We start from the raw sequence: 129770 nt of genomic DNA on the forward strand, positions 1-129770 counted from the left end.
CTTGAAAACATAATTTAAGACGTTGAATGAATCACAATATGTTGTATCATACTAGACGTATTTAAAAAAATATTTAGGGTGTTGAATCAACCTTAATACTAAATTTAAATTAGTTAAGGTGGAATATGATTTTAAGATCGTGAATAGTTCGTTTTTTTTTTTGGGCAATAAGAGCATGATATATGAATAGCTCGTCAACCAGAATAATGTAGTTGGCCGGTAGTTATAATAAGACAAAGCCGACACATCGTGTCATAACAAATAATGAATTACTTCCTTTGTTTCTTATTATAAGAGATATTTGATACTTATATTATGTTTCTATATATAAGAGACACTTAAAAATTTTTTTTACCTTTTTGTGTTGATTTCATATTTTACTCCTATTTATTTTGTCTCCAACTCACACTCTTTCTCCCTCCTACTCTGTTTCTTTTAATAATTTAATTGTTCTCTTTCATGTCTTCTCTCTTTACTAATGAGAACATTTTTGAAAAAAACTTATATTTTTTTTCATATTGATTATCTTTAACTAATTTTAATTGTTTTTTTATCAACATAATTCAGTTATTCGTCTCTTATAATAAGAAATAGAGGAAGTAAAATGTATGCCCTCAGTTATCTATGCAATAAATAAATAAAAAATCAATTGAAATTAGCTCAGTCAGGGTACAATAGGATGTGAAAATAGTAGAAGTCTTAAATATTACTGATGTAATTTTTTTCTGGACAAAACAGAATCTAAAGAAAAGTACCAACCTCGCAAAGAACAGCGCGGGAACAATATTTGTTTGGTATCAATGCTCAGCACATTTTTTAAAACGTGATTTTTAACAAAAACACCAAATTATTATTTTCACAGTTATATGAATATACCGTCACAGCACTTAAAAAAATGCGAACGCATGTAACGTTTTTAATTATTCAGTAATGCTGCTCCATTATTTATTGATCAGCAAAATAACATGTTCTGATGCAGGGTTAAGCATGTAATTTGATTTTTCCTCACTGGATGCTGATGCGCATGAAACAGTAAAAGAAATCATGAGTGTGGTATTTTTACTCTTAAAAGGATTATAATGTATTGACATTATATATCAATTGCTAATTGAATAATGTAGCTGATTTAATGAAAATAAATGTTACTGACAGTAACACAGTCACATCCAAAAATCCTATTCGTGTTCGTCACGCTTGCTCATCATCGGATCAACCATTAAGAGGGTGTTTGGATACTCTGAAAAGTGTTTCTCAAAAGAACTTTTCCGCAAATCGAGATAAACTCCTCTACATATTTACCTCGTAGACTGTAAAATCACTTCTGAAACCATGGTTTGGTTTCTATCCAAACCCCCTAAATAAATACACTTTGAATAAGTTGTAGCAACCGGCAATAAAGTAAACCAGAAAAAGTTGTCGTCTTAAGCACTTACGGGTATTGATTTTTAAATTTCCACTAAACAACTAGTCAGCCGAGTTGGTAGGCCAACATATAGCGCACATATAACCAAAAATATTAAATTAATTTATAATTTATGATTATAATTATGGTTAACCAAGGTACTGAAAACCGGACCGGCCACTGAACCGGTTGAGATAGTGGTTCAAGGGTCAGAGGGTCAGATCGGAATCAAACCGGTAATTATTAAAATATTATAATTTAATTAAAAATATTCATATTTGTTTATAAATATTTTTAATTAAATTTGAAATGTGCTTAAAAATTAAATTTTCTGCAATTATTCTCTTTAATTATCCAATTTTTATTGATAAATCATATTTTATATATTTCTATCCTTTTCGATTGGTCTTTTTAGTAATCAATTGTAGTTAATTGAGCTTCTTTAGCTTATACTTTGTTTCATTATTTAAATGAATTTTCACTTTAGGATATTATTTTATTTTGGGCAGTGTTTTTTTGGAGATTAATTAAAAACTGATGATGAAAGACAATAATTGATTATTTCGATTTTTTCAATTTATTTTTTTTTGGGCACACTAGTGTAAATAAAAGTTAGGGAATTAAATGATAGTTTTGTTGTATTCTTTTTTTTACGTTTTTTCAACCTAACCTATTAGGTATAGGAAGATGGAGATTTCAGAAGCGAGGCGGCAAGGGCGCCGCTTTTGACCTGGGGGACTTCCAATTTCTTGTTCCAGGCGTGCTCGACGGCGAAAGAAAAATTTTTCAGTTCCAGATCCATGGACGTTCGTCGCCTCCTTTCTTCTTCAACCTCTACTGTCTCCCATCAATTGTAGTTTAAAAAATCTCTTCAATCACAGGTCTCTTTTCTTCTTTAGCTATCACGATTTCCGTCACTCTTCTCTTTCTTCTTCAGCCTCTCTCACCATCTGAATCTCTGATCTTTCATAGCGCCGTGCTTCAAAAAAAATAACTCGGTTAACCCGCATAATCTGCATAATCCAGCGGGTTAACCGAGTCGTTTCTGGTCCAGGCCGGTTTATGACGGGTCACGCCGGTTCAGGTGCCTGCCGGGTTTTTCTATCAACCGGACCGGACAAGTTGCTGGGTCGCCGGTTTCCGGTCTAACCCGGCCGGTCCACATACCCGCCGACTACTGCCCACCGGCGAGACACACTGGATTCTCGCCCAATCTTACAATATAAGTGCCTGGTCTCTGAAGCGGTCGATTTGTCGCATATTTGTTATCGTGCAATTTACATATGCAGCTTCAAAGATGTGAACCATTAAATCGATTCCTTGTATCCATCCCATAACCACCCAAAAAAAAAAAATCCTTTCAAGACTTATACATGGCCAGTCTTAATACTATTTCTGTTTTTTAATATAAAAATTAACTTGATATTTAATTTAGTCTTAAATATAAGATATTAATATACTTTATTTTTATATTTATTAATTTGTTCTAAAATAATTGTCGTAATAGTTATATGTGTTAAAAGTTACAACAAATATTAATTATAGTTAATACACATAATTAACAGGGTGTTTTAAAAAAAATAACACTTAATTATTATAAATAATTAGCTTAACTAATTTTTAAAATATATTTAAATTAGTTAACTAATTTTTATACTTAAAAAAAAAACTGAAAACTCACGGCCATTCTTGATTTAAAAACTCCCAGTTGTGAAAGTTAGGAAACCATCTTGTCGTGTCACTCTGTTGAGATCAAAGCATTGAGAATTGCAATGATTATCAAATCAACCCGATTGAATTATTAATTTAAAAGCTCCCTATTGTGAAAATTAGGCTACCATCTTGTCGTGTCACTGTGTTGTGATCAAAGTATTGAGAATTGAAATGATCATCAAATCAAACCGATTGTTGGTCAAAAAAAAAAAATCAAATCAAACCGATTGAAACAGTAATTTAAAGATTAATGGCCAAATCGGAATCAGCCGTAAAAATCTAAAATAATGGATTAGAAATAAATTCATCGTTGATTGTGAAAAAATTATATTTAAATAAAACACGCCAATAAAACCTATAGCATAAAAAAGTAAAAAACATAAGCACAAGTGATATGTATCTGCATGACAGTATGTATATACACATTTCAAGTTTTTTTTTTGTTAATAAGGGTTCGGCAAAAAAAAAAACGCCAATTGGCGTGTGTGTGTGTGTGTATTGGTCAGAAAATATATGCGTGTGTGTGTTTCCTAGTGACCTGCAAGCTTCGCAAAAATTTTCTTTTGATTTTTGTTTTGTTGCTCGGGCCTATAACTAAAATTAATACAACCACAATTAGTTTATTTTTTTCTGGGTACAATACAACCGCAGTTAGTTTTATCACTGAGAGATAGAAACATACAATTAAAAATACCACTTCCTGTTCTTAATATGAGACTTTTATTTTGATCATAAATATAAGACCCTAATTTACTTTTTCTTTTATATTTATTCGTTTTTTTTAAAATAATCTTTGTAATAATAGTAGTTCTAGTCAATACACTTGATTAGTACATAAAAATACTTTAGAAAAGACAACACCTATTTATTACAAATAACTAACTTAACTAATTTTGCTAATCTACTCAAATTAGTCAATTAGCTCTTATATTAAGAATAGGAGGTGGTGTATATTTAGTTTACTGCGAATGAAGAATTATTTAAAAAGAAAAAAAAAGAGAATGACCACGTATTAATTGTGGAAAACATAAGAGCACACAAACATCAATTGATTCAATATTTTAATCACATAGTCTGTCTAACAAATAAAGTGGACACCTTTGCATACGGAGTGTTTAGGTAAAACAAAAAATATTTTTACATAAATTGGGATAAAAATTTCTCTCATATATTTACTTTGTAAATATTAAAATCACTTTTAAAATGATTTCTACCTAAACCCTTCTTACTAAATGCAAAGTTTATATACTAATTAAGTGCCAACAACACCCCAAAAAAAAAAAAAACACCCCCGCGCCGGAAAACAAAAGCCCGTAGTGTTTGGCGTGGCTGGCCTTTTCAACTCCAAAAAGCCTATTTTAATTAAAAATGATGCTTGGCATGTTTTTACAAAAAAAAAAAAAAATTAAAAGTTACTTTAAAATTGAATTTTTTTTGTACTTTCCGACTCATGACATTTTACTTTTCTTCATATTTAGAGTTTTAAAATTTTTAAAATTGATCAATATATTATCTAAACAGGTTTCTGTTAAAAGAATGTTATAAAATCTTATCAAAATATAATTCACATTATGTTGCGTAATTGACTTTTACCTCATTTTTTATTTACAAAAATTAGTTTAAATAGAAGTCACCTTCATTCATGTTAATCCAGACGGTACATGATCAAGCCTATCTATCATGGATAAGTAAATTAAAATAAATAAATGTCTCATTTAGAATAGCTTATAAGCAATTTTTTCACTGTTATTTATGAAATACGAGATAAATCTGTGAGAAAAGTTTATCTCAACTAATGTAAAACATGTTTATAAACATTTAAATAAATCAATTCGAAGAAGTGTTTTTATTATCATATTTTATCTTGCATGGTTTAAACTGTTCATTAGCTTTTCAGAGAACTGGGGTCAAGATAGAGTTTAGAAGACAAGCTCATATTAAAAATTAAAAAAAACTATATTTTTTTATAAATGCAGGAATAACGTATTAATCTTCCGGTCCTAAATATAATATTTATTTTATAGTATAATTTACACTGTAAAATGAGTCTTATATTTAGAATCGAAGTAGTGTATTCATGCGTTCTCCACCGACGTTAACTATAGGAGCGACAATATCTGTCCTTTCCCTGTTTCTTTTATATAGGTCTTTTCAAATGTATCTATCACGAGTGGTTGGGTCTTTGGAATCGAAGATGACCTAGAGCCATTATTTATGTCGATGTGAACCAGAAAACGACGCCGGTTTGATTTGCATTGGCGACGTGGAGGGCGCTATCAGGGATTGCTGAACAACAGGAATATTCTTTTCATTATCTCTATTTCACACGGCACACACTATTAAATAAGTGGATTCAAATGTTAATTCTGAGACCAACAAATTAAGATCGCGTGAAAGAGTTATCCCCGATAATGCTTTGACTTTAATTTAATCTGATAATATTCCTTTGGTCTCTAATATAGGAGTTAAAAAAATCAATTTATAAAAATTAAATAATTTAGTTAAATTAGCTATTTATTAAAAATATGTGTTATTTTTTAAAAATATTTTCCTTGATCATGTACGTTAAAACCACTTTTTGATATGAATATCTTAACATGTACAGTCAATATGAATGATTTGAAAAGAAAATTATAAATTTAAGAAACTAATTACATTAACATCTCATATTTAGAGATAAAATAAATTCTCTAACTAACTCTAACTAACTCTATATATTTAAAATAGGAGGAACCAACATGTACTATCAGATGATTATTCATTTTAAAGGGTGAAAAAAGAAATGATGAAGAAGAATGGATTAGGAAGGGTGCGGCTGTGTGGTGGGAAGGGGAAAGCGGTGGGATATAGAGCAGGGGGGTATGGGGTTGCTCATATGTGGAGGCGGCTGGATTCAGTTGCGCTGAGGGGATCATGTTGGGCCCGTGAGTGGGCACACCACTCATCATTTCTTGATAATGCCGTCTCCCAACCCAAAAGCATATGCCTCTCCATTATTTTCCCCACTAATTAACCAGGCCCCACTTCACTTTACATGCTTTTTAGAATCACTTTGAAATGTTTTATAAATAATTTTTGTATCATAATTTATAAAATATGAAATAAATACGTAAAGAAAGTTTTGTTTCATTAAAACATGCTTATAAGTGATCTTAAAAGTAATGTCAAACAGGCGCTAGTTAATCATCAAAAGGCTATGACCATTTGACGTTTTAAAAGCAACTTTATACCATGATTTAAAAGGTATTTGGAAATCCTAATAATCATTAAAAAAATAATTTTATACAAGTTAAGATAAAACTCACTTAACACATTTATCTTAAATTTTGTAAAATCACTTTTAAAAATACTAATCCAAATACCCTCTTACCAAATATATGATAGTATCAATATAAGTACTTAACAGACACATGCACAATACAAACAAGTCCTCTGTCTTTCACAACTGACTTACCCGAACTTAAACGGTTAATTTTATTTACATAAGCATTTGATGTGCTATCTTATATCCTAAATATAAAAATTAGATAACAGGTTTATTTTGGTTCTTAATACAAAATCTTAACTTATTTTGTCTCATAAATTTATAATTTATTCTATAAAATATCCACATTAATTATATGTAATAAGAGTTTCCATCAAGGAGTGGTTACAGTATATCGGAAAAAACTCATGTTACAAATAACTAACTCAACTAATTTTTTAAATATTTATAAATTAATTATCTAATTCTTATATTCAAAATAAGTCAATATATAACACCACTTTGAATACTACCTCTAGTCCTTGATGTAAGATCTTGTTTGACTTTTATCTTCGTTCTAAATATAAGATCCCAATCCACTTTATCTCTCATATTTATGTATTTTTTCCTAAAATAATCCTTATAATAATGGTAATTCTAACCAATATGGTTGATTAGCAAGAATATTTTAAAAAAAACAACACCTATTTATTACAAATAACTAGCTTAACTTATTTTTTTAATTTTTTAAAATTAATCAATTAGACATTAAAACTGAGGTAAGGTACAGATGCTTGTGTGTTTCCATCGGACATTAAAATGGCGGGTGTGGCAGGTGTCTGCGTCCAAGGATGTTTCGTCTTCAGATCAATTCTCCCTTCTCTGGCGTTCCCCGTCCGGAGTTGAAGATTTTTCATAGACTTGTCGATTTTGCAGAAGAATGCGGCGAGAGAGGCCAGAGCCAGACTCACGGGGAGAAAATCTTATCCTGCAAATTTGTTTCGTGGAAAAAATACGGGGCATTACAATTTACATGGCAATCTAAATTTTTGTATTCATCAAGCTATTTATAAAACATATATCTGTATATTAGGTTGATATAATTTTTAATCCTTTAAGTTTATTTTTATTTTAGTTTTAATATTTTAAATTTTAAATTATAAGTTTTAGTCTCTAAAAGAATAAAATGATACAAATTTTTATTAAATTATAAAGATTAATATTTTAGATCAAACAAACAACAAACAACAAGCCTTATCCCACTAGGTGGGGTCGGCTACATGAATCACACGACACCATCGTGCTCTGTCAACAACCCAATCTTTAGATATGTTGTTAATTAGGAGGTCTCGTTCAATGACCTCATTCAGCGTTCTTCTCAGTCTTCCCCTGCCTCTTTTTATGGGACTCCATCTTGTTTGATCCACCCTCCTCACCGGGGCCTCCAAAGGCCTTCTCTGCACATGTCCAAACCATCTTAAGCGATTTTCAACCATTTTCTCTTGGATAGGTGCCACACCGACTCTTGTCCTGATCTTTTCATTTCGAATCCTATCTTTTCTTTTAGATAAAAAGATAAAAATCAAAATAAGAATAAACTTGAGGCATGAAAAATTATACTAACACTTATATATTTCTTGAAAGTTGAAACGTGTTTCTTGAAAAAATAAATTGACATTATAAAAAATTATAAATTTAAAAAATAAAATGTATTGAATTCTTGTATTTAAAATTAAAGTAAGCCATTGTTTAGCATTTATATTTAGAATCAAGATAATACTTTGAAAAAACTCTTAAATTTTTTAAAGGAATAAGATGTAATTTTGACCATAATCTTATTTCTCAGGTGCAATTTTGTCTCTAATTTTTAGTAGCTTAATTTTTTCCATGATCTTATTTCTGATGTGTAATTTTACGCCTGATTTTTTTTTTTTTACTAATTTATCTGTTTCCATTTGGGTCTCTGAGTGTTTCCCAACTAGGCCGAGGAGAGATTGGCAGCGACGGGGAATCAATGGAGCCAGCAGAGGACAGCCTTCCCATGTGATTTCCTTCTCCTGCCAAAACTGCTGCTCACAGTCATGCAGGACAAAATAAACGCTGATTTTTTTTTTTTTAATCATTCATGTCACACCTCCATTTCTTTCTTTTTTTTTACCATTTGCATTTTTTTAATTAGAAAGACAGGTATTCTGAGATCAAACTCACAATCTTTCAATTAAAATCAATGGGTCACAAGGCCACTGACTGTCACTTGCTTGTTTACATTTTTTTATCTGGTAATTTTCAAATTGAGTATTCTTGTTTAGCCTCTTTAAATTGATCTTTCCGGTTGGCAAATAGATACGTGTTTAATGCTTTTAGCAAATTGATACAAAAGCTTAAATAATTTTACTTCAAAAAGGTTAAAAATTTGCGTGATTTTTTGAACAAGTGTTTGTTTAATTAAATTGTTTAAAATTGTTTTGGCGAAAACTGTGTTTAAAAAGTTTAAAAATGAACACTCTCAAAATTACATTATTTTTATAATGTACGATGCAAAAAATTTGAAAATATGTGTTTGAAAGATATTTTCGTACATTTACAGTAAACCTAGATAAAATCAATTAAACTTTTTTCTTTTTAGCGCATCGGATTTTTTTTTTTTTTTACCAGAGCGCATCTGAGTTTAGGACTTCAGGCGACGTTGGGAACTCCATTAACATTATTTGACTACTGTTTATAATCAAGTTACATGAGTATTTTAATTTGGCAAATCCAAACAGTATTTGTTTATTTATTTTGGAAATCATTATTGAATAATATTCAGGTAACAAGAGGATCAGACCTCCTTTTAAAAGTCCAATTCCATGAAAAAGGCCTCCAACGACTTCATTGCCTAGGCCCAAGGAGATGAAAAATGAAGAGAGGTCCATTAAGATGCTTATTTTGGACATTTATATTCCCGCTTATGAAATTCCAGGACAACTTTATTAATCTTAGGGGGTGTTTGGATAGAAACTAAATCATAATTTCAGAAGTGTTTTTACAGTTTACGAAGTAAATATGTGGAGAAATTTGTCTCGTTTTGAGAAAAAGTGCTTTTGAAACTATGGTTTGGAGGTTGCCAAACATCCCTTATACATGTATCTAATACATTCCGACGAGGCGCAGACATTTGTATCACTTGATAACTAATCTGGTGACTATGCTTAAATATAGTTATATGAATATGCTTTTACTTTTCCTCCCCATTTCTTTGCTGCTTTGTAACGTACTCATATATATGATATCACCTGTTATCTTAAATATAAGAGCTAGTTTATACTTTGACATATTTTATTATCATTGTGTGATTTGATGGTCGTAGAGTTATAAATATGAGGAGGTATAGTAAAAATATGATTAATGAACAATGACTGTTTTTTCTGGTATTCACCGCTGTTAAAATAAAGGCCACACAAACATGCTGAAGTGAACTTTTGAATTGCAGTTATATATAAAAAAAACACACACACGCACACACACATGTTCTCAAAGCATCGCATCTCATATTTTAAAAGAATAAATGTATGGACATGTGGGATACGTATTAATATCCGAATCGCGCATCGTCTCGGTGCATCATATGGTCTTTCGTCTCTTCTGATCGCCAGGCAGGGCTTAGGGCTACATATATATATATATATATATATAGAGAGAGAGAGAGAGAGAGAGGGAGTAGTGTATATATAAATAGCTGAGATTTTCTGAGAAATTGAAGTTGGCAGTGCTTCTTAAATTTTGAATGAGGGGATGAGATTGTGCAATAAGTTCTCTGCCTCTGCTGCACCGAACAGAGCTTGGAACATTTGTCAGAATCAACGTGACGCCTTTCTGATAAATCCAGGAAACAAGGTAATAGAATTGGACCCAAAGTCAGCATATTCTTCAACTTTAAGCTGACATTATGCGCAATTGCTCATAAATTCTAAATAATGAGCAGATGATGGCTTTATATTTTAAGAGAATTCATAGGAAGAAGCTTTGTTGACATGTGTATATTATTATCCAGTACAACGCATACATGACAATTAAAGGCTGTTAGTTCCATAAATCAAAGTGCATATTGTGATGTTGATTATTATATATGACGTACGTGGAGATCGGTGGGTTATAGTGTATGTGGAGCAATGAGGTCCTCTGATTCATGGCGTTCCTGTTGGTTCATGCACTCCATGGTTATTGATTGAGCAATTAATGTTGCTCCTTAAAAACCGAATACATACGCTCACCTTCGCCCATAATTCTCACTCAGCTTCATTTAGTATCTTCTACTTCCCCATCCATAATCCTCAACTATATATGTGTGTGTATTATAGGACTAGTTTTCCAATTCTTTTTATATATATTTTAATAGGTTTGATCTTTTTTTTAATCAGTTACACTTTTGAATATATTTAAAACTTAATGCATTTCTTATTTTTATCTTCAATTTATTTTGTGTCTTTCTTGCCTCCTTCAATTTTCTCACTCGTTTTCTCTCACGTTTTTTTCATACTCATTCTCTCTTTCACCCCTTCTCTCTATGAAGAAGTGTACATTTGGAAAAAAGAAGAAGAAGAAGAATTCTTGTACATTTTGTATTTTTAAATCAATTTTAATTGGTTTTACCTAGTAACTTTTTTTTCTTCCCCGGTTACAGGTTTTACCTAATAACTTTGAACAGAATTTGCAACATCTTTTTGAAAGTACGAGGCTGATTTCAGTAGCTATAGAAGTTGTTTTCCCAGTAATAGCGTTCATCTGCTCTGTCTCCGTCGTTAGCCTAAACAATCGCCCCATGTCACCAATCTTGGTTGATGACTTCTTTCTTCAGTTCACTTGCGTTAGGTCATTCATTTATGATTTGGTCTGGCCCTTATGGGCTTGTATTCTTAGTGAGTCTTTAATGTCCCGAAATTTTATTCTTAATGATTACTTTAAAATAAGAAGCAAAAGAATAAATGAATAAATAATCTCATATAATCTTTTTTTTTTTAAAGTGCTCCTTGTGGAGATCATCTTCAGTTTTTGTCTTCATTGAGAAATTAAATTTATATTATGATTTCTATATATACATATATATTGGGAGAAAAAACAGTCCCATTCATGTGTCTATATTGCTTTCAAGCAGAACGGAAAGGAAAAACATGGCCACTTAAAAAGTGCGATGCCTCGTAAATGTACTAATTCATGAATGCTTTGTCTCAATTTTCACATAAATTTCTGTTTCTTCTTTTTTGGTTTTTTAAGATAATTGACTTTTATGAATCAAATTACCTACGTGTTCGTCAAAGTTTTCTTTAATTGGACGTCACAGTAAGATGATGAACTACGCTTTACTACTGGAAATGTGGGTGCATTTAACATCATGCAGTGTTGAAAAATGAGTGCAAGATGATTTGACTTTCACGAATTAAATTAAGTGTTTCACGACAAATTTATTAACTTGAAGAGATTATTGGAGAAAGCCAACCTAAATATTTATTTTCATCTACGCATTGAACCCTACATCTTCAAGCTACGCTGTACTGTTTGACTTTTGAAGCCAACTGTTCATGATATACCACTAGAACAACCCCTGGCATTGAAAACTTTTTAATATTTTGTTCGCACCGAAAGTTTTGGGCGTAAAACAACTGACTTTTACAAGATTAATTACATGTTGATTAAAGTTTTATTTACTTGGAGAGTTGGGGTCAATAATAAGATGGATGGCCAAAAAAAAAAAAAGATGAATACCTATTGTATCAAGAGACTAGAAAATGATAAAGCAATATCTGTTTTCTCATTTATTAGACTCTGATATCAACCCCTACAGTTCGAACATAAAGTTAAAAGAAAATGATACTAGTTAGGTCTTAAAATAAAAAATTAATGACAGTAAGATTTGATATATATATATATATATTTGAAAATGGAGTTGCAAATATAACTTCATAACAATTGCAAATCCAGAAGTATCAATTATAAATAAGACATTTAACTTACCAGTATAACTATCAATTTACAACTAACACTTTTGTTTGCATATGTCTGAATTTGTATTTCAGTTTTTAAAATCTTTTCTAGAAGTTAACCATAATGAATTCCCTATTTGGGGATTTAAATATTATTCTCTCTGGCGTTAACCATTCATGTTAGACCACTAAATAGGGTAATTAATTAACTAATTAATTATATGTTACTATTTTGGCTCTCACAAACCACGTAACACGGGTTAAAGATGAAAATAACTGATAGCACGGACATAACTCAATAACACACGGATAAAGGTCTGTTTGGAAAGGTCATCTTATAATTTCATAAAGTTTCCAAATAATAAAACTATAAAAGCATAATCATAACATCTTAATAATTAAGCAAACCAAACAAATATAGTTAGTATTTTGGCCAAACAAAAATCCCAAATACTACTTCCAGTCCTAATTATAAGACCCAGTTGATTAATTTGAGAAAATTAAGAAACTTAATTAAATTAGTTATTTGTAATGAATATGTATTGTTTTTCTTAAAATATTCCTGCTAATCAAGTTTGTTATCTAGAACTACCATTATTAAAGGATTATCTTGAAAAAAATAGATAAATATGAGAGACAAAATTGATTGGGGTCTTATATTTAGAACTAAAATAAAAGTTAAACAATGTTTTATATTAAAGACCGAAGTAGTAGTATATTTATTAACCTGTTTGTTAGGAAGAAAGTACTTATCTAATCTTTAGTACAAGACACATTTAACTAATTAATTTGATTAGATTAAAAAAGTTAGGTAAGTTAGTTAATTATAAGAAAGATAACATGCTTTTTAAAACACCTTAATCATCTTCCGTAATATCCTTCCCTTCTCTTACTTGATTATGGTTCAGAGAGTATTTATAGAGATAATTTAAAAAACTTATAAATATAATAAATAAGTCTTATATTTATAATCAAAATTAAATTAATAACTTAACAGAAAGAGTAATAAATTTTCCTTTTCATCATGCGGTATATTTTTACGAGTAACTAATAAAGTAGATGTTATATTTTACTCGGTTTTCCCTGTCGATTAAAGTGTCGCAGTCATAGTAAATCCAGAGCCATGTGGGTTCATAATTCGCAGAAATAAATGAACATTGATCAGCCTCACAATATAATTTAAAAAAACAGCAACGGGGGAAAAACGAAACAAACAATGGGGCAATACATGTGGATATAATAAGTTCACCCCATGTGAAGAGTTTATCCAGCCTTCTTCTATTTTTGTATAAAATAATTTATGCTTCTCTACAGCTATTTATGAGTAAAAAGAGAACTGTTATTATAAATAAGAAAAAGTAGTAAGAAAGTAAGAATAAATATTAGATGCAATTTAATTGATTAACTTCGCTCTGTATATGTACCAAGACTACTAAATTTCTAACCACTGATTTGGAGGATGAAAGTCCATTTCGGTTCTATAAATTTTATAAAAAAAGATAGTATATAAACTCAAAATGATAACAAGAGAACAGGTTGATTTTGAAATAGTAAATTACAGGATCTAATAATATATCCACAGAAAAAGAATTTGTGTAGGTGAAGGTGATGCGTGGCAAACCTGGAGACTTCGAAAGAAATTATTTGGTGCATTTTATATAGAAAAATGAACGCTTTACACCTTTCGATGCTTCGGCAAAAAAAATTTTTTTTTTTTTTTGCCAACCAAAAACACACATTTTCGACATAGTCCAAAAGTTTTTAATAAATAAATCACAAATGAAAAAAATAGAGATTGGAAGTATTTGAAAAGATGAGGAGGAAAAAGAAAGGAAAAGAAAGGAAAAGACGAGCTTGTCCATAGCTATGGAAGAAAGTGACATTTCATAGCATAAGAAAACAAGGCGACAATTCAATAATGCCATGTCTCTTATCTTGACATGTACTGCATTTACTCCTCTGCTTCAATTTATAAATATGCTTAGAAAGTACTATTGAAATTAAAATATTGTAAACTTTTTTCACTGAAAGGGGAAATATTTCTTTTTGAAAAAAATCAATAAGTGGTAGGTTTCCAGAGTGAACATTATAAGACGTTTATAGAAAACTGCAAATTATGAACATTTTTATCATAATTTTCGGACATCCATAACTCTAAATACATGCTTTAGGATACGAGTCTAAAGAGTAATTGATATTTCATCGTACTGCGAAATACTTAAATTCATTTTTAAAGTGAAACAGCTTATGTGTAAGCCATAATTTTTAATATAATACGTAATATTCAAACGATAATCTCATAATCCAGCGGCATCATGCCAGTTTTTTTGTAGGCCTGGTTTAATCTTGTTAATTGCTTCAAACGTGCAGCTTATTTTATTAATAAATTCATACCAGTGAAACTTTTTTAATATAATGTAATCAAATCTTTAAATAATACTCCTCTTATTCTAAATATAAAACTCATTTTAGAGTGTAAATTACACTATATAAAATGGGTCTTATATTTAAGATAGAAGAAGTAATATCTAATACAGTTATGCAAATTCATATACTTTATAAACTATAAATAGTGTAACTTGCTTTTTTTAAATTACAAATAAACCAAAGGATTAAAATTTAGGTTACATAATAGCTTTATCATATTTTCCATTCAGTATTGCAATGCCAAATTCTAGTTTGAATCATGCTCTCATCAAACAACAAAATAAATATCAAGATTCAAATAATACATGCAGCAATATTTACAAATTACTCATGAAAAAAGTTGTCGTGTTAACAATAAAATTTGAATCACATTATCGTCATCATCATCATAAAGTATCTATAAAACTGGATCAACTTTCCGGCGGCATTCGGTTAAACTCTGTAATGACCGGGCAAATGGGCCGGCGATGGAGTTGGTTTGAAAAGTCAACGGGCACATGGCATTGATTGGTGGAAGCATGAAAAAAAATCTTTAAGGGAGCGACGTTTATCAATTTTTAATGAAACCTCACTCTCACGCACCTGCCGCCCATGTTTCTGTGATATTTTTCATAAGATATTTTCCGTTTGAAAGCGAAACGGGCTACTTATTTAAGTATACAAAATAAAATGCGTTGGAAAAAAAAGCGTATAAAATAAAATGGAATAAGGCAAAAAATATAACAGAAAAAATTTTTCTTCCATTTTTTTAATTTTAACAAAGTTTTTCCGCTTTAGTTTTGATGTATATAAGGTTGTCAAAGTAAAAAATAAAAATGAGACAAACATAACATCGTGTTTATGCATGAAAAATGTTAAAAATGCTATTAGATAAAATATATAATAATAGTAATAGATATTATATTAAAAAATATTTTCCCCCCTAACTTTCCCATCTACAAACATGGAATATGTGATTTCAGGCGTAGAATAGTTCGATAGGCATTGCATGCTTGCTTCTTCTTCGTCCTATGTTGTTTTTGACTTTTTGGTGACAAAATAGAGCTTCGAACAACTACTGATCAGCCAAACTAATCAATAATCATATCATTATTTGTGCAAATTAATGGTTTATCAAATTTTAGCCAATCTGTCACGCTGCTGTGAGTTAGAACAATGCTTCAGGCAAAAAAAAAAAAAAGAGTTATAACAATGCTTAACACAATAAATTAAATAAACGTCTGCGTCACACGTTATATGACTCTAGCTAGTAAATGAAGTGGGTGATTATTTTTTTTTTAAAAAAAAGTCTTCCATTTGAAAGAATGATATCACTAAACATTCTGCGATAACGTGGTCTTATTATTTGTGTAATTTAATTTAATTCTTTAGACTAAACAATAATTAATAAAACACTGAAAATAAATGTCACTCGAGAAACCTGTTTACTTAGTAATTGCACATACAAAGATGATTAAACAATATGTATATTTTCACAATCTGAATTGCCGCGTGCCTCGAATAACTCATTATAGCACAGTTTGAATTAATTTGAAGTTTTAATAAAACATGCGGATATAAGATGCTCCAATTATGGTGGTCAATATTTCTTCTGGAAGGTGCTAACCACTAAATTGGTCTAATTATGAACGAGATGTGGATCGATGTTCATATATATGGGCACGCCTATCAAAAATTTTGTAGTCATATGAGCCATATTCAAAATGCAAGGTCAAAAACTTTAATTTAGTCTCCATCTCGAAATAGTACACGACAACCTAGCAGATGAAGTAGACAAGGGAAAGGGAACCCAAAAATAAACAAATTAAAATCCTTGAAAAGCCAGACTGTGACGTGAAACCAACAGACATAAATACCATAGTAAATACCGTTTTATTTGGAGGTGCTTGTATGCAAACTCAAGCACAGGAAATACCTTGGATGGGTAAAAAGTCATTTAATTCACACTCTATCTACCATCAGTAATTGTCCAAAACAACATAACCCAGAAAAATGAGGACTTAGACGATGGACATACACAAGATAATGAAATCAAGACGATCGAATCAGAACAAATTGATATGAACATTTGATGGTGGTAGCGACCAGTGACGTGGTTTTCACGGAAGCCCCCGTTGCTCTCATGAACTTACATACTTCCCAAGAAAGCCACTCTAAAAGCAACGATCGAAAAGTGCTGTAGGAAATGAAACCCTTTTCTGTGAAAACAAGCTCGCTTCTTATGGCGATGGAAAGGAAATCAATGGCTCTAGATTTGGTTTGAGGAATATGGCACTGAATCAGAACATGGGAGAGTCAGAAGGGGAGGAGTTGACTAAATTAAGAATGCTGTTCCAGTAGTTCTTGTTATCTTCATAGAGGTCACTCCGACCAGTACTGCCTCTGTTACCGTCACAGTTATTAGAATCTCCTCCGCCCTCCTCCGACAAACTCCGGTCATCGGAGTTAGTATTAAGCAAAAGATTGGTGAATCCTTCCTCAGCGATAGCATCAGTACTAGCCCTGAGAGACTCAGACGTCCACGTGCCTTCCATGGACATTGTGAACTCATGCAGGCTAGACGCAAAAGACATGGGGTTATCCATACCATCTTTGTATTCTGGCAGATGCACTGAGATTTCGTAACCTTTCCACTCTTGCTCACCTTCCTCTTTCACAATTCCTGTCTCGGAAGAACCTGACGAGCCCACAAACTCAATCATAGGCATTGTACTTTCTCCAAGTCCGCTGGTCATAATTGGTGGAGCGTTCTCTGAGAAAGTCAGGGAAGACGAAGGGGATTCAAGGTCGCCACCAACATTATGGCCTTCAGTAGATTTCAACCAACCTCCATTATTCCAAGCCTTAAGCACATCTAGAGAGCGTGAGGAAATAGGTGGTCCCTCTGGTTTATTCGCAACTGGGGCTGAAGTTGAAGCAGAAGATGAAGACGAAAACCCAGAGCTACAAAGCTGATGCTGCAGTGAATGCGAACGTAGTTTCGATTCTCTAACCAACCTTGCTTCAGCTTCAAGCCTAGCACTCTCCCATTGAGCCATGTGACTAAGGTTGGCAGCACTCTTGGATTGGCCGTCGATGGAGAGAAGGGCATCATTCTTGGGCTTGTGGGTCACCGGGTCAATTCCCATTTTGGCTAGCCTTTTCTTAAGATGCGTATTCCAGTAGTTCTTGATCTCATTATCTGTTCTCTTTGGCAAGTGTGTTGCGATAGCCGACCACCTATGCACAAGACGAGAAGAAATAATAGAGACACGCCGTAGAAACCAGGCCAAGGCTACCCTTGGATCCATCGATGACTGGAAGTAATAACTTTTTATGTTTGATATATTTAAGATGTAGCTTTAATAGATCAAAATGAAAATGCATGACATGTTCATTTCCAATTGCACTAGAAATCACATGCATGGCATTGATTTAAATCCGTTTGCATTTAAAGACCAAATTGAAAAAAGTTGGACGTCAGGGAGTAAATTTATGGAAATGGCAGAAAGCACATTTAATACTATTTGTTAAAGATAGGTCAGAAGAGGTGGTTGAAGAAACTGAGAGGCCAATGCATTTAATACATACTGCACAAGAAGGGAAAGGGAAAAGCAAAGAGATACAATACATAATAAGAGTTGAGAGTAAGAATCAATGTTCACACTTTCAAGAAAGTTAGAATCATGATGGGATTTTCATAAATCCGGTGCCTGCCTGTGTACCCAACACAGATCAACAGGCCGGGGGAAACTAGGGAAGAAATGGTGCAAATACAAACTTGTCTTATGAAAATCCAAGGACAAAAACCTGAAAGACCAAGAAAATGGCTGTCGGTAGAAAATTTCCAACTCATAATATACAAGAATTTGTATCCTACTACTGAGCATAGATAGATAGATGAGTTCGTTTGAATATGAAACCTGTTCCCTAAGAGGGCATGGAGTTGAATGATGGTTTGCTCTTCTTGCAAGCTGAACTTTCCTCTCTTTATATCCGGCCTAAGATAGTTGGTCCATCTCAGTCTGCAGCTCTTGCCACACCTCTGAAGTCCTATAGACAAAAACATGCAGCATCGATTGCAGGATATATCAGTGAACTAAACTGCAAACACTCGTACTATTATTGAACAATTATCATCAGAAAATTACCAGCTTTTGCTGGCAAGGCACGCCAGCTTCCATGGCCGTGTTCTTCGATATAAGCTAACAGCTTCTGATCTTCCTCAGGAGTCCATGGTCCTTTCTTTAAGCCCACCTTGTCGCAGCATGGTGACCGACCCATTCGGAAGTGTAACACTAAAGACTGTAGTAGCTTCTCCTCTTCTTTATATAGCACAAGGGGAGAAAGCTATGGGGAAAGGAAAGGAGGGGGAGGACTGTGACTAGTAAATGAAGAGATGGGCAGAGAAGAAAGGTCAGCGGCATAAATGGGATAAGAAATTAATTTGACAGGGTATATGTGAGCTATCATTACAAGAGTACCCTTCCGACTGAGCGTTTATATTCCATCTTTTGGCCTTGGGGATTTGCATATGCATTGATGTAATAGCATAAAAGGGCAGAAACGAAAATATGGCGGTTTCTTTGTCTTTTCATTACACTAGAGTGGAATTTTAATCCTATTGACAACAATGAGCTAACCGAGTAATAGCCATAACTTTTTAGTAATACGTCACCCAAAATTTATGGCATAGCTAGGGCCGGTTTTAATTATTCATCATATTGGTCCACACGAATTTTTATTTTATCCATCCATCATATCGACTGCTGTGTGGATTTTTTTCTTCTCTCTCTCTCTCCCTCCTTTTGAATAATTTAAAGTACACAAATTTCTGTTTATAGTGAAGTACAGGAGCATATAGCAGAATACAACTAATGGAAGGGCTTAAAGTTAAGCTTAGTTTCAGTGAAGTTCAGCCGGAGAATTCACTTATATGGCCCCTCCACAGTATGCAGACTACAAACGTGAGGTCTCAACTAAACCAAAATTTGTATCGTACTTTTCTTGTAAGGTTTGACGCAAAAAAGTTGACTGAAACTTTGCCCCTAGTCAGTGATAATGTAGATAAATTATAGTCTACAAAACAATCTAGCGTCTTTACCAGCCACCAAAGCAGTCCATTAGAGAGGTCGACTACAGCCTACCAACAGATCAAAAGGAGTTCCAGTTCTGATGCGAGCGACTTCTACACATTAACCTTCTGAGTAAAAAATGCATGAGTCATGTCTGACTCAGTCAATCAGATCAACTGATGACAGTATCAGCTAGGATGTCATATGGCTACCACACAGACTAGCTAATTGGTTTGGATTAACAAGTCCAATAGGATTAGGTTCGACTGGCACGCTTTTGGTGGGGAACTCTTTTATGTTACATATGTATATAATATAACTTGGCATAAATTTTATTATGCACGGTATGTTAAGGTTACGTTTTGTGATAAAATTAAATAATGCACCTAGACTTTTGTAAGGATTCTTTTTCCGGAGGACCTGGACTGGATCACTGACTTGAGGGTTACGTTTTGCAAAATGACTACGATATGAGTGTGTTTGGATGCTAACCCCTACACATGAAATCAACCCGGTGCATCGAACAAGCATTGAAGGAGATGGAATACTGTGATCACTTTAAGACCGTTGCGACTACTAAATGAAGGGCCTAATTGTAGTAAAACATTGAGGCAAATGCATCCTCATAATCTTTCATAGTTGCATTGATTTATGTCCATTTTGCAATGGCACATATAGAGAGGTCCCAATCAGAAAGTATCAAAATTAGTAGCATTTGATCTAATATTAGCGGAAGAGATACTGCAGAAGCCCGTTGTCGTGAAAAGTCTTGTTTTCACATTATGGAGCTACCCTGGTTCCCATAGAGTGCCGCGAATAGGTAAGAATGAGCAGACCCAGTTCATGGAGGACTTTACTTTCCTTAAAATTTATTGAAGAGCCACAAGTAATATTTTGAGAAAAAGCAGAAGACCCAAATAAATTAAGAAGGCATCTACGAAAGATGATGGTAGATCTTAACCCATAAGTCGACAGTTACCCAGATCAGAAACTTGAGCTGCCAAAAAAGGTGGACATTTTAATGGCTGGGACTGTGATGAACTGATTCCACTGAAGAACTTCCTTAACGACCGAGTTTTTAATCTTGGGGGAGAAACACGAGCAATTTATTAAGGTGGGGCTCAGAAGGTTGCGGGAGGGCATCTTGAAGGATTTGGAGCATGAAAAGACTAAAGAACTGGCCCATAGATGAAAAAGAGCTCATATAGAAAAACTTAAATGTGTGTATCTGTTGTGCGATGGAAAAGGTCTCATGGATCCAAGACTCATATAGGCTAGAGGAAGGACAATGGGGACACCTTCTTAAATTTTCTTTGATCATTGCCAGCTCTGGCATTGTGATGGTCCAACACAGTCATAATGATCCTATTAAATGACAGCCCCTTACACTTGTCAAAGTCATGCGAGTCCCACGTGGTCCGCGATGCCCGACAGTAAGGGATGAAAATCGACTCATGAATCGTTTCCAGAAATAATAAATCTTTTCAATTTACCATTGGCATTCATCTCAGTATGTGCTTCAATTCAGTGTCTGCCAGAAAAGCTATCATTTTCACTGGACACATAATTGAGCCAGCCAACGTTTACTGAGTCACACAATTCACAAGCACCCTCAACACTAATTTGGCTCCAGCGGGAGAATCGGAATACCCTCTGACCAGAGAATGATCAAGGAAGTTGGTAAGCTCAGTAATTGGTCAACTATGATTTGAGGACTAGGAGTTATAAATATAAAAATTACAAGGAATATCTGTGAAATCGTTATAAAATTGTTAACAATAATAATCTCTGTACTTCAGTTTTCCTGTTCTAACAAAAAATCTGATTGAGCTAAAGGCACCCATGTCACCAGTAAAACCCAGGTGATGAGGAAGCACATTTAAAACATTAAGTCACTAGTTGATCCTGAAGGGTAGAGTAACTTCTGATCCTTTACCACTGTCGTAGAAGGTAAGAATCTTGGTGATGCCTAAATATGATGGTAATATAAATGAAAAAAATAAACTCGATAATATATCAGAGGTCAAATCGAAACAGGAAATACATAACGTGCCGTAGGTAGGCGGGCCTGATCTCATTAAATCACCGATCACTGAGGAGTAAATCACATTTTATTTCTCTACAAGGTCTGTTAGGAGATAAGCATATAAATTATTTGTCATAACTCATCATAAAACCATGTCTTGAAATGTCTTTTTCACCGAAGAAAACACTTCCAAAAATGTCATAATGAAGGCATCATCAGGTGAAACCGACTTTTAAGGTTTTAAAGCTTAACCTTGAGCTGAGTAGGTTGAAACTTTTGATTACATTCATGTGCGGGATTATTAGTTTACTTAATGCGTTTCCAGATTCAGCATAGATTCCTCCAACTGCTGATCAAAATCCCCAAGCTTGCATTCAATATTTGAAAATGATCTCGAGTTCTTGAACAAATGCTGCTGGGCTCATCATCCTTACATCGCACGGCTGTATCTAAAATTATCCATCCCAATGAGGGACCTAGCTAACTTTTTCTAAGTCATCTCCTCCTTTCATTAATGTTTAGGGTAGACTCATCAGAAAAAGAAATCGGTGGGTTTCACCCCATTAAGCTTTTTTTGTTCGGTGGGTTTCGCCCCATTAATGTAAGCTTTTCCTTAAAGCGGTGATCATCAAGCTAGTAGTAAAAAGGACAAGCTTTGTAACCATTCCCTAGAGATGGTAAACCAGACCAGCTCTTACCGGAGTAAGAGATTACTCTTACAAATCACTTACTCCAAGTGATTTCTTAAAAATCAGGATGGCTTTTGAAGCACCCTGGAAAAATAGCTTGCTCGAGTCAAGTTCGATAATGGAAGCCATCTTGGAAGAAACAGTATACAAACATCTAAGTTCATTTAGAGACTTGCGTGGATCATAATGGGAACGACTGTGCGATGACCAGCATGAACGAAGGCTTCAACAAAAGTTCTCCGTGAAAATAAATAACTAAAGAAATAATTCAAGATAACCATAACGATCTCTTCCTTAACCAGCTGGTAACTGTCATATGTCATTGCGTGGACGAAGTAAGCCTCAATGATCTTAACTCGCGAAGATATATGAATTCTTGCTCATGTCTCCCTTCCTCGTAAGCTAGATTATCAAAGAGAAATGGAATGGAATCCAACTCGTGCATTCCGAAAATCCATTGAATGGAAGTTCCTTAACCAAAGGGAGTATAAATCCTAACCGTTGAATGATGATGAACATTTCGCGCGCCAAATCGTCTCTATTGAACAAATCTCATGTTCTTTTTTGGCGATTTTTTCAGAGAATACTGATTCCGTCCAGAAGGCCCAGTCTTAGGTTTAATGAGACAGCCATGGCCCATACTCTCAAAGGGCCAGTTCCTTGAATTCAGTTATTTTGTTGGGCTCACTAGCATACTTATACTCTCTGGCTGTCGTTTGGAGTTCTGGCAAAAATATTTACGAATATATGATCAGGACCGGTTAAGATAGCTTATAATCAGTTGTTTATCCGTGATTAACGAATCACGAGATAAATATATGATAAAAATTTTATCTCACTTATGTGAAATGTGCTTGTAAAAAATTTTAACGAGTCCTATGTTAGATTAAAAAAAAAAGGACTTGATTTTGTTAAGTTAGATTGAGGATTAGTGTGTATGAAAAAATAGATTAAAAAAGTTATCCTCAATTAGGCCTGGTAATATTAATCAAATCTGAGGTGATAATATTGGGTATCATATAATTATATTAAAAAAATTAGTCTTTGTGAATTTTATATAAAAATAATCTTTGATATTGCTTTGGTCAGTAATTTTACTCTATGACTTCACTAGAAGTAGATATGATGTATCACATAAAACTTGACAAATGAAATTGTATGATTTGTAATACACACATATGTATATATAGCGTTTGTCAAGGTTTTGTATCTTACATTGGTAATTGTTGACTGATAAAAACTTTGGGCGATGATTAGAGACATATCCATATGGCGATAAACAAAGGGCTTAATTAAATGGATCGCTTAAGTCAGTCTTTTTCTTCAAATCATTAGCTATTGCTACTCATTTGAAATGCAAGTGAATGAAAATTTGCAGACTACTACCGAGGAAGATAAATAGAAACTAATAAGCTTACAACTTTTATCCCCGCGTTTTATTCATTGAACTGTGTTCATGTTTATTCAGGGAATTGAGATTAGAAACATAGGGGGCCGGCTGTGAGTCTGATGATCAGAAAAAGAAGCGGCATTAACCGCCGCGGGCGATCGAGTATATGGCAAAAATGCTGCAACTTTCGAACTCTCAAACAGATCCACGCTTACATGATCGTCAATGGCTTCAACTCAAACGTTCGATACATCAGAGAGCTCATTTTCACAAGTGCCATGGAATTTGTGAGCACCATAGAGTATGCCCACCATGTGTTTGCTCATATCGATGAACCAGATATTTTCATGTGGAACACCATGATCAGAGCCTCTGCTCAAAGCTCAAATCCCGTGAAGGCAATTGCTCTGTACGCCCAAATGGATAATCAAAGTATAAAGCCCGATAGCTTCACTTTCCCTTTCGTGCTCAAGGCTTGCACAAAGCTTTTGTGGGTTAAGACGGGTACAGCAGTTCATGGTAGGGTTGTGAAATTCGGGTTCCTGTCAAATCCATCGGTACGAAATACTCTTATATTCTTTCACGCTAATTGTGGGGACTTGAAGATTGCGAACGCACTTTTTGATGATCACGCGAAGACGGACGTAGTCCCCTGGTCAGCACTAAGCACGGCATATGCCAAGCGAGGGGATCTGAGTCTCGCTCGTCAACTATTTGATGAAATGCCCGTGAGAGATTTAGTTTCTTGGAACGTAATGATAACTGCGTATGCTAAGCAAGGGGAGATGGAGAGCGCGAAAAAGCTGTTTGACGAAGTTCCAAAGAGAGACGTGGTAACTTGGAACGCAATGATCGCAGGTTACGTGCTTTGTGGCTCGCATGAGCAGGCAATGGAATTGTTCGAGGAGATGAGAAAAGTTGGGGAGCGCCCAGATGAAGTGACAATGTTGAGCCTGCTATCTGCTTGTGCCGAACTTGGAGATTTGGACATCGGACAAAATACACATAGCTACATCCGGGAAATGTTTTCAGAAGACTTGAGCACATTACTTGGGAATGCACTCATTGATATGTATTCCAAGTGTGGAAGCATCGAAAAGGCGCTTGAAGTGTTCAGAGGAATGAGAGACAAAGATGTGACCTCGTGGAACTCAGTCATAGGAGGCTTAGCTTTCAATGGCCATGCTGAGGAAACAATTGATATGTACAGGGAGATGAAGAGGACCACAATCAGACCAAACGAGATCACCTTTGTGGGAGTCTTGGCAGCTTGCAGCCATGCTGGTAAAGTTGACGAGGGTTATCGATATTTTGACCATATGAGGAGTGAGCGTAAAATTGAGCCCAACATCAAGCATTATGGTTGTATGGTAGACATGCTGGCGCGTGCTGGACTATTGAAGGAAGCGTTTGATTTCATAGAATCAATGAACATTGAACCTAATGCGGTAATATGGAGGACTCTGCTTGGAGCTTGCAGAGTTCATGGACATGTGGAGTTGGCAAAACTGGCGAACGAAAAGCTTCTTGGAATGAGAAAGGACGAGAGTGGTGACTATGTATTGTTGTCTAATGTATATGCCTCAAGAGGTGAGTGGGTTGGGGCAGAAAAAGTAAGGAAGTTGATGGATGAGGGTGGCGTAAAGAAGAATCCTGGGTATAGTGTAGTTGAAGCAGATGACAGGGCACTGATGCATTATTTGTTTGATTCAAAACCTAAGTCGAGGTCAAGAAGCCAAACATAGCTTCGAAATTGGCTATAAGACGCCATCCAATCCCATTTTCTACTAGGTTCATATATATTTTCCTGAATATGATCTAATCCATAGAATCATGTGATATTTATAGGTCTCTTTTGACAACAATATTCCATCGCTGGGAAAATAACTGGAACTTGACAATGGGATTGTGGGTTCCAGTCTATATTCCGAGGATGTCTTCACCTTTCAGTCACGACTAATAACCTATAAGCATTTGCTTCTGCATCCGGCAGTGTAATTGCACTGATATTGTTAGGCGGTTGAATCGCTGTTAAAGGAAAATTCCAGTTGATCTAGTCAAAGTTTGTTAGAAGAAAAGCAAATACAACAACCAATTTTTTTATCTTTCTCAAATATTATTTATAATTTTTCAAAAAAAAAGATTTTGAAGGTCATAATGATATTCAATGTTGATGATGCTAACTGCTAAGAAACAAAATAAACAAAATAAAAAAAATAAAATTCTATAATAAATTCGCCATTTTTTAACCAATACAAAACTTGGAGGTTGAGAAAGAAGAAAAAGGATGAATGTAGAGTGTGATTCCTCTATTAAGGCACCAGAGTGCTTTTTAATAATAGGTACGACGTGATCCTTCATCGCAATTCCAGTTTTTATGATGCTTTTTAATTAATAATGTTTATTACATAACTTAAATTCCTATATCGTCACTTTATTGGCATATTCATATGGCAAATAGTCACACACACACGTATAAACTATTATATTAAACAACCACGTTCCTATAGTTACAATACATAGCACATGGGTCCAAGCTTTTGTGGTCCTTTTCCTTCATGAGCTTACAGGACATGCATTAGAGTATCTAATCTACCGCTTGCCGCCGGCTGACAAATAACCCAACAAATCTACTTTTACACCCAGTTTCAATTAAAACATTATGTAAAGTCAGAGGTCTAAAGTAATATTTTGTCAAAAAAATATTAAGCAACAGGACAAAGGAATCTTGACCCTGTCAATATTCATTAATGTAGATCATATCAAATTGATCTTACATTAAATATTGCATGACCTGCCCTCCGATAGTGAAACAAGAGTTGACTTTCCCTCAAAGCCAGAACAGAATTCCAAGATCGGTCCTTTGCCCATCAAAACGAGAAAGAAGAGGGTTCTTCCTGCATCAAGAGAAAGAAGCAAGTCGCAGCAGGAGAAGAAGAGAGTCCCTGGTTTTTCCCCCCCTCCTTGTAGAAGAAATGAGTCAGAACATGATTGCCCTTCTGATTGGAGCTGTTGGTGCGGTATTGACTTTATCTGCATACTCACAAACCTTCATAACCCCAACTCAATGCATCACAGTTGGCCTGTTCGTCCTCATGTTTGGTTTGCTCGTACGAGAAGGTCTTATATCTATCTAGTTCCTGATCCTTTTTGCTTTTCTGGGTTTTACTTTCCGATTGTCTCAACTTTCTCAATACTCCCAAAGCCCACTGTGTGTCTTGATTATATGTACTGTTTTTTCGCCTCCTATTTCAAATGTGAACCTAATTCTCTGCATTTTATTTATTAAGAAGTCTCCTTTCAAGGATATATTGGTAAATAAGGGTTGGTTAATTCGACCTTCTTGGTCTTGCTAGTAACATACACACCAGTCTTGATTACCATAGTTACTAAACTTCACGAAAACAAGGTGACAGTAAAAGTCAGGTTTTGCAGGATCAGATGTAGGAAACGTTAGAAAAAATTAAAGACAAGAGACCTTTTTTTATCTCCCATATAAAAAAAATAACGGTTCCATGAGAAGCCATAGAATATATTGATATAAAAGAACCTTGAAATAGCCGCTTACAGTGGCTAGATCCGGAGCAGAGTTGCTTGCATGTCTTGTCTCCATAAATTTTCCAGAACAATTTGCTGCTATTCTATTATGGTGAAAATGAATGAAACAACCTCGAGAAATTGCATCCTACGGTAGAGAAGAAGCCCTGTACGTGATAGAAACTTACTGTAGCACATGAGCAATCAGATGAAACTTTAGAGAGGCTTCTTTTTTCTTGCTGCATATGGATAATAACTCTGTAGTCGCAACTCAACACTGAAGCCTAAAGAAAATGGGTAACCTAATCTTGTGAGTTGTATTCATTGGTCCCTGAAAACTGCAACGGATCTCGTATGTGGAGCCAGCCACCTTGAATTGCAAAGTTGTGCCTCTATGATAGCCAAGAGTGCAAACAGGAACACTAGCTAGCTTTGTAGGTGATGAAACAAGAAGTGACAAGTACTTACCACTCCATACATGCGTAACAACTTGGAATCATTTCAATAATATTCCTACCAGAGAAGACAGTAATCAAATCTCCGCACTGTAATGAAGATAAAATAATGAGTAGAAAATGATGCATGATAAATTGCATGTGAGATATTATACTCAAGTTTTGGAAAATTTTAGCAGTAGTAATCACTGCTTCATTCCTTGGTGCGAAGTCAAGGGAAACTTGACACAAACGGGGTGCGCATAAAACCTGCAAAAGTCAGCAAGATTGATTACATCAACCTGAAGAGGAACTTGAAAGCTTAAATATTTAACTGTCAGAGTTTGTATTTTCGTACTTTATGTGCCATGTTTTCCGCTGGCATGAAAGTCCATTAAACTTCTAAGCAGCTTACAGTTGCATTAGTCAGTTCCAAATTCTGAGAAGTGTATGCGATCTCCAGAAGTGATAGTAGGGCTATTTCATCTAAAAACCGAGCATGAGAAAATGAGGGTCTCATGTAGCCAGAGATGACTTGCCGGTCACTTTTATTATACAAACCAAACCTTGCCGGCAAGTCATCCTTGGCTGCATCACATGACCTCATCCCCACATGCTAGACTTTTGATGAAATTTTCAAGGACCAATAACCACAAAGTAACTGTTTTTACCACAGAAAAGAAAAGGGACAATCTGATAGTATGGTGTTGGGCTGTAGCCAATGAAATGAGAGTATATCACTGATTCACTGGCATGAACACAATACAAGAGCAGGAACTTTCCCGAATGAGGAAGACGGCAATCCCTATTAAAACGAAGATCAGTAACAGACCTTCCCTCTATCTGTTATCTGATAGAGGAGAAGAAGCCAATTGGACTACAATGCCGCGTTTGGCAGGGAATAGACGAATGGGGGTTTTGAGGCTAAAAGAAATGCAATACATGAGGTTCGCATAAAGAGATTGCTTATGCAAGTTGGGAAGCAAAGCAAACACATGCATTAATGAGGCTAGCATTTTCCACCAGTGGGGACAGCCCTATAACTGTCCCATTGCTGTCCTTTGTCTAAAAGGGTAAGGGAAAAAGCTGAGTAACTTGGGGCATTCTTGTTGCTAGATGTGACTTTTGCTTTGGTGATAGAACCAAAAAATATTTAAAGAGAAGGCATAGCTTCAGCTCTGAATAGGTTCTCAGACCACCATACTGTGGAACGTGGAGGGTCATTCAAGAGAAAACCTTTTCCTTGAAGGCTCTGGCTCAGTTGAAGGGACAGCATCTCACTAGAACTTGTACTATAAAAGTGTCCGGTGTCAGTTTAATTAGGTGGATTTGAATTACTACAACTGGACGTAAAGAAACACACCACGATTATTTCTGGCAAACAGGTGAGGCTTTCACGGGAAAAAGCTCTGAATTCTTATCCTCTTGCTGACACAACATTTTTTTAAAATTTTAATTTTTATCTCTATAAACGGTAGCGACGCCGGCAAATTTGATTGGAGTTACTGATTTACAAACAAAATCGTTGGTTTCCTCTTCCTTTGAAACATACAGGAAAAAAACTAAAAAGATGTCGAGTTCAAGCTGCCATTTTTCAGCCACTACGTTGCTGAATCAACGCATAAAATATTAAATTCAATTGGGTATATGAATGGTCGACCACAACGTATCTTGAGAGCTCCTGTGTAATGAGCGTCCCTATGACTTTTTGAAGTTCATATACCAAGGTCTGAAGTCTGAAACCATCTCGATTCGCGAAGCGTCCGGTCTGGATAATTTCATTAAGTTCTTTCAATGGACAACCTTTTTTAACAGAATTTAATGGATAATTTCATAAAGCTGGTGATGCGGGCATAAAACATCTACATGGGTGTGTTTAGATTAACGGTGGAAAAGTAATTTTTTTTTTAATCTAACTTTTACAGAAATCAGATTAGAAAAAAACAATTTTTTTGAGCTTATTGTATAAATACATTTCAGTGACAGAAATCAGATAGCCCCACCGCAGATCCAAACATATAAAATCACAGTCACATTAAAAGCCAAATTGGAACGCACATTTGGAGGCCCAAACGTGGTCCCAAACGGACCCATTATCTGACAGATTAATGCATTGTCTTCTTATAACCAGGCAGTAGAAATAAATTAACATGCCTTTTTTGGGCCATCATATCGAGTAATCAGCATGGTGTGCAACATCATTATTAATACTAATTTCCATTCTTAATATAAAAACTAATTAAAAAATAAAAAGAAATCAATCAAATTAATTATGAATTTGCTCATTCAAACTATCATTTTTAATCAGTGAGTTGGTTCTTGACCCCCGTTCGAAAGGAGAGCATATTCTTTTTTTGACCTTGAAGGAGTGCATATTCATACACTAAACAAGAAAATGACTGTAATCATTTCAAAAGGAATTGATATCCACCCCCCAAGTCCCAACACCTGCTTCCTCGAATTCCAAAATTTATTGTTATTATTATTTTTAGATTAAATTTTGAGAAAATAACTAAAAAATAAGATAAAAATTACTAAATACCAAATAACAAATGTCAATAAAAACTTATTATTATTTACAAATTCAGTATTATTAACACTAAATAAAGTATTATTACTAAACCTAATTTAAAATTTAGTAATTTTCAACTTTTTTTGGTCATTTTTTTAAAAAGATTCTTGCGGTCCGTAACGAGCAACTCAATCAGAAAGGTAGAATCGCTCGGCAACCGAAGGCCCATAATTTTGCTCGACGCACTTATACCTAAAACGCCCTGCCTAATGATTAAAAATAAGTTGCAAGGAACTTTACACCAAAACAAAAAGTTACAAAGAACCTGAATATCGTTTTGCCAAAGCTGCATGTCAGCAAATCACAATAAAAAATAAAATCTTCCCAATGATATTGTGCGCCTATCACATCAACAGCCAAATTTCAATCGCTCAGAGTCCCTACCAATATCACTTGGATAGGTATCAAGGTTCCTCGAATCATCAAAATGGCACAGAAACATTTTATTCACACGATGCAACCTCTTTTTTTTTTTGGTAAGACGATGCAACCTCTTGAAAGACTGGAAGATGCCTAAAAGCAAATTCGGTTGTCCTACCCCTTAGCCCATCAAAGTCTTTGTTTAAATGTAAAAGAAAAACTGATGGAATTCTAAAATGCTGTAATGCCGATTAAGCTCAGAAAAAGACTATGCACCGGTTGCGCAATTTGAGATATTGAATAATGTACCGTATCGGTAACTCGGGAAGGAGATGAACATACAGGGACATTTCTGGATCACCAAAGATAAAACATGCCTCCCACCCAATACACTGTCCTAGTCAAGTTAGCTTTCTTACCTAGTAGAGCGAGCTGCAATACGTTCATACCTTTACTAATTCAACAAATAAGTACTCTTCAATTTTTAAGAATGAAGTTTCACAGGCAAATAATGCAACATACCGTCACCTGCTTCCAGTGATAGATAGAGGAAGAAATTGACACCTGCAATACAGATGACACAAGGCTCCACCAAAATTTGATGTGAAGAACAACTTACCAGGAATCAACACCATTAAATTCAAATAACCAAAAAGTTCGTAATCCAAACAATGCTGAACAATTAGGAAAACAAAACCCAAGAGCAACGGTACAAATATATAACCACCCAAGGATCACAGCATCGCAGAATTTTTAATTCTAAAGACACGTTAGAATCAGAAAGCAGCAACAAAGGCAAGCGACTATATAGGTTCTTGGTAGCACAAGTTATCAAGCTGGGGAATCAAGGTAAAAAGGACATGGCCGATTTTAATAGTCTCCACGTATGTTTGGTCCACTAAGTAGAAGCGTCAAGGAGGGAGGGCCATGAGTTTGTCAAACCCTGGTTCATCTGGTCTTCTGGTTAAGGCAGTAGGCAGGCTTCAGGCTTCACAAATCTCAGCTGTTTGGATGGGAAGGGAAAGGCAACAAAGGGAAAAGAAGAGCATCAGAATTCTACATGGATATTGGTCAGGTTAAGATATTAAACTTTTATACACAATGGGACTAGGCTACATCATAGGCAGCTCCCAGATAAAAGACAAAATGGATAAAAACTGTAGTCTACCTGCAGATCAACCAAGTTTTAGTAAGCATTGTTTCTCCTGCGAGAAACATTGTTCTGACTAGACAACCTGGTAGGAGATACTAAATATCAGCATGATGAGCTCAAAGATCTTGGAATAAAATATCAGTAAGTGTAGTCTCTTCACAACATGGACAAGGTCAATAAGGAGCTTCGGTACACCCCCTCCCCCCTCTTTTGATGGCAAAAGTTGGTCCGTTCGTTTTCATCAGAAATATCATTACTCCGGAAAATATTTTAGGCATAAAACAGTTGCTATAAACAGTTTCAGGTTAGAATGTTTTCCCAAAGAATAAACTACCCGAAACTTTTTTTCATAAAAATTATACCTCCCCCTATAAATTTCTAGAATTTTCCATCACAAATGAACCCAATTTCCCCTTCGTGAAAGGGTGAGTATCAACTGACCAGAAAACACAACACTTTACAGAAGTCAACATTCACAAAACAAGCACATCCTAAAACAACAAACCTTTAGTTGGAAAAGAAAAACCTTTTATAAATAACACTCCCTCTGGTCCCACTTGCAAAAATCAATCAACAACTTTACAGAGATTAGTGAATTCAATTAACATTAATTAATGCTTTTAAATTTCAAGATTACCCTCAGTGAATTTCAACAATTAGAGAAGGTTATCTAGTTAGTCAGGAGATTGTTTAGTTTGTTAAGGATCATCAAAGTATAGGACACTCGGAGAGAAAAATTAACTCTTTATACAAAAGATCTTATATAAAGGACCATAGGAAACGCCCTTATAATAAGAACCAGAGGGAGTAAAACATAAGTTTCCAATGGGGCTCATTTAATAGCTCTCAACAAACCCTTTAGACCTTACACAATAAGATCACAAATCCACAATAATTATCAGATATTGATCTGAGTAGTGAAAATCACACACTGAAAAACCATAATTCAAGGAAACAAATATCAGAGTATGTAGGAAGATTAGTTACCCAGAAATGCTAGCCCGTCCCAAAGAATAACTTCCATAGGCTCCATAAGCACTGCTGCTGCCAAGCTATAGATATTTGGAACATTATTACAAAAAATGGGTAAGAAATAATAGTTGAGTATGTGATTTATGAGACATCTGGATGTAATCATCCGGGAATCTCATGATAGTAGACAAGTACCTGTAAACTGCCATAGCTTCCGAAACCATCACCAGCTTCCAAATCATTTGAGCCACCATAGCCACTTTGATACAAAGGTCCACGTCCATGACGTTTGCCATCTCTATTGTCATAGTCTGAGCCATCTGCTGAAACAGGAAGATATGGCAAAACTGGAAGAAATGCCGGAGCAGTGCCCTCTTTATCAAACAGATTTGCTCTTAGCCGTGTGAGGACTTGCACAACGGCATCCTTGGCAACATCGAGGTCTCCAGAAACCTAATCAACAAAGATAAAAATTGTTCAAAACTATAGGGCATAAAGAACAACCATTGCCTACACAAAAAATCCAGGAAAAAAAAAATGAAATTACAACAACGCACTTACCTGTACCATCTCATCATCATCAGATGCAATTTTAGGAAGATTTTCCTTTGACAAGATGCGGATGTTAGCCTTTGTGAGCCTCCTCATTTCAGTGATGATAGATCCTCCTTTACCAATAAGGCAACCAATTCGTGAGGTTGGCACCAGCAGACGGGTTGTGAATGAGATTATTCCTGAATCTCTTTCAACTTTCTCACTGCACCGGGGTTGTAAACACACAGCTGCCTCTATTGTTGGAGAAAATGTATCTTCAAAGAACTGAATGATCACAATTTCAAAACTGTCATATATACAATAGAAATCAAATCAAACAAAGAAGGTCCAATGGGTGACCAACATTTTACCTCCTTTTTTGAAATGGTGATTAAGCAATCATCTCCGGTTGCTGAACTATCAACTTTGATAGTTGCTCCAGAATCCTGCCTAATTTGATTTATTATAGCACCACCCTTGCCTATCACGCCTCCAATGTTTCCAGTTGGACAAACCAAGCGAACTGAAAATTCTTTTGATGATATCTCATCTCCTGGAGCTGAGTACAATGACCTCGGCCAGCCGCCAGCGTCACCTTTATATCGTCCATAAGCACCCATGACAGAAGCTATCCCCACAATTGGAGCTCCTGTGGTTGGACCCACAAGTGAGCCTCCGGTAGAATGCATAGCAGAGGCAAGCAGATGCTGAGATCGAGATGGGTTATCATGAAGTCGAGTTGCAATCTGATACAGAGCTTTCTTCACAATTGCAGGATCCCCAGAAATCTATAGTTTCAAATCCAGTCAGTACAGAAATACATTAACATACAATTATGCCCATTATTACCCAACAATCTTTGGGTAACTCATATCAAGAGAAAGAAAAAAATTAGTTATTATGTGCATGGGCTAGAGCTCAACTTGTACAACAGTGTCATCTACACAGCAAATATGAACCACCAGCCATTCAACCACCATGAAATAAAGCACAATAAACAAAAAAAATGAGACTAAATTGTCCACAATTAATGTCGGTACAACTGGATGATTGTAATCTATGCGATAATACATCAAAGCAGCATGGTAGAACTAACACTAGAGCTGCACAAATGAAAATGACTGAGAGCTTTTCAAGAAAACAAATTAGGGGAAGACAACCCTCTGTGCATGCATGTACGTGTGAAAGCGAGGAAGGGAAGGAGGAAGAGGTCTCGCAACTTTCTTAGGGGATTAACAATCTGATTTTTGACCCATAAGAAACAGCAATTGGAATAACTAGGGGCAATCAACTGAGACAGATAACAAATACTTTTAATCAGTATATCAATATAATACAATATATAGCAAACCACGTTATTCACGAGCCATGAATAATGTGGGTCAATCTTTAGGCGCCATGCAATGGGAAAAAAAAATTGTCTAATTCAAAATAAAACATAGAGAAAGAAGACAAAAGTATTAAGAAGAAACCCATTCATTGTACCTGCACAAGCTCGTCAGAGCTCAATGAACATCGAGGTAAATGTTCGTCCTTTAGTATACGAATCTGGGCACCTGTGTCGTTACGGATGCCCTGAACTATCACCCCACCTTTTCCAATAACACAACCTATCTGGTCAGATGGTACAAGTAACTTAGCTACAACTTGGTGGCCTCCTTCAATATCCTCGTCTCCATGAAATTCTTCAGCAACCACTCTGTCATGCACCTTAAATAGAGCATCCTGAGCCGGTGATACAAAATTGCCTCCATCCTCAGCAGCATTAGTCTCCTCACCGGGGCTGTAGATTGTAATAACACGCTCTTCACATCCCGGAACTGTCTCACCGATCCTAATCTTTGATTTGGTGTCTATCCTCAGTTGCCTAACAATCTCACCTCCCCTACCAATAACACTGCCGATCTTTCGGACAGGGCACAGATAACGGTACACGGTATCTTCAGGATCAATTACAAACTGTTCTCTGTCATCACCCGTATTCCTCTTTTTATTTCCTCTGGCGTCATAGTCAGACTGAGAGCGGGAACGCTTTCCATGACCAGCCATTACAGAAAATTCTTTATATCCGATTCTAAATCAGATTAAAAGCTTTCAGGCGAACTTCTATAATCTGCCAAAGATACACAGATTACATAATGAAATTCATAAAATTATGGCCATGATTTGTTGATTCCAAAACTAGCCCCAGAAAAGCGTGGGGAAGCGGTGCAATTATAACGGGTAAATTATAAGAAGTGGAAAAATTTACCACTCCTCCAAAATAAAATTAAGGGATAGGAAATAACTTCCATACGTTTCAAACAGAAACCGGCATTTGAACAAGATATTGCCTCATGACAGAAATTCGTATTGTCATTTTAAAACTCAGATCTAGTTCAATTTTAAGGAACACAATTCGTTTCCCCCCACTTTTTGCGGTTAATGCTTGAAGAACATGAAAACATCTACACAAATCCCATCGTTTGCAATGAACTTGCTACCCTGTCAAATAGATAGAACGAAGAACACATTCAAAACGAGCCGTTTCAAGTGTTGGATTTGGCCTTTCAGCAAGAAACCGCATATCCTAAGGACATATTAGCCCGCAACAGACCCTTGTCATCAAAGACTACTACCCAAATGCTTCAATTATAACATAAGCAGATGGCTGCAATTAATTCGAAGACCACAATCAAGATTTCTGGTTCATAGGAAAAATTTCGCGTCGATCGTCAACGGATATACGGGGGAAATCATCGATAAGAGAAGTACTAAACAGCAGACAGAACGGATCAATCAAGAAACGCGAGTAGGATGAAATGAATTTAAAATAAAATAAAAAATCAAAGGTGCGGTTACCTTTAGTTAAACGGACGAGCTATAGAGAAGTCTCTGAGAAAAACAAAGAAAAAGAAGAGAACTGTGACACGTTTAGCTAAACGGATCTGAGCACTGCGTTGTTATCGTGCTGATAGGGGCGGAGATGCTTCCAATGGACGGATCAATTTGGTCAACACTTCAACGCTGGCAAGTCGTCGCTACTCGCATGCGAAGAGCCCATTTGGTCAGCAGAGTTAGATATTCGCATGCCTGCCCGAACCGTTAACCCATGATCAAATGAAATCCAGTGCCCCCCCATAGTGCACATGATTGGGCCTTGAATCTATTCCTTATCAATAATAATCATAATATCGAGGTAATTATTTTTCATATCTGACTTCTAGTTGGTAGTATCAAGGAAGTCATGAGATAATTGGGTAAAATAACGTGTGGATCTAAATCACTGATACCGGATATAAAATACTCTTTTAATTTTAAATATAAAACCTATTTTATAATGTAATCTAAATTATAAAATAAGTTTTGCATTTCTATTATAGAGTAGGGTTTATATTTAGTATGATTGGAGGGTGAATTTAATACATAGTGAATAAAGTAGTATTTGTTTATAACATACGCTGGGGGCAAAAAGAGAGCTAGCCTACTATCAAACCATTCGTTTTTTTTCCTCTAAGCAAAGTGATATTATAATATATTACTTTTAACTCTTAATATAAGAGTTAGTTGACAAATTTAAGTAGACTAAAAATTTTTATTAAGTTAGTTCTTTGTAATAGTTAAGTATTTTCTTTCTTAAAATAACATTGCTAATCATATTAGCTAAAACTACTATTTGATAGAAATTTTAACATATGCAACTAATATAATGACTATTTTAAAAAAAAAAAGATAAATATAAGAGATAAAATGGATTATGTTGTTATATTTAGCATCATTAAAAAAAAAATTGAATTCAGGTGTTGAGTCATTAAAAATTGTCTTAAAAAAAGATATTGTTATTTTGTGAAAAAAATAAAAGATTAGATATAATTATCAATTGAACACTCTAGCTTGGAGGATTCTGATGGATGATGGGAGGTTAGGTAATGGATTTTCACATTAACCCGCTGGGGAAGGATAGAGAGAAAGTGAGATTTTTAATAAAATTGTTTTTTAAAACAAATATATAAGTGAAGTTATAAAATTTTAATAAAAAAGAAAGTAAGATAAAAGCATAAGAAAAAGAAGCTTGTATATATTATATTAAATTCTTCAATCACATATGGTAATATATCTTTTTTTAACTGTGAATTTATAATTAAATGGTAATATATTTCAAAAATAAGATATATGACTGTGATTTGAGAACATGGCATAATAGATATAAAGAATTTGATATAAGTATTATGAGAAAAATTAATTAATAGATTTTAATCTCATTTTTAAAAAATAGTCCAAGAGAAAATTATCACCATGTTTTATAAAAAATTCAAATACAAATAGGCTTCCTAAATCTTATATCTACGAGTTAAATGTGTACATTTATACGTTGAGTTATATTTTTCATAAATCAAATTTTAAAATTTATGTTTACAGTAAATGCTAAGTGTTTTTTTTTTATATGTGAATTATATGTATTTTTTTCTGATCATAAATACTAAGAACCCAAAAATATTTATTTATTCATTTGGTGGGGAGTATATGGGGATTTTCTTTTTCTTTTTTTGTTACCCACCCAGTTCATCGGAAATTTGTTCTGATTACATCTGGATTCGATCCGCATTGCCCACCTAGCTGTGGACGAGTCTCTCAACGGGGATTTCTATATACACTGAGAGTCGAACTCAAGACTTCATTTAAACAGTACCAAACTGTTTATTACTTGGATAAACCCGTTGGCTAGGGGACTTGTTTGAAGGATGAATAGCGCACCCCCAAGGTCGGAAAAAAAAAAAAGGGGATAAACAGAGCCCACAGCTAATATCGCAGATCTTACCTCGGTGGAGTCCATGACAATATAAATTCCCATCCACATCCTTCACTCTCCTTCGAGCTATCTGGAAATCGCAGCAGTTTCCAGACAATCAAACGCTTGACTTTACCTTCAGGACCTGTAATCTTTAGCTGCACCGATTCCATAACGGTGCCCCAAATCGTGAAATGTCAACCTCAAGCCAGCACCAGTTCCGGTACACTCAAACCCCGTCTAAGGTCCTGCACCTTCGCAATCTTCCATGGGAGTGTTCAGAAGAGGAGCTCAAAGAGCTTTGTAAACCCTTCGGTAAAATTGTCAACACCAAGTGCAATGTCGGCGCCAATCGGAACCAAGCTTTTGTTGAATTTGTTAGTTCCTCATCTCTCTCTCTCTCTCTCACTTGTTATCTAATTATGGATTCTTTTTCGGCCTTTTAATCATTTATTTGTCTTTCGAGAGACATTAGGGTAGAAATAAACTGAGATGCTTGCCAAAGACTGATGCATGAAAGAAATTGAACTAGCGATATTCTTGGAGGCGACAAGGCCATGGTGAAAATGAAACGTATAAAGGATTTAAAACAACAAACTGAAAATTTGAAGAAGCTGTATATACTCATACAAAATTTTGGCATTAAAAAAATGCCTTTATCTTAATGAAAACAATACATTAGATCAGCTAACGGTGATCGGATTGACTTTCCGGGAAACACTTCAGCTCATTTCCCTATATTAAAATATTCTGTGTCTGCCGCATGTCTGGGGGTGCGCTTTTTAACATTTGATGAAACACTGTTCTTTTCCGACTATCCAACTCTGATTTCTGAACTCTTAAAAATCATGACTTTACCAGGCAGATTTAAATCAAGCCATTTCAATGGTTTCATATTATGCCTCGTCTTCAGAGCCTGCGCAAGTTCGCGGTAAAACTGTTTATATTCAGTATTCTAATAGACACGAAATTGTCAACAATAAAAGTCCTGGAGATGTTCCTGGAAATGTCTTGCTGGTAACAATTGAAGGTGTGGAAGCTGGAGACGTGAGCATTGATGTTATCCACTTGGTAGGTGCTTTTTGATTTGATTTGGAGATATGCTGCAAGCTCCTTGTTTAGACAAAAGCATTGCTTTACTTCATTTTATATGCTTCTCTGCTCATTTGGTTTAGTTATACTTGTTTTAAACTTTTATGCTTGAATATAACCGTTCTGTAACATTCTAATAATGGGCATAAATGCATGATCCTTGGATCCCATCATTCTTGGAGTAAATTAGACACTACGTTTTCCTGTTAGGTCATGCAATTTTTTTGTAATTTAGATAGCAGGAACAGTTAAGTAGTATGATCTGAACTATAATGCTGAAGTACAGACTGCCATGAATCCTAATTTGATAACTAATATCACTAGAAAGTGATTTTTGCACTAGCAATAGAAAATCACATGTCGAATTTTAGTTGTTTTCCCTGCTGTTCACATGATGCAGAGTTGAAAGCCTGTTGACCCTTTTTTCATCTTTCATTATCTATAGCATTAACAGAGATTAGAATCACTTTACTAGTAGGAGAAAGGTACGTAATATCAAGGTTCATCATCTGAGGATTTTCGCAATTATGAAAATTGTTTCTCATTCACCTGAACTCCTTATTCTTAGTCCATCCTATCAAGTTTATTTATTTACTTGTTTATGTTTATTTTGAAAGGGTGTTCTCCAATCTAATTTGAATGCTTTATCATATACCTCTTGGCTTTTATATCTTCAAATTACATGGAATTGCATATCATATTTTATCAGTTATTCTTGTGATCTCTTATCTACTTCTCTTTGTTTAGAGTTAGAAAGAATCCTGATTAAATCATGTGCCATTTTTTATTGAAATCGGCTGAATCACAGATGGTGATCTCTCATATTTAGATACTTTTGTTCGAGACAGTTTGGAATAATTATCATGTACGCATACTCCTTTCTAAGGTCACCCATATAAGTCCAGGTGTCATTCTGCACTTATTTCTCTGCAGTTTGAAACTTCTTGTTGTTGCCTGATGATCTCGTGATTTGTGATTATTCCAGGTCATCTGGTCATGTACTGTATATTTTCCCACCTTATTCTTTTAGGAAAAAATCAATATGATGTCTGAACTAGTATTTTGTCCTGTTATTCAGGTGTTTTCTGCTTTTGGGTTTGTACACAAAATTGCTACATTTGAAAAGGCTGCAGGCTTCCAGGTTAGACAGTTATTTATTATCGTGCGACATTTATTTCAATATGTCACTGTCATTATCCATTTTATTTATGTGTTTTATCATGGCAGGCTCTGATTCAGTTCAGTGATGCTGATACTGCTGCTTCAGCTAGGAATGCATTGGATGGAAGAAGCATACCCAGGCAAGTCGTGCATTTGCAATTTGCTCCTTTCATCTTCTCCATCATAGATTCTGATTATAGTTGAGCAAGTATTAAATTTGCTGATTAGCTTATGCTTTTGTACTCAGATACTTGCTCCCTGAGCATGTTGGTTCTTGTCATTTGCGCATATCATACTCAGCACATACTGATCTTAATATCAAGTTCCAGTCTCATCGCAGCAGGTAATGGTTTACTTGCAAAACTACTATAATGTAGTACTGTTTTGTCACATGATTGCTGGTGTTTGGGATTCGCAGATTTATTTCAAAGGCCTGTTGTCATTTTCACGGTGTTCTCTGACCTGCTAATTGATATGTGCTTTTTGTCATCTAGGGGTTAGTGAAGCCTGATAGTCAGAATACAGATGTGTTGGCATATCCACTTAGTAAATTTCTTGATCTTTTTCCTGTTATTGGCATTAAAGTTAAGTTATTATTCTTTACCAAAATGAACTGAAGAAAGTGATGTTTTTCTGCTTCTGGGTAATTTTTCTGAACCATCTTTGGTATTGATGCGATGACTGTGAAATCATAAATAAGTATGGAGAACGATATTTACATAAACAAGCCTGCTTCTCAAATATATTCCAGCCATTATATTCAATTTTTGTCATGGTCAGATTGAATTTGGATTTTATCTTTGTTAAAGAGGGATAGTGAAACTGGATTTCAGAATTCTAGTTTCGGGGTCCTTAGATCATAGTCTCTTCCAGTTTAGGGGTCTCTTAGGAAGAGAAGGATTCATGGATAGACCATTGTAATTACGAGACCTAGGCCACTTGTGATGCATGAAAATGCTAGGAAGTAGAACTGAGAATCAATGGTTGAGGCCAATGGCCTCATAACTTAATGACATGAAAGCTTTCCTGTCAGTAGGAGGTTGCAAGTTTAATCCTGTTTGTAATCTTGGGCCGTTGGTGCCTATCCCTCTAAATTTTTTTGGGGGGAGGGGGGGGATCAATGTTTGAGAAATCCAATTGCCCAAATATCTTTGCTGAAGCACTTTCTATTTGTTCCATGAATTTAAATGAGCTGACAGACTCAACAATGCTTTCGAATCACTTATATTGCTTCCCAGTTATCTGCTTTCCTTACGAGAGTTCTCTGGCTTCAGGAAAATCTCTGTTTATTTTCATACCCTCTTCTTTTTAAAGCTTTATTTAAGAATGACGGTGTCTGGAAAGTTTATTTTCTTCTTTAACAAGTGTTATTATTTTGATGTTCTTCCAATGTTGATGTTTGGGTAGTAGTGCTGAACTATTTTGACAACTCTGCAGGGACTACACGAATCCTTACCTTCCTGTTAATCCTACTGCCATTGAGGGGGTGGTGCAGGTATTCTTTTTTATCCTATTTCTGCTTTCTTTGTTTTAACATGTACTAACTAATTATGATCCCCAGCCTGCTGTTGGTCCTGATGGGAAGAAAAAAGAACCCGAGAGTAATGTGCTTCTGGCATCTATTGAAAACATGCAGTATGCTGTCACTGTAGACATCCTTCACACTGTAAGAAAAGTTATTCTGCATGTGAATTTTAAGTTGTTGGCAAATTGTAATGAGTGTTGCTGGTCTACCTGTCACAGGTCTTCTCTGCGTTTGGTACTGTGCAGAAAATTGCTATATTTGAAAAGAATGGGCAAACTCAGGCTCTAGTTCAGTACCCTGGTATTGAACCTACTTGAATTTTTCTTTCTTGGGAATCAGTGTAATGTCTTCTTTTAGATTGGTATTTCAAAAATGTGTATATATTGTATGTGCTTCATGAAATGTGATGGGGAATTACTTTTTGTGCTTTGTGTGATTTGTTGGGAAAGGGGAAGCATGTTTCCTGGCTTGTAACCCATTAAGTGCCATAAAAGATAGAAACCTGCATCAGGATGGAACATTTTTCTTGGACTTCTCTTGTGACTTGTGTTATGCTAGGAGGTCAGCAACAAGCTAGATGTTCTTTTAAGTTTGTAGGAATATAACCTAAGCTTCTTAGTAAGAAAGAAATTGAGAGGAAGAGTCCACCTGCTAGTGTGGCAGTTCTGGTGAGTTATAGCATCTCATATATTATGACTTTGGAGTGGCAGTAAAAGCATCTTTTAATTATTACTCGGTACTATAGTTCTTGGCTTGACTTTAGGACCTTTAATCTTGCAATTTTTGAGCCTTTATTTTGACCTATGATTGTAATCCAACGGAATCATCAGTTGTTTTCTAACCATAGTCAGACGTCCTTTGCTTTTCTGAGTTTTTATTTTATAAAATTTTTTTTTTGTGTTCATTAAACTTTCATGTGCAGATGTCACTACAGCAGCAACTGCCAGAGAAGCTTTAGAGGGGCATTGCATATATGATGGTGGCTATTGTAAGCTTCATCTATCATACTCTCGTCATACTGATCTCAATGTGAAGGTATAAAAATATGTGTTTTTGAGTTAATGTTCATGAGGGGAAAAATGAAAGAGGGGGATAAATATTAAAGATGTACTAAGAAGAAATTTGGACAATTCGTGGTCGGAAAGAGATTTGTTAAATGTATGCTTCTTGACACCTGGTTTATTCTACTATTTTTCATATGTTTGGATGATCATCTATCGAGCTGATTGTAGTATAATATAATCATTTTTTTGATTTTAGGCTTTCAGTGACAAAAGTAGGGACTATACAATCCCAGATCCAAGTATGCTTGCAGCACAGTCTCCTGCCGCAGCTTGGCAGAATTTTCAGGCTTCTCCTATGTACCCTGGTAGTTCTCCACCTGTACAGGGTCAGGTCCCTGGAGGACAAGTTCCATCATGGGATCCAACCATGCAGGCAGTTTCACCAAGTTATGCACCGGCACCTGGTACTTTTCCTGGTCAAACCTATGCGGCCCCTCCAGTTCCTGCCTATTCCCCCGCAGCAATGCCTGCGGCTTCATCACCTCTTGCACAGACAAGTCCTGTTTCTCATAATGCGAATTCTCTGGGAATTGCTCAAGCCGGGGTTCAACAGAATGTAAATAATATACAGCCCGGTGGCGCTTCACCTCCGGTTCCTGGGTCCTCGCCTCTTGTGCAAAGCAGCCCAGTTGCTCAAGGATTGGGTCAGCCAAATACTAGACCTGGTGGCGCTTCACCTCTGGGTCAACAGTCTTACTATGGTTGATGAGTTGTCTTTCACGTAATTGAAGTCACTTGGCTCAGGCAAAAAATTGAAGTCCCTTTGCCTTGCGATTGATTTTCCTCCTTTTATTTATATTTGTTACTTTTTAGTTGGATCTCAAAGAAATCTGCCCTGATTGTTTTAATCTGCAATGCGGCAAGTATCATGGCTTTCCTCCTATCACTGACTCTTGTATTTTCCAAGCTACCATGCTCCTTTCAGGGCCTTCTATCGTTCGTTTTGTTTCCTTTTTGGATTCTAAGTATTGTAATGTGAACCTTAGTGTCATAGTACCAAGAGCATTTCGAGGCAAATAGATGCACTACTTATTCCCCTGAACCGTTATTGTCTGTGGCCACTGGATGGAATAGTCATTCTCCTGGAGAGGGTGTAGCCGATCGAATTGTGGCTTTGAATGGCCTTGCCATAGGCCTTAACCCGAGAGAGGGAAGGAAAATAGATATTTCAGTGCGTCTCATGGCCGTTTTAGCAGCAAACTATCAACAACTAGAGAACCAGTATTGAGGGCGGGAATAAAGAAGCCCTATTTTAATAAATGAAAATATAAACCATTTAACAAGGACAAGACAAGGGAGTGACATTTTCATATTTAGAGTTGCAAAATGTGTAGGACATGGTTTTATACACACGTCTTCAATTTCAAGGACTAACCCAAGAATTCTGTTAGAATCATACATAAAGAGAATTAATTTATGTAATTTTATAAAATTAGACTTCTAGCGGTTGAGGGATTTTTTTTAAAGAATAAATAAGAGAGTTCTATGAAGGGGGGCGTCCGGCATCCTTTAAAATCAATTAAAAAAAAACTAAGATAAAACTCCTCGATCTTACATGTAGGTAAAATTATTTTTAGAAAGTTAATTTAAACACCCTATGAACGTGGCTGCATAGTACGGGCCTCGGGGGGGGAAAATTAATAATGATGTTTTGCACCGATTGCAATGGATGAATCTTCTTTTCATTAGCTTCTTTTGAAGGAAATCAAATCGGCAGATCATTTGCTTGAGAGGGAATGGCTTGCCCTTGTCCCCACAGACCGCCAAACAAGTCAGCATGCAGAATGTCTTGCAAGCAAAGGAGGTTGAAAAATCAAGTTGCGTGGACCAAACCAAACAAGTATTTGGCATTTAAATGTTCAATTCTTAGCTCTTCACAGATAAGATATAATATTGATTTAAAAAAACTAAACACGAGTTGAAGAGGCAGGCTTTATTTCATGTGTGGGCCCAAACTCTGGCTTATATTGACACTTGAGTGGGAGCCCTCAACAAGCGGGCCTGGCTAGAAAATATATAACGTACGTTCATAACCAACATATTTGTTGGTGTGTGGTTAAGTAATTGATATTTCTGACCTGGTGTAATGCATAGGACTCACATTAATTATGATTATAATCATAATAATTGACATAATATGTCATGAAAAACATCATACAATATTTATTGACATGATTCTCCGAGAGACAAATTACGAAGCTGAGAAGCTCGCACAACTTCCCATCGGATCACGCACCAACGCTAACAAGAAGTGCATATAATTATGATAAATCAATGGAAACTGTTCTCCATAATTCTAACAAATTCATGGAAATCTATTCTTCCGTCTCCATTTTCATCGAAGTTGGCGATCATCTTCTGGCAGTCCTCTAGTTCCGTGGCTTCCTTCAACCCCAAAATACACAGAACCCTCTGCAGCTCCCTCCCATCGATGAAACCATCTCTGCTCTCATCAAACACGTCGAAAGCTTGCTTCACCTCCTCCAAGCTTGGTTCTTCCTCTTGGAACATCCCGGAAATCTCACCCGACCCATACCTATCATCGAGTTCTTCGCTTTCTGGGCTGCAAAAAAGTCCCAACTTTTCCATCACCATTTTCACTTCGTCCCTTTCTAGCTTCCCATCATGTCTGGGTTCATTGCTAGAACTCTCTCCGAGACTCACCTCGGAGTCTGAAAACTGTACATCTCCTTTTACCTTTGGGTTGACAGAACTAAGTCGGGATAGAAAAGATAACAAAAAATTTCGGGGAAAGGTCTGTATTCTGTTTAAGAATGTACCGCAGAAGAAAAAATCGAGCAGAGAAAACAAGGGAGACTGTGATGTCTTGTCCATAGTGATAAGGTAGGGAATTTCACCAACAACCATGGCTTCGGATTGAGATAAGCTTGTAAATCTAAGACAGAGATGTGAAGTTAAAATCTTTCAAACGGTCAAATTGTTGGAGGAAGCAGGGAGGGAGGCATGGGGTTTTATAAAGAAAATGGAAGAAATGGTCATCAGGTGACACCGTCATATGAAGAAACTTCGTATTCTCTTTCCCCACAAAATCAAAGAAATTGTTGCATCAAGAAGGCCCCTTGTGGGTGAAGTAGCGTCAGGTTGGCCTGCTTTTTATTTGTCCTCTTATGTTGGATTTTGTCTCGACATTGGCTTGGAGAAATGCAGCGTCATAATTTTTTTTAAATAGAAGTTTTTGCCTTCGATGGTTATATTAGCCTTTAATACCCGCACCCCTGAAAAAGAAAGAAAGAAAGAAAGAAAGCAGGGAGGCGGAACAAAGGGCGTCACTTCCCATGTAAAAGTATTTCCGGGGGAATCATATTCCCACCACGACGAATGTTCCACGAAATGGGGGAGAAGCATGAAGGAAACTTGGAATTCCACGATGGGAATTTTGTTTTTGCGTCTGACTTGTCGTGCGGGGAAGTGCTTTTCCACTGCAAAGATGTCCCCGGAAACCGGGAGAAAGAAGTACTAGCAACGCGCAATTCAACTGAACTATTTCTGTTCTTTTGTAAGAAATCTGAAAGGAATCAAAATTATGAGAAGCATAGAGCTAATTTAAATCAGTTTACACTAAGCGTAAAGGAGTTTATTGTGTAATGTGTATGCTTCAGTCTCCAGGATTTCAGATCAGACCATGAAAAGTCTTCATGCCGTAGTCATTAAGACATTCAGGAGCACTTGCCTGGAAAATAGGAAAAGATGAAGCACACTTTTGTCCCCCAACCTTCCTTCTTTCCGTGTTTATTCATTTGTTTATTTATAACTCTCTTGTCGCTCGTCCACTTCAACTTATTCTTTGTTCATTCTGCAATCATAGGACAAAGACTACATCCATCGAGGGTCAACGCAAATGGAAAAAAAAAAGAAGTTGTTATAATATACTACTTCCGATTCTTAGTATAAAAGCTAGTTTATCATTTAATTTAGTTCTAAAATTTCAATCCATATTTTCTCTTATATTTGTTCATTTTTTTCAAGGTAGTCTTTGTAGTAATTATATATGTTATTAGTAAGAGTATTTTAAAAAAGACGGCACATATTTATTACAAATAACTAATTTAACTAATTTTTTTAATCAATTCAAATCAATTAACTAAATCTTTTTTTTTGTATAAACCATCCGGTATCCAACCGCGTCTTTTCTGCGGCCCAGCCTCTTTGGGCCAGTTGTACTCTAGCGATCGACTAGTCCGGATTCGGGCCGGGCGACAAGTAAAACCCTCCCTGGTACCCTTTTTAACAAGTGAGGATTCGAACCCCCACCCTCAAAGAGTAGAGACTCGCCTCACTTGTGGCCTAGCCAGTTACCACTAGGTCAGGAGTATTATATTACATAACTTATTATAAAGATAAACTCATATTACTTCGGGGGGAAAAAACGAGACAACGTGGAAAATTAGAGTCCTAAACTTAATGTCTCGGGATTTTTTTTTTGTCAAGATATGATATTAAATTTAAAACCGATTTTAGCATAGACGTGCGCATGAAACCTTCAGAGAGACTATCTCTATGTGATCATCTTGTAGCTTTCTGTTTTAGTGAATTATATATATAGCTAGCAGTCTCAGGGAAAATTGGTCAAACTTTTCTATTTGAAAATTTAATTAGTTAAAAAAGATATAAATTTGAGTATGTGCAAGTATGATCCATGAGTGTAACATATTTTTCGCTATATACAAATTACTTTCATATTGATGATTGTTGCATATCATTAATGATACATTGCACACAGCGAAAGATATATTGCACTTACGGATCATAGCTGCATCCATTCAAATTCAAATTCTTTTAACTAATTAAATTTTTAAATAAGGATTTTTTACCAACTTTTTCATCTGTTGAGCAAAAATTATAAAGAAAATACTCCCTCTGTTCCTTATTATAAGAGACGAATAACCGAATTATGTTGATAAAAAAAGCAGTTAAAATTAGTTAAGAACAATCAATGTGTAAAAAATATAATTTTTTTCCAAAAATGCCCTCATTAATAAGGAGAGAGAGCATGAGAGAGAACAATTAAATTATTGAAAGAAAGAGAAGTGGGAGGGAGAGAGCGTGTGATTTGGAGACAATAAATATGGATAAAATAGGAAATCAACACAAAAGGTAGAAATAACTTTTAAGTGTCTCTTATATATAGGAACATGTTATAAGTATCAAATGTATCTTATAATAAGGAACGGAGGGTGTATATGACTTGACGTGAACTTCTTTCTCCTTAGCCCTTAGTCCTTGCCTCGGCCGCATCTATGGCTCCGGAGATTAATGTTTCAACTGGGCTTAATCCACTTGGCCCAAAAAAGGGTTTGATCCTTACGGCCCAGAAAAATGGCTCAACCATGTGAATTACAGGTGTTCACTTCGCCTCGTCAGCCCAAAGCAGACTCGCTAAATTAACTTTGCCCACTTAATCCAACTTGGCAACGGATCGGCTAATTTAACGCATTCAACTTGATTATATATATTCGATAGCGACTCGTAAAATAGGTATTCTTTTAAGGAAAAAAAATATGGCTTTTATAAAGTCTAATATAAATCTATATCAAAATATATTTTTTATCAATTGTAATTGTAATAGCGACGCCCTGAGCCCGGTGGAGCCAATGACTCTGTTGCAAAGCTCAATCTAAATTACCTCAACACGAACTGAATCCCATTTTAAAAATAACTTATCAAAGTCTTTGATTGCTCGTTCCAAGGATTTTCCATTTTAAGGGTAATAAATTGTTCATAGAAAAATCGTGATCACCCATTCCAATTTGATCAATGATCACTGCCTTGTAAACTATAGCGCACACACAACACATAAAGAGTAATCATATTAATTAAAATAACCAAGAGTACTCTACCAGACTGTCGCAATGGTTACACCCAACCGTTTGATTACGATTCCAACATAAATAAATCTAAACTGATTATATTAAAATGCGATTTCAATATTCTCGTAATCTGTCGTTCCAACTAATACACAGCTCAACATAAATGCAATGAGTTGGGTCCTTTCATTATCTTCCCATCACGCCGCTTGCCTTGAAAAATTTCGGCCATTGTAGATAGCGCAGTAGATTGAGACTAATTAAGAAAACTGAAGAAGATAAAAAGCAGATATGTATTGCACACAACACAAGATAGCCAGTGTGTTCTTATAATCACACTGGGATTGTATAACACAAAATCCCTCTCGATCTCATACATGATGATGTCAAATGCTATTTTAAAAGTGCAGAAAGTAAGAGGAAACTACATGGTACCCTGCTAATTAATGTTCTACATGTACATATCAAGAAGCTTCGTCTTTAAGGATTCATACATACTGCATCGAAACACGATGGTGTTAAATCAAAACCATGAAAGGAGGGTAAGCTCTGCTTTATCTATTATTTTAGGTATATGCGAAGGTCAAACCTCATGGAACCGCCTGGACTGCACGTGAAGGTTCATCACGAAACTCCTTGTTAACTCGTAAGTCGGCCAATCTCGCATCCATAGACACACTCTCGCTTCTAAGTCAAACGTTATTTTATTTCTTTTGTCATTATCAGATGAGAATGAGATAGGCGAGTCCCTTATTATTACCGACAATATTACAGCACGCCACAACAACACAGCTAAACCATGCACAGGCAATTTCTGGGTTTCAGCTTACACCCACACGCCATTCAAATCCAAAGGGAATTATTCGAAACAAAAGAATCCACAGAGAAATGGAAAGACGGGACACTGATCATTGGAACAATCTAAATTTGTTGTTCTTGCATTAGGAGGGAGAGGGAGTGATTGAAGGTGCAGGAGGGCTGAACAGATTTCCATATTTGGGATTAGTGTTTGCCTCCGGATCCCCATAATCCATCACTTGGATCATCAACCTCATTTTTCGGGAATTTTCCTAGATGACAAACAAAGTGAATGATGTCAACATTGGACCAAAGCAATCAAGCATACAATAATAAAATTAGCTTTATGTACGCGGATGTAGACATTTTCTGGGAAAGAATCAAACCTCTGTAGTCTCTGCCTTAGCAGGATAATGATGGCGAGGAACTGTCTCCGTCAGCGCTCTCCCGAAACCTTAAACATTCACAGGAAAAAAGTGTCACAGTCACAACAAGGAATTGACGAGACGGACAAAGACATGGACATAAAATAAAGAAACAATGGTCTGTGGAAAAGCAGATTGAGAAGTGAGGAGATACAAACCGTAGGTGAAGGCGAGAGAGAGCAGAGACATGACCAGAAGAAGCGCGAGAAAACGTGAGGGGCTCATCATTTTGCTGGGGAAGTTTTTGGAAGACAGAGGCGAAGAAGGAAGGAGCTATGAGGGCAGGGTTGTGAAATTTGAAGGGAGTGAGGGAGAGAGAAGAAAGCAGTGAAGGTTCTATATCTATATGTATCAGATGATATCTAATATTTCTCGGAAACCGCCTTTGCTCAGATCCAACGAAAGGCCTTCATTTTCGTTATCACTGCCTACCTCTTTTTGACCCCTGATCATTTTTTTTTTTTTTGAATTTCTATCGCCTCACCCAATATAACAAATAATTTAGTAACTTAAAAATAACATGGTCGCTAGCTATCATATCAGTTAAAAATCAAGCTGACCAAAGATCGCAGGCTTAATAATGATGTGATTTTAAAGGGAAACAAAAGAGACGACGTCGTGAGTACTTTGAACATTGAGGCGCACGTGATATTATGAGATATGGGATATGGGCTTGGATGTGGACGCATTATAATATGTTTGGAAAGGCAAAGGCAGCTGCATCGCAAGGTTCTTCCAAGTTCTTTGGTCTCCTGTTGGTGTTATTATTTTTTTTAAAAAAAAAAGTGATTAAGGTCCGGCCGAAAAGAAAATAAATTGACTAAGGTAAATGAATGGATGCATAACTTCCAAGTCGTTATCAACATATATATGAAACATAAAGAAGGATATGCTTTAGGTGGACATGGACCGACCCAAGAGCGAGGCTCAAGCGCCAATTGCTCTAAAGTTGGCAAATCGGATGCCTTCGCTTTCTACACCAAGTGGGGAACTTTTCTTTAATTTGTGCCAAACCTCCTTATCTTTCCACATTGGCCTTTCCACCCATCATTAATTACACCCTTTTCTCTTGTGTTTATTCTCATGGCCTTGATACAAAAGGTAATGTTTTTCTCTTGGCTCTACATATATACGTACGTAGTTTCTGGATGCATCCCGACTGATATAGTTGGCTTGGTGCCCCTACTTTCTGTGGTGCCAGGATTGTTCCGCTACTATAAATCTATAATTATATTCATTGTGATCATACATATAGCACAAAGATGGAGTGTAATGTTATTAAATGCAAAATATAATACTGCCTCTAGTACTTAGTATAAGATTTAATTTGTAGTTAAAAAAGTAGATCTTGTATTAAGGATAATATGACTTGATGCTCATACCATGCATCAGAATGTGAATCCTCTGGACGTCTACATACAGATGAAAGCTGCGACTACAGTTCAAGAAAAATGGCCAAACAAAACTGATAATACGTGATTCACACAACGGATATATACAAGGGAACAAGAAACAGAGGAAAAAAGAGAGTGGTTTCGAGGAATTCCTTGACTTGCCTCCAGCCGGTCAATAAGGATGTGCTCTTGTAAGATATTCGACTTCTGACATGATGCAAGCACTCATTAGCTATTATTGCTATGCAGGTATACCTAATTAGTAGGCACAATTCATTAACTTGTTGCGTATCAATTATGGCGCCTTATTTATGGCCATTGATATTTGATACCTCTATATAAATCATGTTTTCTGATCGTACTGTTGTTGTTGTTGTTATTGTTGTGGTGATTGTTGTTGTTGTTGTTATTGTGGTGCATATAGGTGAAACCGTGAAAGGCACACACGTTTAATTGTAATATTAATATAGTCTATATCTTTAGGCATCTTCTGAGTTTAATGTATACTGTCTGTCTACATCTGCATCACCTTCGCTCCCGTGAAAAAAAAATGCTGAGAATAAAAATGTGAATGAGGCATTTCGATCGCAGTTGGTGAATAAATGCCTTTCCCGATTGTCATTTGCCCAAAATATATCGAAGAGCAAAGAAAGAATATTGATTGGTCTTTGAAGTCTTATTAGTTCGGCCTTGATCCACAACATGTTTTAGAAAACTAGAGGTCTGTACTTTCCTTTCGCAGAAACAGCCAAGGTCTATGCTCGAAATAATCCCATCAAAATATGTTCATCAACTCATAAAATTAACTATTGTATAAACAGTTCTCGTGCATCAACTGAGATAAGTATCACTCTCCTTAAGGTGAATCTAAAATATTCCAAGTGCCTTGTTTGTACAGCAGATATGGACAGGCAGAAGCCCCCAGGAGGGACGGCTTTGAAAAAGAACGAAAGCAGATGAAGCTTTTCCGCTTTTTTAGCAGTGATTATTGTTCTTTTTATGGGCCTAGAAAGACAAGGTTCACTGCCATGTGCGGCAAGAATTTAGGCGGACATGACCCCAGAATGCCTTTTTGACTCCGGACATACAACAATTTCAGTCAGTCTCACAGGGGTCACTTTTCTACCCAACTTGTACCTGGCAATTTACCCTCTCAGCCCCAGCCCCCATTCGTAGCTTGCAGTTTTGGGTTCGATCTCTAACTGAGGATGTGAAAAGTGTAAAAACAAATCAGATTCTCTAGGATTTTAAATAAGATAGTATGTGTATATTGATATTGAGAGACCAACACAAATTACGCTGACAATAACATACTAAATCCATTTTGTCTTGTATTACAATTTACAAGCAAGTCCTACAGCACAGGTCTCTCGTGCAATCCGCCTGGAATCTTTCAAAAATTCTTAGATACACTCATTGTCTTTCACATACTTGGGAACTCGAGTGTATTCAAGAATTTCTCAAATCCCTGCTGTCAAGTCTGTACAATATAAACGGAGGCAGGCTGCCTAGTTCAACCGAACACAGAATTACATTATGGAAGAATAACAGAACAAGAAGTTCAATTTGAACTCCCACTCTTATTTATATACATGCCGAATCTACGTAGACGAATTCACTAGGTTCTATCTATCACTACGTCATATAAACTTATGCACATAATCTAAGCAAACCATCTCATTGAAAAGGAAGAGAGTAAAACAGTCAAGCCGTCACTTAAGAAAGAGGAATAACTCTGCAAAGACAAGAAGGTTCCTTCTCCTCAAGGCGAATTCAGGAAGAACCAAACCTTGGTTCTTCTTCAGCTGGCTCACGAGAAATAACTCTTCCAAACAAGGCTGGCGAGCACATATTGCCTGGCATTTGTAACTTCCTTAGGAACATATATATAGGTGCCATCGGAGTTTGCTGCGCCCAAAAAAATTACAAATATTTTAGCAAAATGTTTATGAGGCCTCATGAAAGTTGAGTGACCTAGACAATGCCGCTGGATTGGCCTGTAAAACTGTTGAGTTTTGTGTTGAATGATCTTTTCCGTCACCCTTTGATGGGAATGCCCTGAAGAGCCCTCCCTCTTGAACTGACTCAGCCATATCATTCTTAATCCCCAGCGTTGTCCATATAGAGCTTTTAGCTGCTTCTCCCGGGTCATCAATCCTCAAAGTTTTCGGAACCCAAAGGCACTTCTCTTTGCCGTTTTCTTTACCACGTTCATCCTCTCCCCGAGAGTCATTGATCTTGAGCATGTTTTCTTCTCTTGAATGTTTACCCAGCGTTGGCGAGTTAGGTCCAGAATTAGGGCCCACGCTGTTTGGTGATGATGGTTGTGGTAGCCATGGTATGTTCCAAGCACCTGAGACAGTACACCCCCAATATGCAGCTGCAGGATAGAATGGCATGGTAAATCCTGGAGGGCAAAACGCAGGTGGTGGAACCGGAGAGCTCCACTGCACTGGATTCCATGGGAAAGGCCAAGGTGCCCCAGGATAGTAAGGAACTTGAAGTGGGAAACTCTGACAGTTCTGCATTGCTTGTTCTTGTTGCCTGTTGATGCTTGTATCATCCATTGGCTTTGTTGACATCACAGGAGATTTATTAGAATGATCATCTCCTTTCTCTCCATTGGCATAGGGAACAGGAATTCTTAGTTCTTCAGGTCTATGAAATCCATTTCTCGAGCAATCCTGCATTGTTTTATCAGCAAGGTTCAAAACAGATGCCATTGACTCACACAAAGGTGTATCTGTCCCAAAAGCAAGGACTGCGCCATTGGGTTTCAAGGCAGGATGATGTACCCCGTTTGGCATGTCTGCTCGACCAGTCTGGAGTGCTTCAGCAACAGTTATTTGGCGATAGTGAGAAGAGTTCTTGTTCTTTCGACGACCAGCACCCACAGGCACATTCCTCATAGTTCCACCAGCAGTCCAGTATCTCTGGCAGTTCTTGCAAAAGTGGCGAGGTTGGTTGACATTGTAATTGTTGTAGTAGCAGAACTTGGTGTCCATGCTCTTGCAGCGGGGACAAGGCAGTATTTTGTCTGGCTTTTTCAAAGTCTTCTCTTGTGAATTACTTGTCTCACTTTGCTCTTCCTCAGATTTTGAAGCCTTCAATGTAGTAGCGTCCTTCTCAGTAGGGGGCGTGATAGATTCTTCACCTGTCCTAGAGGCTGCATCCGGGTTAGCGACCTCTTTTGTAGATTGAGCGGGGGCTCCATCCTCCGTATTCTCTTTTGGATTCTCTCCCGAAGCGTCCTGGATTCATAAAAACTTCAGCTACGCAAGTTGATGTAGACGAATTTTTTTCTCACAAGCACTTCCTTAGTATTATTAAAACAATAGATAAATCAGAATATCAGATTTCTGAGTGGTAGGAAAAAAACTTCTTATGATTATCTCCTCCTGTTCTGCATATACTGGGGTTTCTTAAAGATGTAATTTATTCAACAGGATCTTTATTGATATTGAAATGAAACCTTGACTGCACAGCACAAATAGCTAGTTCACTAGAGCAAACAAGAAGAATACAGCATAGTTCAATATCACCGCATATAATTGAAAGTAGAAAACTCATTTCCGCCAGTTGCTTCAAATCCACAGTGCAATATCAACAGTCAAAATCCCATACAAGTGTTCATCCACAAACATGTTATTCCAATATGTCAGTAGAGGTTGAAGGTTTGGAATATTACCACCCAGCTTTTGTGTAACAACAGGTTCAAAAGCAAGGGGAAGGTAATGCAACCACAGAATAAGCTAAGTAACCAAAATAAATGATACTGGATTTCTCAGGGAGCTATGACTCAAAACTCTCCTCGCAGAAGAGAGAACACCGACTATAAACCCAGAAGAAGGCAAGGATGAGTACACATATACGTAAACTAAAGTTCAAATGGCACAATTCAAGTGTTGAATTCTATTATAACATTCAAAAGCCAGATAGAAAAAAGAATTTTGCCGCAAGCATGCCGCCAACCCAGAGAAAACGAAGTAGAAAAATCATGTATAATAAATTATTTGTGGCCAGAAGGATCTAAATACGAAAAGAGAAAAATAGGATTTGTCCATGGCAGTCCATATATGTATGGTGTAAATTATTATCAAGGTCCAAAAGTAGAAAAAGGAAGAAATATAGAACAGCTCGCACCAGAAGCCTGAATCCCGGAAGATGAAATGGAGGGAAATAAATTATGTTGACAGGCATCACAAGAAAATCATTAGCTTAACCAATGCTAACCCCATACAATCATCCTGCAATTTCAGAACCTGACAAATTAACTAAGTACCAGAGAATTCATCAAACTACGAATGCTAATGAAGTAGCATAAATCTTCTGGTGGAAGCCCGAGCATCAACATGTTAAAGATAACATCGAAAGAAAAAATCGAAAGTCGGAAAAAGAATTGCAAGTTTGAAAAATAAAACCAAAAAGCTATCCTAATGGAAACCAACCCAAAACACCGAATCAATGGAGTCATACGAATGATATATTAACCAACAGAAGCTACCACAGCAAGTCAACAGAAATGGCATTGCCAAAGCCAAACTAACACCAGCCCATTAAATCAGTCTGCGTTTTACATAAGGATTCATACTCAAAATCAATAATTTACGACCGCCCCTAAATTTTCATACCTTCTCGGTCTCTTGCTCTTCTTCGTCTCTCTTCGTGTTGGACTCTCGCGATGAGGTGGTCGGAGAAACAAGATTGTGATCAATACCATCATCAATAACATCCCCAGAAGAAGAAGCTGGAGCTCCCGACGAGCCTCTGGATCCGGCCGGAATCTCCGGCAGTGGGATCGTCTTCCCGAAGAGCTTGATCGCCGGGTCTTTTGCTTCCGACATTTCTGTCTTCGACTTCTCTCTCTCTCTCTCTTTCTTTCCTTCTTTCCTTTTTTTTTTTTTAATTTCCCCCTTTTTCCAATGTTTTTTCTCCTCTATCTTGCCAAAGAGAGAGAAAGCTGCAGACTTTGGAGAGAGAGATCCGACACGTTGTGTGGGGAGAGAGTGTGTGCGTCGTCGGGGTGTGGTTAATTGTACTGCGAATTCTTTTCTTTGTGTGTGTGTGTGTGCGTGTTTTTGGTGGGTTTGTCGATCGGTGAAGCATGTGGGGGCTGCCACGTCGGAAGCCACAAAGAATTTGAGCCACAAGTTTCTGTGTGGCCGTAAAAAGATCTTTCTCTTTCTTGCTTTTGATTTCTGTCTTGGGGTTGCCAATGAATGCAAATAGCCGGCAACTCTCTCCCCCACGATCCTATTCACCACTTTTTCTTCATCTTTCAAGCAACAGTTTCTTCTTATCTTCTCTTTCCTCGCCCACCAAATTCTAGTCATTCACGGTTTCTTAGAAAGAAAAAAATTAAGCCCCCTTTTTAAAAAAGATATATGCTTTTGACTATTTGTTGCTCTCGCTTCTCTTTTTGCTACTTGTGGATGACAATGCTTCTCGGCCCGCCTGCTCCTTGTACTTTCCTCGCTTTTTTATTATTCCTTTTCTTTACATCCCCATCCCAGCCCATATAAAGCCACCAACAACATTTCCCACTCAACCCGCAAAAGCAACAATTCCTCGGTTACATCAATTTCGATTTCCTGTTTTATCCAGATGTTTTTCATCTTGAGTTTATAATTAATTTATACATGCATATATGAACATGTTTAAATATTTTTAAGAGGATCGTAACTTTATTTTAGGGAGAATTATAATTAAGTCCGATGAAAGAAAAAAATAACAAAATAAATCTCAGAACTTATTGTTCTCCGTGCAGGACTTATCATTACAAACTGTTCATATTGTTATTGGGATTTTTTAATAATTATTTTTTTCTGTAAGACTTAATTGTAATTCTCTCTTTGTTTTATAATGAATTATAATGGCCCGTCAGTTAAATATAGTATCCCAATCTACTACCATAGCCTTAAATTTTACTCCTCTCATCCTTAATAACCGATGATGAAATGAAATATTAAAACAGGTTATTATTCATCGTCTATAATTTACTTCTAGTCCTAATTAACCAGCAACGTTTTTTAATCTTTATTGGAAAGAAAAATATAGTAGTTATGATGAAACTAAGAGTATAAAAGGGGATGGTGAGAGAGTATTGGTGCCGAAAACTAATGAATATATATGTTGGCAAAAAAAAAAAAACTAACGAATATACGTGGAAAGTTGAAAGGCAGGTGGCGCATTTTGTGATAAATTACTTTTTTTCCCTCAAACATAAATATCTTATTGTTGAGTGCAACTTTATTCAAGACACTGTCAGGTATTAAGAGAGATTCGAATATTAATTCATCACGTTATGAGGAACTAACCCATTTCATTAGACCAATCTTATTGGTTGCCTTGCATTACTTATTGTATTGTAAAATAGTATTGGCGTCAAAAACTAATAAAACTGTCAATCACTTTGTATTCTAATGATACGAGAAGAATTCTATTTATTACAAGTGAGAGTTTACAGATTTGATTCGCTGGTAATCTGTGACTACTACCGTCTGTTTTTTAGTTCAAAAATAAACAAAGTTTGTAAACGAAACCATCAACGCCGTGGTTTCGGAGACGCCACCCCACAGTTCACCCGTATTGCCCTCCTCCATGCTTGGCCTCTCCAGCACAAACACCCCTCTCTATCTCCATCAAAAAACAAGGATTTGTGGTTAAATTAGACGACCAAAATAATACTATCTCCGATCCTTAATACAAGATCTTATTTTATTTTTATTTTGATCCTAAATATAAGATCCTAATCTACTTTCTCTTATACTTATGCATTTTTTTCCAATATAATCTTTTTAACAATAATAGTTCTAACTCATACACTTGATTAGAAAGAATATTTTAGAAAAGACAACACCTATTTATTATGAATAACTAATTTAATTTTTTTTTTAATCTTCTCAAATTAATCAACTAGCTCTTATAACTAGTATTAGTAAAACTTAAATCAAGTGGGGAGCGCATACGTAGAACAAAAGTGGATGTGGTGTCATCATGAGAACAAACTGTCGGCGTTAAGAAGGAAGAGAAGAGCTGTGTATTTGATACTGAAGTGGCTTTGTTCATGGAGGAATCACAAATAATCTAGTGATTTGTTATAAAGCTGAGTTAGTAACATGCAGTGATTATTAGCATGAGGAATTAAGAGATCATTTAAACAAAAAACAAAACCAAAAAAAAAAAAAAAAGGAGGGGAAGGAAAAGTGGGGCAAAACAGTTCACTTGGCTGAGAAAAGTGCCAGCTCGTGGGAATGGGCCCCAGCGCGGGAAAAGTAAAGTGAAAAAGTGCCTGCCTCTCGGCCTCCAACAACAGCGCCTCCCACCCAAACGCCGGATGAAATTCCCCGTTACCAACACGCCTGTCACGTGCGCCACACGTGTGATCCCCCCGCCCCTGCCTCCTTCAATCGCATCTACCCATCTTTTCCCCCAAAGAACTTTTTAGTTTACTGTGCCTTGCACAATTTCCTGGGTACAATTTCCTGCTCATAATCTGTCCTTTTGCTCATTTACCGTTTAAGCCCTGTTCCTTTATCATCCTGCATAAATTCCATTTAAATCAAAACGACATTTCCGCTTTTGTTTACCCTAAATTTCATTCATTTTTTCACGTTAAAAGAGTTTGTATTTAATGAATATAGAGTATAATGAGTTGTTTTATCATAGAAATCGTTACCTATAGTTTGAAATACACCGCCTCCTTAATTATAATACCGAAAATGCACATCTCCAGAATGAATGCTTGTCGTTTTCATCTTTTCAATTTTCTGCATGAACATTCGCTTAATTATTTATTAGATTTAGTTGGATAAGTATGGTCATTTTAATAAAGGGAAAATTACACTCAGGTCCCACATAACATAATTAATATCAAAAAAGTCCCTGAAAATTGCGAAATAATTCTGAAGTCCTTAGAGACCTGTGTGTAATTAATTCTAATTGTGAAATTACCTACTTACCCTTATTAATTTGAACCTATTTACAACCTCAATAGTGGCTGTTAACAACCCAAGAAAAGGTGGTTAACAACCTCAGCAACGCCCCTGGCATCCCACAGAGTGAGTTGTCAGGAGCACTGTCGAGGTTGTCAATCACTTCTTCTCGGGTTGTCAACAATCATCCCACAGAGTGAGTTGTCATGAGCACTGTCAAGGTTGTTAATCACTTCTTCTCGGGTTGTCAACAGCCACTGTTGAGGTTGTAAATAAATTGTTGCAATAAAATTAACAAGGGTAAGTAGGTAATTTCACAATTAGAATTAATTACACACAGGTCCCTAAGAACTTCAGATTCATTTTGCGATTTTCAGGGACTTTGTTGATATTAATTGTGCTCCATGAGACCTGAGTGTAATTTTCCCTTTAATAAAAGAGAATTGAATTAGTGCTAAGATTTCAGAAAGAGCTGATATGGATGTTGAAGTAGGATGGCAAATAAGGTGCGGAACTGGGAGGTGGATAAGAGAGAGAGAGGCAAAGAAATGGAAAGCCGTGTCAGCGAGTAAATCCCCCTCGGATCCAGCTATATGCCGCGCCTGATCGGTGATTTTAGCTTCCCATCTAGTTCTATTAATCCAACACGTGGTTCCCATTATCCATCCAGAACAGTCTTTACAACTCGAAAATCCCCTTCCTCCCTTGTGTATTTTTTTTTAAAGAAAAAAAGCTGAGCTAAACCAGTTTAGTTCCAGCACATTTTTATTTTTGACTCCCCATCTTTTCTTTTTTTTTTTAATGACTCCTTGACTTCAAAATAATGCCCTTGACTGGGTTTCATTCATATGGATGGGTTCATATTCTAAATTATTTTTTTATTGACCGCCGTTTTTCAAATGGAGAATTTTTCTCCAATTTTCCTTTTTCATTCGGCTTGTCAGTGTTTGTTCCCTCTTATTTTGCCTAAATAATACCACTAGAATCGTCATCATTTAATAAGCATACATATTATGGGGAAAAATTGATTTTTTTTGTCTTTCAATTTTAACCTCGTTTATAACTTAATTCCCAAACTCGACTCAATTAAAACTGGTCATCATCTTTTTTTAAGTTTTTAGAAAATGATCCTTTTCATCCAACTCAAAACTGAGTCATCATATGTGTAAATTAACAGGTGATGATGTGGCTGCCAAGTCATCATCTTCATCATCATCAACCTCCCTTCACCTTCCCAAGGCCGCTGCTCTCTCGGCGTCCGGCATCAATGTGGAAAGATAAACAAAATCTCTTCCCTCTTCCTCCCTCATTTTTTAAACAAAAATAATGCGAGGATAAACAGAAGAAAAACTCCCATGCACATGCCAGTTCATAGTGATTTTTTTTTTTTAGTTACCCAGAATATCTTCCTACTCGAATAGCAAAAAACTAATCTCTTGGATTACTGTTAGGTGTCGTAATGAGACTCCTCTCAGCAGTGTTTTTTCTATACATACCATCTTAAGAATCAAACCCAGGACATGATATTTATAGTGCCCAAATCTCTTCTACTTAGAGTAACACTTGTTGATAGTTCATAGAGATATTAAACAAAAGAATCACCGAGGTATATTAAGCAATCACATGCTCCTCCTTCGTTTGATTACCTTTTATACCCCATGCAATAGGTGGTCTTCAACTCGCGCACACGCGCGCCTCCTGGAAAAAGAGCTATGAAGTGTACATATATTATTTAATTCAAAGCCTGTCTTGCGAGGTTCTTTTTCAGGCGATGTAGATATCCGGGTGTCCACAATTTTGGGTATCAACAACAGCAACTCTCATTCAAAATGCAGTTTTGTGGATATTGGGCCATCAAGTTGATGCAAATTGGGCCCAATCAGGTTGGTCAAATTAGACATCAGTCCTTTGGGTTTTGATCCAGATGTGGGCTCACAGGCCCGATACAGAAAATACGCGCGGAATCACCTGGATTTATACGAGGAGCGACGGAACTAAGGTATGAGCTGTAGATATAAATTTTCGTCAATTTTACTTTTTTTTTTTGTAAAAAATAGATCATATCCTGATGATGAATTTGCTTTCACTGACATTTATCTTCTTCTTTTTTTCGCCAGCCTTTCACTGAATTTATCGAGGGAAGGGTGATGCTACTTTTTTACATGGTAAGAAAAGTTGTATGAAATAAAAATAATAGCAATAATTAACCTCTTTTCAGGGGACTTAGTTCTACCTCTATTCTTAGCAATAATTAAAGCTAGTACTGTGATTGATTCAAAGTTAGGCGAGCTGTTGTGTTACACGGTACATTGAAATGCAAATCCATAAAATAAATGCAGTAGTGGATCGATGACCTTTCACTGGGTTTAGTGATTGATAATAAACATAAAGCGTGTATGTAGAATCGTCTCAGGAGCTGTCAACCAGTAATTACCAATGACCTAACCCATGTTGACTCTTAACGCGCAATTATGGAGTCATATGAATCATTTTACATGGCTTCGTGTACACGCCTTTTCATTTATTTGTCACAAGTCGACTCATCATTAACTTGGAGCTGGGACTGAGAAGTTGTGGCTGACTCTGCATTGGTGGAGTGAGGAGAATGAGAAATCGCTGGGAATGGCCGAAACCTCGAAACTCATCCTGTGACGACGACGCGGTTGGACTTGAAAACAAGAGCCGCCCATTGCGTTCGTTGATTTACATTTCCTCATGTCAGTCAATGGGAAATCCCGAAATGATCTTTTATGTACGCGACGGCATTGACTTCACACTTGAAACCGTGTGGTGTGTCGGATACCACTCTCCAACTTAATTAAACCAGTTTCACCCTAAACTCATCAGATCCGAATCATTCATATCTTATTTGAATAATTGAAATTTAATTTTTTTAATTTTTATCTATTTAAAGTAATTATTTTAATATGTATAAAATCTCAAATAGAACTGATCTCTTACCTGTTATTCCTTTAAAAAGTAATTTTTTCTATTAAAAAATAATTAACTAAATATTTTAAATTTAAACTGTTTAAATCAGATATAGACGTTTAATATCTGATGAGTTTAGAGTGCTAATCAAGATAATAAATGTTTTATTAATTGACAAGCAAGACGCTCATATGTTTTTTTTTTTTTGGACTCAGACGCTCATATGTTATTTGTCAACTTCCCACCTCATGTGCTTACGTTGACCCGCATCTAATTTCTCATGCCTCCAACTTTTGGCCCGGTGCCCAATATGATCGGCCCCCGTGGGGCCACGCTATTGAGCCCCACCCCCATCAGTCAATTCGTTCATTATGATCCTCATGAATATGTATCGTGTCAATGAGCACAAAAGACCAATGCTTTTGCACTTCAGATGTGCCCCCCCTTTTTTTTCCGATTACTATTATCCTAAACTATATAATTATTTAAATCTGATGACGTCATTGCATTTTGCATAGTAAAGAGATCCCGATGACCTATTGGATTCTCACCCAAATATATCCACCAAAAGAACGATTAATGTTCCACTCTGGGATTCTTACTCACCATCTCACGCTGGCGGGAGTAATATAAACTTTCGTCAGTTAAGCAAGTAATTAGAGTTCAAATCTCAACCCTCATACGTGTTAATTGAGATGGATGTTTGATCTGAGGACCTGCAATTGCAACTTACATAAACATGAGAAATACTGAAAGCCCAGGATGGCCCACCAAATGATTCAGGCATGATTTCAAGTGGTTGGCTAAAAGGAGAATCCATGCCCATTGAGTTCCATAGAGCCCACGTAACTCAGCAAAACGTGTCCTTGTATTTTCTTGGCGTGTGTGACTCGATCTGACCTCTTCCTCCCTCATTAAAAGAGCCGACCCATCTCACGTCCGACGCGAGCTTTCCCCTCCCTCATAAATCAGCGATGACTCTTCCTTTGTACCCTGCGCTTCCTTTTCTTCTGCTCTGCTTTCAGCCGGCCTAAGCCCCTCCTTCACTCCTAACTTCGAACATGTTCACCAATCCGTTGTCTCTCTCTCTCTCTATCTCTACTTTATTTCAATACTTTGATCGGATCAAGTATTGAACTTCGGCTGTGGAAGTTACCCGGAGCAACAATTTTAAATTTGATGCGTCTGGGTTCCGACGAATTTCGATCTTTTTTATCATCTCCGATGTGGTCGATCCGATTTTGATATAGACTGGTGGTTTTGATCTGCAATTTAATCTGGTGGACTTCAATCGCGGATTCGATTCCAGATTCTGTTTTTCGGTTCCGTTTGAGATGGTCTATTTCCATAGCTCAATCTCGCTCTGCAAGCCCGTTGACCAAGCCCCTGTCGTGGCGAATTCTGGGTTTTCTTACGAAATCGGTTCTAATTCGAGGCAAACTAATAGCACACAGCGGAATAGAAGGATGCCCACTTCCCCCAATACTCCGCAAGTTGTGACATGCGATCGATCTCGATGGGCTGTGGTTGAAGTGGCGTTATTCATTGCTGCAATTTGCGCGTTCGGTTTCTTGTTCTTTCCATTCATCTACTATGTTGTCACTGGGTCTATTAAGATTTCTTGCGCAATTCTATATGCGGTGAAAGAAGAGGTTTCTCTTGCGCCACCGATCTATATGTACGTAGGATTTGGCATTTCTCTTGCTGCATTTTCTGTCTGGGGAGTTTTGACATGCACGAGTAGGAAATGCGGGAATCCCGATTGCAAGGGGTTGAAAAAGGCTGCTGAGTTTGATATTCAGTTGGAAACAGAGGATTGTATAAGGAATTCACCTAACGAAGGAATCAAAAAGGGCCTCTTTGAACTGCCTCGTGATCATCATCGAGAACTGGAATTGGAGCTGAAGAAGATAGCACCCCCCAATGGAAGAGCTGTTCTGATTCTTCGGGCAAGATGTGGATGTTCTGTTGGTAAACTAGAAGTTCCAGGTCCAAAGAAGCCGCGAAAGATCAAGAGGTAGGGAATTGACACATGAGAGCGTTTAGGAATAATCTTTTATAGAATGTAGTCACCATGCCTTCTCTTCTCCCACCAGTCCGATACGAACTAAATTATCTTTAAATAAGCCTATTGGGCAATAAAGTTGCAAGGTATTGTGGGTGACATAAAGTTAATTATACCTGAGAATATAACACACTTTTATTCGGTTCCCTCCACTGGCATATACAAATCCCTGTTCTTTCACCCTTTTGTTTCGGGTGTCTTATGTCTCTTATTCTTTATCGTCACATCTCTATCGTCTTCGTGATGATCGTATTAAAAGATGGCTGTGGGCCATATTCTCACGTTTTGCAGTTGGGTGTGGGGTATGCAGTTGTTCCCTGATAAGTGATAACAAGAGTATGTAGTTGTTCTGCTTCTGATTTTATGAAGTTTAATATTTTATCTGCTTTCTCGATTTCACTGTTAACACCCACATGTTGATTAGCTGTAGAAGTTGTGGTGTTCACTTTCAGGGACAACTTACATTATTCCATCCACGTGTTCCAAATGCCCAATTACAAAGTGTAAACTCGTGTCCCATTTGAATTGCTTGGTCAGAAAATTGAAGTCTCTGATATTATCAGAGCGATCGAGGGGAACTTCGAGCCTTATGAATTTGCTTTTTACTGGCATCTCTTCACACGATGTGCTGTTTCTGTTGCCTTGTGTTAGTTCATTGAACATTGCCCTGTTGTGTCTAGTGTCTTTGTTTGTTCCTGTTATAGAGCTTCCTATTTGCTTGCGGGTGTATTTGTGCAGTTATTTTGGCTTTCCTTTATTTCTCTTTCCAAAGTGAGATTCTATTGGTTACATATCTCTACTAATTAATCCTTTTGGGGGAGCGCTAATGAATTAAAGTGTGAACAAAATTACTTTTTTTTTTTTGGCCAAAAGAACAAAATTACATTTTGACACCATCTCCCATTACCAATTTAGGTTCCAACCCAAAAAAAAAAAAGAGTCATGTATATTCTCCTGCATTTCAACCTTCATGAAATTTGGTATCCTCTGTTGCTCTGCAACTGCAAGTAACTTGAGCATTCTTAGCGGACGAGGCAAGCTTCGTTGGTGATTCCTGAAACGGTGCCATTTTATGAATTATGGTCCCCGTCTCCTTGTTTTTTGGGTAGAGTAGCTGTCGCTTTCTGTCGATACATAATTTCTCCCCTCGAATCTGTGAATCAGTATATATGCCTATGATAGAGTTATAATATTTTAGGAGTAAATTTGGGATATATTCATGCTTGTTTCTCGAAGTGGGCACAGAAAAACACTTCATTCTTGAACTTGAACCTTTTTCCGTCCATGAGCAGCGAGTTAACCAACTCGGCTACAAATAACATTCGTAAACGTCCGAGACAAAGAGGGAAATATTCCTACAAAAGCAGGTTCCCCGATAAACGTGAGCGGCCCAAAGCATGAGCGTTAACATTCGCCAGTTATTCATCACTTTCACTATGTGTACGATAACAACTACTGTGGCAAGAACGCACAGAATGGAGATATCCAGCAGAAATAGAATGAGGGTTGGAGATTACTTATTTATGATACTGACTTAATAATAGTTATCGGACAAAGAAATTAGGGGGGTTTGCTCTGTCACCAGATTAATTTTCAATCAATTGCCAACTTCGAATGCATGTTCTCGTAGGTCCTTTCGAACTAGTATTGTGTTTATTCCCCCCAGCCCCCCCTCAAAAAAAAAAAAAAAAGGAGAAGAAGGCCATATGCAGTTTGATCAAGACCTTGTTTATTTGGCATTGGCCATGTAGCTTCAGGTACTTTTCATGTTATAAAACCCAAAAGTCTCTTGCTCTGTTCACGGTGTTTTTATAGGAGGGTTCTGAGATATGGCGGCCGCGTTCAATTATAATATAATCATGAATAATATAATGTTATTTTGGAAAAATTAGAGAAAATAAAGTTTCTCATTAAACACCAATCCTCTAAAGATTTTGAACACGAAGAATAAAAGGCTTGTTTGATTTCTTATTTTGGAAAAAAATTATTTTTAAAAATAAAAAAATAAGAGAAGTTATTTGGTAATTTGTCTTTAGTTAATTGTTTTAAAAAACAAGAAACAGTAACATATTTTTAAAATCTAAAAAACCACAACAATTTTTACATGTTTTCTTCTTTTTTTTGTGTTTTTTATTTTTTGTTTTGAAAAATTTTGAAAAATCTTCTTCTCTTCTTATCTAATATCCACCATTTATCATTATTAGTGACAACTGTTACCTATTAAGTGTGATTTTTTATAATTTTTTTTCAAATATAATTTTTTAAAATTATTATCCAAACAAATTTTTTGGTTTTTTGTTTTCAAAGCTTGTTCCAAAAAATAATTTTATAAAATTGTTTTGAGAAAAAAAAATAAAGAACAAAAACAAACACGCCCTCCTCAATTTGAGAGAATGAGAACATGCATTTCGAGGAACAAAGAACGTGGACTCAACGTGGATATGTTATAGCAATAAAAGGCCATTGGAGCTGAATTAACAGCAAGATTAAGGTTTAGCGTTGGACAGAAGCTATTTTCCTTCCATCGCAAATTCGCAATTGCACGGCAACTAATGTCCCTATCAAATCTGGACAACCATTTTACGTAGAGTAATAATCTGATTTTAATTTGGTTTCATGAATTTATACCGTTCTGTTTTTTGATCTTTCTCTGTGTATTTTATTTGAATTCTTTGCAACCTTTTTTCAAAACTCTTTCCCTACATTATTTTAAAATGTTTGAATATTAGAAAATGAATAAATTCAAAAATCAAATGATTCGAAAACATATCTAAAGAAAGAGAAGGAGATTATAGGGGTGTTTGGCAACCTTTAAACCATGGTTTTAGAAGCATTTTTCTGCACAACGAGATAAATTCCTTCACATATTTACTTCGTAAACCATAAAATCACTTCTAAAATCATAGTTTGGTTTCTATTCAAACACTATACCTATTTTCTGAAAGGAGAGCCAGATTGCTATGTGAATGTCAGCGTGCTTTTTCAAACTTGTCCTTGATTCCACGGTCTCAAAAAAAAAAAAAAAAAACTTGTTCAGGATTCCACATGCTTGCTGACCCTTGACTCGTCGAGGATTCATCCCCTCTGGGACTCTCGTATCTGTGAATCAGAAGCAGGATCAGAATGCGCGGAGCTCCGGGAATGGTTGGAACCCGCATGCATGAGGTCGCCATCACTCTCCGTCGTCTCGCCGCTGTGGAGCTCGGCGTCCCTATCGTCCACGGGCATCGGGAATCGGCAAACAGGACACACGCCGTGAATCCCCAACCACTTTTCGATGCAGCGAGGGTGAAACCTGTGCTTGCAGGGCATCTCCCTAGCCTCTTCCCCGGTGACGTAATCTTCCAAGCAAATCGCACACTCAGAATCTTCTTCAGTGACCGCGACGGTGGGCATGGCCGCCATGGAATCCTTGGACGCGGGCAACAGCCCGGGCTTGGTGGGGACCTCCTCGATCAGCGAGTCCAAGTCCAGGGAGCGGTCGATCATGACGGTGGTTCTGGTGGCAGGGTTAAAGAGGATGACCCCGAGGGGAAGATCGAGGATGGAATCATTGTCGTGGTGGTTTTGACGGGGAGCAGCTACCCTGAAAATGAAAGGAAGCAGCAGAGTAAGCCTTCGAATCTGGTGGTCGTCCAATTCATCGGCGGTTGGGGAAGACGACGATGCCGACGAGCCGGGTTCTGAAGACATCGTGATTGTGAGGAAGGCCTGAGTGATGAGAAGAGGAGAAGGTAGGGGAAGGTGATATTATAGAGGGAAGCATTTTCAAAGACCAATACACTATTGTAGTTATCACATCACAACCCATCTCACCTGTTTGTACTTTAAAATTAGCATTCACAGATTGCTCCCACTTCATTATGCGCTTATTTGCTAAAATAAACTCTCCTTTATTTTCTTCTCGCCAGAAAACCCTCTTTTATTTTCACCCAATTTAACTTTCACTATACATATAGAAATATAGGTACTCATCCGGTCGTTAATATAAAACCCATTTAACTAATTTAATTAAATTAAGAAAGTTAGATAATTATAAAAAATGTGACACATTTTTCCTGAAACACCAAAATCATCTTTTTTAATATCCCATCTCCCTCTTCTACTTGATTATGGTTGAGGGAGTATTCATAAGAATAATTTGAAGAAAATTGATAAATATGAAAAATGGGTCTTATATTTAGGATCAAAACTAACTCAACAATTGGATCCTATATTAAAGACCAGAGGAGTTTTAAATATGTCTTCTCATTTTTCAAATTTTCTTTTTGTAAAATTTTTATTTAATTTAAACAGTGACAAATAATCTCCGACATGTTGTGTCGTAGATGGTTAATTGTTCTGGTTTTAGAGCATTTTAACTTGCATTTCTCACGAGAGGAATTGTTTTACAATTTTTGTAAAATTTATCAAAAGAATATAATTTTCTACTTATATTTTTATTTATGTAAAAAATACTAACAATTTGAAATAAGATATTCCATGTAATTTATACTTTATTTAAAAAAAATTCTCTCCGTTTTCACCTTCCATTACTACTTTGGGGGGAAAAAAAACCACATCAAAGTGTATGTAAACCTTTAATTTATAGATGTATATTTGACAAACTTCTTATTTCATCAGTCGAAATTAGGTGATGCGTGCTCTGATCTGCCACATATTGACGTAGAATCGAACACTACTTAAGCACAGCGACAACGGTTAGAAATAACTGCCAATAACCGTCCACAATTTTGAAAATGGAACTGCCCCCGCCATATGTTAAGTACGAACCGCCTTAAGCCCCTCCACATTATTCACTTGGTCAGAAGTGAGTCTTTTGGCGGAGCGACAAATGGATCAAACTGATGAAGCAATAGGAATCAAAGTGTACAATGCAAACCCTCCTCCACCACACGAAGCAGCCGATGGCACTTCCGGTGAGCCTCCCGCAGAAGGTGGCCGGAAAAGACGTGCCGTTGCAAAGGGCGTCCAGAAGACCCTGTCCAAGACCTCCATGCTTGTTAACTTCCTCCCTACGGTACCCTCCTCACCTTCGAGATGGTGCTTCCCACTATCACAAAATCCGGCCACTGCTCCGACGTGCACTCCTTGATGATCCACCTCCTCCTTGGCCTTTGCGCCCTCTCCTGCTTCTTCTTCCACTTCACCGACAGCTTTCGCGGCCCCGACGGCACCGTTTACTACGGCTTCGTCACCCCAAAAGGCTTGTCCGTTTTCAAACCGGGCCTTAATGTGGAGGTGCCCAAGGACGAGAGGTTTAAAGTGGGGTTGACGGACTTTGTGCATGCGATAATGTCAGTGATGGTGTTCGTGGCGATCGCTTTCTCGGATCACAGGGTTACGGATTGTTTGTTTCCAGGGCACGAGAAAGAGATGGACCAAGTGATGGAGAGTTTCCCGTTGATGATCGGAATAGTTTGCAGTGGCCTGTTTCTTGTTTTTCCTAATTCTAGGCATGGCGTCGGCTGTATGTCTCCTTAATTAATGTTCTGTCTGCGTCTGTCTTTATTTGATATTATGCATTTATTCTACTCCTTGTCTACTTTCTGGCTTTTCCCAGTTTTTCTAGTTCGTGTTATGATAATTTAAAATATAGTCCTAGCTATACATAGCCATGATTCTTATAAAGATTTTGCCTGCCTCAGTTCTTAGCCTTGTTTCCCTTGGAAAATATGTATCCCTCCGGCCGGAGAGAATATTTGTGGTCTCTCCTATGTCTTCAACGTTTTAACACGCGTTACGCATATTTTATTATTTTAGAATTGTCAGGCGCGCACGCGTACTGTGGATCTCCTTCCTGATATTGAATTTTATTTCCCAACAGTCTTGCATGTAGTAGGAAGATAGTGGAGATTCTAAACCCATAGTTCATATAACATATTAGGAGAGAAAAAAAGAAAAACCATTTTGCTGATAACTGTAATTTTTTTTTAATTTTTAATTTGGTATTTGTATAATTTACCTTCTTAATTAAACACTATAATTTGTTTCGTTAACATAATTAGTTCTTGCATAGAGGTTAAGCCAAGTTATAAAAGCTAACAATGTTAACAAAGTAAAATTAGAGTGTTTAATTAAATGAAAAAAGACAAGTACGAAATTAAAAATTAAGAAAAACTATAGTTTAGGTGCCAAATGATTTTTCTCAAAAGAATTATGAGCACTCACTGTTGGCAGCTTGGCACATTTTTGACCTCATCACAGGACTGAATAGCTTGTGTCTTTTTTTTTTGGGAAAAAAATCAATAAAGGGTTGATATATATATATATATATATCATTTGAATTTAATTAAAATTTGCCGTCATTTGCATGGACTTATATTAGTTTCATACTTTCATGAATGGCTTGTGTCCTTTTTTTCCCAGGAAATTAATGCTTATGTGTAGCTTCTTCTTTTTTGGTAGAAATGCTTGTATATAACTCATGTCGCAACTTGTTGGATTGAGTACTGGGCCGACTTATTATTGTTATAGGCCTAAAATTAATCGGTCAATTAATCATAATTTATATTTAAATTTCAAATTTTAATATTTTAAATATGAGAAATAGATCTCATAAAGGAGTTATGCATTAAAAAAAAAACTTAAACTTCCTTTTTATCTGCAGCCTCTCCTTCACGTTATCTCGTTCCTGTTGTGACTTGTTTGTCCTTCCTCTGTTCTTCTTTTCCCTATTACCATGTGCATAATAATGAAATATAACCTTCATGCAGCATAATAAAAAAGAAAAGAGAAAATGGGAACCAATTTTAGTGCTCATTATCTTGATGAGCATTCTAAGCTCATCAGATCTAGACTGTCTATAATTGATTTGAATAGTCCATATTTAAAAGATTTAATTAATTATTTTTAAATAAAAAAAACTTTTTAAAAAAAAAAGATAGTTAAGAGATTATCTCTATTTTAGATTCTATACATATTAAAATAATTATTTTAAACAAATAAAAAAAAAAACTAAATCTGGATCATTCAAATGAGATATGAATAATCTAGATCTAATAAGTCTAGAGTGCTCATCACAGGATCCGAGAAAATGAGTTGACAAAGTGAGCCATGCATAATGAAATCTTCTACTTATTTTTTTGGTAATGGTTATGGACTCTGTTTTGATTCCCTAACACAACAGGACAATGAAATATAACCTTCCTAGTTGATGGGTGTGGCACTATAGAGAGGTGAAAACAAGTGTGCGGACCACTTCTCAAAAAGAATAGGGGCTTCATAATTTTTCTAAAATATTCATCCTCGTGGAGATATGTCACTAAAACAACACATAATGGAAGACAGCACATACAGATAAGAAAACAGAGAGACGAGTCAGCATCAACCAACATCATCACTTTCCTCCAATATGCGCGCGCGCGCGCGCGAAGCTCCAGCTTTCAAATGATATCCAGAGAAAGAATATCTGCCACAAGATATCTTGGTAAAGCAATCCAGCAGGTGCATCACCTTTGTAGCTATGACTTCAACCACAATCAACAGCTTGGTTACCTTGTGGAGAAACCATGCACGGAAACGTGGTTTAAAATTTAGTGACTAACTACTATGGTTTTCCCCCCCCCCCTTTTGGTCCCTGAAAATGTGGTCAAAGGTGATTATCTATTTATGCATGACGAGATTGTTAATCATGCCTAGAGGGATGAATAGGAGGTAATTTAGAGAGTGCTAACTCTAAATCAGTTTGATAGTTTTTAAGGAATCGTAGCAAATTTTGACCTGTGTAAGCTTCTCATCTCAGTAAAGATTGAGGGCTTCAAGGATACCCAATATTTCAGCTACTGTGCTTGAATGGTAACCTAGACATGATTTTGTGAAACCTTTGATCCAATAACACATGTCACTGATCCATTACAGCCTCTAACTTGAGGTCACCAATGACATTTTTTAGCGCTAATGAAGGCAATGTCCGTACAATCAGGTATGTCCTCCTCATAGTGCGTGGTTCGACGACTATCTTTCCATGTGTTCCTGCAGATATGAGCAGAAATCTTTGCCAATCGACTCTGGTATCATTTCGGTTTCCTGTTTTATTTTTAGCAGAAGCAGCAGTAAATTGTGGGTTGTGATTTGTGAACCTCAAGCCGTAATATACATGTCCTTTTTCTTTTTTTTTCATTTCAAGAAGTAAGATATCAGGGTTAACAAGTGGAATTGGCATTGTGTTTCTTTTGGTTTTGACAGTGATAAGGCTGGTGAGTACTCATCCCACAACTTACCCGTCCAATTTTTATCATCCGTGTTTTAATTATATTATTCAAGCACAAATATTCAATATGTAGCTAATCCGTCTTTTAAAGTTTGTCCACGTACATTTAACATCCACCTAATCCACTTTTAAAGTTTGTCATTGCATTTTCCATAGCCTAGTATCCCTAGAATCGGGACCAAAAGAATACTAACATGTAGTGATGCAAATGAGTTTTAAAGTTATCATCCAGCTCAAATACCCCTCTCTTTCGGAAGTAATTTATAACAGGTTAGGCATATTCCTGCATTTGATTTTCAGGACATATTTGAGAATGCATGCAAGATCACTAAAATTTTCCATTTCCCTATTCTCCTTTGTAGTCATTCAACAGCATGAGTAGATTGTAGAGGCTGAATCAAACACGTACTACGCTATCTTCTTATTGGTACAAAAGGTAGAGAAAGAAAAGTCCACTACTTTTTTCTTTTGGATTGAACAAATACTTCATTAATACCAAACAAACCTCTACATCAAACAGCAGTCAAAGACAAAGGCACAACGAAATGAAACAAACACTACCCTATTCCCTGCCTAACCACAGCAGCATTCGAGTCAACTGAATTATCCTCATCCAAAACCATAGCCGATCGGGTTTGCGGGGTTCATAGAATCATTCTTGCAGTCCCAAATCCCCCGAGTCATTTTCTATGAGCAGCTTTATTGCCCAGTCGAGTTAGCCAGGAAAACAAGAGTCAACCATGACTCTTCACGATCAGGCCCTTCAGGATACTTAAACACTGCCACTCATAACCAGTAGTCTACTGATTTACTCTCAACAGTTACCAATGCTCGATAATTTTTAGGACCGAAGTGTATGTACCAAATATTCCTATCACTAAACCTGTGGATATTATTCCTATTATGACTACAGTTTCAAAACAACATTTTTTATATGTCCCTGAAATCTTTAAGTAGCACAAGCATGGAAGTAGAATTGAAGCTGTGACACTCAGAATTGCTCCAACTAAAGACATCAGGTATCCAAAGAAAGGAATAGTCAGGGCAACCATGACAGTACTGATTGCCAAGGCCGAGCTTATCAAGATATTTGTGATCCTATTCTGGTAAGTTCCGGGTAGCAAATCTTTCAGGGCATTTTTAATTGGTGTCACCATCAAAGCATACTTGGCTATTGGATTCACCAAAGTAGTAAATATTGCAACTTTTGAACTCAACTTGTTTATAGGTAGGTTTAACGTTATCTGTGATTGCACATCTGAACCAAACATCAAGTAACCAAATATAGCCATTGATGCATAACCAAAAGTGCTCAGCACAAAACACATTAATAAGACCTGAAATGCAAATAAAACAAAATTGATGAGAACTAAATGAAGAGAACATACACTGTTCAGCGTAGAAGGGAAAGGACTTACATTGGAAAATTGAGGTTTCTTTCTGATGGAATTATACAAGGTGGGGAAGACTGGATGTGCACAATAACAGAAGGCATACAAGCTAACAGAAGTAGGGATGCCGTCCCAATTAAGGAGGGTCCCGCTATGGTGAAATCCAGTTCCGTCTACCGTTGCAGTCCAAAATATGGAGCAAATTATGATAACAGAAGCAAACACACCACTTGCTGATACATAAGAAAGAAGATTTAAGTTATCCAACCAAACTGAAGGCATAATGACAAGGCCTATCAGTATCACAAAGAACTGCTTTCCACCAACTGATAAGCCTGCTAATTCAACGACAGTATTGGGGAATATATTGTCCAAGTTATCCCCTTCTAGAATTAAGAATCCTGTTGCAACTAAGTAGAGTTCAGTGTACATAGTTATTGACACAGCAAACCTTCCTTTCTCTCCAAATGCATGATGACCTATGTCGGGATAGGATTTGATTCCCAGATTCATATCCATGCATTTTTTAATCAACACACCAGTGTAAAATGTTGCCATGGCAATGATAAATAGAAGAATTAAGCTCAGCCATCCTCCAGATGCTAGAGCATATGGAATGGAGAGTATCCCTACTCCTGAAAACCAAGCAGGATAATAACTTGTGCGTTAGTTTCATTATAATTGAGGAATTCTAAAATACTATCGAATAACATATCCCAGAATCAAGGAAAAAGGCTTAAACACTCTAAAACAACCCCACACCATGAAGGTAACCTCTCAGATTTATCCAACTTAATTTTCTTATCTTTTAAGGTGCAGGTATACTTGTAAAGAAACTTTCTCTTTTCTTTTCACTTCTTCGCATTAAAACCTATGCTTTCTTTGTTTTTTCAAGCAGAATTAAAAAAGAACAATTATTGACACACTTGTCAAAAGAAGAACAATTGATCCGAAGAAGAATGTTGGTTCTAGAGGCAACTGCCATCTTCATGATGTTCAGTTCAGGCGGTCCTTGGTATGGTTCACCGGCTACCACCGCTTATTGGACCAGTCTCACGCTAGTCATGTCACTCTATTTTTCTTTTCAGTATGCGACTCAAATTACTCGTTGTAACATTTGAAAAGGGGAAAGCTTCCAGGATCCATTTGCCTCGTGCAATAAACGCGAAGAGTTCAACAAAAAAAGAATCGTTCACAGAACGCTGCTGGGAGTGGATATTTTAAAAGGAGAAGGCCATAAGAGACGAAATACACGGCACCACAACTCACCATTACGGACCACTCGTATGACGACCATACAGAAAGCAAGAAGACGATATTATTAACAGCAGCGTAGGTTAAAAACAGAAATTCTTAACCCAAACCTGAGAACGCTAAATCGTTCCATTGCGAGAAAGTTTTTAGATTATCAGGGATACCGCCAATAAACCATGAAAACAGACTAGAGAGTGATGAGCGAACATGAAAGTCCCAAGCACCTGATAAGGCATTAAGGCAATTAAGGCAAGTCTTGAGGAAGGAGGTGGAGCCGTCGCTGGCATGGTCATCAGCAGCAGCAGCAGCTTCAGCTTTGTTTGGTATTGCGTCACCATTCAGCAATGGAACGCTGAAGGTCACCTCATCTCCGTGCTTGGCCGCCATTTTTTGAACAGAAGAGATAGAGATTACAATGAGTAGGCGCAGAGCAAAGCCGGCCTATTAAATAATGCTACACCTCCGATACTAATTATTTTTATTTATAAAATATCATGCATGATATTTTTATTTTAGTCTTAATTATAAGAATCTAATCCACTTTATCTCTTATATTTATTTATTTATTTTAAAGTAATCTTTGTAATAATAATAGTTCTAACCAATATACTTGATTAAAAAGGATATTTTAAGAAAGACACCACCTATTTATTATAAATAACTAACTTAACTAATTTTTTTAATCTACTAAAATTAGTCAACTAACTTTTATATTAAGAACCAGAGGTAATATTACATTAATTATTTTTTACACTATTTTTTACACATCTCTTTTTGTTAACTCATTTTCTCTCTTTACTCCTACCTTTATAAATAAGAACATTTTTAAAAATAATTTTTTTCATATGTTTATTATATTTGACTAACTTAAACTAACTTTCTAATTTAATTAGGACCTATTTGGTTAAGCGGTAAGAACTCAAATCAACTTGTTTGAGTTTAAATAAAGGGAGAATTGCAATTAGGTTCCAACCAAGAGAATTAAATACAAAAAGCTCCCTTAAAATCATGAAATTATTCTGAAATTCCAATGAACCTTTTTGTAATAAATTTTATTTGTTTAATTACCAAATTACCCTTTTTTTTTTAAGTTTGCATTGACAACTGAAAGAGCAATGATTGACAACTTATGGTGCAAGGATTGACAACTATCGTGACTAGTTTGACAACACATTTTCTCAGCATATCACACCCTAAGTTGTTAACCACTGCTCTTTTAGTTGTCAATGTAAACTTAAAAAAAGAAGAAGGATAATTTGATAATTAAATAAATAAAATTTATTACAAAAAAAGTCCCTTGAGACTTCAGAATAATTTTATGGTTTCAAAGAACTTTTTTGTATTTAATTTCTTTAGGTGGGATCTAATTGCAATTTTTCCTTAAATAAATGATTATAAAGCATGTTTATGCTGTTTGTGTAATTTTTATAAAAATCATGATGAATTGTAATTTTACTTTTTACTGCACTTTTATGATAAACATCAAGAAATAATTTATAGGTTTGCAGAGTCCTGATCAATTTTCTATCAACTAAATTTTTTCTAATCTACCCTCCCACACTCTTCTGAAAATTTTTACCCAAGTAATTATATTTAATAATATTTATCAAATTCATACCTTTTTGATAATTATACATCCATAAGTGATTTTAATAAATAAAAATTAAACATAATCACAATTCTTAAAGTCAATAAGACATATCCAAACAAAAAATCAGGATTAATTAATATCGATTATAACTAGTGTCACATACAAAATTCATGATAATCTATTTTTTTTTTAATATTTTCATGATGATCTAAAATTATAGTTATTCGGTATTAATCCAAATGGACACTTACTTGTAACTTGTGTCTAGGATGGGGGATTATTAACGTGTTATCTCAGCTATATTCTTTAATCTATTCTTAATTCAAATAAAATAATTATTTAACACTGGTAATTAGACACGTTTTTGAGGAACTGTTCAAACTGGTAGCACTTTATTAGCTGTCTAACTGTCGATGTGCTTGGTTCGTTGCTCATGTCTTGGATCCCCGAGAGGGGAAATGAGTAGGAAATTCAGATCACGCGTTGTACGGATGAGCTCTCCGCTAAAAGCGGGCCTATCTATCATATCATGTGGTGAATAAAATAACCGGACTTTCTCTTCTTTTCCCCCCGAATTGCGTTACAAACTCGAGTATTTTATGTGATATTGAATTTTTATTTTTAAGAAATTTTTTTTCTAAAGACGAATATATAACTGAAATAAAATAAAATATAATTAACTAATTTAAATATATTAAAGATGTTAGTTAAATTAATTAATATGTTTTTTTAAACACTATAAAAATCTTTCTCAATATATTTCTTCTTTTCTTCTTCTACTTGATCATTATTAAAAAAATATCAACAGACTTAATTTAAGATAAATTGATAAATATGTAAAATAAATCAACAGAATTAATATTTATTTATTTATTTATCAATCCGTAAATCTTACGTGATGTGGCTGCGCTGAAGCCAGGGATAAGGCCGAATGGGTCCATTGACAGGGCAGGAACGATATACATGGAAGCAATCTTGCCAACAACAAAGGTTTCGATCGTCATGTGCGGCGGGATATCAGATTATTTTGTGTTCATTACAAAATCATTTTGGGGTTTTCTAAGAAAAATTTTTCTTTCGAAGAGGTGACACTTACGAGTCCTTTTCTTCTTTTCTTTTCTTTTTTTTTTTTTAAAGTCTAAGAAGATCGTGACAATAGCGGTTCCCTTAAATTAAATAATTGCATTATTGTCCGCGGAAAATAGGAATTAGGAAGGGAGGAACACCTCAATTTTCAATTTTCTCCCGCAGGTTTTTTTTTTTGGTAATTTGTGGTCGAGGTAGACTATTTTTACCAAGGGCCCCTCATGAATTATGATGTCAAAACTAATTCGTGTACGTAGCCAATAATGCATCTTTTTAAAGCTTTTTGAAGCTGAAGATCAGGCTTTGTTTAAAAGAATGATCATTGCTTGGGATTTTAGCTGGAAGAGCATTATGTTTCAGTGTAATTGCCGATTGCTTGTGGATAGATTCAATATGACCTCACATTTAAATGTGTGTTTTTCATACTTTGGATGCGTATGAAAGGGATGGTGAGATGTAATTGGTTAATTTGTTTGCATTGCTTTTAAAAAAAAAAAAATCAAATATGGCTGCCAGTATTGTTATATGCATAAAAGTCTTCACAGGAGAATAATAGATACTCCTTCGTTAATTACGTGGCTCGCGAGGGCGCAATGTGCAAAATGGTTTCCTCATTATATATATATATATATATATATATATGTATATATATATATATTCCACATCTGAGTAATATACTATTTGTGATGAGGTTAGGCTTTTTTTTTTTTTTTTTGCCATTGAACAGAGACAATGGAAATATATCTAGATGTCTGGATCATTTGGATGTTTTCTTTTTAAATCAGAACAGCAAGCATTCACAGCTTGAGATACAAATGTGATGGAACCCAATGTCTCACTTACAGGAGAGTTTAGGTACTACTGAACTAGCTATAAGATTATTAGCAGTTATTATCTGGATGCATGGTTCCATATCGAAAGAGGGAGAGAAAGAAGAATGGTAAGGAACTGGACATCTTTGTGGGAGGGGGAAAAAAAGAACTTAAAAAAGCACGTTGCCTGTGATTAAGTGCATAGCCATATCAATACTCGCGGTTGTTGTGACCTATCAGATTCAAATCATCCTGCCTTGAATTGCAAGCCCCACCCATGAGGGAGGATATGGGACTTGTTTGGATCATCGTTGCAAAAACGTCTATAAATACTTTCACGCAAGTCGAGACAAAACTCTTTTCACATACTTATCTTGTATTTCGTAAATCATGTTTGAAAAATCACTTATAAGCCATTCCAAACAAACCTATGGCCTCTGCTCCACCCACAACAACTTACAAAAGGAGCCCACATTTAAAGGTAGTAGAGGGAGCAAAGACTCATGCAAATGGAAAGGAGGGAAAAAAAAACTATACTCTCAAAATTGAAGACGTACCAATAAGAATTGGGTCTAGTAGAAGAGGTTAGTTCGTAATAAACTAAAATTTGAATTTCTGTCAAGACAGGTGCCCACAAAAAAGATTGCGTCTAATAAAAGAGTACTTGTGCTTACAAGAAAAAAAAAATTGAGCACATATAATTTTTTTTTAGCTAAGTATGGATATCCTCTTATTAAAATTAATCATGTTGAAGGTATTGTTGGACATTAAATGTAGACATCTTTTCTAACTAGGATTCAAATTTTAATTTGTTTTGTTGTGAGGAACTGACCCTTTTTTTTGTGTGCTAAACTCAACTTTTTAGTTGAACGCATCAAATTAATTGCTTATCTTTTTTTCAATACATCGTATATTCAACCATGCATCGTTCAGCAAGAGATATAGTCAAATACTATATATATAAACTCAAACATCAGCCTTAATAAAAAGATGGCACGGAAATAGACAAGAGAGTCATTACGTTTAGGCCTAATAGCATATAGGAAGAGGACAAAAACAAAACGACAAAAGGAATATTATTGGCTATTCGTGGTGTAATAGAAAACGGAACCATATTAGTATATATGGACAGAAATGAAACATGGAGTTTATCGTGAACATGGCCATTCCTCTTTTGACTAAATCCCGTACATGAACCTTAGAGACAGTCGATAGCCGTGAGAAGCTTAATCAAAGACCAAAACAAGTAAACCCGCATGATGGACACGTAATACCGATAAGTCGTCGCTGATGGAATTTCGTGTCCTCGTCACAAATTTGTCCACACAACGGGTTTGGAACAGATTTATAAGTGTCACAATTTTTTTTTTCAAAAAGAAAGACAAATTTTAGTCTTATAATTTTTTATCTGTTTTAAGACGAGCAAATATAGTATAACAATAAGATATTCGTATCTCTACTTAAAAACAAACATAATCAAATAATGATAATATAAATATAATACTATCTCCAGTCTTAATTATAAGAGCTAGTTGACTAATTTGAAAAGATTAAGGAAAGAAATTAAGTTAGTTATTTATAATAAATATGTCTCGTCTTTCTTAAAATATCCTTGATAATTAAGTGTATTGGCTAGAACTATTATTGTCAGAAGGACTACCTTGAGGAAAAATGAATAAATGTGAGAGATAAAGTAGACTATGGTCTTATATTTAGAACTAAAATAAAAGTCAAACAAAGTCTTATATTAAATACCGGAGATAGTAGTACATAAAAAGATTATGTTCATTTTACGATATCCAACTAGGATAATGTAGTGCTAACTGCTATTTGGACTCCGTCCTCCGTGCTTCGGATCACGACTTGCCCCACTCCTCTGGAAAGTCCGATCCATGCCATCCTGACAACAAAGCAAAGGGTTTTATTTTTAAAAATAAATAAAAATCAAGCTGCATTATCTAATCTGAATTTATTTATTAGTTTTAATTAACTGATGAATTATAACTCAAATATAGAGGAAATTATCATACAGACATGTGATAACGTAAGAATAATAATAATTAAATAATATTATGGTACATAGTCTGATTAGAGTTATATTCATATTTTCCTTTCCAACATTTTTTTTTGGAAATAAAGGCAATTTATTCAACAATACATTTGTGGTAGGGATTAGAGAATGACAAGAGAGAGGCATAAAAAACTAGTTCCACGTGCCTTTGACTGATTGAAATAGTTTCGTGTGTGTTGAGATGTCTATTGAGAAATGGGACCTCATCGTGCAGTTTCTTTCGTCGGGGGCACTGAGGGACCGTGTCTGTGTGGTGAAGCGTCGTTTTCGGGTACCATTATTTCTCACGTGGCAATTAGATCCTATAATTGGCTGCGTAAGAGTACAAGAGGGAATGAGTATCCACTGCTTACTGACAACCTCAACAAGCTGCTAATAACCACACATGCTACCCTCATAGTGGACTCAGCACAGTAATACATATTATTGCAACTTTTGAAGTTAACTTTTTTACTGGCAGATTTAATGTGACCTCTGATTTTACGTCTGAGCCAAACATCACGTAACCAATAATAGCCCTCGATGCATAGCCAGTAGTGCTTAACACAAAGCATATCAGCAAGAGCTGAGATGTAAATATAATAGAGTAGCATTCATGAGAAATATAATGAACAGAGAAAGAATCTTGTTCCTCGCGCTGTACAAATCAAGGACTTACATTGGAGAATTGGGATTTGTTTTTGATGGAATTATGTAAGGTAGGGAACACTGGATGGGCACAGTAACAAAAGGCATATAAGCTAACAGCTGTGGGCATGCCACTCCAATTAATAAGGGTCCCACTGCAGTGAAATCCGACTCCATCTACTGTTGCGATCCATAATAAGAAGCGAATAACTATAACAGAAGAAAATACCCCACTTGCAGATACATAGGAGAGAAGGCTTAAATCATCCAAATAAACCGAAGGCATGATAATAAGGCCTGTGAGTATCACAAAGAATTGTTTTCCACCAATTGACAAGCCTGCTATTTCAATGACGATATCAAGGAATATATAGTTTAAGTTATCCCCTATTAAAATTATCATTCCTGTTGCAACCAAGTAGAGCTCTGAGTACATGGCTATGGATACTGCAAGCTTTCCTTTCCTTCCAAAAGCACGCTCGCCTATATCTGGATAGGTTCTTATATCTGAGTTCATATCCAAGCATTTTTTGATCAATGCACCTGTGTATAACGTTGCCATCGCGATGAAGAATAAAAGAATTAAGCTGAGCCATCCTCCAGAAGCTAGAGCATATGGAATGGAGAGTAATCCAACTCCTACAAACCATGCAGGATGTATATATATAAGTTCTGTTAGTTTCATCAGAATCGAAGAATCATAAATAACATATCCCACCGTTACTAATTTATGTTCTCAACACAGTTGATAACGTAGAGTAATTCACTTAATAATATAATAGTGTGGCACCTGGAGGAATCATTTTGACAATCGTAGTGGAGAAGAACAACGCTGTGGTTCTAGATTCATCACTAGAATGATGTTCCGGTGGTCTTACCCTTTTCTAGTGTGTGTGCATGTAATCCACAATCAATTGTCGTTGCAGACAAAAATTCTTTGGTTAAACTTTCGAAAACATTGATAAAATGTTCCAATATTCCAAGAAAGTTGTATTCTCATCGTGGACATATATTGCAAATAAATCATGGATATATAGTGATGTAGAAAGTGTAGCAGCAGCAATAATATTGAAAGCACCTGATAACGCATTGCGGCCATTGAGACAGGTCTTGAGGAAGGACGCGGAGCCATTTCTGGCTTGGCCCAAATCACTTGGTGTTTCTTCACTATTCAGATGATTTTGCTGCTCGTCAAGCAGCAAGGGTCCGTTCAAGGTCATCCCATTATTTCTCTGCTCGGCTTCCATTGATCTTGAAGGTTGAAGAGAGAGATCAGTGTGATGAGCAGTTGAGTAGCAATACCAAAGCCGCGACCTTGCACACATAATTATAATATTGCTTTTGGTATATTCTGTATTTTTAAACTTTGATGAACGACGGTATATTCTTGGATTTTAATTTCCATGAATTGCATTTTAGTGTGTGCGCATGTTGTTAAAGTTAAAACTAAGGGTACTTTGAAGACTCTCCCCTTTATACAAGGTGGTCATAGTAGAAGGTAGGGGATAATGGTAGGGGTGGTTGAGAAGATCAATTCGATTATTGAGTAGTGTGCGGTCTTATATTCTCTTAAATGGGAATATGTAAATTTTTATTTTAAATTCTTAATTAATCTGAATAGGTTTTAGTAATTGGGCCGAATCAGGATAATTTACCTGTATGCACTTATTTTTCTCTACTCTTCTACCTTTTCTGCTCATTCTTTTGGCATTTCTCGATTGTATTATTGGGTTTGAGGGTTTGATCTCCAAAAGACGAAAATTTCACAACAACCAATTCACTTTTTCTTGAGTAATGCTATTCTAACAGATACCTCATACCGGAAAGTAAAATATTAATTCTGATCTCACAACGAACAATTTGTTCTTGGGTGGTCGATCGCTTTGCCCCGTCAGAATATCCCAGCTTAAACAGCAAAACAAATAATGATAAACCCAGGCTGTAAATTAAAAGATCATGTTATTTTTATTTTTCATTTTAATTATATCAAACTAGAAAGTAGAATTACAATTACTCTTTTTAATAAAAATACTTGCTTTTTTAAATTTTGTATTATATATAAATGATCACTGAGATGTAAGGTAGGCTGACTATAAATTTTTTGATTTTTTTTTCGGGTTATTTTGAAGCACCTCTGCAGTATTTTAGAGCTAGGGCAACAATTTTTTATTGCAATAGCCTAAAAAGTGGGGCCTAGTCTAAGATTAGAGCCAACAGTTTGTCAAGTGTAACTTCTATTGACCTGATATTTCAGGCAATAACTACTATCTTTGATTCTTAATATAAAATCTTATTTGATTTTTATTTTGATTATAAATATAAGATTCTTATTCACTTTGTTTGTTATATTTATACATTTTATTTCAAATTAATCCTTATAATAATAATAATTTTAGTCAATACATTTGATTAGTAAGGATATTTTAGGAAAGACAACATATATTTATTATAAATAATTAAATTAATTTATTTTTTTAATCTATTCAAATTAATCAACTAACTCTTATGTTTAGAACCGAAGATAGTATTGAGTAGCATTTAAAAATAGTGGCCTATTCTAAAATAGGCAACAGGTTTTTTTGCCTGTTTTGAAACACTTGGTATTCTTATTCTTCGTATGGACAATAAATTAGAACCGTTGCTCACTAAATGCATGGTTTGCCGACGGATGGAATTCGTACCCTGTATCGCTTGTACATTTATGGCGCCAATTTATTTAAAGAAAAAGTTATAATAAGATTTTATTTAAGAGAATTAAATATAAAAATCTCTCTTAAAATTATCAAATTAATTTGAAATCTCAATAAATCTCATTGTAAGATATTTATTTGTTTAATTACTAAATTGTTCTTATTTTTTAAGTATGCCTTGACAATTGAAAGAGCAGTCACTAACAACTTAAAATGCAATGATAAATAACTATTGTGGCAGATACTGACAATGCATATATTCCATTTTTGTATTACATTTTTGTGATGTATTAAAAAAATATGTTGTTAATAGCTGCTATGATAACTGTTAATTGTTACACTTTAAATTGTTAATGATTACTTTTTGAGTTGTCAATACATACTTAAAAAAAGATAAGAACAATTTGATAATTAAACAAATAAAATATCTTGTAAAGAGATCTCTTGGGACTTTAGATTAATTTGATAATTTCAAAAAATATTTTTATATTTAATTCTTTTGGGTGAGACTTTATTACAATTTTTTTATTTATTTATGATACATCGTTGTATGCAAGACTCATAATTTGTTACCTTTAGTCTAATAGCCAAATGTGCTTTATAGTTGATATACTCTTTATTTATTCCAAGGGATAGATACTAACAAGCTGAAATTACAAACGAAACTGAACTGGTGATCCCTAAATAAAAAGAAGCTTTTATATCATAAGATTATAAGGCTCTTACATATATGTGTGTGTTGCTCATATTCTAAGCAGGGGAAATGCATGTCTTAAGTGACATGATTGATTATAAATTAAGAATTATTTTGTAAATTAAGTCTATATATGTGAACTCTGCAAGTCTAAGAAATTATAGGATTTAAAAGTAAAAGGAGATCAGGATTGTGTTTTAATTATCTTAATTCGTCATATGTCTCCCTTGGCTTTATTTTAACTTAACGTGATCATTAGTGACTACTGATTACACGCGTGGATAGAATTTTGTTTTATTTCTCCAACCAAGAAGGAGGAGAACAAGTGCTTGAATTTGAAGATAGCATCTTCTCAACCAGACTGGAGGTTAGTACAGTGACATATGGTCGAAGAGGCAATAAATAAATTTTTAAGTGTGAAAACTAAACCCTTCTCTCGAGGTTAAAAAAACGCTTAAAAATCTCAAATCTAAATGAAATCTAATAAGAGTTCTAACTGAAAACTTCTTATATAATTCGAAATTTTAGATTAATAAGTTCAATTAATATTGTCAGTAAGGTGAATTTCATTTTATTAATCTTAGGTGACGTTTGATAGGAAGCATTGAAAATGAAAAATTGAGATTGGGATTGTAATTGAGGAAATCTTTTAAAAAAGTGTTTAGTATAAGAGATTGCTTGTTATATGGGATCAGTCAAACCTATGTATATGGGATTGGATAATACTATGGGGGGAAGTAGTATTTCCCAATCCCGTCTCTATGAGTTTGCCTAATCCCATATAAGAAGCAATTACTTATGTTAAATATTATTTTAATGATTTTTTTCAATTGTAATCATAATTTCAATCTTTCATTTTCAATACTTCCTACCAAACGGGATCTTAGATTAGTCTCAAGTCACGGGACAATTCTTTGTCCTTTTATATACAGATGATACGAGTAACAAATTTTTTTGGGGATGCCAAAGAAAACCGAGCTAATTAATTATCCTGCGCGCCCGTACACACACGCACAGATAAAAACTTGGATTAATATCAAACTAAAGCATTCAGTCACTCTGCATGTTTCGGGATTCTCTCATTCAGTCAAGGGAGTTACGGGCTCTAGTCTGTGAGGTGGGCTTTAGGCTCCCTTTCTAACTCTGGCAGATTATTGGGCTGTCATCCAATTAGTTTAACTGGCCCTGACTTTATGTAATCCTTTGTTGTTTCTTAATAATATTGTCTTTTTGTAAAGGAAATTATTGTAATCTTGTATGTGTTACTTTTCGCAATTTCGTCCCATTTGTGTTGTTCAGGGGATGGAAGCCTCGGAGCCCGGCATGGACTGTGTTGCGTTCCATTGGACCCATACGATGTGTCGGCTACTATGCCGTACGTGTTTGTCAAAAAGTGCTTTTGAAGTTTTTGTTTTTTTAGTCTTCTTGTTAAAAGTAATCACATTTAAAATTCTGTCGAGTACTAAATATAAAAACTTCTCATAGTCATAATTTGAATATTGGTTCATCACATTACAGGGAATTATTCCTTTCTATTATACTAGAATCCAGATTAATTAAGATTATACTACAAGTGTGTATAAGGCCTGTATGCCCAAAATATCCGTCCGAGCCCGCAAAAAAAGCATCCAATCTTGCCCAACAAAAAGCTGCTCAAATAAAGATGAGCATTTTTCAGGCAGGGTCGGGTCACGAGCAGAGTATGTTGCCTTGCCTATTTGGTCCTACCCGCAACAATATATAATTATACATATATTATAATATATAATATTATACTATTTTCAGCTATTATCTCCCTTTTATCTTAGCTAAAAAAAATTAGGTAAAATTAGAAAAAAATGAAAGAAACATAAAAATTATAACTATATAAAAGGACAAATATCAAAATATTAGATTAAATGTGTTAAATCGCTCCTCGTCAAATTCTTTTTTTTCCTCTTACCTCCAATTTTTTAAAACAAAGGAAAAAAACTAAAACTACCTTTCAAATCTTATGCTTTCACATTATTATAAGAATCTACCAACTATATGAATGAAGTAAAGAATTGAACTACAGAATTAGCTTATTTATTAAATGATTTTTTTCCTCTCATGAGAAATCGAAGGCTGAAGAACAAGACTACATAAACTTTATATATATGAGTGATTGAGTCATTCGTGATAAATTCTTTTCCTCTTACCTTGTCTTGAATCATGATAATGAAGTCGCATAGTTGAAATTGATGGTGATTACCCATGTGTCAAATTTATGCATTTATCTTTTCATGTTATCCCCCACAATATTAATGTTTACTTCCGATCCTTTTAATATATATTTGATGTCATGGTTACATAGAAGGTGAGGAAAAAAAACTATAACGTCTTTTTCTTTTTTTTTTTTTTGGAAAAATGAAGTTAGGGAAATAGAAAAAGATAATTAGGGAACTCAGTATTTTTATATTTTATCTTTCAAAATAGTTATAATTTTTATGAGTTATCAATTATAATTGAATTTTTTTTACATATGATATGGGGAAGATGTCACTAAGTTGGACATGAAAATCCGCCCTGTCTAACTCAACATAGTTAGGGCTTCTACTGAGTAGGGTGAGGCAGTGAGTTGTAAAATGCAGCCTATTCATCTTTCGGGCTAAGCATCAAGTATGGGGTTTGGTCTGCCTAGTCTTACCCATATGCAGCCTTAGATTACACTATTGACCTAACTGAGCTTTACTTCAAGGTTGCCAAATAAAAGGATGCTAAAATAAATATAATTATTAGGAACACTTTTTGTTTTTGGCCCCAATGAGGAACTGCTAAATTTTGAAGCTTAGTGCTGCCATTTGACCTACAAAAAAGAAAATTGATGTAAGGAACTTGTTGATAGGCAATCTAGAACTACTTTTATAAAGGCTTTTTGAGTCTAAAGTATGTCTTAATTTTGGTGGGTTCCGAAATTTGATTCACTTAAATTTTGTGTAAAAAAAGAGCAAGAAAAAGAAATATAATTAAGGCCGCTTCCGTCGGTGGGTCTGTCATGCACTGATTGGAAGCGTGGAAAGGGGCGGATTGACATAATTAATGCAATTCATAGTGTTGTTCCTATCATGAAATTGCTTTTAAGGCTCCATATTGGTCTTCCGCCTGACCCGCTGTGCTGACATTTTAGGACATGACAAGGTTTCGGTTTCATTACAAATCGGAACTAGAATTGGGCTGGGCAGACCAAGCATCATGCCCAGCTCAAATAATGGACGGTCAGCATAAGATAAGCATTTCTACTGGCTATGTGAAGCCTGATGAGGTTTGAGAGATGCATAACACGCCTTAATTGAAATGATCTCAAGTCCCGATAGAAAACAAAAAAGTATTAATATGAAAATTATCTGGAAATTTAATTGTTTGTAACGGAGGCCGTGGTGGGGCGATATATATAAGGGAGGATGCTTATCTTGATTCATGATGGGAGTTCTTGAACGACTCGGGCTTTGCTGGAAAATAGAATTTACACAGTGACACTGTTGCCACGATCAATTCTGTTTACTCATGTCACATATATCTGACTCTCCATCGCTTTCATCGATCCATTTACGAATGGATTGTGAATATTATAACAGCATGCATGAATAGGGTTAGCTGATGAATAATATAAGGTTCAAATATTGTGGCTCAAGATTCTTCCATGATTTTATTTACTAACTCATTCTGTGTCGTCGGGAATATCCCCTCCTCCTCTGCTCTTATCGTATATATCTAGTTAATTTCTGGAATCTGACCTCCCGGGAATACATGACCAGGGTCATATATATGCAATTCGATTCATCAGCAATACTCCTGATCTGTTTAAATTAATCACTCGCAAATGTCTTCCGTTTAATTATAAACGAGGTAACTCTTCCTAGTTTTCACTGCTTTCTAATGGATAGTTGGATATGTTAAAAAGGCAGTAGCTTCTCTTCTCTACCCTTCCCCTCCTCTGGCTCTACCTCTCCTCTTCCTAGTTATTATTATTTTTTTGACCAAAATTTATTATAATTTTAATTAAAAAATATATAAATAAATGTAAACTACTAAAATTTGATCTCAACAGTTACAAGAAAAATTTACTTTATAATAATAACCTAAATAAACATATTTGTGAAAAATAAGCATTTAATGATATAAAAATAACTTACATTTTGGAGCATAGGATTCGAAACAAAATAGCTTGTGTTCAAGACAAAGTAATAACCAATTCCCAATGCATTCAGAAGGCTTGTTTTTAAAAGATGCTGTACATATTTATATAGACCCATATAGTTCAATAATAACAGACAAGCTTGTCTCGGATTTTTCAACCTGCAAAATGCTCTTCAATGTCGCATGTAATATGTTCCTCGGTGGAATCGAGTCATAACACATAACAATGCCGATGCGTTCTAAGCCCAGTTACTGCATTAATTGACGATCCAGGCATTATGCCTCCGTTTCATAGACCAAATGGTAGGCCGTGGATCGGTCACTTTATGCCTACTCCGGTCCATTCATTTCTTCGTGGCTGACTCCACAACATGTGAGGTTCCATTCCATCCATGAAGGCTTGAGCCAGTGCCACCAATCAATATCGCGAATAATCAATTAAAAACCCAAGTAGAAACAGATTCCATTTTAGATTAAATACAAACAAAAATGGGGGCTCCCGGGGTATTATAAAATACAGGGCACTTGAATCTTTACCCGGCAGCAAAATCAAGTGATAGACATTAAACTTGTGAGATATCTCTTATATACTAAACAACGCTGCAGAGGACAAGTCAAAACATGCGCAGCATGAATACTGAAACAGATCAGCCGGAAAACCCTGCCGCCCAGAAGCAATATACTGGTCGTTCCATTGCAAAACTTCCAGAGAATTACCCTCCTGGTTTTCTTAGGAAGGTAACTGAAACGGTCCTTGCTCTCTCTCCCTCTCTCTATGCCAAACTCATCACACATCACAATTATATTATATGATCTCCCTGTTCCTCTTATGCTTGGTTGTACATCTAGTAAAATCACTGGCCTTCTTGCTGTTTTGGGAACATGATATTGTTTATGAGTATCCCTGAATGATGGGTTCATGAGATTAATGTATGGGTTGATGCGATATATAATAAAACAGATAATGGCAGAGATAATAGGGACATATCTGTTGGTGTTTGTGGCAAGTGGGACGGCTGCACAGAGTGCTTTTGATGAGCAGAAAGTATCAAAACTAGGAGCTTCACTTGCAGGAGGATTCATAGTGATGGTGATGATTTATGCCATCGGGCACATCTCGGGGGCCCATATAAACCCAGCTGTCTCCTTAGCTTTCGCCGCCTCGGGCCATTTTCCATGGAAACAGGTACTATCACTATTTGAGATATAAATTAAAGGAGAATGAACTCGCTTGACTTAATGCATGAAAAAGAATACCAATGCATGGCATCTCTTAGACTTGATTCCTTCATGGTCATAGTTGGGAGTCAAGACGCAAATCAACAGGCCATTACTTGTAATGCAGGTCCCATTTTACGTGGGAGCTCAAATGACAGGAGGCATTTCTGCTTCTTTTACGCTACGGCTATTATTGGATCCTATGAAAAAGCTTGGAACAACCTCACCTTCTGGAACAGATGCTCAAGCTCTAGCTATGGAGATCGTGGCAACTTTCACTCTCATGTTCGTTATCTGCGCCGTCACAACTGATGCAAAAGCTGTGAGATGATTTCCTAATTGACAATTACACAAATCATGCGTCCATCTGAATATTTTACATTAGTCCCAAAAAACGAACAAAAAAAATACATGATATAGTGTGTGTGTGCGTGTGTGTGTACATACTTCGCAGGTGGGAGAGCTGGCAGGAGTTGCAGTGGGCTTTTCAGTGTGCATAGCAGGCATACTTGCAGGGTAAGTACAGTTAAAAAAAAAAAAACTAAGAACTAAAAATATAAGAAAAAATTTGATGAGAACTGAAAACCATTGAAAGTTCTTTGTTTTGTTGGATGCAGCCCAATATCGGGGGGATCGATGAATCCAGCAAGAACATTGGGTCCTGCAATAGCAAGTGGATCCTATAAAGGAATTTGGGTCTATCTGGTTGGACCAGTCGTTGGGGCCCTCTTAGGGGCATGGTCTTACAGTACTATTCAGGAGAATGATAATAACTCGGTGAGGGGAACTGAGCATGTTGGTATGAAAGACGATCCAAATGTTGTGCGTGCGAACAGTGTCTAAGACTTCACCCACAGCATCCACAATTACGCCAAGATATTGAAGAATCTCACTTGAGGGTCGTCCACTTCCACAACTCATGTACCACTTGCCTTCTTAAATCCAATATACCCTGAAGTGATCAAGTATAGGGGCAAAAAAAAAAAAAAAAACTACACCTGCTGCACAATCTTACTGCTTCATAGGGTCTGTTCTACCTATTTTAAACAGTATGTAGTTTTGTATTTGTTGGCAAAAAAGTGATCTCATTTTAAATGCAAAGTAGGAATTTCTGGTTTGACGTGGAAGAGTTCGCTTAATTTGAGTGAAGTTGGTGAAAAGTAAATTTGGCATCTTTCAATAAAAAATGTTGCATCTTTGAACACAAGAAGAACTACTTCTCCTGCGTTAATATTTTTGCCGTTGTTCGTTTTCTTTCCGCCCTCTTAACCTTAAAAATGAAATCAAAAGTTTTACTGAGGTCCAAGCAAGAACAGGCTACTAAGGTCGCAATACTTCTCTACCTTTGCCAAACCTTGGCATCCAACAATTTTAAGATGGAGAATTATTTTGAATATTTTAACTTTTGCTCTGTTCAACGTCTTTTATTAAAATATTAAATTTGTTCTGTGAATTTTTTAAATGGAAGGTCTAGCTTATTAGATGTCAACTCAACGAATCCATATCATTGCCATGATTTTTGGTTGGGGATTATTTTAATTTAAAGCGCATGGAGAGCCCAGAATAAGAATCCCACAATTCGAGTGGAGTCAGGCTAGATCATATGGCACTCAACTAAATTAGAACGTAAACAAAGATTTTGGGAACTCCTGGACATTATAAAAGGCGCCCTTTGATCATTTCCATGCGTGTCACAGAAATACTCGAAATCTGTGAGGAATTGCTTCCTCTAAACAAATATATGCACACGACAAGTCAAAATATGTGGAGCTTGAATCCTGAAAGAGAGCAGCCGGACAACACAGGAACCCATAAACGACCTCTTCCTCTTCCCTTTGCAAAACTTGCAGAGATTTACCCTCCTGGTTTTCTCAGAAAGGTAACAGACACGATCCATGCCTTCTAGGAAAGGAATATGGTATAGATTATGAGGAACATATGATCATCATTGTTTGGGTTGATGCAATACATATTAATATATTATGTTATGACAGGTATTGGCAGAGATTATAGGAACATATCTGTTGGTGTTTGTGGCAAGTGGGGCGGCTGCTCTGAATGCTTTTGATGAGCAGAAAATATCAAAACTAGGAGCTTCACTTGCAGGAGGATTCGCTGTGATTGTGGTGATCCATGCCATCGGACACATATCTGGCGCTCACATGAACCCAGCAGTGTCCTTAGCTTTTGCTGCTGTGAGGCATTTTCCATGGAAACAGGTAGTTACATGTTCACTGCTAATCGCTGTAATTTGAGCTTCTAAAGGTATTAATTTTTCAACGTAGATGGGTTTTTGTTTTTGTGAGGCATGTAACGTGCTTCTTGGTCGAATCAAAGCATAACAATAGCCTCTGCCTCTGCCTCATCGCCAATAGCCTGGGGTTTCCGATTTGTTTTTGTTTGGGGCCACGTCCTACCTGGATGGACCTCACCAATTATTGCAGTTAATAAATTAACAATCATAAAGCGCCTCTTGGAGAACATGTGCTGACATTAACTAATATCTTCCGCACGACCACAAGCCCACAGCATGCGTATCCACCTTATCCTGTAATACGAAAAGACGCCTGCTTTGTAGTTGGAAGGTAGGGAGAAAGGAAGTTTTTTTTTTTTTTTAGGGGGGTGGGGGGGTGGGGTGGGGGGAGTTACGTCGAAGGTAGCAAGTTTAATTCTACATATAACTTTAGATGGCCATTGTCTCTATCTCTGTAAATTAGGGGCGAAAACCAGATAGAAAGGAAATAACTCCGCCACCAGGAAGAAAGCCAGTTGTAGTCTTTGTTCATGGAGGCTTAGGCAGAACCCATTCGGTTCCCATAGTAGAAGCCAAACTGACCGATTTCTGTTTATGGGTCACCTGTTGTATTGTAGGGTTCTAGGGATTAGGGAATATCCTTAGGTCCTATTTGGTACGAAACATTAAAAATGAGTAATAGGGATTGAGATTGAAAGTGTAAAACTATATTAAAAAAGTGTTTAGCATGAGTAATTGTATGATACTTAGGATTAGACAAACGTATATATATGTGGGATTGGAGAATATCATGAGGGGAGGTAGTATTCTCCAATCCTATCTATATGGAACTACGTAATCTCATGTGATAAGAAATCACTCATGCTAAGCATCCTTTTAACACATGTTTTTAATATCAATTCTAATTCTTATCCCTCATTTTTAATACTCCGTATCAAATGTAATCTCAGATCATTAATCATCTATTACTGTCCATGCAGGTTCCAGTATACGTGGCAGCACAATTGACAGGAGCCATTTCTGCCTCTTTTACTTTGCGGTTGATATTGAACCCTATAAGACAGCTGGGGACGACCTCACCTTCTGGAAGTGATGTCCAGGCTCTCGCCATGGAGATGGTGGCGACGTTCACTATGATGTTCGTCGCCTCCGCCGTGTCAACTGATGCAAAAGCTGTAAAATCACCTTACATTCATCCAAATCTGCTTCTTTTAAAACATACTACTATTACCATCATTTTACGCTAGTCCCCCCAAAAAATTCACATTATTGCACCTCCACTTAAATGTATTTCACTTAACAGGTTGGAGAACTCGCGGGAGTTGCAGTAGGCTCTTCAGTATTCATAGCAGGCATCCTTGCAGGGTAAGCAGTGGCATTGTACACACACCCACATGCACCTTTTTTTTTTGGAAAAAAAAATGAAGGCACCCCTCAAAACAGATAGGTAAAGCTAATGGCGGTTCGCTGGCCATGCAGACCTATATCAGGGGGATCAATGAACCCAGCAAGAACACTTGGTCCTGCAATAGCAAGTGGATCCTATAAAGGACTTTGGGTCTATCTGGTTGGACCAGTTTTTGGGGCACTTTTGGGAGCATGGTCTTACATTACTATTAAAGAGACGGATGAGTCAGCTCCAGCCAATTCACTGCTATCATTTCCATTCGAGCTACACTCAAAGAATAGGGAAACTGAACAAGTTAAAAACCAAGACAGGCCACAAATCATGAGTGATAATAAAGTTCAAAACCCAGCCACGGCACTCTCAATACTGGATATCGAAAGATCTCTCAATGGTGTATCATTCGATTCTTGAGTTCATTTATCATTTAGCTACTATATACTGATGAAACGCGTTCTGCATACGACTACAATATAGGCAGCACGACTAACAGATAAGAAACCTACTTTTCAAAAACATGCAAGAGTTTACAAATCTGATGGAGCAGTCTTTCATTTATGTTTCCATAGGTTCGTACTATGCGAAAAGGTCAGTTACAGCAGTAATATGTTACATCAATTAGAGCCCGTATATATAAATAACAATAATACAATATTATGCAAAACTAGTACATGAGACAGCAATGAAGCATCTCCTATATACAGCATCATTAGTGACAAATCCCATCAAGCAGCTTTTTTACATGCTCCAAAACTTCCTGGATTTATAGTAATGCTTTTAGTGCAACTATATCAGACTTGTAAATCCCAACTAGTCGATTTGCCAGCTCAAACATATTGTTCCTGAGACTGTTCAAGGCAAAATATAACATGGTAAGTACAATAATCATCATCAGCTGCACCAAGAATCATCCTAAATAGAACCTTGAGGTGAGCAACCAACCAACCTTATGATAATGAACTTGTCCTTTACATAATGCCCCACAATAGATACGTTCTTGAAATCTATCACACCAAATAACCCATTAAATTAATTATAATGCAAATGAAAAAACGCATTTAATGAATTGAGCAACAAGGTTACATAAAGTGGGGTAGGCTTATAATGATGAAGAGCAAAAACAAGCGCCAATGACCTAAGAGTCTGCAAGTAAATGAAAGAATTTAAACAGCATGCTATTACATGTTAGCCCAGAAAATGGAAGACATGCTCATAAAAACATAATTTGAAATGCTCATAATTTGAATCAAATCAAAAATTAAGTCCCAACAAGTTTGATAACTAAACTTTTCACCACCAGATAAATTTGCAATATTCTTCCAGCTTTTCTCTGGCGGTCTAACACTGAACACAACACCTTCAGAGAAAGGATCCAAAGAATCCACTTGTTCAAGTTCAGCATCGGCTCCAAGTGTGATCATCTGCAAGGCGCAAAAGAGGAGTTGCGTGCTAATTGTCACAACCCTACAAGGTGCGTGCACAAGACAGTTCAATGAGGCATAAACGAGCAAGGAGAGCCAAATAAAAGATCCATGGCTAAATAAAGGAGCATTGATCGGAAAATTCTGAAAAAGGAACTAAACCAGACACTTCAATGGAAATGTTCTCTAGATCCAGAACCATATTGCCAGCAATGCAAAATCAGATTGGCATGCAAATCATGCCAACCTGTGGGAATAAGGGTCAAACTGTGATAGAATTTACGAGTACAACAATTTAAACTAAGGAAAATGAGTAATCAGCATGTCCTTTTTAAATATATATATATATATATATATCAAAAGGGTTTGAAGATTGTGTATGTGTGAGAGGGGGAGAGCAAGTGAGTGAGTGTCTCTGTGTGTGTGTGTGTGTGAGAGAGAGAGAGAGAGAGAGAGAGAGAGATGATCTAAAACCTGATGCATTTCTTTCAACTTTAAAGATGTGGCATTAAATCCTGCCATAATTTCATCCAATCTGAAATAACAAATTCAGTTAAGGTTATTGCCACAAAAGGATGCATGAAGTGAATACGAAGAACAAAAGAGTTTGAAGACCTTATCTTCCTCTGTTTTGAGTGATTTTGTTAAGTTCCTCAATCAGGTCATTGTAAAACAATACCTTTTCACGATATCTGATAATCAAAAGTAAGTTTATCAATGCAAGTTCCCAAGGAAAGATGATAGAAAAAATAAACTTGGAAACTCGTACTCTGAAATTGAATCAAGATTTGGATTCATCTCCTTCATCTGTGCTTCAGCAATGCCACCATTCCAAGGGCCTTTTTCAGACCACAAGATTCATTAAGATGATCTTCAGCCATTGTAGCCTGAACCTTCTCATGATCCACCAAATCAACTTGAATTCCGCGACAAATTTAAAATCTCATAGAACCTTGAGAATATAAGACTATATATTCCATGTAATTACCAAATGACATACTGTTCCAGATGCTTTTGAAGAGATGTTTGCAATTCATCAAGTCTTTTCTTGTAACCCTTCCCCTTCATTTCCAATTCCTTGTATTCTCTCTTCATGTCTTTCAATTTAAAGTCAGCGTCAACGTGGGAAATCATTGCTTCCAAGATAAATTCATGCTACAAAGTAACATGAAATCAAAAGAAAACACCCACAAGAGAAAGTACCTCAGAAGCACGCAATTCTTCTACTGTTTTCTTCACCTGATCGTATTCACATTTTGCTTCATCCAAGACTTCTGTGTTTTTCAAGCATCTGTACAGCAGAAGTAATATATACATGACACGAAAAGATATGTTGCATTGTTTACTCTGCATATTATTGTGTCAACGCAACTTTATATAACCATAAGAAAGGCAAACCTCGTGTTTTCTTAAAATTTTCTCGCACCACAAATGCTTTCTGTTCTATTTCTTGAGGTAGCCTTTGACTTTTGTTTCTCCTCACCTAGCCGTTCTCTCTCCTTCTTAGATTCCTCAATTCCTTTAGTCAACTTCTTAATCATATTTTGTCCTGTCTCTATTTGGAATTTGTGGCGTTAATCTCCAAGTTATTCTTAACAATATCCTAGCAATTGAATGCCATTAGCACATACATCATGTCAAATTTATCTGAAGATTGTTCTCACTGTAGTAGATGCTTACTGATTGAATTGTCTCGGCCTCTGACTTCTGTAGTTTCAATCTTTCACCCCCAGCATTTTCAGTATCTCTCTGAAGCTTCAAAGCCTCTAAAAAAAAAAAAGGTGGCGTTAGACTTTGACATTTCAATAGGGCTCTTTAGGATTCAACCCATTGGTACCAGTTCAACGCTTTGCCTTCTAGGCACACTATGGCTGCCTCTAGCTTCTCATCTTCTCCTATTGCATTGACGCGGAAGTACCTTTCGACTCTAAAGAACCAGCTGAGGGGGTCTTCACCAGCAAAAAGTGGTAACTCCAACTTCCTATACCTTCTGTGTCTTTCTCTCTTCCTCGGTGGCTGTCGGCTTCATCCTCCCCTTGCATGCCTGCTGGTTTGTGAGCGTTTGGGTCGGCTACGGTTTTCTGCAAGTGTTCCAGAGTCGTATCCATCCTCAAAATCATCTCTTGGAGGATGCTCATGTTTCTCCGTAGTCCCCCTGCCTTCTCATTCATTTCCTCTCTCAACTCCTGCACTTCCGTCTTAGACTTCTCCCCCGTTCTTCTCAGCTGCTGGCCGCTGGATCTAGCTGCTCCGATATCAAAATGATAGGTCCTGGAAAATATATTCCAATAACAGAGCAAAACAATAGAGAAACAACACAAGGAAGTGGGGAAATACTGAGATTTTGATCATGATAGCAAAATAACTGAATCAGTGTTACAATGGACTCTCAATGATTCAGATCAAAATCCTGTTCCCTAATGCAAACACAGCAATCGAAAGAAACCAACCAAGCCCAAGCAAGGTCCAACTGACCTCCCGTGAGCACCAGTCCTCACAAGTGCATCACACTCCAGAAAGAAAACATCGTACCCCCAAAAGAAAGTCCTTTCCTTAATATAAGCAGCAGCAAAAGTAACCAGAAGAGCCCTATTGAAATGTCAAAGTCTAACGCCACCCTACCCCTCATTCCTTAAACGTCAATGTCCCTTAGACTTTGCTTTTATAGGTCTGACCACAAACAGTAGCTCTATCATAACGTAACCTTACTGAGAATGTGAAGCAAGCATTACCCCCTTCTGTGTTTTAGCTAACCCCCTTTCCAAGGCTGTGGCAGCTTTCTCTGAGGCCTGGTATCGCTGCCCTGCATCGAGGATACTTGGGCGAATGGTATTCAATGCATTAGAAATCCCAGAAAATTCCTTCTCAGCATTTGAAACAGCTTCTGCAGACACACAGCCAGGTCGAATTTATGTCCCCATTTTTCCACCACGCTGCTTACTGCCTCCACGACTCATTGTTCCAGATTTTTAAAAAAGTGCACCATCTAGAGTAACAACTCGGCGAAAATCATTGTTTCTACCATGTGCAATACGTATTGCCCACAATTAGAAGAGAAAAACACGTTACTTCATATTTTTCCTCACTGAAAAGAACAGTTACAAATATATTGTGAAACGTAAGTCCCAGGAAATAATTATTATCTCCTTGTTTTTTCTGCTAATGAACTTCATGGTATAGACATGCAAGCAAATTCGGAGCAACAAAGATTGAACAAGCAACAAAATTTGTCATCAGCCAATAGTCTAAACTAGAGACTCATATCAACAAGTCTATAGGAGGAATTTTCACGGATGAAACTAGGCATTACGATTTAAAGATAATAATAGAAGAGAAAATCTATTAAGAAATGGATCCTGATCTGGTAAAGATCATTAGCTACGACTGTGTTCCCTTGTGCGGCAAAGAAAGCAAGTTTCATTCTCTCATCTTGAACTTTCACTAAATCGTAAAGGCGTGGAACTCCCTCTGGGTTGCTTGCGTTCTGTTTTAACTTTGGAAGAAAATCGACTTGTTTCTCCCGGATAAGAAAACAAGAAAACAATGTCGTCTACAACTATAAAAAAATAAGCACTTTCAAGTATTATCAGTATATCCGGAAAAAAATTGAACAACGTATATCAAAACTATTAGAACAAACTAAGACATGACTGGTCCCTGATTTCGTATTCAATCAAGAGCACATTTAGATCAATTAAAACATAGTATCATTTAAAAGAGTGGACCATCGGTTGCTTCCATTCCCGTACTCAGAATTAAATTGCTCGACCGAGTGGACTTTCCTTTATAAATTTATAAATATAAATTAACCAATATTAAGTATTACATTCTTGAAGATGGCCTTCTTAAAAAAATTCATAGCTGAGAATCAGATAATTAAATTTGTCGGTTTAAAACATCCATCGACATCTGAATCTCCAACATTTTTGGGTGGGGGAAGGGGGGTGGATGTCTGAATCTTCTCTTCCGCAGGGGGAAAAGTTAAGCGACTTTGAAGTTAGTTACACGGATATTTAAGGTATAATAAGCAGATTGAACAGCCATTAGTCTCAAGGCTAAACAAGCAGAGGCCTGTGGATTTAAATTCATCTCTTTTTCCCCATAAAATCTACAAGATCAGCTGAGAGCCCAACTTAAAGAGAAAAACACTACTATCGATACGCTTCATGATGAAAACATAGACAGTACCAATATACATCTTAAAAGTTTTAATAGGAAAACTAAGTAATTAAAGATTTCATCATGTTCCCTGAACTATAGTCGTCATTCGTACTTTGCGATTTAGCAACAGGTCAAGGCGTCAAGCATAAGCTTGACGTGTATATACTTATTCATATACAGAAATCATAGGAAGCCAATTGACTTATGAATAGTATCTAGCCTGAGTTAGATTTTGTGCATAGCAGGGAGAATAATCCACTCGTTAAATTAAATTATACCCGAAACAAGAAAATGATGTTTAACATACGTCTCAGGGGAACAATATATGAAAGCACCACCTGCTTGTTCCACGCAATTGATGAATGAAGTCAGATAACGTAATCCATAAAAGCCTTTCCAAGAGAGTTCCTTTCCAATAATAGGCAGCACAGATGTTTAGCACTAAACTTTTTTCCAAATATGAATATATATTGTCACTACTGCCGCGAGGCGATTATACGATTGGCATGAAAGCAGCTAATTACTGATTAAATAATCTCTCATTATATATACTTTTGAGAGCATATCATCATGAAAGAAAAACCAACTTTAATTTTATTGTTAACGTGCCACATAACCAGGTATGTGTAAGCAGAGGAAAGAGAAATGAATATTGTGTGGAAGCAAGACATAAAAATGGGGAGAGAAAAAAGTGGAAGAAGAAGACAAGATAAAGAAAGGAGCTGTCGGTGGGGGGCTGCTTTGTCTTAAATTTAGGATAAACCTCAGACGAGAAGGAGATGGCGTGGGAGAAAATAGAAACCGAGGGAAGGGCAGAGTGATAAATGAGCAGCCTTTGCGGAACAGAAAGCAGAAGAAACCAAGGAAATGGAGAGATATGTAGAAGAGACGAAGAGACAGAGCATGTGGCAGAAAGGTTTTGTTACGCGTCCCGCAGCCGCATAGTTCATCATTTGCCATATGGAACTCTGAACCTAACAGGTTCAGGAAGCCTTTAGTTTTTATCTCCCCTTTAACATTTTCGACTCTTCTCACCTCTTGGATAAGTACTGGTCACTCGCCTGCGTTTCCTCTGCACTGAAGTTCTCATTTCTGGAAGCCAGAGAAAATTAGGGTGAGAGAACAACAGCTTGGAGTACTATATATAGTTTTCATATTTTTCCTTCTTTTTCCTTCTCTCTTTCTCTCAGTCTTTTAGTTTCTATATTTATCCGGTACTCAAATTTGATTGTTCATATTCTCTCGTGGTTTGGTGGCTAGGCCATATCTGGCTACGAGTCTTCAGCCTCTAGGCAGCTGATTTCGATATATAAAGCAGATAACTGCTGCACTTGCTTTAACTTTTTTTCTTCGGGGCCTCGCAGAATATTTTCCTTCATCCTCTGTTATTAATTTTCTTTTTTCATTTCTTACATTTCGAAGCTTAGCTTGTGTGGAGATATATATGAACTGGGTTTTTTTTTTTTGGCCAAACATGAACTGGGTTCTGACGCTTAATTTGTTTAATTTCTTCCCTTTATTCATGAAGTGGTGTGAATGTTTTAAGATACATTTGGTATGAGAAAAGAGGAGGAAAAAAATTTTAATAACCTCAATTTAAAAAAATTGAAGAAGTGAAGTTAAAAACTTTTTGATTAATTTTTCTTATTCTTTTATTTTATATTTTTTATTAAAATTTTATAATCTTAATTTTTAAAATTTTTTTAAATCGAGTTGATTAAAATTTTTTCCTTCCCCACACACCAAACATAAAACATATGGCTAGAGAAGGTCATTCACGTCTATTTGCATGCCAGTGGAGAGATTTATTATAAGAGAGTTTTATCTTTCTTCCTCCTTCTTACACATATACTCTGTTTTGCACGATGAGTTTAACTAAATGCGGTTCATGATGACTTGCGCATGTCTGAAATAGGGGTTTTTGAAAAAGTTTGTGTGTGTGTGTAATAGAAACTTTGTCCTTTTCAACTTAAACTTGTGAAGCGGTGTACGCTTGGCTTTCAGTGTGTGTTAGTTTGATCAGATGACGTGAAGGCACCATTATTAGGACCTTTGCACCGTTCTCAACAAAGATATCCATATCCGATCCATATCTATATAAAAGAGATTCTTCTTTCTGTTTAACGAATACCTTAACTTTATAAACATGCTTTTCATGCCTGAGGAAAGATCGACATGGAAGATTACATCACTATCCGTCCTGAAAAGCTTCTGACCAACCCAACCGATCTGGCATCTCGTTCGTCTGGCCCAAGCCACATTGCGATTCTGATGGATGAGATAATGAGTGCAGCCATGGAGGCTGATGGGTCCAAGAGCTCTGCCGCCGCAGGCAATGATAAGGACAAGGTCCAGAAACCGCAGGAAGGAGGAGGCGGCGGCGGGCCAAGAGCGGAATGTCGTTTCTGTCACGACGAGGACTGCGTCTCCAGATTTGATACGCCTTGCCGTTGCAGTGGCACTTTGAAGGTTTATATATATACTTCTATTTATATATATATTTAATGTCCCTCTACATAAACATGTGTACGTATACAATTGCGTTATAAATTACGATTATAGTGATAATTATTATATATATTGTGCGTTCGAGTTTTTGACTTCGTCAAACTTTCATTTTTCTTGTCTACTCATTAATTATTAACAAGTAGCCTGTGTTGATCACTAAAATGATGGCCATTTTTCTTTTTCTTTTTTTTGGGTGTATTCCCCATCTCCGTCCCGTTTTCGTCAATCAGCTTTATTAATTGCCAAGTGCTCAAGATGCATAACAAAGGCGTTAGTAATTAATTTCTTTGGAGGTCTTCCAGTGGATCATTTGGACATGAAGTCTTTCTAACAGACCGACGGAAGTAAAACTAAACTTTTAGTCCAGACAGCAGCTCATTCTCACATTATGAAGTATAATATCCATCTTGCTTGCGACTGCTTTAAAAAAGTCATCTTTGGTGTATTATTGAATATTTTTTGAACGCAAAACTAATATGCTAAGTTTACTGTATGATCTTGGTTATTTTTTTCACTGAGCAGTTATTGTTAAACCATAACGTAGTTTGACTTTATATCTACGACAGAGATATGTACAACAATAAACTTCTTACACTTTGTCCTCTTCATCACATGCCCTAGTATGCTCACAGGAGTTGCATCCAGAAATGGTGCAATATCAAAGGGGACACCATTTGTGAGATCTGCCGCCAGGTAAGGACTGGACCGGATTATATCTCTCATGGGCAAGGACACCATCGTCCTACAAGAGAATTAATCCAACTACTACACACACGTTCACCAACCTCTGTGCATATATAGCAGCTACGTGTGTTAATCATGTTAAAATCCTGATCCATCCTATCATGATTTGGATCGGATATGCAGCCCTACGGTCCAGGTTATGCTGTGACGCATCGGAGCTCTTCCAATAACGACGAGGATGATGAGAGGTCAGTTACAGCTTTACATGTCTTTAACATCATTACAGATCTCTCATGCGTTGTTGCGCCGGCACATTTTAATTACTTGCTGAGTTGGAATTGTTAATATTGCAGGGAAGGGTGGAGAATTCCGAGCACTAATGCACAGATTTATTCCCCGCTAACGCTGGCGGAAATGGCGACTGATCGCATGGCGGCAGCTCTGAATGAAGACTGTGACTTCAGACATCCCACTGGAGGTGTTTTGTGCGGAACCGGCGTCCTCATCGTAAGCCTTCATGCTCATCACCACTTTTAGTCTTTGATATTAACGCGTCCACAGCAACAACTCTTCATTCTGGGCCTACAACATGGATAAGCATCATCGTTCTTTGTATTATATGTTCATGTTATTTAAAATGGTAAAAATTAATCAACTTTATATCATACTTACTTGTACTCTTTCCTCATGTTAAGAAGACTTTTTTACAAAAAAATGGTTTTTAATTTAGTAATGAATTGCTCTTGCAGATTTTTATCGTGATGATTCTGAGGGACGTTTATTACTACAGGCCACCTCAGCAGCAGGACAAAATGTTCAATTACTTCATGTTTGTGAGTGTGGATGACAGACAATTCCATTGTTTTATCTATTTAGTTATTTACGTTTTACCTGTCGGCATTCAATATTGAAACATTGGCATCGCAGGGTCTGCTGCTTTCACTGCCTCCGTTCTACGTATTGTCCTTGATTTACGAGTGCGGGTAAATTGCTTTTCGCGGACGGTTGTGCGAGAATTCCTAGCTGCTACATGATTCTTTTCAATGGATAACTTTTATTACGATTTTGTGTTTATTTAGACTGTGGAGATACTTCCGAGAAAGGAACCGATCATAGTGACTTGTGCTCCAGGGAAGGGTCTGATTCTGCAACAAAATCAGGATCTGGGGACGAGTTGCAGATCAGAAATCATCCTTAAGAGTAATGCAGAGAACCTGAAGCTAAAGCGCACTAACTTATGGTCGGGACATATACGTATACAAATGGCCGTATGTGTGTGTGTAGATGTTCATATCCGCTTTTAATTGTGTTCGTTAATTAACAGTAACTATGGAATCAGTACGTTTGGTTGTAGATAAATATGGAGATGTAAGTACTTCTTCGTGCTGTGGTAGTAGTGAAGTAATTAAAATCTAGTTGTTGTTTGGTCGCATCAAATAAAAGGCGTTTGATACGATAATCTTGCGCAGTAAGTATTATACGACATAGGAACTGAGCGGAGGTTGTAAAGCGGAAACCTCAGGGTTTCGATCTAACATTCGGCTCAGTCACTGGGCCTAGTCATAATACGAATGCCAAATATTGGCCCAGCCCAAAAGTGTTGTAAATTTAATCGTTTTGTCGCTCCTTTTCATCTCAGATGGGCCCCAGAGTGCGCAAGCATGCTCTACCAAATCCCGTGTTTTTCATGAACAGAAGCAGCAGCATAAATCTCAAGCATTTGAACCCTCCTGGTGTAGGGTCGACCAATTATAAAAGAGGGATAATAATATCTTGACACTTTCTCTGCTAAAGTTATCCAAGTCAATTTTATCCATTTCTTTCTGTTTCCCCCTTTCTACTTTTTTCCTGGATCTGTAGAACATTGATTCAATAATACTTTTATGAAGTATATGTTAATATTAAATATGAGCATTAACCAGAGGGAAGAATAGAGTAAATTGAAAAATTCGTGAATCCTTACATTCGTTAAGTTGTTTGACTATTTCCCCTCTCATTCTTTTAACTAGCGAGGCCGGAACATCTAAGCACGCAGAAGCGTTGCAATGAGTTTCATTTGTTGGCTTTTAGAACATCCGGGTTCCTCTGATTAGTTTATTTCCCCTTGTTAAGTTTATTCATTTGCAGTTGATTATGCCCAATTCCATTTGTTAATTCAAGCTCGACACTGTCTTGTAGTGCATCTAAAAAGGCCATTGCTCTGATTCTTAGATGTTATGGGCTACAACAAACTATAATTTGCCGGAAACAAAGCGAGTGGAAATATATAAAATATCATCAGCAGTTTCATAGATAATAGTGATAGGACTGGGCCACTCTCATCGAAGGCGAAGCCTTATGGAGTGACAACATAACAGAGGAGTCTATGATTAGGTTGACTAAAACAGGAGACATCCTCGAGCACAACAAAACATTTAAGAGAGCAAAAAGAGCAAACCATGTGAGAATGTGAAAGAAATATGTTGGTGGTTGTGGTAGTAAGCTATTGTCATAACGGGTGACAAGCAAGGGACACAACACAAGCGGAAGGATATTTGAGGTGGGTGAAATCGTAGAACTATGGCCTAAGGGCACTTGGGTCCTCCTTCCTTGGTCTTCCAGTTGTTGTAGCAAGGGCACACGGCTTTGTTCCCATAATACCCCGGGGGCACGCACAGGCACTTCCTGCAGCACTTCTGACAGAAGAACATGCATGGCTTCCTGTACTGAGTCTGGCCGCACCTCCTATTGCATTGCGACGGGCATTCTGGTCATATCACACAAAACTTTAGTTAGTTTTCGTCCGCCTTCACCTCTTTTTATGCACTCTGGTCAAACACTGCAGCTTTTCACAAGCCCAACTTTGACTACAGTCCAAGTAAATTTGACCGATAATCGAGGATAAAAACGTCCTTCTAAATATTTGATTCTTTTCAAAGAAACAGAAAACTACCCCGCAACTACTTGGTGGATTTGAGTGCAAAAAATTAAAAAATTGTTCCTTTTCACCTTCCATGGATTAGAAAGGCTGCTCACAGTCACGGCAGAGAAAATGAAGCGAAGCAAAAAACAGGAGTGAACTTTACTTACGGTAGCTCTTGAGACTGCCGGGTCCATACGGGCTTCGTCCCTGGAAACCCACAGTTAAGCAGCACAAGAACATTAGAAAACACAAAATGATTCTTCACACCAAAGCCGACAGAAAAAAACCAAAAGACAAGATCAGGCCGGGTTACCTTGTTATCATAGAAGTTGCCTCCTTGCCCATGAGCTGCCATGACCTGCAAAAAGATGAGGGATACTACAATGTGAGAAAAGGGGGGGGGGCTTCGCAACATAAAGTGCCTTGAAAATGTGAGATTTACCAGAGTCTGAAGCATGGAAATGGCAATGAGAGCTAAGATCAAAGCAGCGAGGAACTTAGCCATGGCCGTTCTTGAAGAATCCTCCCGATTCAGCAAACCGCGTATATAAAGCAAGGGGAGGACGGGGCTGGTGGGATCTCTGAACCCAGAGTGTGGGGGTATATATAGGAACTTTGAGCGGTGGGATTCAGCCGCAGAATTAATCAGGTGCATGCATTCACAGAGTTAGCATGCGTCGCCACAAGTTAGAACATGACACGTGTATGGGCCCAGATTCAAAGGTGTGGCAGCAAGGCTGAGGTTGAGATTCGTACGCCCGTATTGTGGGTGGGGATTTGAATAAGAAAATAAGGGTAGGAATAATATTGGTTGGGCTCGAACCATTCATTTATGACTGAATAGTATTCTAATTATAAATGACAGGCCACTTAGTGTGGCGGTGTGGCCCAGTGGAGAAGCTAATGAACTGGGAATGCAGACTGCACATGCTAGCAATTTGCCGCGCTTTAAACTACAAGCGGAGAGTGGGCCCCAAATAAACCCCAGTAGGGGAAAACAAATTAATTATGGCGAGTTCTTCTGCATTGTTTTGTTTAGTTTCTTGTCCTAATACTGCTTTCTAGAAATGGGAAATACATAGTGATAATTTTTTGCCCGGATACAGTCGTTCTGCTGCATGGAAAGATTAATATATGGTGCTGGAAACCATGTGTTGAATTTAATTTCGATGGCTATACAGGCGGCATGGAATATTTTATTCAAATGTTGTATTTATGGTGAGGATGAGTTTCAAACGAGTCACTTAAATGGTGTACATTATTGGGGGGGAGGGGGTGGATCTAGAAAGAACAATCAGTTTTAATGTTTGTCTCTGTTTTCGGTTGTGATTACTTGTGGAGTAGTGTTATTCAGTCTTCATTAAAAAAGAAAGAATAGTCAGTGATGATAAGGAAGTTGTGGGCATATATGTATTCTGCAAGATAACCGGGTTTTGAAAAAGTGAACGGGACATGGAAGCTTATAAAAGCAGTCGGAGTGTGTGTGGGGCGGAAACTGCATGGATGAGGTACGCTGCATCGCGTAGATGTAAAAGTGAGTATGCGCGTTCATGGAAAGAGAAAAGGGGGAACTGAAAAGGACGAAAGGGAGGGTCATTAACAGTATTATAAGTAGCGAAGATGGGTTAGATGTGTGATTAGCTGAGTGGATTTGGATATAAGGGAAGGCAGCGGAGGGAGGGTTTGGGGGATTGGAAGAGCATGTGGGAGCATGTGAAGTTTACGATGCAAAACCTGACATGGAAATGAGTATATGGATCTCATCCTCCAATTAATGCATTTTGTGCCACTGAATATGCATTTATATATATATATATATATATATATATATCACCCTCGGGTCTCGAATATGGTATGTGCATCATGATCATAAAGAAGCCCGACAACAAGTGGGGATAAAAATGTCATACTGCCAACATTCAAATAAAATAATCAATTGGACAGTACACTTTAGAAATTAATTAAAATTGGTTAGAAATAACAGATATATAGATCTAAATGAGACTTATTTCTTTAATATATATTTATTTATGGAGATGGAATGGGCGAGTTTTTTTTTTTTTGGGTAACAGAATGAGCGAGTTGATTATTAATGCGGTTACAGAATAATAATGGACCGGCTAAAAATAAAAAAAATGCAGAAAATTAGAGACAAATTATTATTTTTATTGTTGTGTGTGTGTAAAGATTAAAGTGAGCAAGGGGGACATGTCATGAGATAACGGAGTCCCGGTGAGGCATGTGGGCACATGCCCCCTCTTCCCACTTCCCTCAGAAACAAATATCTTTCTTTCTTTTAATCAACAAATCTGCCACCCTAATCATTATCACCCCCATGTGCCTTTCTCCCTTCACTATTATCTTTTCAAACATGTTCACTTCCCTCCAGCGTAATGTTGGACACCGGCAGAAAGTCCAGCCCTCAGGGTCAGTGGGCTTTGCTTTGGGTCCTGCCTTAAATTCTAAACTGCCCCTGCCTCAGTATTACCGGTTGGGTTTCCTATTTTGGGGTGCACTTTGCTACAGAGCAGTCCAATCATTTTCTGGCGCTCAAAAATCAAAATAGCAAGTATTATTTACTATCTCCTATCCTAACATCTCATTTATAATCTATAAACGGGGTCTTATAATTAGGACCGAAGAAGGTACTGTATAAGTATATCCCTGCGATGTAATTTTCATTCAGCAAAAAGATGAAAATTCACCTATACTTTTATTTTTGCCTTTCCCCTTCATTTCCAGCCTGTAATTGTTCAATTCACTCAACTGGTGCAGCAAGCTTTGCATTTCAAAAGAAGATTGCGGGGGAATAATTAATTTATGGCACACACTAGTGTCGAGATTAAAGCACGGATTAATTGTTGCCATATATGTGTTTCCGTGCGGATAGGCCCGCTCTGTTCGCACATCTTACCATATGGCCGCAGAATAGCACTTGTTGGCCCAAAGAATCAGTTTACACCCACAAAGGAAATAAAATTCGTTGATAAAATATTTTATCAACCCGATTCCCAGAGGCGGAACGTGCTTGTTTCGCCGATCCTTGAAACGGCTCGTCTAGTTTCAGAATAGATTCATCTATTTGGACTTTGTTCACAACACAGGCTAATTGCAGGCTTGCCAGGCAAATAGAAGGCCCAACCACTGAGGCCGGAGTGGGCTTCAGCCGCAACAGTCTCTTTGCCCTGCGTAACCCAAATAAGTGATCAAGAAAGCTCAAGGAAGGGTGGTGATGGAGGGGGCATAATAATTGAGGCGGTCAAGGCAGAAGAAACATCAGAGTGGTGGGAGGTTAAGAGCAAGAAGGAAGCACAGCAAACAGAATGGCCAGTTCTTATAGTGACATTACACGAACTAATACCCACTTAACACAACACTCTCTTGCACTAGTAATTAATTCCACTCACTGCTTGATTTTACTGGTTCAAGCTCTCAAAACAAGCGTATGTAGGCCCAGAACAGCACTTGTTTTTCTCCATCAGAGACTACTCGGAATTGAACTCCCACCTTTGGGAAATTTGTACACCCTTCAAAGGCACAGTTAGGTAGAATTGTCAGATGCCATTATAAGGATTTATTTTCTTCATTATATTAGATTATATTGCGATACAATTCAATTTAGGCCGCTGTGGGCGTCTCACGATACACCCCTTCCTTACTACGAGAGGCCCACATATCCCACAGCTGTCATCGCCTTTTCTGTTTTGTTCTTTCCACTTCTGGGAATGAATTTGACCGCTAAATAAGTACAACCCTTCTTCCCAGGCCCCCCACCTCCTATTTTCATCATCTTCTTTTATCATCTAACATTTCAACCGCTACTTGATCTGTTTTGTTAAAAAACAATCGAAGGAGTAAGACGTTGGGAAAAGAAAGACCAGGGAGGGAGGAGTCAACGACGGGCTGAAGGATTTTAGTCTGTACTGCAAACTCTGTTCTTTAATTAGGTCCAGCTTGATTAATTAGCATCTGCTCTCCGTTGAACTGGAGAAATGAAAACCATGCATGCTTTAATTCAAAATTAACTTTTAGCATAATGGCTCGTTCTGATAAAAATATTGCTTTAATAGGGCGAGATTATCAAGCAAATCACAGCTGGCTTGCGGAAGCCCTGATTAGGGGTGCACATGGGCTGGGCTGGGCAGGGCAGAACCCCTGCCCGATGCCCAGCCCGAAACATGAACGGCTGCATTTGCAGCCCGCTGCCCGGCCCTGCCCATAGAAGCCCTAACCATTTTGGGCTGGGCATGGGCGGGCTGGGCAGGGCGGGCTTTGCTGCCCAAATGATGATGACCTACCGATATCACATGTAAAAAAAAACTTTCATCCATACCTAAAAATTACATTTCATAATTTTATATTTTCACACATTAAAATTATCCAAAAATAATTCAAAACAAGTCTTAGCAAATATCCAAATAAATAATATTCATAATCTATTTAGAACAAAACAACTCTCAAGATTGTAATTAAAGTCTTGAAATTCAAACGGTTTGCATTAATCTCTAGAAAGTTGAGAAAAGAATAAAACATCTGAAAAAATTGAAGAGGGGTTGAAGCACATTGAGATATTCCATTAGGAGCCAGGGATGGCGATGTAATAGAAACTTAATTATCCATTTAAGTGGCAAAAATTAAATGTTACCTAAAAGATTGTAAAAAGATATTAAAACTGAAGTAATGGGCTAATAGGAATAACATAGACCATATAAAAATGAGGTGAAAATAATTGTAAAAAGAAAAATAAAAATAATCTCATAATAATTTAATATAACGACTTTTAATATGTAAATACTTATTATGTGATACAATGCAGTTAGCAGTCGCATAGCAGATATAGATATCACAGCACCGTGGGATATCAAACGCAAGTTCTGTACAGTATAATTTGGAGTTGTTCGATGCTTCTCAGTTACTTCTTTCCATTTCTTCAGTAGTTTTTAAGAGACGGCCATGAGCCGTGTAATAGATCCAGTGACTCTTTTAGTGCCATATGCCTGCAACCCTAGAACCTCCACTACCTTTGATCTTTTCTTTCTTCCGATCTCTTTCTTCTACATCACGACCAACCAGATGGACACTGGAATCTCTTAGGATTATGATAGCCACGCAGTCTGTGTTATATATAATCCTGGCTCAACGATTTTTTCCCCCCACAGCAATCGTGAACTTAAGATCATGTGCATACGTACGAAATTTAATTACGTGCTATATTCCTTTTTTCTCAATTAGAACAAGTTTCTGACCCGTGAGATATTATTCAATAATATGACTAAGAATCGGAATACTATGGGAAAAAAAAAAACGAAAGAGCGGCAATAATGCAAGAAAAGTAAATAATTCAAATATGGAGAACTGTGATCTTGGTAATATGATTAGGGTCATACTGCAGAAATAAATATGAATATAGGAAGAGTTCAAAAAATGAAATTAGGAAAAAATTTTTAAAATACTATTTAAGAAAAGAATTTTTGTGGGAAAAAATATGGCTTTTCAAAAAGCGAAAATGTTTCTACTGTACATATCCGGTAAAAACCCACTATACTTTAGTGTGGCAGCATATTGCGCTTTCAATAACATCGTGAACAGTTTCGTTTCATATTTTTCCTATTTGAAAAGCATCATGTGTGCTTTCATTTTAACAATAGAGTCGACAAAATGATAGTTTATTTGGATGTATAACAAATACGCTATGGATACAAAGATGAATAGCACAAAACTACTGCAATGCATTATTGAGGGTCAAATGCTCAATTATTGCTTCAAACAGGGCAAGAAAACGATGTTTATATTTATCCCACTCTTGGGTGTTCGTCAATTCAGGGGAATTGTGAGTGATAAACCGCAAATTAGTGAATGCTTTGCCGACGCAACAAATCTCCGACAACGAAAGACAGCGTGTGAAGATGAATCAAACTAGTCTTTTCTCTTTTGATTTGGACCCATGAACTCAAACAATTAAATGCACGTCCTTTCATTTTTTTGATGAGCTCCAATAAAATTATTAACAAAATACAGTAAAATGAAGTAAATTAACTTTTTTTTGGATTACTCCATCCGGTATCTCAGGGAAATAGGCGTCTTTCAGCCGTGACAACGTCCCCAGACTAATCCAGATTCGGGGGCTTGCAATGATCCATACGGACGGCGCCCCCTGGCCCCTTGGAGTGCTGGGTTCCCACGTCTTGAACCCGAGATCCGTGGTTAAGCTAGGACGACCCAACCAGTCGATCTAACCCCGCGGAGTTTGAAGTAAATTAACTTTACTTAAATAGAAGTGTCTTTTTGAATTTTTGATAAACATCTAAAAAACCGCAGTATGTTCTTTTTGTGGTTCGCTTCGTCAATATTTTAGCATTGTTTGGAGGCTTATTTTGGGATGGTAAATCAGACAGCAACTAGCAAGCAATATGATGGTGTTTTTTGCAGTAAAATATTAATGATTTAACTAAAAATTACTAGGATATTAAAATTTAATATGATATTTTAATCATGTTATATATTTAAATATAGTATTTCTTTAAAACATCACAATAAAAAAAATCAAGCGATATCTTGAATTATGAGTTAGTCACTGAGAATAAAAATAAAACAGAATATAGATGTATGGGGTATTTGGTAATCATAAAAAAAGTACTTTTAAAAAATATTTTATGTCGAAACAAAACTTGTTTAATATATAGAGATATTTGGATAGAATCAAATCATGATTTTAAAAGTGATTTTACGATATATGAAATAAATATGTGAAGAAATTTATCTTAATTTATAAAAAAATACTTTTAAAAAAAATTGATACCTAAACACCTTTTTACTGCATATTATTAAAATCATTTTTATAACTATGATTTATTTTTCTTTTAAACACGCCCTGAATTCATTTGGGAATATGCTAAGATCTAAACAGTAATAAAAACTGGTTTGGGCGTCTCCTCTCTCACAGGCAGACACGTGCAACCCCAATTCGACATGTGCATCTGGTTATTTGCCTCTTGTCAGTTTTTGCTTTTCACTTTTGGCTAACGCTATGTTTGGCTCGACGAAGGGAATGGAAGGGGAGGGGAGGAAAAGGAAGGGTAGCTACAAATGGGAGAGGAGGGGAGGGATTTTAATGATCTCCTGTTTAGATTGATTGGAGGGGAGGGGAGGGAGCAATTTTAATAATACCTTATTTTGTTCTAATAAAAATTGACTATTTTAGCCTCATAAAATTTAAATGAATTTTCTCACTTTTTATTTTGTTAAGATATAACTATATATATAATACAATTCACTAATTTTGATTTACAAGATACAGTCACACACTTATAGAATATGAAAACAAAAACTCACAAGTGATAAATTTCAATCAGAGAAAAGACCTTGAAGGTGAAATAAAATACCAACGGCTTCTTATAGAATTAGAAGAAGAGAGAAAAAGTTTACAAATGCTCACTGATTTTGGAGATAATTATCTTAATAACCTCTTATTAGATGCTCAAAAGAACTCTCTTATGTATAAATGTTTATGACTAATTAAAGATTAACAAATCGAAAGAGCATATAAGGAATTAAAATATCATCTCTCGCCTCCCCTCCAAAAAACCCTACTTTTAGAGGGGAGGCTAGAAGGGAAGGGGAGGGGAGAAAAACCCCTCCCCTCTTTAAAAAACATCTTAATCAAACGAGGGGAGGGGAGGAGCTCCCCTCCCTTTCTAAAAATTTATACCAGCCAAATAAGGGGAGGGGAGCAACTTCCTTCCTCTCCCCTCCAAAAACCCTGTACCAAACATAGCGTAAGTCGACGCTTCATCTTTTCGCCGCCCTGTTCTTCCACCATAAGCCGTCCGTCCTCATCAGTTAACTAATCAATTAACACTCATTTTATGACATTTATTTATACCCCTTTATGTTTTACGCCAGCATCTTTTTTTTTTTTTTTAGTCCCAATATTTTAAAAATGAGTTAATAAAAAAATTTGAAGGCCACAAAAATAACAAACATAGCAATTATTGAAGCGATGATTATATTTAATTTGCCGGGTCTACATGAATTATTAATGGGATATGCAGCGAGTTGACTATGCGTAAAATCATTGAGCTCTGGCTTCTACTCGCCATACCAGAGTCTGTGATCATATTTCATATAAAAAAGGGCCAAAAATAAAAAATAAAGCGGTCAGTGTATTAATTTGGTAGGTATTGATGTATTAATGTTAAATATTAATATTTGATCTCTTGATATAAACAAGGTGGGGTTCACACCGCCTTCACCGTACCGTCTCCATCAAAGGTGAAGCCTCATTTTCAACCTTTTTAATTAACAGAGAGAGCGCACTCTCACTCTGTTACGCATAAAGCCTGGCTAGCACAATTTTACCTCTCACGGAGATTAATTAAGTAGCGGCCTTTCGTTATCTGTCCTTCGCCTTAATGAACCCGGGTATAGAGTTAGAGTTCAAAGAGGGTGGGACAACAAAGGAACATGTTATAATTAGAACAAATATATGCTTTAGTCCGGCTCACACCCAGTGTCTTGGTAATTAATTAAAAAACTTTTCTCAGAAGGCATGTTTAGAACAATTATATATATTACTTATTACTTACATTTCATAAATCATCTTATAAAAAATACAATTTTTTTTACAAGAATAAACGTGGGGAGAAAGTATAATTTCTTTTTGCCATTAGTGTTTTAATTTGCGGTATAAATTGATTACAACTGTCTTGCAATTTTGAAGGGGGAGAGTATGGAAGGAGTTTTAGCATATGTGTTGATGCTTGATTGAAAGATGAGCCTCGAGAGAAAGAGATAACGACAGACTGGTCTTCAAAGGAATTAAAAAATAAAATGAGCAGAATATCGATTCAGAGGGTTACCAATAAAAATATCCCTTGCAAGAATTTCCTTAAAACTTTAATGTTTTATTTACGATTAAATATCCCCTTTTTATTTTTTTTCACTTTTTTGGATATCCTAAATTTGCAATTGTTTCAATTGTGATTTACAACTCAATTTTAAAATATACCTGTCAGAAATCAACATTGATTAATTCCTTGTTTAAAATTCGAACCGTCATTCTCCCATGGAAGATACAGGCAACGAAGCTCTGGGGTGTATACATGCCTTGCGTACCGGATGCAGGGCATTGAGTGAGGAAATTGTCATTACTCGAAGAAACAAGGAATTACGAGCACAAACTGTGTACTCCTCCGGTCCTTATTATAAGACCTAATTTGACTTTTTATTTGGTCATAATTATAAGACCCAATCCATTTTGTCTCTTATATTTATGCATTTTTTTTCAAGATAATCCTTCTAATAATGATAGTTTTAGCCAATATACTTAATTAGCAAGAATATTTTAGGAATGACAACACTTATTTATTATAAATAACCAACTTAACTTACTTCATTAATCTCCTCAAATAAGTCAATTGGGTCTTATAATTAGGACCGGTGGAGTATTTTCTTCTAACACAGAGAAAAAATTTATTCAACGTCTCAAAACATTTTTTCGAGTGAATTCAGTACCTTAAAGTATTTTTTGACACATTCAACATGTTGAAATATTTTTTAAGTTCGTCCAATATCATGAAGCATTTTTTTATGTATCGAGCATCTCAAAGTGTTATTTTTAGGTGCGTTCAATATCTAAAAATATTTTTTGATGCATTTAACATCAAGACAAAATTTTTTTCAAAATGATGAACATACTTAAAAAAAACTTCAAAATATATCACAAAATATTAAATATACTTAAAAAAATACTTAAAAAATATTGGATGCATCATGATACACACAAAAATACGCCCTCTCTGCTACTGTTTCCGGGGGCGGTGAAGACACGCTCAGTAATCAATGAAACTGAGATGACAGCATCAAGAAGGGAAGCGCGTGCAAGCTCATTTACGTACCAGATTAATCCTCCAACATTGCCCGTCACCACAGCACTGACGAGGAGTAAAAATCAGAAGGCAATATACTCCATTCATATTGATTTCTTCCCAGTTCCCACAGCCACGAATTAGCTAAACATAATTATTTTGTTATGCTGCCTCCTTTTTCGAAATTGCAGTTGAGAGCACGGGGGTGGTCCTCAGGAACCGGCAAGCTTGATTAATTTGTTTGATACTCTTCTTATATACTCCATCCGTTCCTTATTATAAGAGACATTTGATACTTATGGCATGTTCCTATATATAAGAGACACTTACAAGTTGTCTCTACTTTTTTGTGCTGATTTACTGTTTTACCCATATTTATTATCTCCAACTCACACTCTCTCTCCCTCTCACTTCTCTTTCTTTTAATAATTTAATTGTTCTCTCTCATGCTCTCTCTCCTTATTAATGAGGGCATTTTTGGAAAAAAAATTATACTTTTTACACATTAATTGTTCTTAACTAATTTTAACTGTTTTTTTGATCAACGTACTTCGGTTATTTGTCTCTTATAATAAGGAACGGAGGGAGTAACATATATAAGACAAAAAAAAAGATATTTTTTATCTTATTTAAAATATACCGAGAGAAATTTTTAATATAGATATATAATTTTATCTTTTATTTATTATTATATTAATTTTATTTACATGAGAAATAATATATATTAAGTAAAAATAAAATTAAAAAGTATTTTAAATAAGGATTAATAAAATTTCAAATCGGGTTTGATTGTGAGTTTCGATGCGATGCTTGTTTACACGCCATTGCACGATTAAACCTTTGCTCCTCCATCATTGCGCTGCTCACGTCACCCTCTTCCTCCCCCTAGGGGTGTTCACGGGACGGATCGGGACCGGGACAGGCCCGTCCCGGTTCCGTCCCGATGAACAGTAACGGGACAGATTTTCTGTCCCGTGTCCCGGCCCGTCCCGGGGTTGTCCTGGTCCCGGTCGGGACGGGACGGATCCGGGACGGGACCGGGACGTCCCGAAATAATTTTTTTTTAATTTTTTTAAATTTTTTTAAATTTTTTTAAAAAAATCTGATTTTTTTAATTATATTTTTTTGAGCTTAAATCTTATAAAAAGCATCTTTTTTATTTGTTTGGGCACTCTTAAACAAAAGCTCAAAATATTACATATAATAGTTATTAAAAACTCTAAACAAAAGCTTTTAACATAATAAAAACTTGCTAAAAATTCTAATCATCAATAATCTCAAATCATTAACAAATATAAAAACTCTAAATAAATATATCCATAGTTCCATACAATAGTCTCAAATCTTAAAAAAATATTAAAAAAATGATATTATATAAAAAATTAAAAAAATTAAATTTTTTATTTAAAAAAAGGGACCGGGACGGGACGACTCCATCCCGTGTCCCGTCCCGTCCCTGTCCCTTTTTTGTCCCGTCCCGGTTTGTCCCGTCTCGAAAAATTTCGGGACGGATCTGTCCCGTCCCAATAAGACCGGGACCGGAACGGACCGACCGGGACGGGTCGACTTTGAACACCCCTACTCCCCCCCAGCCCAAAATTATTCCCTCTTTTCACTAGTTTTTTTAAAAAATAAAAACACATAAATTTGATCTGAGCTCCTCTGATTTGCCGTGTAAGACTACGCCACGCTTTAAAGTCAGTGCCCTCCTTCACTCTACCCCGCACTTCAGTCTCCGCCTACTACGATTTGATGTCAAACAAGGCCTCCTGTGCCTGTTCATGGGCAGTAGTATTTTACTCCTCCGATCCTAATTATAAGACCCAATTGACTTATTTGAGGAGATTAAGGAAGTAAGTTAAGTTGGTTATTTATAATAAATAAGTGTTGTCATTCCTAAAATATCCTTGCTAATTAAGTATATTGGCTAAAACTATCATTATTAGAAGGATTATCTTGGAAAAAAATGCATAAATATAAGAGACAAAATGGATTGGGTCTTATAATTAGGACCAAATAAAAAGTCAAATTGGGTCTTATAATAGTATTATTTTTGACTTTGGTCTCCCGGAACCTACCGCGTGGCACCAAAGAAACGCCTCGTCTGACTCACACGTGGCATTTCATGTACACGTGTCGTGTGATTAGGGAGGCCCCTCTCACCTCTTAATTAATTACGATTATCGTCGATGACGAATCCCAGTTCATTGTATTTAGTTGCGCCAAACGGAACGTAATAGGATAGCATGTCTTCCCCAACACCCGAGGCAATTTCGATCCCGTCAGCATCACACCCAAAAAGTAAAAGGTTAGGCCCCTATTCTAGGGTACCGTTTCAGCCTTTCAGGACGTGTTTCTTTTGTCGGGGCCTGTTGGGCCCCTGCTCAAAGCGGTGTCGTTTCATCCCAGCCTGCTTCTTATCTGTTGTCCCGGGATTTCTCCGTTGCCGACGAAGACGCTTTACCGTGGATGCACTCGTCGTCCAAAACGTTTCCCTTTTTTTCTTTTTTTTTTTGCCACCGTCGTCCGAAACGTTTCCACTTACGCCTATTCCCGAATTTGCCCCCAGCTTTAAAGGCCGAGGGAGAAGGACTCTGACAAAAAAAAAAGAAGAAGAAGGGTAAAAATTAAAAAAACGAGCTCAATGATTTACGGTGAAAGCTGTGCCATCCCGTCCTTGGTTGCCAACTCGACATAGGTTTTTGTTTAGAACAGTTATGAGGTGTTTATAAACTATTTTTTAATAATAATTTATAGAATAAATATATAAAAAAAGTTTTGTCTTGATTTTTTAAAAATATATTTATAAGAGATTTATACTATTCCGAATCACATTAAGTTGGCTTGCCGTGGATGATTCAGAAGTTGCAGGTCCTGCCATCTGCGTGCTGTGCCAGGGCAAAGCAGCAGCCACTCGCTGCGGCCCGAGCCTGGCGTCCTAATCGCCCCTTTAATTCTCTGTTTGCACACTCGCCCCACTCACTAATTAAAGACGTAGCTTGTGTTGTGTTCCAGTTTATACCTACTTTGTAGTAACGATAAAGCTGAAGGTCATTTCCCATTTTCATTTCCAAGTTCCAACGGGAGGCCATGCTTATTACCCTTACCTAATTCTAACCCCGAGCGAGGTCAGTAACTTAATCACGGATTAGAACCGGAGTTAAAAATTCCCGTGGTAAAGAGGGACAACCCTGCAACTGGCCTTTTTGTTATCAACAGCCATCACCGCGGCTTCTTCGCAGATACCCACTATCATGTATCCACCTTCCAAAAAGCGGCTATTATTTCTCTCTTCTCTTTTCGGCTGCCGCATCCTATCCTCTTGCTTCCCTGTAATTTTCCGAGATGACCTAAACCTAACATCTCCTTAAAGGGGGAAAAAAAAAAAAACTAGTATTACTCCTTAATACTGCTTCTGATTCTAATTATAAAAGCTAATTGACTAATTTGAAGAGATTAAGAAAAGAAGTTAAGTTAGTTATTTGTAATAAATAGGTGTTGTCTTTCTTAAAATATCCTTACTAATCAAGTACGTTGACAAAATTGAGTAAATATGAGAGACAAAATAAATTGGATCTTCTATTTAGGACCAATATAAAAGTCAAACGGGATCTTATACTAATGATCGATGGTAGTATAATATATTATTCTATTATTTATTATAAGATTCAATTTTTTAAATAGATCTGTTTCTTTTTATAAGATCCTTTTTAAATTTGTATGAGTATTTAATGCATTATTACCTATTTTACCTCTAATTTAAAATATTTAATACATTCTCTTTTTTTTTTTATCTCACTTGTACTCTATCACATTTACCTATTTATATATGGGGGTATATTTGAAAAAAATTACATTTGCTATATATTAATTACTTTTAACTAATTTTAATTATTTTCTTAAACTAGATAATTTAGTTAAAAGGATGTTATAATAAGGGACGGAGGAAGTAATATACTCCTCTAGTATTATTTATAAATCACTTTCGGTATGTTTTATACAGGTTAAGAAAAATTTTAAATTTCATCAACTCTCATTTAAAATTTAATAACTTTTTAACTTTATCTCTATTTAATATATATTATGCCTCATGTAAACAAAGTCAATACAATAATAAATGAAAGGTAAAATTATACATCTATATAAAAAGTTTCTCTCACTGCCTTAAAATAGAATAAAAAAAAATATCTGCTCTTTCTACCTTATAAATAGAACTAGAGGAACAAATGCTAATTGACTAATTTGAATAGATTAAACCACTAACTTCACTATATTAAAGAAAACTAGTTAAGCTGGTTATTTGTAATAAATAGATAATTTTTAAAAAAATATCCTTACTCATTAAATATATTAGGTATAATTATTATTATGAAAACTGTTTTGAACTGAGTCTTAATCTTGAATTTAACATCAAAATAAAAAGTAAAACGTGATTAAGGACCGGACAGGTAGTATTTAGTTTTGTTGCGACCCTTGAAGTTTGAGCCATGGACATAACCCCCACAATCGCCAACAACACCGCCCCCAACACTCCTACCATTTCAAAATCCCCGGAACATGACAGTGAAACACCGACGAGGATCCCTACCGCCGCCAAGCCCTTGTGCTTCTCCAACGGAGTCCTAAAGCGCCGCCGCCGCCTCGCCGCCCAGCCACTGCCTTTCACGTACAAGGAATGCTTGAAAAACCATGCAGCCAGCTTGGGAGGCCACGCCTTGGACGGTTGTGGCGAGTTCATGGCCTCTCCCAGCGCCAACCCCGCCGACCCAAGCTCCATCAGATGCGCCGCCTGTGGCTGCCACCGCAATTTCCACCGCCGTGAGCCAGAAGAGCCTATCTCCACAACCCACGTCATCGAGTACCAGTCTCACCATCGACACCATCCCCCACCGCCTCTTCCTTTTCAGGTTCCCAATCGAAGCCCCTGTTCGGCGTCGCCACCTCCGATCTCCTCTTCGTACTGCCCGTCCGCACCCCACATGCTCCTGGCTCTCCCATCAGCCGGTATACAAGCTCCTCCGGAGAGCGCGGCTGCTCCCGCAAACGCTCTTGCAACGCCGAGCCCGAATGCGTGGAAGCGGTTGAGGACCAAGTTCACCCAGGATCAAAAGGAAAAGATGTACCATTTCGCGGAGAGGGTGGGGTGGAAGATGCCGAAAAGGGACAAAGAATTGGTTCAAGAGTTCTGCAATGATGTTGGGGTCAACAGGGGAGTGTTGAAGGTTTGGATGCACAACAACAAGAATACTTTTGGCAAGAGAGATGTCGCTAATAATAATGATGGTAGGAACACCCTAGAGCAAGAACCTCACACCCTCACCGTTGAAATCCACGCCCACGACGACAACGGGAGCGCGCATGATCCGAATCATCATCTCTGCACCAACGATAATCCTGGGCCAAACCTGCGTACTAATGGGTCCTCTTCGTCCTCTTGAATCTTTGGTGGTGGATGAAAGAATCGATGAAAGGAAAGAGATAATATATTAGAGTAAGATCGTTGCTGGTTGATCAGCCGTTTCTTTTCTTCCACTTTTAATTTAGTTCTTATCAATGAGATGATCATGATCAACTTCTTCAGGATATTTAACGCGGCAGAGATTGATAGTCGGAGCGAATTTTAATTATTTACTGGATTCACCTTCTCTTTATGCTTATTAATGGTATATTTAGTTGTTTTATTAGTCACTACTCCAACCCCGAGTTTTGTAAATGTCTTGTCCCCCCTCCCCCCTTCCTTCTGTCTGAGATGATTTTATTTTGCCTTCTTGGTCAAGCTTTAGTGTGTGGTTGGGTTTTACTGAAGGAGCTTTAGAGGGTGATGAACTGTGAACTAGCAGTGTGATTATTTGATGTTCTCTTCTTAAGGGAAGGTGAAAGGGAATGATGCGCTTTTTCTCTTTCTCGGGTCAGGGAGAATATGATTTTTCTTCAGAAGTTATGTCCTGGAGAAATTAAAAGGGCAGAAAGTTTGGCCGCGCAGAATTCAGAATCAAATTGTGTTGGGACCCGAGGGAAAGAGAGGCATAAACAAAATCATAGTCGTGTTCTAAAATGGAGTGCTATCAAGCTGTAAACTTTTCGCAGTCTGATTGCATCAGATCATGGTTAACTTCAGATAATAGAGCTGAATGCTGCAGCGAACAACGGTGACGTGGCAGAGGGCTCTTTAATTATTCTTTGTAATCAAGCACGCATTCCTGCCGCACTAATTGTTCCACGGTTTACAATGAGAAAGTGATGGAGACTCGTGGGATCGTACGTAGCTCGGGGAATCCTAATCCCATTATTTTAAGGTTGAAACAAGATTATCACATAACCTAGTGTTGACGACATGAGCGGGGCATGTCCATTTAAGGGAAGTAGATCCGCTGTTAACGAAAATATTATAATTAATCCTGAATTAGGATAATGACCGGAGAGGGCGGCATAGCATTACGAAGAAGGATCTGGGTTATAGCTTGGAGGCCAATGGGCACAACCTAAGGTATGGGTGGTTTTTGTTTTTAGCGGGTTCACGTTCCTTGTTTAAATTTAGTACGTAGTTTTGGGGTCCGCACCACGGGCTTGTTATGGTTTTGGTCATTGCTGATGAGGTCAGCAATCTTGTATTGGTGCCCCTGAACAGCTAGGCATGGGGCTAGTCGTCCTTAGCCCTTGATTAGCCCTTCACAAAATGGGGACAATCTTGGAACTTCACACGGTAGCGATGAGGCCTTGTCTCAAATTCCCACTGAACACCCCACTAACTCACTGGCAGAATATGGCCATTTCATTTCATCTCTCTCCCTCCATCGTGTGCACATGCATACATGGTACGTTTAAACTTGAATCGCCTGATGAGAATTCCAACTTGGATCATCAAGTGAATTTATGAGTGCATTTGTTGCGTACCGTTGAATCTTAATTAGACGCGACAAAATCAGGAATCCTTTGAATGTTGGCGGAGTGTTGTTACTTATTATGATGGTGTGAGGACGAAATGGATAAAAATAGGGAACCTTGTTGAATTCCAAAATTCCCAGAGGCAGGCATCCTCGTGATACGAGATTGGTGTCATTCACGTAAGACGGGGTGCGGCTTTGCTTAACAAGGAGGTTAGGGGAATGAAGAGGCATGTGAATCAACGAGGTTAACATCACGTACAGCGAAGCCAACTTTATGTAGGGCGTCTGAATATTGCACCAGAATAGTGTGTCCACTGATGTGACTCCCTGTATTCCTTTGATTAGATGGACGAGCCATTCTGTTTTTCCTTTCAACTTTCTAACCTTGTCTTCCCCTTCCTCGCTCTTCTTCTTCGTGCCTTTAACACATTTTCTTTTACTCCTTTGGCCTCACATACCTTCATTTATTTTTCGTTAAACTATATAGATCGACATATTATATAACGATGGCGCACGCAATAAAATTTCAGCCCATACGGGTTACGCTCGCGCGTGTCTGTTGCGGGATGAACATGTGTGGCCATGAAATATAAATAGAACTTTAGCCATGTCAATAATTTAATAATTCAAACGGATTGGCCGATGTTGGCCAAGAGGAGGTGGGCTTTAGCTGATCCACGTGACAGAAACAACCTAACTATAACTGCTCTAAAGCAACTGCGTGTGAAAACACGTTGCATCTCTCCACGGGCTTAATGGATGCTCTTAAACTGCCCAAGTGCATCTCAGATAAAAAGGAGGAAAAAAAACGGGTTTGAAAATGTAAAAGACAGAAACCGAACGTCATGTAGCTGTGAACCTAATTTTCCTGTAATTGTAGTCCCATCTGATTTGGGATTTGCACCACTAAAATGCTCTCCATGTGCTGCTACACACTATTCCAGATAAGCGCGCAAATTCGTCGAGCTCAAAACTTCAGAGATTGCTTAACTGCAATACTTGGTGATCTCACTTATACGTATGCAGATTCTCCACTTGCAGTCTTTGCAGCTAGCTTTTGAGGTCCAGAAGGTCGGTGTCTTAGGCTACTTTTCATTGGATTCTCACAGGGCGTCCCTCATCACTTAGTAGGCTGCTTTGGGGTCTCTTCAAAGAGAGTTTCATATGCACTATCTAGGGGCTTGGATTCTCTTTGACTTCACGCGTAGGGTGGTGCCATACAGATAATTGTAGGCTTTTTTACGGAAATGCTTTGAGCAGTAAAATTGTATGTGCATATCATAGGTCGGAGTCACTTTCAAGAAAGCTCCATTGGGTAAGGAAAGTTATGCAGTCATTTCATGATCTTAATACATCTACACATGTAGGTCTCTTTATTGTGTTGAGCAGAAAAAAAGAAGGCTGCCAACCTTAAAACCCTGGGCATGAAGCATGTTCCCTCTGCATCAGGAATGAAGGTTGAAGCCCCCTCCACTAGTATTCTTTTACCCAACATTTCATCCGCTGGGCGTGAGAAAATCAAGGACTGACCAATTTAATTTACCTATCAAAGTTTTCATCGTCAGTACAAATAATTCACTGACATCATTAAAAACCTCAATGACCAACCATAAATTATTACTAACTGCCATGCAAATTGTTCTTAAATGGGCTCATCGGAGTATAGGCACCTCTAGCGTGCTCTCTGCATATGATGGGATTAAGAGATTTGTATTTTGCTACAGACTGTTTGTCTTCAATAAATTTTGTCCAAGAGAGTTTTTTTTTGGGGGGGGGGGGACAAAACACCTTAGAAAAGCAAGCAAAGCAACGCGATGGAAAAGGACCAATCACGTTGGAGGTCAACAATGGACCACATAATTATTTTACAGCATAAAGATATACTAATGGACTCGCGAATGTGGTGGTCCATTGCGATTTTAGTTTGAGGTCTATCTCTGACAATCTCCATCCTTAATATTCTTGTGCATCAGCTCGTGGGCCTTTTCACCGTTCTTTAATTTTAACATGCTGGTCCTCGATCCCCGCACAAACTTCGGATAGGGATTGGCATGATTGATCTCTTATATATCTATCCCCACACATGACATATCCTTAATTTAATTTCTGGAACTAATCGTTCCCACAGCCCGGGGCTCTCTCTTTCTATATATATATATATATATATATATAATATATGTTGTGTGTGTATCTTTTGGGGACATTTTATTCTCTATTTGTCCCTACCATCTTTTCCGCTCCAGGACATAATGGTTCTTCTCGCACTCGCTGTGCAAGGAAAGCCGCGCCATGAAGTAACAGAGCCTGATGTCTGAACTTTTTAAGCGAGTAATGAGTTATTTTCTTTTCATGCGGGTAAAAGCAAAATGAACGTAAGAAAGTCATATAGAGTATATTATCAGTTGTATTAGCGGAAAGCTATCAGAGATAAATATTTATTGACAAGTCATTGGTGTCAGACGCTGTGCGTGGATTGGCAGATACATGAATGAAGTTTTATTTTATAATATATTGATTTGATATTAATTAATTATGATGTTACGAGTCTCCATTGAGCGATTAGATTGTTTAATTAAGTTTATCAAACTTTGCGCGGGTTGACAGGTGGTGGGTGCGTCATATAGTGTTAGGATTACCCAATGAAAGGTATCTATTATATTCTGTGTATGAATATATGATGCTACGGCGAGATTGACATTACGGGCGAAACAAAGTAACAAGCAAGGGGCTAGTTTATTCCCGTACCGTCTTCGCTCAAGCTTTAATTCACACATAGTTGCAGAGTGTGATGCGTTAGGTAATTGAGTGTGTTAGTAGTGGGAGGATGGTGAGCGAATGGATCAGAAAGAAAGAAAGGGAAGGAGATGGGTAAGCCCACAAGGAAAACCATAACAGGCACCGTTGTTGGGATTCCCATAGGAGAGTGGTCGGAGAGCTCCCAATTCTCTTGTGTACTATGCCATCCCAATCCCTCCCTCCAACTCGTCCGGTCGTAAATATAAGACTCTTACACACATTAGTATAATAAGGATCTTATATTTAGAACTGGAGGAATACTACTCACAATTCTTAATATAAGAAGCAGTTTGATTTTTAATTTGATCTTAAATATAAGATCCCAATCCAATTTATTTTTCATATTTATTCATTTTTCTAATACAGTTCTTGTAATATTTACATATGTTAAAGATTTTTAGCTAACACATATTATTAGTAAGGGTATGTTAAGAATGACAATACTTATTTGTTTTCTGTCATTTTCTTTGTTATTGACCCAAAACCCTAAAAATAAAAAAGTTGGGCCTATTACAAAAAGTCCGTCCACACTTATGAACGAAGCCCATTAAGATGGTTTGGGGGCCAGAGCCACAACTGCTGGAACCCTTGTTCGGGTTTTTCCCATGTAAATTTCACACCTTTCTGGTTTGGTTTGGTTCTCTTGGCATAACGAAGAACCACCCATCAATCCTGAGCAACTCCAATGTTGGGTAGGAATGTCTGCTCTGCATCGGCCCGCTCCATGGTCGAAACAGCAAGCGAGTAGAGTATCTCATCGGCCATTTTGTCGCTGTTCGCACTTGCCCGACTTCTATACTCAGCTGCTTTTGTGACTGGATTATGTAGAAAGTCACCGATAACTATTTCAGGAACGCGTGGCATTTTATTATCTTGGTTTCCAACGAGAAGACCCGCAACTCTTATGTAGTGCCCAAGTTGAATATAATTTTCTTGAACAATCCATGAAGGATGAAAACCATAGCCATGAACTAACTAGCAAACCATCGGAGGGGGTGTTTCTCAAATCTCTGTATTAAGCATTGATAACTTCGTTGCGGTGTTTTCCTTTTTCTGTCTTTTAAATTTCCCTGCCACCGGCTACTTTACGGCGTTGATGAAAAGGGTTAGTGACTCGACCCATGAGGGCATGAGGGTGGGGTCCATATCCATGCAATGATCCCCGCCGCATATCGCCTAACGGAGCTGCCCCGTTACACGTGCAAGCATATCCAATGCCCATTACACCAATTTTAATTTGGGAGAAATTAAAATATATTATTTGGATTTTTTTTTTTTAAAAAAAGGGCGACAAAGTCAACGACGCTGGCGGGTCTCAAAGTTGTGGCCATTTGCTAAATGGGCCAAATGCAAAGAGCGGTGGTCATATCAGAGGATGGGTGAGGCCCATGAAGGGATTATCAATCATATCCCAAACATCATTTCCCATCTGTGTTCCTTCTTGGGGACCACCACTCACCCCCCACCGATTATGACGTTTCACGACGTTTCACCACCCTCATACTGTGGTATCCACACAAAAAAAAAAAATTCATATATTTGAAAATTGCAAGTTTTTAAGTACAAACTAATCCCACATAAATTTGGTGAAAATTGTTACGGAAAGATGCGTGACATTTAATACCAAAAGGTTGGTGGGAAATAAAAATTTTTTTGAGCGCTCGAAAATGCCCATCCCTGCCGTATTGATACAGCCACCTTTATTTTTTAACTATTCATCTGGTGAACTTATTAAAAATCCAAGTGAGGTACTTTTGTTTTAAAAATCTTAAAAAAATTGTCAAGGCATTTTGATTTCCATTTCTCACTAAGAATCTGGGTCCTTTTTTGATGAAATTTTCGGAATTTGATGTCTTTAAGCGTAGTTAAAGGTCTTGAGAAGTCTTTATATGCCATTGATCCCTAGCATAGCTACCTTATTTTTTTCACTCGATTTCATATTTTAAAAAATTATTCTTCATTCTTATATTGAAAAAATGTACGCTTCTTTCTATTTCGTACCCAAGTGTAAGGGACCATCTGATTTTTAGATGTTGTATTAATAATCAACAGAGAGAGAGAGAGACAGAGAGTTTTGGCAACCATGCTGCTCACATAACTGTGAATATATTATGGCTGCGAATGTTTATATTTTGCGTGATGATGAAGATATAGTTGCCCTGACCTTTGAAACCTAGAAAGGAAACTAACTACTCCGGTCCTTAATATAGGACCCAATTGTTGAGTTGGTTTTGATTCTAAATATAAGACCCATTTATCATATTTATCAATTTTCTCTAAATTACCCCTATGGATACTCCCTCAACCATAATCAAGTAGAAGAGGAAGAGAGGGTATTAAAAAAGATGATGATGGTATTTTAGGAAAAATGTATCACATTTCTTATAATTAACTAACTTATCTAACTTCCTTAATCTAATCAAATTAGTTAAATGGGTCTTATATTAATGACCGGAGGAGTATTAAATTCATGAAATCCAGATATCTTCATCTCCCCCATGATCCCTATGAAACCCCATGAACACTCACGCCCATATATAGTTGTTGTCCATATAAATTGGAAGCTCCACTAACACTTGGATCAGCATAGGAAACACTGAAATTGAGTTACATCATGTAATGGAATCATGCATCAGACCGCAAAAACAGATAAAATCTTATGAATAAGATTGATTTGATTATTTGATGTATTTTCGAGCGCATTGAGCGATGGGAAAAAGCAATCTAAAATACATAACTCGTCATTAAAAGTGAGCCTAGTAATTCTGAATGGCCGCTAGTTTGACTTCTGATTTATTGTGGATGGTCTCCTTCCTTATATACTCACGAACAAAATCTTATATTGGAGCTTAGATGGTCTTGCTTTGTATTTTGCTTGCAAATATTTGATTAACACATTCTTTTCCACTAAAAAAACCCGTTCGACTTTCGTTTGTATATATGTACATTTAAGATTATTTTCAGTTTGGCTAGTGATGTTAATTCTTCTCGAATAAAATTTGCAAATTCAATTCGCTCTATCATGATTATGGAGAAATACGGGACTGTGACATTGGGGGATTCTGAAGAGGAAAATGACGATTCTACTCACACATATTTCACTCGTACGTAAGACATGACCCATATATATATATATGATGAGGTTTAGCATGTGGGGGGTGAAGACAAACTTGCGTGCAGGGACTTGCTGCTAGAAATGAGTCGTATATCAAATATTGATGAAGACAGATGACAATGCGTACGTGAAAAATCTGCCAGATATAACGAGGACATCTAAAAGAATTAATGTCTTCAACAGTCACCCGTTTTGTTCATTTCACCTGACTCAAAGTAATTACTAGATACATCTTGGCTAGCAGGTGAAGTTTTCGCAAGAGCTGAGCACCACAAAGCTCAAAAGAAAAATAACAACGGCTACTACTTCAAACGACTATAGCTTTTCTGGCTAAAGCGAAAAAGAGGGGGGGAAAAAAACGCTATAAATTTTAATGGGAGGGAGTTTGGATATAGTCTCATAGCATGTCCACAAAGCATTCTTTCAGAATATACCCCAAGAAGAGGTTCACAACGCTTTGTTGCTATATAGTTAGGACTAACTTATTTGAGGCGATTGAAAATTCTTCATTTCATGAATTATCATGTAGTATTCTTTAAAATTTAATTACCTTGTGCTGGGTATTTGATTTGTGTACGTTCAGTATGATAGAAGATCTTATCATAAATTTTGAAAGTTTTAATCTCAACTTATCTACTTTTTGAGCGTTTTGTTGCGCCAATGATTTACTTTAATGAAATATTTATAATTAGGAACTCCGGTTCATTACTTTTGTGATAATTTTTTTTCCAGATCAAATATGGCAAAAGCCTACCCTATACCATTAAAAGGACTCTATCTTAGAACAAAGTAGAGATTTAGAAACGTCTTTCTAGGGATTAGAAAACGGAGTAATAAGAGACACAGCTTTAGGCATATATTTCATAAGTGTGTGGAGCTCAAGGTATATGCATCTTCCGATCTGCATTTTCGGAATTGACATTTACCTGATTTCCTATGTATACCAGAAAGTCCGTTCCTATATATATGCTCCAAAGCCTAACATCTCCATTTTTGCTTACACATCTCACATGGAAAATATATACCCATACGACCATGGTCCTCCCTGTCCAGCTATTTGCCCCAACAGGAGTCTGTCAAATAGTATTTGCTTTTCAAGCTTTTATCTCAATCTCATCCTTATTTTTCCATCAATATGCAGCCTTAATTACAGTGCTTTAAACGTATTTGGAGTTTTGACCAGTTTATGTATGACAATTGAACTCCTTATTTTTATAGAATTTTGGACTATGGCTTGGCTTAGCATAATCATTTTGTTACAAAATTTGATTAATTTAGGTAATCGATTGCATTGACTAACGGCTAGATATAATTAGCACTCACCACTGAAGCATATTATGCGATGTGAATTTCGTACATTCTTTTTTCGGTTTGAGGTAGCTAATAAAGTTTTAATAAGTAGCTAATAAAATGTTCTTTATTTCAACAACCAACATGATTAGACATGTGGACCGTTCATGTGTTCAAAGTGATCTCAAACTAACACCACCAGTTAGTGCCTTCTTGGAAGTTAATTTA

The 129770-nt window shown here is 36.7% G+C and overlaps 18 protein-coding genes, 1 long non-coding RNA gene and 1 pseudogene across 23 annotated transcripts; 9 read left to right on the forward strand and 11 right to left on the reverse strand.

The window, feature by feature from the left end:
* Window positions 1-16443: 16443 nt before the first annotated feature.
* LOC114736760 (transcription factor MYB16) lies at window positions 16444-19106 on the reverse strand. Its single transcript, XM_028924625.1, has 3 exons — window positions 18877-19106; window positions 18649-18778; window positions 16444-17965 (listed from the first exon to the last, which is right to left on the reverse strand). Exons 1-3 carry the CDS (start codon window positions 19007-19009, stop codon window positions 17026-17028), a joined length of 1203 nt encoding a protein of 400 aa, XP_028780458.1. The 5' UTR covers window positions 19010-19106; the 3' UTR covers window positions 16444-17025.
* A 4763-nt stretch (window positions 19107-23869) lies between these two features.
* Window positions 23870-25744, forward strand: LOC114736821 (pentatricopeptide repeat-containing protein At5g15300). The gene has a single exon (XM_028924702.1). It carries the CDS (start codon window positions 24025-24027, stop codon window positions 25648-25650), a length of 1626 nt encoding a protein of 541 aa, XP_028780535.1. The 5' UTR covers window positions 23870-24024; the 3' UTR covers window positions 25651-25744.
* An 805-nt stretch (window positions 25745-26549) lies between these two features.
* LOC114736794 (uncharacterized) lies at window positions 26550-27224 on the forward strand. Its single transcript, XM_028924665.1, has one exon. It carries the CDS (start codon window positions 26695-26697, stop codon window positions 27040-27042), a length of 348 nt encoding a protein of 115 aa, XP_028780498.1. The 5' UTR covers window positions 26550-26694; the 3' UTR covers window positions 27043-27224.
* Window positions 27225-27416: 192 nt separating this feature from the next.
* LOC114736796 (uncharacterized) lies at window positions 27417-29032 on the reverse strand. Its single transcript, XR_003739376.1, has 2 exons — window positions 28087-29032; window positions 27417-27987 (listed from the first exon to the last, which is right to left on the reverse strand). It is a non-coding gene; the product is annotated as an uncharacterized LOC114736796 (long non-coding RNA).
* Window positions 29033-30658: 1626 nt separating this feature from the next.
* LOC114736789 (KH domain-containing protein At4g18375) lies at window positions 30659-36472 on the reverse strand. 3 transcript variants are annotated; one of them, XM_028924658.1, is made up of 10 exons: window positions 36309-36472; window positions 34953-35580; window positions 33839-34255; window positions 33495-33752; window positions 33129-33386; window positions 32949-33013; window positions 31977-32043; window positions 31331-31811; window positions 30940-31240; window positions 30659-30909 (listed from the first exon to the last, which is right to left on the reverse strand). In XM_028924658.1, the coding sequence occupies exons 2-7, from the start codon at window positions 35514-35516 to the stop codon at window positions 31995-31997; spliced, it is 1611 nt and encodes a 536-aa protein (XP_028780491.1). In that variant the 5' UTR covers window positions 35517-35580; window positions 36309-36472; the 3' UTR covers window positions 30659-30909; window positions 30940-31240; window positions 31331-31811; window positions 31977-31994. The 3 variants fall into 3 exon arrangements, with proteins under 3 accessions (XP_028780491.1, XP_028780489.1, XP_028780490.1); XM_028924656.1 differs by having other exon boundaries at window positions 30940-31811; XM_028924657.1 differs by having other exon boundaries at window positions 30940-31811; window positions 36379-36391.
* A 1794-nt stretch (window positions 36473-38266) lies between these two features.
* Window positions 38267-44119, forward strand: LOC114736791 (polypyrimidine tract-binding protein homolog 1). Of its 2 annotated transcripts, none has more exons than XM_028924661.1 (10): window positions 38267-38612; window positions 39097-39306; window positions 40406-40468; window positions 40555-40628; window positions 40736-40831; window positions 41926-41983; window positions 42050-42154; window positions 42232-42313; window positions 42936-43001; window positions 43274-43397. In XM_028924661.1, the coding sequence occupies exons 1-10, from the start codon at window positions 38430-38432 to the stop codon at window positions 43282-43284; spliced, it is 948 nt and encodes a 315-aa protein (XP_028780494.1). In that variant the 5' UTR covers window positions 38267-38429; the 3' UTR covers window positions 43285-43397. The 2 variants fall into 2 exon arrangements, with proteins under 2 accessions (XP_028780494.1, XP_028780493.1); XM_028924660.1 differs by having other exon boundaries at window positions 38269-38612; window positions 42936-43048; window positions 43274-44119.
* A 973-nt stretch (window positions 44120-45092) lies between these two features.
* On the reverse strand, window positions 45093-46113 carry LOC114736793 (probable calcium-binding protein CML45). The gene has a single exon (XM_028924664.1). It carries the CDS (start codon window positions 45943-45945, stop codon window positions 45349-45351), a length of 597 nt encoding a protein of 198 aa, XP_028780497.1. The 5' UTR covers window positions 45946-46113; the 3' UTR covers window positions 45093-45348.
* A 3477-nt stretch (window positions 46114-49590) lies between these two features.
* On the reverse strand, window positions 49591-50441 carry LOC114736795 (uncharacterized). Its single transcript, XM_028924666.1, has 3 exons — window positions 50284-50441; window positions 50087-50154; window positions 49591-49972 (listed from the first exon to the last, which is right to left on the reverse strand). The coding sequence occupies exons 1-3, from the start codon at window positions 50351-50353 to the stop codon at window positions 49844-49846; spliced, it is 267 nt and encodes an 88-aa protein (XP_028780499.1). The 5' UTR covers window positions 50354-50441; the 3' UTR covers window positions 49591-49843.
* A 2376-nt stretch (window positions 50442-52817) lies between these two features.
* On the reverse strand, window positions 52818-56542 carry LOC114736790 (cyclic dof factor 2). Its single transcript, XM_028924659.1, has 2 exons — window positions 56151-56542; window positions 52818-54770 (listed from the first exon to the last, which is right to left on the reverse strand). The coding sequence occupies exons 1-2, from the start codon at window positions 56361-56363 to the stop codon at window positions 53466-53468; spliced, it is 1518 nt and encodes a 505-aa protein (XP_028780492.1). The 5' UTR covers window positions 56364-56542; the 3' UTR covers window positions 52818-53465.
* A 6800-nt stretch (window positions 56543-63342) lies between these two features.
* LOC114736792 (uncharacterized protein At5g19025) lies at window positions 63343-64595 on the forward strand. The gene has a single exon (XM_028924663.1). It carries the CDS (start codon window positions 63719-63721, stop codon window positions 64403-64405), a length of 687 nt encoding a protein of 228 aa, XP_028780496.1. The 5' UTR covers window positions 63343-63718; the 3' UTR covers window positions 64406-64595.
* Window positions 64596-67524: 2929 nt separating this feature from the next.
* Window positions 67525-68142, reverse strand: LOC114736778 (E3 ubiquitin-protein ligase MPSR1-like). Its single transcript, XM_028924648.1, has one exon. The coding sequence runs from the start codon at window positions 68140-68142 to the stop codon at window positions 67525-67527; it is 618 nt and encodes a 205-aa protein (XP_028780481.1).
* Window positions 68143-69283: 1141 nt separating this feature from the next.
* Window positions 69284-69933, forward strand: LOC114736779 (protein DMP8-like). Its single transcript, XM_028924649.1, is given in 2 exon segments — window positions 69284-69464; window positions 69467-69933. Coding segments are annotated over 2 exon segments (648 nt in total).
* A 3114-nt stretch (window positions 69934-73047) lies between these two features.
* On the reverse strand, window positions 73048-75720 carry LOC114736828 (amino acid transporter AVT1I). Of its 2 annotated transcripts, none has more exons than XM_028924711.1 (3): window positions 75531-75720; window positions 74080-74687; window positions 73048-73998 (listed from the first exon to the last, which is right to left on the reverse strand). In XM_028924711.1, exons 1-3 carry the CDS (start codon window positions 75691-75693, stop codon window positions 73483-73485), a joined length of 1287 nt encoding a protein of 428 aa, XP_028780544.1. In that variant the 5' UTR covers window positions 75694-75720; the 3' UTR covers window positions 73048-73482. The 2 variants fall into 2 exon arrangements, with proteins under 2 accessions (XP_028780544.1, XP_028780545.1); XM_028924712.1 differs by lacking the exon at window positions 75531-75720 and adding an exon at window positions 74979-75524.
* Window positions 75721-81260: 5540 nt separating this feature from the next.
* On the reverse strand, window positions 81261-82818 carry LOC114736780 (amino acid transporter AVT1I-like). The gene is made up of 3 exons (XM_028924650.1): window positions 82572-82818; window positions 81525-82132; window positions 81261-81431 (listed from the first exon to the last, which is right to left on the reverse strand). Exons 1-3 carry the CDS (start codon window positions 82816-82818, stop codon window positions 81261-81263), a joined length of 1026 nt encoding a protein of 341 aa, XP_028780483.1.
* Window positions 82819-88028: 5210 nt separating this feature from the next.
* LOC114736781 (aquaporin NIP2-1-like) lies at window positions 88029-91096 on the forward strand. The gene is made up of 6 exons (XM_028924651.1): window positions 88029-88160; window positions 89642-89773; window positions 89997-90221; window positions 90381-90575; window positions 90708-90769; window positions 90871-91096. The coding sequence occupies exons 1-6, from the start codon at window positions 88029-88031 to the stop codon at window positions 91094-91096; spliced, it is 972 nt and encodes a 323-aa protein (XP_028780484.1).
* An 828-nt stretch (window positions 91097-91924) lies between these two features.
* On the forward strand, window positions 91925-95690 carry LOC114736767 (aquaporin NIP2-1-like). Its single transcript, XM_028924633.1, has 5 exons — window positions 91925-92132; window positions 92248-92472; window positions 93488-93682; window positions 93811-93872; window positions 93987-95690. Exons 1-5 carry the CDS (start codon window positions 91938-91940, stop codon window positions 94324-94326), a joined length of 1017 nt encoding a protein of 338 aa, XP_028780466.1. The 5' UTR covers window positions 91925-91937; the 3' UTR covers window positions 94327-95690.
* Window positions 94638-101574, reverse strand: LOC114736782 (structural maintenance of chromosomes protein 4-like; annotated as a pseudogene).
* A 95-nt stretch (window positions 101575-101669) lies between these two features.
* LOC114736784 (uncharacterized) lies at window positions 101670-103884 on the forward strand. Its single transcript, XM_028924652.1, has 6 exons — window positions 101670-101963; window positions 102624-102695; window positions 102870-102934; window positions 103040-103193; window positions 103436-103547; window positions 103766-103884. The coding sequence occupies exons 1-6, from the start codon at window positions 101670-101672 to the stop codon at window positions 103882-103884; spliced, it is 816 nt and encodes a 271-aa protein (XP_028780485.1).
* Window positions 103885-104951: 1067 nt separating this feature from the next.
* Window positions 104952-106147, reverse strand: LOC114736829 (gibberellin-regulated protein 4-like). The gene is made up of 4 exons (XM_028924713.1): window positions 106031-106147; window positions 105902-105946; window positions 105756-105795; window positions 104952-105432 (listed from the first exon to the last, which is right to left on the reverse strand). The coding sequence occupies exons 1-4, from the start codon at window positions 106091-106093 to the stop codon at window positions 105251-105253; spliced, it is 330 nt and encodes a 109-aa protein (XP_028780546.1). The 5' UTR covers window positions 106094-106147; the 3' UTR covers window positions 104952-105250.
* A 13763-nt stretch (window positions 106148-119910) lies between these two features.
* LOC114736825 (zinc-finger homeodomain protein 10-like) lies at window positions 119911-121020 on the forward strand. The gene has a single exon (XM_028924707.1). It carries the CDS (start codon window positions 119942-119944, stop codon window positions 120890-120892), a length of 951 nt encoding a protein of 316 aa, XP_028780540.1. The 5' UTR covers window positions 119911-119941; the 3' UTR covers window positions 120893-121020.
* The last annotated feature ends 8750 nt before the right edge of the window (window positions 121021-129770 follow it).

The sequence above is a fragment of the Neltuma alba genome, unplaced genomic scaffold (genome assembly GCF_004799145.2).
Source record: "Neltuma alba isolate B1F8T4 unplaced genomic scaffold, ASM479914v2 tig00013372_pilon, whole genome shotgun sequence".
Classification (NCBI taxonomy): domain Eukaryota; kingdom Viridiplantae; phylum Streptophyta; class Magnoliopsida; order Fabales; family Fabaceae; genus Neltuma; species Neltuma alba.

Coding starts and splice junctions, on each gene's coding strand:
- LOC114736778 (XM_028924648.1), bottom strand. CDS start 68,142: ATGTCTTCAGAACCCGGCTCGTCGGCATCGTCGTCTTCCCCAACCGCC.
- LOC114736794 (XM_028924665.1), top strand. CDS start 26,695: ATGACCTGCCCTCCGATAGTGAAACAAGAGTTGACTTTCCCTCAAAGC.
- LOC114736828 (XM_028924711.1), bottom strand. CDS start 75,693: ATGGCGGCCAAGCACGGAGATGAGGTGACCTTCAGCGTTCCATTGCTG. Junction 74,688..75,530: donor TTGCCTTAATGCCTTATCAG/GTGCTTGGGACT, acceptor CTTGGTTTTCAG/GAGTAGGGATACTCTCCATT. Junction 73,999..74,079: donor AGAAACCTCAATTTTCCAAT/GTAAGTCCTTTC, acceptor TTTGCATTTCAG/GTCTTATTAATGTGTTTTGT.
- LOC114736780 (XM_028924650.1), bottom strand. CDS start 82,818: ATGTGTGCAAGGTCGCGGCTTTGGTATTGCTACTCAACTGCTCATCAC. Junction 82,133..82,571: donor TGGCCGCAATGCGTTATCAG/GTGCTTTCAATA, acceptor CATGGTTTGTAG/GAGTTGGATTACTCTCCATT. Junction 81,432..81,524: donor ACAAATCCCAATTCTCCAAT/GTAAGTCCTTGA, acceptor TTTACATCTCAG/CTCTTGCTGATATGCTTTGT.
- LOC114736789 (XM_028924658.1), bottom strand. CDS start 35,516: ATGGCTGGTCATGGAAAGCGTTCCCGCTCTCAGTCTGACTATGACGCC. Junction 33,753..33,838: donor TCACCATTTCAAAAAAGGAG/GTAAAATGTTGG, acceptor GTGATCATTCAG/TTCTTTGAAGATACATTTTC. Junction 32,044..32,948: donor GGACGGGCTAGCATTTCTGG/GTAACTAATCTT, acceptor ATCTCCTACCAG/GTTGTCTAGTCAGAACAATG.
- LOC114736781 (XM_028924651.1), top strand. CDS start 88,029: ATGACAAGGTTTCGGTTTCATTACAAATCGGAACTAGAATTGGGCTGG. Junction 89,774..89,996: donor CTCCTGGTTTTCTTAGGAAG/GTAACTGAAACG, acceptor ATAATAAAACAG/ATAATGGCAGAGATAATAGG. Junction 90,222..90,380: donor GCCATTTTCCATGGAAACAG/GTACTATCACTA, acceptor CTTGTAATGCAG/GTCCCATTTTACGTGGGAGC.
- LOC114736829 (XM_028924713.1), bottom strand. CDS start 106,093: ATGGCTAAGTTCCTCGCTGCTTTGATCTTAGCTCTCATTGCCATTTCC. Junction 105,796..105,901: donor GCAACTTCTATGATAACAAG/GTAACCCGGCCT, acceptor GTGGGTTTCCAG/GGACGAAGCCCGTATGGACC. Junction 105,433..105,755: donor CGGCAGTCTCAAGAGCTACC/GTAAGTAAAGTT, acceptor TGATATGACCAG/AATGCCCGTCGCAATGCAAT.
- LOC114736792 (XM_028924663.1), top strand. CDS start 63,719: ATGGTCTATTTCCATAGCTCAATCTCGCTCTGCAAGCCCGTTGACCAA.
- LOC114736760 (XM_028924625.1), bottom strand. CDS start 19,009: ATGGGTCGGTCACCATGCTGCGACAAGGTGGGCTTAAAGAAAGGACCA. Junction 18,779..18,876: donor TGCCTTGCCAGCAAAAGCTG/GTAATTTTCTGA, acceptor TTTTGTCTATAG/GACTTCAGAGGTGTGGCAAG. Junction 17,966..18,648: donor CATGCCCTCTTAGGGAACAG/GTTTCATATTCA, acceptor TCTTGTGCATAG/GTGGTCGGCTATCGCAACAC.
- LOC114736821 (XM_028924702.1), top strand. CDS start 24,025: ATGATCAGAAAAAGAAGCGGCATTAACCGCCGCGGGCGATCGAGTATA.
- LOC114736790 (XM_028924659.1), bottom strand. CDS start 56,363: ATGTCGGAAGCAAAAGACCCGGCGATCAAGCTCTTCGGGAAGACGATC. Junction 54,771..56,150: donor AAGAGCAAGAGACCGAGAAG/GTATGAAAATTT, acceptor TTATGAATCCAG/GACGCTTCGGGAGAGAATCC.
- LOC114736784 (XM_028924652.1), top strand. CDS start 101,670: ATGGAAGATTACATCACTATCCGTCCTGAAAAGCTTCTGACCAACCCA. Junction 102,696..102,869: donor TTTGTGAGATCTGCCGCCAG/GTAAGGACTGGA, acceptor TCGGATATGCAG/CCCTACGGTCCAGGTTATGC. Junction 103,548..103,765: donor GGATGACAGACAATTCCATT/GTTTTATCTATT, acceptor GTGTTTATTTAG/ACTGTGGAGATACTTCCGAG.
- LOC114736793 (XM_028924664.1), bottom strand. CDS start 45,945: ATGGTTGTTGGTGAAATTCCCTACCTTATCACTATGGACAAGACATCA.
- LOC114736825 (XM_028924707.1), top strand. CDS start 119,942: ATGGACATAACCCCCACAATCGCCAACAACACCGCCCCCAACACTCCT.
- LOC114736767 (XM_028924633.1), top strand. CDS start 91,938: ATGCGTGTCACAGAAATACTCGAAATCTGTGAGGAATTGCTTCCTCTA. Junction 93,683..93,810: donor TGTCAACTGATGCAAAAGCT/GTAAAATCACCT, acceptor TTCACTTAACAG/GTTGGAGAACTCGCGGGAGT. Junction 93,873..93,986: donor ATAGCAGGCATCCTTGCAGG/GTAAGCAGTGGC, acceptor CTGGCCATGCAG/ACCTATATCAGGGGGATCAA.
- LOC114736795 (XM_028924666.1), bottom strand. CDS start 50,353: ATGATGAGCCCCTCACGTTTTCTCGCGCTTCTTCTGGTCATGTCTCTG. Junction 50,155..50,283: donor CTCTCTCGCCTTCACCTACG/GTTTGTATCTCC, acceptor TGAATGTTTAAG/GTTTCGGGAGAGCGCTGACG. Junction 49,973..50,086: donor CTAAGGCAGAGACTACAGAG/GTTTGATTCTTT, acceptor TTTGTCATCTAG/GAAAATTCCCGAAAAATGAG.
- LOC114736791 (XM_028924660.1), top strand. CDS start 38,430: ATGTCAACCTCAAGCCAGCACCAGTTCCGGTACACTCAAACCCCGTCT. Junction 38,613..39,096: donor ACCAAGCTTTTGTTGAATTT/GTTAGTTCCTCA, acceptor TGACTTTACCAG/GCAGATTTAAATCAAGCCAT. Junction 42,155..42,231: donor CTGTAGACATCCTTCACACT/GTAAGAAAAGTT, acceptor TACCTGTCACAG/GTCTTCTCTGCGTTTGGTAC.